The sequence below is a fragment of the Chiloscyllium punctatum genome, chromosome 43 (genome assembly GCF_047496795.1).
Source record: "Chiloscyllium punctatum isolate Juve2018m chromosome 43, sChiPun1.3, whole genome shotgun sequence".
Classification (NCBI taxonomy): Eukaryota; Metazoa; Chordata; class Chondrichthyes; order Orectolobiformes; family Hemiscylliidae; genus Chiloscyllium; species Chiloscyllium punctatum.
In genome coordinates this window covers 40,813,712-40,957,890 of record NC_092781.1, presented here as the reverse complement: position 1 = coordinate 40,957,890, position 144,179 = coordinate 40,813,712, and positions in this window count along the sequence as shown.

Here is a 144,179-nt window from a genome sequence, read left to right as displayed (position 1 = left end):
ACTGTACCATGTGATCTTTCCAGGACTTTCAAAAGATCACTACATCAGCCAAACACACTGCACAATGTGGTAACAGAGCCACAACGCTGTTCATGAGTCTTTGGAATCTGGCAGTTGCCTTCTTCATTTCAAACGGCATCATTTTGATTTAGTGTAACCATTTGGGTTTTAAAAGCACAGAAATATATTATGCTCTCGCTGATAAAGGTACCTGTCAATAACCACGCAGGAAGTCTAACATGGTGATGCGAAGAGCTTTTACAATTTTCTCCATAGAGTTCTTCAATCTCAGTATTGGATATGTGTGCAATTCTGTTACAGTATTGACTTTCCAATAATCCACGAAATGTCGTTGAGACACATCCAGTTTGGGAACTAGGTCGACTGGTGAACTCCACCCGCTTGCCTTGGTTCAATAATGTCCTCGTTGGGCATGGCCTCCACCTCATTCGGGACCTGTCTGACTTTCAAGGGGTTACCTGGTAGTCGTGTTCCTTTATCGGAACAGCATTTTCTATGCAATATTTTTAGTCATCCCCATTTCATTGCATTTTTTACTGTTGTAATAACCTACATCACTCGTCATGGACTTATTCATTTCTTAATTTGTTTTGAGGCACATTAAAATCCACAATACCTGAATTTGATTTCTCACTCTATGCAGCAGTATATAACACGTGTTTCTCCAGTTTGTTCTGTCTCTTGTGGAATGGGTGTAACATGTTCTCGTGACATAAACAGAACAGGTTTTTTTAAACATCTGGCATCTTTACTAAATAGTTCACGTGAGTCATTTTCTTCTCAATTTGATAGGGACCACTAAACTGCCATCGAAGTTATTTCCTATGACTGTTATTAACAGTAATACGTCATCCCACCGCCCCACATGAAAACGTCAGAGTCTCAAGATTTTCATCAGTCACGTGCTTTATTGTTGGTTGTGGCCTCTTCAGGTGCTGTTCAGTTAACTCACCAACTCGAGTTAATCTCTCCTTCACCTCCGATACATAATCTAAATGTGAGATTTTTGACTTTTGCCCTGTCAATTTCTCTTTAATTAATTCCCAAGGGCCTTTCACTTCATAATCGAATATTAACTGGAAGGTTGTAAACTGAGTAGATTCGTTTGGGGAAGTCGAATCGCAAACAATTCGAATGAGATGCATTTATCCCAATTATTTAGGGAAACCTGACAGTTTGTTTGCAACATGGTATTCAAGCTCTGATGCCACCTTTCTAACGCTTTCTTGGATTCAGGTTGATATGCACTTGATTTAAAGTGATGTGTACCACCATTATCCAAGTGCTCCTTAAGCAGCCTCGCAGTATAGCTAGACCCTTGATCCGACTGAATCTCTCTGGGTAGCCAACACCGCATGAATCAAACTACTAACTCCATTATCAACTTTTTTTTTGCCTTAATACTCCGTCATGGAATTGCCTCCATTATGGTTAACACGTACTTGTTCCCACTTTCCGCTCCCGCGAAAGGACATAATCAGGTAAGATAATTCGAGTGAAACGTTCTTCGGATGCTGGAATTTGAACAACGGTGCTGGTTTTAATACTGCTTACCGACCATTTGTCATGTATGACATGTGTTCTAATGAGTAATCATATCCTTGTGCTTTCTAGCCCAATGAAAATGCTTTTGTACCTGAGCCTGAGTCTTTTCTAACCTTTGGTGACTTCCTAAAAATAGGTCATGTACGACCCATAAAAACCCCTGTCCAAATGCTACTGGCAACACAATCTATTGCACTTCGGCCCATTTCTCCTCTGCATTAAACTGCCGTGGTCTCCTTTTCGGTCTTAGACTTTTATCTTTTTGATAATTACCTTCAGGAATATCCTTTGCCTCCGATACAGAATATGCATGTAATATGTATCTTTAATTGACTTGTTTTGCTTTTGCAGGTCTCTCAACTTTTCAAGACCTAAACACTTCTGTCTGATCATTTCAGGTTTGTTCCTCACTATTGTGTCAAACAGGGTTTCCGCGCTCTGAAACTCAAATCCTTCATCTCTCTTTTTAGTTTTTGCTCGTGCTTTGACTACTGATGGAAAGGTCGATCAGTTTGTAATGTACAGTCTGAGAAAATACCTGAATATTCATGTTTTAACTCTTCAGTTTCTTAGTTTTCCTTGGGCTTCTCCTAAACAAGAGGAGTCACTCCCATCTTGAACATTTGTAACTCATTACCAAGAACAAATTGAATTCCTGGATCTGACACTGTCAATCACTCCCACTTAAATTCCCCAGTATTTAGTTGGAAGTCCAACCTGATCTTACATCGGGAACGCTAAATTTCTGCCCATGTTTCCAAAACATTACCACACTCTCGGGTAACAAATCAGAAAGAGTGCAAATTCGCTCATCAATCACTGACTGGTCCTGTATCTCTCATAATTATAACTTCTTGATCTTCTCCCCCATTTGTTCGTCGTAAACTTTACACAAGCGAATAATTCACAGAGATCAGCTCCGAAATCCATGCCCACTCTCCGCCTAGACTGTGCACTTTCCTGCCGCTACTCGGCTTTCATTCAGATTTTCTTAACTACCTTCAGTAATGCCACTGGCTTAGCTTGTTTTGCCACAACTTTTTCCCACAACAATTGGTGGTGACCCTCAATGAGAGCTCGAAGCAAACATATTATCACTTTTTATTTTGGGTCACGGCTATTATGATACATTGCAGAAGAAAAAAAATTCAATTTTGCAGGATGCTTCTATATCCAGCCATGCCCCTCGCAAAAACAAGCTTTTTGACAGGGGAAGGAATGGTCACAATACAGAAAGTTGTGAAATAAATGCAGAACTGATTTGAGAGCCATAAAGCTTCGTAAAATGTTGTGATGTTAAACAAAAATGTAAAGTTTGCAAGACGAGGCTGAGAGGTTTCATGATTTCCGTGCAATACGCACTTTAAATGATGCAACGAGCTGGAAAGGTCGCGTGAGCTGTGGGCTTGAAATTAATCACCCACTCACACGCGTCTGTGGTGTCAACGTCATCGGACACTGCTTCAACAGTTGGTTACGGACTTAGCTTTGAGCAACTTCTTACATTTGTGGTAAGACGCCAGAATCACCATCACTATGTAGAGATGATGTACAGTTTCCCCGAGAGGGACTGTGGAGGTCAATGCAATGGCACTGGAAGGGAGTAGAAGGAGGCGCGCGAGTTCGGGGCAGACAAACTGTCATTCTGATCCTGGCCTTCACAAGTTCGAGTGTGAAGAGCAGGAAAGGGAATGGTGCTTTTCTGGGGTTCAGGATGATGCGCAACTTGGCAGGGTGGGATAATAAGAGACAGAGGTTGATGGATGTCTGTATTCGTGGCTGCTATTACTGAAAGAAGAGGTTCAATGAATGGAACCTTGTTCACAATGTCCTGGAGGTATGCAGCACAGGAACGGCCTCTGTGACCCATCTCGTCCATGTTCGAATCATTTAACAAATGGAAGTAATTCAATTTGCTGGTACTTATCCCATATCACTTTATTTTAAAGTCCGATGTTATATTGATTGCGAAAGAGCAAAGGTTTGGTGTCAGGCTGCGGTCCGTAACTGTTACATATTCTTCAAATGATGAGCAGTGAATTAGTGTAGACTTACTTCACACTGGGTACGTCTTCGATGAACGAAACTCAGGAGGAAAATCAAAATTTTCGTTGATATTTTCAACTATACCTGCGTATTCAACCCAAGCACAATAATGCAGTATCTGTGAACAAATTCACAAAAGTGACATTAATGTGAGCACAACACTCTGGTCAACCACAAAGAGCAAATATCACGCGCCTTTCCAGGGATAGGGGGCAGCAGTGTACTGGAGTCGCTGTTCTCAACGTTTGAACTTTCATTGAACATGCTTGCAATCTCTTTTTGAAGCCTTCTGTATTTTAGTGTTTTGGGACGAAAAGCGTGTTGCTTCAAGAGAACCGCATTTCCTATTTCCATATGGGGCATGCTCAGTTCCCTGCTTAATCCCATATATCTCTCCAAGGGATTGTTGCAAGAATTCTGCTCGTGTTCATTTTCCTCTGGAAGATAAATCAATCATTTAGCCCAGTTTTCAAGAACATCCTCATTGTCTTATTCAATTTTAGTAATGTTAAGTTCAGAACTATCAGTAGTGACCACAGAGGTCTCAGTTTTTATAAATGGCGCATTATCCTTTTGCTCCCATTCCTGATTGAAATATTGTTTGAACATATTCACACGACATATTGTCCGAGCTGGAATTCTTACAGTTCATTACGGGCACAGTAGGCAATGGTTAACAGTCGTATGTGGTGCATGTGAATCTCCAGGTGACCTTGATCAAGAAGATATACAAAGGCTGCTGCAACAGGTAAAGGTACACGGCATTATTTGTAATGGATTAGCATGTGTAGACGATTGGCTAATGCATAGAAAACAATAAGTGTGGGAAAATCGTTTTGAATTGGTTTTGGCAATCAATGTCTACTGGTATGTCTCTGGGATGAGTGCTGGAATCGCAATCGTTTCCAATTGATATTGATAACTTCGAATTGCTGGTCAAGTGTAGTGTGTCAATGTTCGCAAATGACACGATGATGAGTGGTACAGCAAAATCAGAAGAAGGATAGAGAGACGTTAAGGGAGTGGAAAAGGGTGTGGCAAGTGCAGTACTATGCTGTTAAATGTAAAGTCATCCATTTTGACAAAAATAACAGAAATAATGTCTATTATTTAAATGTGGTGAAGAGGGCCCCGTATATCCTTGTCCATGATTTGCAGTTGCAGCACGTAATTAGGAAAGAAAATGGAATATTGTCCTTAATTGTTATAGGGATGGATTTTCAAAGCTCTGAGGTTATGTGACTGCTGTATCACGTGCAGATCAGGTCACACCTGGAATATTATGAAAACGTTTCATCTTACTTGGGAAATAATGTACTGGCACTGTAAGGGATGCAGAGGAGGTTCCCAAAATTGATTCAAGCGTGAAGTGGGTTGCCCTGTGAGGACGGATTTTGTAGCTGAGCCGATACTCATTGTAATTTAGAAAAATGGAGGAGGTCTGACAACCATACGTAAAGTTGTGAAGAGAACAGTTAAGATAGAAGCAGAGACGTTTTTGTCCACGCTTCGGTCAAATTGAAACGAGGTGAAATACCTTCAAAATAAGGGCAAGCAGATATAAGACTCAGTTGAAGAAATTATTCAGTACCCAAAGGGGTGTGAATCTGTAAATTTCTCTGCCACCAGACGCAGTTGAGTCTATCACGTTGCATGTTGTAAAGGCAAAGATAGATTTGTACTTGACAAGTGCAGGATTTTTACGAGTGGATGGGTGAGTTGAGTTGAGCCCCGAAAAGATCAGCCGTGATCATATTGAATGGGGAAGCAGGCTCGAGGGGTCAGATGTCATACTCCTGCTCCTTATATTTCTTATGCTAGAACGTACAACATAGAACTTAGACAATTAGAGCACAGTACAGGCCCTTCGACGCTTGATGCTGCGCTGACTTGTGAAACCAACCTGAAGCCCATTTAAAATGTACTAGTCTATCTTCATCCATGTGTATCCAATGACGATTTAAGTCCTCTTAAATTTGGCCACTTTCCTCCTGTTGCATGCACGCCATTCCACGCCTGTACTACTCTCTGAGTAAAGAAAAGATCTAGGACATCTATCCAATATCAATCAAGTCTCCATTTAAAGTTATACTCCCTCAACCTAGCCATCTTCATTCGAGATAAAACGGATCTCAATGTCCAACCGATCTAAACGTCTGATCATTTTATACGTCCCAATTAATTCTCCTCTCAATCTTCTTCAACCGAACGAAAACTGCCTCAAGTCCATCAGCGTTTCTCGTAAGTCCTTACCTCCACATATGCAACATACTGGTAAATCTCATATGAAGCTGAAAATGTGTAGCTGTAAAAGCGCAGCAGGTCAGGCAGCATCCAAGGAACAGGAGAATCGACGTTTCGGGCATAAGCCCTTCCTCAGGAATCCTGAGGAAGGGCTTATGCCCGAAACGTCGATTCTCCTGTTCCTTGGATGCTGCCTGACCTGCTGCGCTTTTCCAGCAACACATTTTCAACTATAATCTCAAAGCATCGGCAGTCCTCACTTCCTCCTCGAAAATCTCCTATGAACCTTTCCAAAGTTTCCACATCCATTCTATAATGCGGTGACCAGAAGAGTATGCAATACTGCAAGTGCAGCTGTACCACATTTCTGTAAACTTGCAGCATCACCTCATGACTCCGAAACTCAATTCCTCTAATCATAAAAGCAAATACACTGCATATGTTCTTAACAACCATCTCAAACTGGGTGGCACCTTACAGGGCTTTATGATCATAGATATGGAGATCTCTCTGTTCATTGACACCACCAAGCATCTTACCATTTATTCAGTAATTTGCATTCCTGTTACTTCTTCCAAAGTCAGTCAGCTCATTTTTTTTCTAAATTAAACTCTATTTGGCAACTCTCAGCCCAGCTGTGCAGCTTATCTCTGTCCCTCTGTAACATGTCAGAATCATTGGCGACCTTTAAGCGGCATTTGGATAGGTACATGGATGGGTGCTTAATCTAGGTTAGAAGTTCTATGTTCTATGTTCTATGTTCTATACAACATCGTTCATCCGGAGCCACAACTCTACCAACCTCGTGTCATCCACAAATATAATATTAACCACAATTTTATGTGTTCTTTCAGTTAACTAATTTCTGTTCCAAACCGCCAAATAACTCTCGATCACGAGCCTTTGCATTTTGTGCAATAGCCTACCATGGAAATCCTTATCATAGGCTTCACTGAAATCCATATAAACATATCAATAGCTTTAGCCTCATCGACCTCTTTGGACATTTTCCCAAATGACGCTGTAATTTTTGTGAGATCCGATCCACCCTTCACAAAACCGTTTTGCCTATCGGTAATCAACTTGTTCCATTATAGTTGATTATGAATCCCATCTAATAACGTGTTCCAATACTTTACTCACAACCGAATTCAAGATCTCCTGTCTGGAATGACCAGGATTGTCTCTACTCCCCTTCTTGAAAAAGGGAATAACACTTGGTATCCTCCATGGAGTCACAGTCATGAAGATATACAACATGGAAACAGACCCTTCCATCAAACCCGTCCATGCTGACCAGGTTTCTCAACTCAATCTAGTTCCACCAGCATTTATCCCTCCAAACCGTTCTCATTCATATACCCAGCCAGATGCCTCTTAAATGCTGCAATTGTACCAGCCTCGACCACTTCCTATGGCACCTTATTTCATTCACATTTCACCCTCTGCGTGACAGAGTTGCCTCTTAGGTCTCTTTTATATCTTTCCCCTCTCACCCCAAACCTTTGCCCTTCAGTTCTGTATCCACCATCCCAGGAAAAATACTTTGTCTATTTATCCTATCCATGCCCCTCATAAATGTGGAAACTTCTGGCACAATTCCTGTCGACAAAAACGACATAAAGACCAAAGCCTCTGAAACCACCTCCCTGGCTTTCCAGACAATCCTGGGATAAGTCCCAATCGGCGTGGGGATTTATTTGTTTTTACATTATCCAGAATTGCTAACACCCCTTCTCCTGAATCTCTATCCCATCTAGTCTATTCGCCTGTATCCACTCGACAACATTTTTCCAGTGTGAATACTGACAAAATATATTAATTGTGGACTTCGCCTATTTCGTTTGACTCAATGCATAACTTCCTACTACTTTCCGCGATTGGCCCTAATCTTGCTCTTGTCAATGTTTCATCTCTAATATACCTATGGAAAGCCTGACGGTTTTTCTTTTTTATCCAATCCTCCAACGACTTCTCATGTCTCTCTTCGTTCGTCTTATCTCTCTCTTTCGGGATTTCCTGGCTAGCTTTACCTCCCAAGCGCCCTAACTGAGCTTTCACGTCTTTGTCGAACGTTATCCTTCTTATTGCTCTTTTGGAAACCACGGCTCCATCGCTGTACAAATTTCTCCCTTCTGCAATGTCCTTATGTAATAATGATTTTGTCCTTCGATCGGGTGGTCTTATTAATGAAGACACCTCAATCAATTTCACATCAATTGGATATGAAACACTACCGATTGGACTTTAAAGATTACCCTCTCACTTGGAATAACACTAACTCTTTACCTCTGTAAGCAAAACACAAGAACAAGAGAAACCATTCAGCTGTTCGAACCTCTCCCGCCATTCAACAGGATGTTTTGCTGCCGAGTTGCACATGTCTGCACTGAGGTCTTGTCATGGAAAATTAACAAATTTCACGTTTGCTGTGAATACTGGAGTGTTTTTCTTTCTGAATATTGTGCTGAACATTGCAACACTTTGCAGTCTATGTTTGAACTTTGTCAACATTCAAGCTAAGGGAAAACATAACAAAAGTATGTCCACGACAAAGGAATGAAACAAAAACAAGTCAAGTCTTCCCAGTCTCTGTCCTTGATAGCATGACAAGAATGGTAAAAGAAGAATGGGTGAATTATGCTCACTGCCCTTACCCAAGGCATTTTTGCCAAGTGTATTTGTTCCTCTGCATGCAGAGGTTTTTTAAAAAGTTATTTTTCTTTGCTCTCGCTAATAGTTGACTCGAGTAAAATTAACTTGCACGAAAATCCTCGTCTATCCCTTAACGAGGCAAATCCTCTCATATTTCAATATGACAATTTAGGGAACATCTACAGCGGTTTGTGCTCGTCTTTTCCAAATGTTCAAGCCCCTTTTTACTGTTCGTGTGTGTGTTTGTGAGTGTGTATCGGTGTTCGTGTGTGTCTGTGTTAGTGTGAGTGAGTGTATTATGCAGGAGTGTCTCTGTGTGTGTGCCATGTGTGTGCGCCTTGATGGTGTGAATACGTTTGTGAGTGACTGTGTGTGTGAAACTGTTGTATGTGTATGATTCAGTGTGTTGAAGAGTGAGATTGCATGTGAGTGTTTGCGACTGAGCTGTGCATGTGTATGTCTGTGAGTCTAAATGTGTGAGTGTGAGTTTAATAGAGTGGTTGTGAGTGAATGCGTCTGTGAGAGAGTGTGTGAGACAGAATGTGTGTGTGTGGTTGTTGGGGATAATCTCTCACGGAATGGACTGTGTCCAAATTCAGGGGCTCGACCCCAGTAGCAAACTGGAATGGAATGACTGTATTCTCGGGAGCACTCCATGTGACTGATCACGAAGTTTATTGGAGAAAGTTCCTTGAAACTGTCAGCTATTTGAACGTGAAGAAGCAGAGATCAGGAGGCGCAACTTGGTCAATGTCTCTGTACTTTCCCTCAATTGAGTTGCAATATCGCCTTCCTTCTCTCTCCCTCTGATGTACACAACGTGGTGATTTAGGAGAAAGTGAGGTCTGCAGTTGATGTTCGTCAGAGTTGAAGAGTGTGGTGAATGCCATGTCTGTGATACTCACCCCACACATATCGTGAATGCCCGGAATCTTCACGGATAGAATGACCATCTCCATGTGGTCTTTAATAAAATCCACGCACTGTCAGAACCAAGATTTGGAAAGAGGGAAAAATGTTTAGCTGATTACATGCAGATAACTTTTGAATGTTAGGGTTGTACCAGTCTCCTCCACTTCTTTGTCAGCTCGCAACATGCACGCACCACCCTTTGCATGACATGAAAATACTACCACACTCTTCTAATTTAAATCTTTTGCCTCGAAACTTAAAATGACGCTCTCTAGATTTGGTCCACCCCATCGGCAGAGAAGACCTCAGTGATTCAGCTCATCTATGCTCCTTATGATTTGCTATATCTCTACATGGTACACACTCATCCTCCTGCACTCCGGGGGAAACAATATCCCAGCATATCCAGCTTTTCGTTATAACTCAAACCCTGAAATCTCGGTCACATCCTTGTAAATCTTTTCTTACGCACTTCAAAAAGTAATATTATCATTCCTGCAGCAGACTGACGAGAATTGTCTACAGTTTTCGAAAAGTGGCCACACCAAATTCTTATACAGGTCTAACATGACATCTCATGTCCTGGACGGAATGCTCTGATCGATGCAGCAAAACCAATTTCATAAACCTGTCTACCAGTGATATCACTACAACTATCTGCATCATTCCACCCCTTGGTCTCTCTGTTCAACAGCACATCCCAAGCACTACCATACACTGAATAAGTCCGCTCTGGTTTGTGTTCCCAACTTCTCACGTCCCACCCTGTTTAGCTTTAGCTCATAAAGCAATCCCTCCATACCCAGGGATCACCCCGGTAGACCTTCTCTGAAAGTCCTCTAATGAAATGATGTATTTCCTTAAATAAGGGGGACCACGTCTGCTCAAGATTCTCCCGATGACTTTTTTTCCCCAGCACCTTCCATCTCAATCCCACTGGAACTCACCATGAAATTCAATTCATTAGAGAGCGAAGTGTAGACTTCCTGTTGCAGTGTTTCCATGTCCATACCAGTCTTCCAGTGCATCTGGAGGTTAGTGGAGATTTGCACACACTGGAAACAGGTCATTTTCGACAAAACTAGTTTGCAGAGAAATGGGAGAGACTCTGATTTAATAATGAATGTTCCCACAAACAATCAATACACTAATTCTCATACTTGAGGTGAGGACTGGGTGCGGGGTGTGGATTAAATAAAAGACATGCAGACAACACTGCACCAAATATGCTTCTGACATTCTATGTTTGGGGGAATGTGTGCAATTTCAAAATACGTGGAGACGAGACCGTGATATTGCGTGAGACTCTCAACAGCTTTTAAAGCATCTGTGCAGTCAGAAAAGGCAAGGTAAAAGTTTCAAATCAGCTGTAAATCTTCAGAAGATGTTTACTCCTGGATAGATAAATCAAACCATTTTACAAAGATTTCTGAACAAGATTCCATCAGGACTTGCGCCGAATTTCGTTGGCCGTGATTGGTTAATTAATTTAACCCGATATGGGCTGATCGACAGCGAATTAGGATTGGGAGGGAAAGTTGTAGACACTAAGGTATTTCATAAAGATTTCAGAATTATTTTTCAGTCGATTTCTCTCTCTTCCCACCCCCGCCCCCTCCCTTCCTCTCGAGTTAACTGGAAAGGAACTTTCAAAACTGTAAAGGAACTTTCAGAGATAGAGAGGTACAGTTAATAAGTTTGCAGATGACACCAAAATTGGAGGTGTAATGGACAGCGATGAGGGTTACCTCAGATTACAAAAGGATCTGGACCAGATGAGCTAATGCGCTCAGAGATGGCAGATGCAGTTTGATTCAGATAAATGCGAGGTGCTGCATTTTGGGAAAGCAAATCTTAGCAGGACTTATACACGTAATGGTAAGGTCCTAGGGTGTGTTGCTGAACAAAGAGACCTTAGAGTGCAGGTTCATAACTCCTTGAAAGTGGAGTCGCGGGTAGATAGGATAGTGAAGAAGGCGTTTGGTATGCTTTCCTTTATTGGTTAGAGTATTGAGTTCAGGAGTTGGGAGGTCATGTTGCGGCTGTACAGGTCATTGGTTAGACCAGTCTTGGAATATTGCGTGCAATTCTGGTCTCCTTTCTACCGGAAAGATTTTGTGAAAATTTAAATGCATCAGAAAAGATTTACGAGGATATTGCCAGGGCTGGAGGACCTGAGCTACAAGGAGAGGCTGTGGCTGTTTTCCCTGGAGCGTTGGAGGCTGACTTCATAGAGGTTTACAAAATTATGAGGGGCATGTATAGGGTAAATAGGCAAAGTCATTTCGCTGGGATTGGGGAGTCCAAAACAAAATGGCATATGTTTAGGGCGAAAGAGGAAAGATATAAAATAGACCTAAGGGGCATTTTTTTCACGCGGGGCTGATAGGGTGCTGGGGGGTTACGTGTGTAGAATGAGCTGCAGGAAGATGCAGTGAAGGCTGGTACAATTGCAACATTTAAGAGACATTTGTTTGGGTATATGAATAGAAAGGTTTGGAGGGATATGGGCCGGGTTCTGGCAGGTGGGACTGGGATTGGATTGGGATATCTGGTTGGCGTGGACAGGTTAAACCGACGGGTCTGTTTCCAGCTATACATCTCTATGACTATATAATTGCAGGGAATTAACTTGGAACAATCAGATGGAATGACGAGTCCAGAATTGGGCAGAGATTTAATATCATACCTCTCCATCAACATCTCGCTAATCGCAATGTCCTGTGGTGATTTTCAATGTGGGACCTTCAGACCAGAACGAGGAGATTGTGTATGGCTATTTGAATTGATGTGTTTCTTGTCTATCCTGCACAGGAACTCAATTGGACACAAGGAGTGTGTCGTGGCTGCCCAGAGCTGAACAGTTACGGGGCTGGAAAGTACTTTCAGAGAAACTGTTCAGGTCAGCATAAGACTTCGGTTTGCTTAGACACTGTTGGGAAAACAAAAAGAAAATCGTCTTAAGGTGATATATGGGCTCTCCCAGACCTGGAATCAGGATAAACGTCTGGGACAGTTCACATACCTCCTTTTGTCGACTGAAATACAAGAGTGTTTGTCACTTTTGATTACATTGCAACAGTATGGGCAAGTTTTCAGATCTTTGACATATACGGCAGTTCTTAACAGTTAGCTCTACTTTCTGGCTCTGCAGATGATGCAAGACTGGCTGACTTTATGTAACGGTTTGTTTGTTATTTATTGCCGACAGTGTAAATGGAGCCCATTTGGCCCGTCACGTCTGCGCTGCCCCTCCGAAGATTATCCCACCCTTTCAATGTCACCCTGCGTTTTCGGCCAATCCACATGGTCTGCGAATTTTTAGACTATCGGAGGAAACCGGAAAACCTGAGGAAACTCACGCACACACGGGGGAGAATGTGGAAAATCCAGGCAATCCATCACCGAGGGAGGAATCAAGACCAGTCCCTTGTCCTGTGAGGTAGCATTGCTAACCACTGTGACCCCCTGCGTTGATGACCATTCGTATCTGCAGTATATCCACTGCTGTACGACACAGGACTAAGTTAAGGAGTGGACCCCCATGCTCTAACTAGGCCTCCGATCACTCATTCTCTCGAGGAAAGGGCCAGCATGTCGATAGAACCGGTTCCAATTAAAACGGAATTACTTTCTGTCTCCCAATGCAAGCAAGAACATTTTGTTTACCGTTTTACTGTCGGAAAATGAATCTCGTATTATATAAATGCAAACAAATTAGCATCATGTAGCACCGTTAAAGTAATGCCACTTTCCCATGGGTGTCACTGAGCAGGAAACATTGCAGGTTACACTCTGAGCAACAAATGAGCAGTGAATTCGCATCAGCATCAAAGCAAAGGGAAGTGACAAATGTTGATTGTCACGGTGTTTCTTGGATTCCTTCAGACGCACCGTCGACACTGCCAACATACTAAAGAGGAAAGTTTTATAAAGTGTTTAGCATCTTACCTGGAGAGAAGAAGAAAAGAATTAGGATTGGCAAGACAGCCATCGCTGCTTTCTGAGTGTCGAAACCACATGCACTCATGTTGTTATATAAAACGAAATCACCCTGAGCAAAGGCTTTACTGTCCAATGACAGAATGGTGAGCACATTAAAACAAGTAAGATAGCCAATAGGAGCCTTGACTTGTGTCCATGACAACGGTCCCTTACTCTGACAGATTGATCTACGTTTATTCGGTGCGAGATCATGTTGCCACGTTTCACTTACAGCCTGGAAATTAAACATCTACTAAAAGATGGCGCCACAACAGAGTTGGCGAATTGTACTCTGGTAAAGGGTAACGATTTCTCACTTTGTCTGATTGTTACTAGGCATCTTCTTCCCCTAGGGGTCCTGCTTTATGGTTCGGGCCAGCGCCTTGAATCGGGTTGGGGGTGAAGCCAACTTAAGTATTCCATGCTGAATCTGTGCCCTGCTACAGAAGATGAGTTCTCACTCATCTTCAACAAAGGAATCTTTGTCGGGGCGATGGAGTGAGGATGGAGGTAAAGGTATTTCAGGGTCCACCCTTTGAAAGAAGTTTTTGGTCTTTATTTCGGTTTACCCACTGTCCTACTGGCCAGTAACATTCGAGGGGGCAGGGCTCCGAGGCTCTGATTCACAACGCCTTTCAGATACATGCCGCAACGTTGAAATGAGAACAAAGAAATGGTCAGAAGCCATACGAGGAGAATGCTGGTGTACCCAGCAAAACACGATGTGCTTACAGTGCTAAGATAGAACGACATATCAGAGAGACCATCTTCCAGGCAAGACTATTCACAGATGTGCCGATATAAACACTCGAAGAGAGGTAGGCAGAAACAGAATTCCCGTTTAAACATGGTGTGAATTTCATGCAGGGGGAGTACCGAGTGTCTAAAAAGGACCAGTTAATGGGGCTATCCAAGACTTCACTCGCGAATATGAAAACAGGAATATGACTGATCCCGAGAACTGATCGTTCCGGTCATGGGTGACTGGCACTGTCTTGTGTTGCAAAGCTGGCACATTGAATGAAACACCATGTACCCATCATCATTTCAAACACGGGAAGAACTCGATCAGGTGGAGAGCGAAAATAATGATGCTCTGAAGGTCAAAACGCCGGCACAATTTGGTACAACTCTCTCATCTTCCTGCATCTCCCCAGCCTTTTCCCAACTCTAAATTCACAAATGAGTGCTGTACATTTCTCCATCTATTTCCTAACTCTAAACTCAGCACTAAGAAATAACTGATTCAGAACAACTCTAAATCGTGCAGTGTACTCAACATGATCAGTGAATCATATTTGCCAAGTTCGTCCTACATTTTTACTTACTGACAATACACTAACACCTACGAAAATGAAACGTTTTCCATTTGCAAACATTGAAGATGTTCTGAAGATGAATCGAAAAGTTAAATCTCTTTCTCTGTCAAATATCCTTCCTCCCTGGCCCCGGCGAGGTTGATGCCTCGCTTGCAAATTTTTTTTTCATCGATTGCTGTTCGTTTAACTCTACCATGGACTGAGGCCATTTCTGGAACCGAATATCGAATTGTGAGTTTATGGATTTCACTGACACAGATAGTGATTGAATTTGAAACTTGCTACTTTATTGATTGGATGCCACACATAGACATAGAGGAAAGATTATGAGGATAGAAAAAAAGATGAGCTTATCAGCGCGAACGTCATGCATAGTGGAGCAGTCTCCAGAGGCTGAATGACAGGATGTTAATTTGTATTATTGAAATGTTTTGCATTTTCGTAAAACAACCGAGGGCAGGACCTATACAACCATAATTAGTGCTTCGGGCAGTGTTGTAGAACAGAGTAATAAGGGGTACGGGTGCATATTTCTTCCTAAAGAATTAGATTAGATTACTTACAGTGTGGAAACAGGCCCTTCGGCCCAACAAGTCCACACCGCCCCGCCGAAGCGCAACCCACCCCTACATCGACATCTACACCTTACCTAACACTACGGGCAATTTTGCATGGCCAATTCACCTGACCTGCACATCTTTGGACTGTGGGAGGAAACCAGAGTACCCGGAGGAAACCCACGAAGACACGGGGAGAATGTACAAACTCCACACAGAGAGTCGCCTGAGGCGGGAATTGAACCCGGGTCTCTGGCGCTGTGAGGCAGCAGTGCTAACCACTGTGCCACCGTGCCGCCTATAACTGCGTGAAGTACTGGTCGTCGTCGCCTGGGAGATATGATTGAGGTCGAGGGAGTCCGAAGAGATTTATCAAGAGGTTGCTGGAAATGAAATGTTTGAGTAATAACGAGAGCCTGTAATCGTTTTCACTTGAGCCTCGGTGGTGGAGGGGTGACCTTGTATAATTTTAATCATCATGAGGGCACAGATAAGAGAAATGGCAGGTCTGTTTTCCTCATGGTGGGAAACTTAAAGTTAAAGCGTTTTTTAAAGTGAGAAGTGCTAAGTTTAAAAAAATACTGAGACGTATTCTTCTTCATCAGTAAATTGTTCGTGTTTGCAATGAGCTTACAAAGGAAATCTTGGATATGGGTACAGATACAAAGCTTAGAAGACATTTGGATTGGTACATGAACACAGTTTCGACGGATTCTGAACAGGACAGGGCAGGTGGGAGCAGTTTTGTGTGAATTATGGTTGTAATGGACTGGTTGGACTCAAGTGTCTGTTTCTGTGCTGTGCGATTCTATGTCTTAAATTGGTCTTAGTCATAGAATCATTGGGATGTACAGCATGGAAACAGACACCTCGGTCCAACCCGTCCCTGCCGAGCAGATATCCTAACCCAATCTAGTCCCACGTGCCAGCACCCGGCACACATCCCTCCAAATGCTTGCTATTCACATAACCATGCAAATGCCTCTTAAATGTTGCAATTGTACCAGCCTCCACCACAAAATAGAGCCTTGTTCTGTGATGAGGTTTCCACACGGGGGTGTCGCTTTGTTTCATTTGACCGTCACTGGAGTTATGTGAAAGAGAAACCAGCAATGACAGTTCTTTAGAATTATTCTGGATACTGCTGCAGGACAGACGTATCGGTGGTAAGCTCTTGGGCTACAAGTCTGCTCACATTGCTCATAAGGTAAGGGGGGTGGGGGAGAAGAGCAGAGAATTGGTCCCTGGGGACTCCATAACTGTGGAACAGATAGAACATTCTGGAAAAAAATGAGATAATCTAAAACTGGCCCTGTTGCCTTCCAGGTGATCTTGTTTGTGAAGTCTCACATCGTGCTTTCGGAATCCTTAAGGAGGACGGGGAGCAATTTCAAGTCTAGCCATAGGCACCGCCGACATGGGTTGGAAAAGAGATGGGGTATAAGGCAGAAATTCAGGGAGCGAGGTTGAAAGCTTAGAATTAGAACAAACAGATTCGCTGTCTTTGGTTTGTTACCCGTATCACGTGATAACGAGGCAAGGAAAAGAGTGAAGGGAGAGAGATGGGTGACACGAGTGGCTACAGGGAGGGTGGAGGAGGGACGAATTCTGATATTTGGATATTTGTGTCTCATTCTCGTTTAGGTTGATCCTGTGAAAACGGTATGGTTTATACCTGAAGCGGGGGGTGTAAAATAACCTGGGGGGAGCGGGAGGAATTTGCTCGTGTCTTCTGCAGTGTTTAAACTCATTCATCAGGGCGATGGAAACCTGAATTGCAGCTCCAGTGTACAGGAGATTGAGAAACGTGATTTCATAAATAAGGTTAGAAGGTCATAAGAATGTTACGGCAGGGAGAAAGGTGATTTGAAATGTGTCCACCTCAACGCCAGGAGTATCTACAAAATGGTGGGACACCTTGCATCATGTGTTTTCGAAGTTGTGGTGATTTCGGAGATGTGGCTAGAACAGGGACAGGAATGACTGTTGCAGCCTCCGGGAGAAATGGCAAAATATATTGGAAATGCTTTTGTGATCCAATTGTAACGAAGGGGAGAAGGGATTTCGAAGCTGATGCTCCAGACTGCCGGAGAATATGAGGTCTAAATAATGCTCTTGAGTGTGGCTGTTTGCTAGAACAGTCCAGCTTGCCTCCGCTGCTGTGGTTTGGATCCGCCTGTTGACATGAGCAATGTACTGGCACTCAGCGTTAGTAGCCTCGCAATCCATTGTGGGAATGAACGTCGCTCAATCAGCGTTCAGTCGTTCCTATGAGGAACAACAACTTGAGCAAGACCAGAATTGCTGAGTGATATTTCGATGACCCATATTCATTTGCGAAGTGATCGTTTGAGAAAACTGCATTCTGCGTATGAATTACATCTCGAACTACTAATGATCTCCAGAGGACAAGGAGACAAATATTTATGGGAAATATTCCTGCGTAAGTTCATATTGACATCGATTACATCAAATTCTTTCAGAAGTTCACCACCCCTAATCCGACCTCTTTCTTTTGGAAATCTGCCATTTTGTTTCCGATGGGGAATGGACAAAATAGTGGTCGCCCTACCAAGTGTTAATGTTTGGCAATGTCTGTTACAGATCAGAAATTAATAGCAAAATTTATAAGGGCAGAGCCTCATCCCACCGCAGAATGACTTTGAAATCAGCGACACTATGTCAGAAATAGTAGCGTAATTTGTTAGACATACTTGGCCCAGTTTTCGACCTTTGGATCTAATGTGATAAGTTTCCCAAATATTGGCAGGATACCTGAAATGCTTACTCCAACTCAAGGACGATTGTTGTGGGCCAATGTTTCAGTCACGTTTTGTTTTGATTTCTGTGCACTGAAATTACTCCACAGAAAGCGGTATCTGATGACCCAGACACTGTTCATGACAAGTGCATAACACATGACATAATTTCGGCTTCCCCAGAGCGAGCTCTCAAACTGAAAAGAACCTCCCACAGTGTAATTTTATCTGACAGCCGAGAATCCCGAGCAAGATCAAATTATATCATATTCTATGATGTCCACACCTTTGAACTCGCTGTCATCCATACAAATCAGCTATCAGTCGCTCATCAAACATTGGAGTTACTCATAAGCAAACGCGTGGAAAGGAGCTAATTCAGCGGCATTGATTGACTAACTGGCAAATGTAGCAGCAGGAAGCCAAACTTCTATTTAGCTGTCGGAAAGAGAGAGAGAGGAGAGAGAGAGAGATAGAGAGAGATGGAGAGAGATACTTGAAGCTTGCACCCACAACAGGTACTGAAAGCGAAAGCTAAAGCTAACATTTTGATTCTGTGTGTGACCTGATATATTTAGGTTTCTTTTCCTGTGTCAAAATAAATACAAGGACTAAACACCTGGCATTTGTCCGGCATGTTCATTTCCTGGCACTTGTATGGCGCGGAACTTAGTTGCCAACTCTCAATCTATCTTAAGTTCTTCACAGACTTTGCTTCATCTGGGCATAGATTGCTTCAGTATGTATGCACAAGTGATACGTAACAAGAACTTGTTTAACCTTCACAGGAATATTAATTCATATCTGCTAAATATGTAATACATGTGTTTGGAATCAGAAAATGAACGATGTGAGCACACAAAGTTGAGTGCGTTTCTCTTTGTAATGTGAGACTGTATGTGCTAACTGTCTTGCCAACATGAGTTTTCCAGAATAGTGCTTCACAAACAGTGGATAAACATCATTGAGCTCCTTAAGTCTTTGTTTCTTTTTTGTTTCAGCAAGCAAAAGCAGCATAGGTGGGTGGAGACAGGCTCACCAAGACCCAGGGCTATAGTTTTCCCTTCAGTTTATGTTGGGGTGGGATTTGGAGAGAGATCGAATCTGATGGAAATAAATTTGTCCCCTCTCTGAAACAAAAAAAAATCACTTGCGTACTCTACCCGCTACCAGACAGTTAATTTCTTTTTTCGGTTTTCCTTTCTCCATAACCGGAGACAGCAGATTTACAAAAAAAATCAGTGTTTCTGAGAACACAAAACAGACAATGCTGGAACAACATAGCAGGGTTTGCAGCACCTCCAGAGAGGAACCCCATTTAACGTTGCGGGTCGAGTCACACTTTCTCAGAACTCATGCATTTATGTGATGTTGCTAATTTTCACAGTTGAGGATTAATCGATAAACAATGTGTTCGATTGGTTTGCCTTTTAATGAAGTTAAAGTGAGGCTAATCTGTATTGTCCGCTGTATGTCAACTTATTTGAAATAAAAACCTTGCACATTCATTCCTCTTTAACTCAATAAATGTTAGTGTCTGGGCAATCTTATTGATATGTTTTGAAGTGATTTTATCCTTTTAGTAACATTTGCCACAGCTTTAACAGGACGACAATACCGATGCTGCAGTGTGACTAACTATGCATCAGACACAAGGTTTAAAGTCTGAATGAGAAACTGCAGGCACAGAATGAAATCGGTCTCGCTCCGTGAGTGAGTGTTCTACATATGACAAATGAAGCCGGAACATTTTAAAATGAAATGTTAAAAAAATGCTGTGCACAATCTGCAAAATCCAAAAAAAAAATAAATTGCTCGAGAATCCCGTCGGGTCTTGCAGAGAAAACAGGGGAACATTTCGTGTCTGGAGACTCTTAATCAGTACTATCTGTAAAATGAATGGTGATCATGAAGCTGCCCCTTCATTGTTAATGGAATGCTCCTTAAGGAACTCCATAATGTGCATTTTGGTTGGGAAAGTTTCGACAATGCTATTATTTTCCTTTTTTTCATTCCTTGAGTAATTTAAACCATGTTTTTGAAAAAAAGTATCAAAGCCGCTGACATAATGTATTTGCTCAAGGAAGGGGAACTAATAGTAATGATGAGATGGACATCAATGTCGTGGGAATTTATTCCATGTCCATTTCAAGACCCCTTTAAGAGAATCAGTTGAGATGGCCTTGCTAAACTATCGCTTAAAAACAAATTCATGCAGATGCTCCTTCAAGAAATGGAACATGCATTAATTGATGAGTCAGAAAGTATTTACTGCCTGATTCTAGCAGCTGTTGCAATCACTGGTAAGTTTCTTTCTAAGCTGCTGATGCTGAACATCGGTGTGAACCCTCTTTTGCTGTTCTTTATAACAGTTCTCACTGAGTTTATCTCAAACGTGCTTGTTGTGTTAAAGAATTGACCAAAGGCAGTTACTCTGTTGACAATGTTTTTTTTCAAGAAAGATTACATTTTATCTGCAACGAGTTTGATTTGTTAAGTTCCAACATTCACAGTAACAGTTGAACGAAAAGGGGGACATTATTACTTCAAAAATGGGGCAATGTTTCGTTCTCTCGGGGCAGTCTGATACTTCAGAATACTGTGCTTCACAGGGTAGCGAGCACATATTTTTTCCCAAAATGGAATCATAAAGGAGGAGTTAGTTTCTTGAAAAACAATGAAGTGAATGCTTAGTGGGGATATTCAGAAGTATACAGAAATGTAGAGATGACGATAAAACTGCATCAGTCATCTATTTATCGGAGAGGAAATCAGGCTGTAAGGACTAAGTGCGCAACTCATTTTTTTTTCTTTGGTTGTTTTCAACGTGTTAATGAAGTTTTGTATTTCTTGGCTTCTGTCAAAGAGTCAGGGAGCAGAGAATCTCTGATTGTCACTTTCTTTGATTTGTGAGTTTCACGATCAGAATTAACATAATTGAATAAGTTCCGTGCGGAAGAAAGCGATTTAGCCCATCGAGTCTACACCAATCCTGCAAAAAGCATTCAACCTACATTCAAAAACTATGTCGTCCCGCGTTTCTCATGGCTAACACATATACACTGCACATCCTGGATATTACGAGGAATTTAGCATGTCTAACCCACCTTCTGTATATATCTTCGTACCTTAGGAGAAAATTAGAGCACCCAGAAGAAATCCATGTAGGTAGCGAAGAAGGTGCAAGCTCCATACGGTCACCTGAGGATGGAATTGAACTGATACGTCTGGCGACTGAAAGAGCTGTGTTAACCACTGAATCACTGTGTCGCTAAGAAAATACGTTGCAAATATTTTCAGAAGAAAAATGTCTTCTCTAGTCCCATTACTATACAGAAGAAGTGGAAATCGTCTCACCTTACTCTGAGGTTTACTTTTACTATTTTAACTATCAATCTGTTGTTGTTTAATATTGTGCATATTAAGAAGGGCTGATGCCCGAAACGTCGGTTCTCCTGTTCCTTGGATGCTGCCTGACCTGCTGTGCTTTTCCGCAACACATTTTCAGCTTTTGTGCATAACAGCCTGGAACAGATTTGCGGAAGGCATGAAATACGGGGAAATACTTATCAGATAGCTTTGTAAGCTAGGAATAGAACAACAACAGAACATGCAGGGAAAGAAATTGATCAGGAAGAAAACAGTGGAGCTGTGGATTTTGAACGATAATGATCGGTAACAGATTAGGTGCGATCAAAGAATGAAATGATCAAACAGACGGAGTGGAGAAAGACACATGAGTAAGCAACTGTAAGTTTGAGAGAAGACTGTAAATTTCACAGTTGAAATGGAGGTGCAAAATCGCAAATAGGAGTGTGTGAGAACGAGTGGCAGCGAGGGATGGAGAATAAGTTAGAGGGACACGAAAAGATGAAAAGATATTGAGATGGATGTGAGAAGCTGTGAACATAATAACCAATGCACAATATGTGACGGGAGAATTTGTGTTTTTGTTTCGAGTTAGAATGTCGTTTTATTGTATTGGTATTTCAAGTTGGCCTCACTTGCTGCGAACTTTTAAAATTTCCTTTCACTGTGTCAGTTTCTCCCATCAATATGTTACTATTCAGAATTTTAAACTGCATTTGTGAAAACGTAGGACAATTCTTCATAACCCAGAACTTTGAAACTTTGCAAAAAATGTTTTTAAAACAGAAATCTGGAAACCACCACTCTGATGTGCTGGAATATAATTTCATTCCATACCAATTGGCCGTGTGGAATTATTAACCATGTTTTTACGCATAAGTTACTTGGTCACTAACACCAAAGGCCACCGAGATTAATGATTGATCTCGCTCCTGAAACATTTACTGGAAGTTCACTTGAATGAAACGCTGCTGCAATAGAGCCCTTTACAGATTCCCCAGTGTGGAAACAGTCTATTGACACAAAAAGTTCACACGGATCCAGCGAAGACTGACCCACCCAGACCCATTTTCCCACGCTGTTACTGTTGATTTACCACTGAATTTTGCACCTCACCTGCACATCATTAAACACTATGGCTAATTCAGCTTGCATGCACATCTTTGGATTGTGGGAGGAAACGCAGGTACACAGCCGAGAATATTTCTTAATCTTCTTTTTCACACTTGGAATACCCACATTGTGGATAATGGACATTTGGACCAATAAGTCCTTACTGACCCTGCGAAAGGCATCCAATTACCTTGCACTACTCCGCACTATTGCAGCTAAATTACACATCTCTGAACACTCCGGACAACTTCGCTTGGCCAATTCACCTGACGTGAACGTGTTTGGAATTTAGAAGGAAAAGCACACGAACATGGCGAGAACGTTCGAACTCGAAACAGGTAGTCAAAACCTTGGCGACAACTGAACCACATTTCTGAGGGATGAGAAGCAGCAGTGCTAACCACTGAGCCACCGCGCCACTGAGCTTTCTTTGTATTAAATTGTAAGCACACGTGGTGGAAGTGTGCTAGCTTTACAGATTTCTTAATTACAATGCCTTTAATGATACCGACATTAATTCAAATCTATTCATATCAGTTTCGATTTGAATTCAATGAAAAAAAATCGGATAATGTCAGATTTTCTCCTTGTTTCCTTTAGCTGAGGAAATCAATTGGCCAACGTGTGACTCCAGTAGAGACAAAAATAAACACGAACTGCAGATGCCGAAATCCAAGGTAAACACGCAGGAGGTGGGAAGAATACATCAAGCCAGGCAACATCAGCAGATGGAGAAATCAACCTTTCAGGTGTAACACTCCTTCAGGCCTGCGGTAGGTGCAAGTACACCTGCAGATCAAGGAGAGTAGTGGGAGACTTGGGCGGTGTGATGAGTTCAGGACAGGTGAACACAAGTGGAGGGTACGATGTGTTTGCTCGTTGACGAGCAATGGAATAGTTTGGACTCTGCAAGAAATTGTTGATTAGAGGAAAGAAAGCGAGGGGGACAGACCTGGAACTGGTGTTAGGGGATAGTAAGGGAAGCTGCTTTGAAGTAAAAAACTTACTGTTGAGTCTCCAGGCTGCTAGGCTGGATACAATAAACTACTTTGGAGAAGGGGCAGATGAAAATCTGTCTCACCGGGAAGGACCTTTTGGGGCCTGAGATGGAGGTGAAGGAGTGGTCATACCAAAAGGTTTTTCTAGTCCTACGTTCGAAGGGGAGTGTGCGTGGGGCTTCCGGTGTCTTTTCGGGGCAAGTGGTGTTAAAACTAATTGGAACGTAACGGTACATTTGGTATGCAGGGATGGGTGGCGAGAGCAAGATATTCTTCATGGTGGGGTCTAATTAGAACTGGTAGAAGTGCTTGAGAATGATAGGTTGGATGTGGAGTTTGTTCGAGTGGAATTTGAGGACAAGGGTGAAACTTTTGCATGGCGTTTAAACCGGAATTTAGAACAGCGGATTGGGGAATGGAGGAGGTGCGCTTGCGGTCTGTCTGGATGACCAAAGTCGTGAAAAACACGTTGATCAAAATAGGTGGACTTCTGTAATGCTTGAGAAGAGTATGTTTCCTATAGAAGTGGATGCCGTGTAGTCTGAGGAATTGGGAGAATTGAGTGGACTTCTTGCAGGTTATTAGTAAGGAAGAGGTGTTCTCCACGTAGAGATGAGTGTCTGTGGGTCTACAGTAATCAGCTGTCTGGGACTGTACCCGAGATCGAAATGGAGATGTCAGGACACGGCGGGTGATGTCCAAGATGGACCAAGTGTGAATCCAGCAATGGGACAGATCGTAAACTGTCTGGAAGCAATTGTGGGGGACGAATAAAAACTAAAGCAGCATGATTTCCCATGCATGAACTATTAATGAAATACTTGCATTCCTGCTTCAATGATTCTGAAAGACCAGCTTCTATCAAACTGTTTTCACTGCAGTTTCATAACACTTGTTTTCTTTAGAAACCAAATGCGTGATTCAAACGTCTCAGAATGTCTTAATTCAATTTTCGCATTCCTCGTGCCTTTGGAGACCACAATCTCTCGTTCTACTTAACATGTCGAATGGAATCAATTGCCATCAGTCCTGCCCAGCATTTAAACTGGCGCCACATGTGAACTTGTACTATTGAATAGCATGACTGAGAAAACATTCTGTCAGTCACATACCTCACAGCATTTTACTTCAGCCATTCAAACAGACCCATGCATTTTTAATCAATTACGGTTCTGAGTAAGTAAATGTTAAGCAATATTTTTATCAAAGAAAATTTGTCAGAAATAGTGACTAAAGTATCATTTTTCATCATAGAAGGGGCCGAAAATGATTAAAATTTCAACACAGACAATGTTAATTACATCTTTGACTCTGCATATCATTATAAATTTCCAATTATGCTTCTACCTTTTCAATTAAACTCATTTTAAGCGTTATCCTGTTCGCTGAAAGTGTTCATTGATACTGTCGGATACCTTGATTGATAAAACATTTCATCCCGTACCGACTTCGTTGAATTTTATTTCAGCCAAACATACAGATCTCGTGCTTTTTTCCCTCAATTACGGCTTGTGTAAATAAATGAAATTTATCTTTCTTTTGTACCAAAGGAAATTTACCATCAATACGAAGCCAATCTTTTTTCCTCATTGGAGGTGCAGAAAACCAACAAAATAACTGGACAAAAGAGAAGACGCTGGAAAATCTCAGCAGGTCTTGCAGCATCTGGAAGGGGAGAAAAGAGCAGACGTTCCGAGTCCAACTGACCCTTTGACAAAGTTTTGACAAAGGGTCAGTTAGACTCGAAACGTCAGCTCTTTTCTCTCCTTACAGATGCTACCAGACCTGCTAAGATTTTCCAGCGTTTTCTCTTTTGGTTTCAGATTTCAGCATCCGCAGTAATTTGCTTTTTTTTTCTTTCAAACTGGGAAATTTCACTGTGTCTTTGTATTCATATCAAATAAGAACGCTCTGTTTTTTTTTGTTACTTCCGATTAAACTCAGTAGAGTTGTCATCATGTCCCCGTGGTAGCTGTTCTTTGCTTGAATGTATCTATCACAATATCCTGGTTGTTCTCACGCACGTTATACTGAGGTGGATAGCTGCAATTTATTTCCGTGATTCATTCCTCCACATTACACCTACATGTTTTCTCAGGACCAGTTTGGTTTTGCAGCCACAGCTATTTCTCTCTGGCTCACTGTGACTGCCACCTTTGATCGATTTGGCCACTTGATGTGAGAAGCTCGAAAACAATCTACTGCACTGAAAAAGAAAACTACTGACATTAGAACATAGAAGATTATAGTGCAGTACAGGCTGTTCAGCCCTCAATGCTGCGCCGACCTGAGAAACTAATCTGAACCCCATCTAACCTACACTATTCCATTTGCATCTATATGTCTACTACATGACCATTAAATTGCCCGCAAAATTGTCGAATCTACTAATGTTTCAGGCTGGTCGTTCTGCACTTGAAGTGCTCTCTGAATGAAGTAAGTACCTCTGACACTTGACCTGTAAGAAATTAACTCCGAATTTAAAGCTATATCTCCACGTGATAACTATCAACTCCGAAGAAAAATGCCTTAACTGTCCACTCGATCTAAACCACTGAGTTTTTATATATTTCATTTCAGTCACCTCTCAATCTTCTTCTCTCTAATGAAAAAAGCCTCAAGTCACTCAAACTTTCCTCATCATATCTTCCTCCATACCAGGCAACATCCGAGTAAATGTCCTCTGGACCCTTTCCAAAGCATCCACATCTTACCTGTACTGCAGTAAAAAGAAGTGACCACAATACTCATAGTGAGGCAGCACCAGAGATTTGCACAGCTGCACCCGGACCTCATAGCTCTGATACTCAATTTCTCTAACAATAAAAGCTAATACAGGGTATGCTTTCTCAACAAGCCCATTAACAGTGGCAGCAACTTTTAACGATCTATGTATACCCAGGTACACTGAGATCTGTCCGTTCACGTACACTGTCAAGGCCCTTAACCCAGTTCCCTGCATTTCATTTACTCCTTCAAAAGTGAATGAGATCATACTTTTCCAAATTAAACTCCATTTTCCAACTTTCAGCCCATTTCTGCAGCTTAACTGTATCCATCTGTATCCTATAAAACATTCTTCGGCACATCCCATAACTTTACCAACCGTTGTGTCATCCGCAAATTTACTAAACCATTCTTCTACGCTCTCATTCAGGTCATTTGTAATAATGAAAAGCAAAAGTTGCACCAAAACAGATCATTGATGGACACCACTACTAACCGACTCCAGCATAAAGATTTCCTCTGAATCAGAACTCTTTTCTTTCTTTCAGCGAACGAATTTCTGATCCAAACCGCTAAATCAACCCAAATCGCCCCCGCATTTTATGGAATAGCCTAGTGTGAGGCACCTGAACAAACGGTTTGGTGAAATCCACATATACCACATCAACCGTTTTACCCTCATCTGCATGTTTGCCGACCTTCTTGAAGAACTCAATGAAGTTTGTAAATAACGACCTACTCTCCTCAAAACCGTGCTGACAATTGCTGACCAACATATTCCTTTCTTGATGATAAGAAATCAGATCTCTTGTACTCTTTTCCAAGACTTATCAACAAATGAAGAAAGGGTCATCTTTCTATCAATTACTGAGTGATGTCCATTCCTCTTTTTGAACAAGGGAACAACATTTTCTATCCTCCAGTCTTCTGTCACTATTCTTATCGACAATGACGACATTGTTCGAACAAATGTGAGCGTTCTGGGCTGCTTCGAAACTCTTCGCTGGTGCTTTGCACAGGGTGATCGATTTATGATTGGTAGTGTTCCCTAATAATGATATTGAAACTCATCTTTGCTGATTACGCATCTTAGAAAGTAATTCTCAGGTTTGATTTCGTATTAGCGTATTGTCTCCCGTTCTTTCTTGTTATACTGTTCAATGTTCTTACAGTCAGACGCATTGCAAAGAACGACATGGGCTCCAGCGCTGACGCTTTGCGGAGAATCAGAAAGCTGAAGTGGTCTAGAAGCGAAGGCAAATTGATTATTCTACACTTTCGTATATTGGATACTCTCGTGGTTTTATTGGCGACTCCGCTTGTTGATAATAGGTATTTGTGAATTGCAAATATTGAGTTCCATATCTCTGGCTCAGATCTCCAAATTGTAATAAAACGTGCCTCTGCCATGATGCAGCTCCTCATTATATATGCCAACACTTTCATTTACACTGCAACACAGCAACAATTCAGAAATAAGCTCAATAACAATTTAAAATATCCACTCCAGGGCATTGTTAAATTAGTAAAGGTAGTGCACATTTATAATGACAGTAGACTTGTTCTTGGCACAAATATGCGGATGGGAAGACTGAAACAACGTCGCGGACAGAATAAGCCTCATGGTGAAAGAGAGTACACAGATCACCCCAGACATTAATTGCTGCAGTTTCTATGTGAATGACCAGGATGCCTTGGTAAATATCTTGAACTGAAGAGCTGTGAGTTGAAACCTGCAGAATGGCTCCATTCCTGTATGTCATGTACATTTACCTCTCCATTGTATTATTGCTTTCTCTTACTGATATGAATAATGAAACAATGATTTAAATACTCAGCTCTGTGCACAAGTCCGTTTGCTATACTCACTCTCGACAAAATTATTATTTTCGTCATTTCCTCTATTCCACGAGGGAGAGCGACATTTGAGGCTTGAGAAACGTAGGATTCTAAATTGAGATGGTTGAAAGAGGCTTGTAGTCTCGAACAGTTTTAATGATATGAAACAAAATGTGCTGGATATTTTGAAAAGAATGAGAATGCGTAAAGCCCCTGTGCCAGAGTGGATATGTTGTGGTTTCCAGGAGAAGTGAGGGAAGACATTACTGTTTCGGGCACGATCTTTACGATCCACTGGAGTAGCAACATATGATTGACTGTGACAAATGGCTTGTTCCAGAAGGCGAATAGGGCTACCATTGGGAACTACACGCAAGTCAGTGTTATGTCGTTGGTGGGCACACGTTTGGAGAGGATTCTAAGGGGCAAGATTTATGACTGTTCGTAAAAGCCTGGTTGGTGTAGAAATAGAACGCATGCCTTTTTTATTCGAAGCGTTTCACGTTGGAAAGGCACAGGAGCATAGGCAGCATCCAAAGAGCAGGAAAATCGACTTTTCCGGCTTAAGTCCTTCATCAAGGTTGTGGCAGGGAAGGGTGGTGAGAGAAAAATTGGCGGGAGTGGCGTTAATGTGAAGTTAGCTGGGAAGGCATTAGGATGGTGCAACCGGGAGGTGATAGTGATAGGTAAGCGGAGAAGGTGGAACAGATAGATGAGAAGGAACTTGGGCAGGTAGAACATTTCAAATGGACTGTGCCATGTCGAAGGGTTGTATCTGATATGAGCTAGGGGGAGTGGAGATGAGGAAATGGCGAATTTGGCATTGATACCGTGTCGTTCGAGTTTGAGCGGTGGATGATGAGTAGTTCTTCCTCCAGGCATTGTTTGGCAAGCTTTTGGCAAAGATGGATGTCCAGAACGTGCGTGTGCTTTGTGGTGAGAGGCGAGGTTGAAGTGATCGTCCACAGAGCAGTGGGGTTGTTTGTCGCTTGTGTTCCAGAGATTTTCTCTGAACCATTCCGCGAGTTCGAAAATATCAGCCTCTTTCACTCCCCTTCATGCAGAATCCCGCTTTTCACGAGCCTCAAATATAGCACTCCCAAAGGAGAAGGCATCATATTGAGATCAATGGGCACAGCAGCTGAGGTAGTTTGGATATGCACGGAAAGCTCTGCTGTATGTGGAAGGACCCTTTAGGGTTTTGGAAAGTGATGAGGGGGTGAGATGAGAGCGCAAGTTCTATATTTGTTGCATCAACAAGGAAAAGTGCCAGGATTGGAATGTGGCATTGTGAGGAGTGTGGACCAATGGTGGGAGTCGGAGAAGGGATGGTCTTCGTGGAATGCTGAGGGGGGTGGGGATAGAAATTATATCTCTGCTGAGTGGGTGTGACTGCTGGTGGCACATATGGCGGAGGATGATGCTCTTTATCGATAGATTGTTGGGATGGAAGTGGAGGACCAGTGGGGTTCTATTCTTATTCTTAGGGGTGGGATTCAAGGACGAGAGTAAGGAAGGCTGGAGGGCATTGATGACCCCTTGGGAAGGGCAAGTTGCTCTCCTTGAAATAGAAGGCAATTTGAGATTATGTAGCGTGGACGTGCTCCTCGTGGAAGCAAAAACGGCCGGGGCAGGGGATTTGGGATGAAGGCATAGCGTTTTCACAGGAGGCGATGCGGGAGGATGAATCATCCAGGAAGCTGTGGGAGTGGGTAGAATTGAATTTGATGTCTGTGTTAAGCCAATTGCCGGAAATGTAATTTGAAAGGTCAGGAAAGGGAGAGAGGCGGCTGTGAAGGTCCAGGTGAACTTGAGGTCAGGGAGGAAGGTGTTCGTGAAGTTGATCAGGCAGGCGTCCACACAGTCACCAATATCAAGGTGGAGGAAATGTTGGGGATTGATGTATCGTTAACGACTGAAGATGGATTGTTCCACATATCTGATGAACAGGCAGGCATGAAAGGGCCCCACGCGGGTGCAGGGTTGGTCTGAAGAAAATGGCAGAATTAGAAGAGTTTGATGAGGGTGAGAACATTTTCTGGCACTTGAATAAATGTGTCGGTGCTGGGGTGCTGGAAGGGTTGGTGGAAGAGGAAGGAACTGAGGACTTGCATGGCTTCACCATGATGAATGGATATTTGTCGGGAATGGTTGTTCATGGTGAAGATGAGTCAATGAGAACTGTGGAAACGAAAGTCATGGAGGGAGGGGTGGGCGTGGGTGGTGACCAGAATCAATGTGGGGAGTTACTGGAGCAAAGTGGAATGGATGCTGTCAAGATATAAAAATGCAGTTTCTGTTTGGCAGAAGCTGGGGCAGACGCTGTTTCAACTGGAGCAGTCATGATTTTGAATATTGGGTAAGAGATAGTAACAGGGTTTGGAATATTGGGACTGTGATGGGAGGCTGTGGATGGGAGGTCACCCTGGATGATAAAGTTGTCGACGTGTGGGCGATAACGGCTTGTTTATGGAAGGTGAGGTCATGGTCGAGAGAGCAATCGGAGGAGGAGTCCATGGGAATGCACCTGACATCAGTGGTGTAGAGTTCTGACCACCATGTTAAGGCTGCGCACCCTCTTGTCCGTTGTTTTGATGGTGAATTTGGGTTTGTAGCAGGAGGAGTTGAGGAAGGTGCATTGTGAGCATGAGAGGTTGGAGTGAGTGAAAGGAGTGGGCAGATTCTTGGGAGGCATGGTGGCGGAGTGGTTAGCACTGCTGACTAAAAGTACCAGCGACCCTGGTTCATTTCCAGCTTCTGGCAATTGTCTGTGTGGAGTTTGCACATTCACCTCGTGTCTGCGTGTATGTCCTCCCACAGTCCAAAAATGTCCGGTTTAGGTGAATTGACCAGAGTGCTAGGTGTAGTGGAATGGGTCTGGGTGGCTTGCTCTTCGGAAGGTTGGTGTGGACTTGTTGGGCCGAAGGGCCTGTTTCCACACTGTAAGTAATCTTATCTATTGCCAAGATTGAGGTGGTCGACGCAATGTCTGCAGTTGGAGGTGCAGCGGGTGGTGGCGCCTAACAGACCAGTTCGAGGTGCCCAATGTATGGAGTATATTAGAGCACGGAGACGGAGGCAGCAAAAGAAAAATAATGATTTGGCAACACGTGTGGAATTCGTTGACTCTGGACCAAAGTGCGAGAAGGTCAGACCTTCACTGAGGACTGACCGTTCATTCTAGATACGGTCGAGGTCTGTGGATGGTCAAGAAATTCTCAGCAAGGCTGCAGTTAAGAACCTAATGGAGCGGTGGAGTTGGGAGTGTGACAGAGACGGCTTCAGGAGTGGTTGTAGTCATGGCATCATTTGAGCCGTCATCAAATCATGTGATGTTAACTTTCATGATCGTGAGCAGAAGTGGGGTAATCATTGGTATCCAAGGCGATGAAACTGAACTTCTGCGTGGCATTAGCAGTGTCCTCGGTGGCTGCTGCGGTGATTGACATCAGTGTGCATGGGAATACCTCGGGCGGAAGTGGCGTTGCGGGTAGCCTTGGTGGTGTTTTCTGCGGTGGTGGATCATCCCACCTAAAAATGTATATCATTGTTCCTACATTGTGATTGAGTTTATCTCCCAGAACCCCCTCCTGAGTGGAACTGTGGCTGCTCGAACACGACATAAAAAGCAAAATTTCAAGTAGGCAGCTAGCAATTACCTTATTAAGGAGCTTTTATGGAGGGGCAAAAAGTCCTGCCCAACCCGGAAGAATGACAGATTGGATCCACAGACAAATATCAGACAGAGTACACTGTGATATTGAGACTCGGGCATATTTTGGACATTCTTTGATAAGCGAGCTTTACAATAGAATTTGGTATCATTTGACTGTGTTCTTCCATTATTCTAGATTTTTCTTTTAGGGGATTATATCTGATTTCTCAGTCCCTTTATCATTTCAATATCCTGCACCTCATAACGCTCTCCTGCAGTAACACGCTTCCCTCCCCTCTCCCGGAGCGGTCTTATCTCGTCTGAATTCATGCACATCTGGTCCTGCACCGGCTCTACTCTTCTGTGAGCCATTGTGAACATCATGTCACCGTCCCATTCTTGCACTTCTAGTTCTTCACCTTCTCCATTATGTCACGTCTATCCTTGTCCTTTTCATGTCTGCAGCGTGGTCCACTGTTGGAGGCTTGTCCACCTTGCTGCATCATTATTACAGCAGCCTGGTGTTGTGTGATTCTTAACATTTTAAACTCCAGTCCAACACAGGCAATTCCAAATCATGACTACCTCGAGACTAGGATGAGTGCACGCTGAACAGTAGCGGACATCGAAGTCTGAGTAAATAAGGTAATGTATTGGAGTGGTTGTTTTACCAGAAGCACTATTTTTGTAGTGGCTCCCAACCATCCTCCTCCGGTGAAAAATAATACGTTTTCTGAGCGCCAGATTGAAAAAGGTTAATAATTTATCTTTTTCAATTGTCTCTTTCGGAATTTAGGACATTGGGAATAGCTGTAAGGGCAGTCGATTGCTCCTTCTGTAGATTGTGGGATGTAACGATAAGGACTGGTGTCCCAAATTACGTCAACGGCAGGAAGTGCACGCAACACAGAACTCTTTGAAACGGTGTGAGGGAAATGGAGTTGGAGCTAGATGAACTTTTGAACATTCAGGAGGCTGAAGGGGTAATTGAGAGGAGTTACAGGGAGGTTGTCGCACCTCCAGTAGAGGTAAAAAGATACATGGTTTGCAGTCAGTGGGCAGAAAGTGAATAGGCAGATAATGCATTAATCCCCTGTGGACGTTCCCCTCAGTGACAAATGTGCCACTTTGGATACATTTGAGGTGACGATTCACCAGGGGTACCACGTGGTACAGGTCTCCAGCTGAGAGTCTGTCCCTGTTGCTCAGAAGAGAAGGGTGAGATGTGGATATCATTATCATTGTGGACTACATAATTAGGGGGACAGATAGGAGATTATGTGGGATCCGAGAGACTCACATTTTGTGTGATGCCTCCCAGGTACCAGGGTCTGTGATGGCTCAGTTCTTCATAGGATAGGAGCTAACGTAATTGTGTGGTTGTTATGGGGTCTTAACTTTGCAAATGATAAATGGGAAACGCTCTTCTTCGAGTAGTTTTTACTTCAATGTGCTGGAGGGTTTCACGACATACTGTCGAGATAGACCGACAAGAGCATTCTTAAGGGGGAAGGGAAAGCAGTCTCAAGCCTTGATCGACACAAGCACCAAAGACTTAGTTAGGAAATGGGCATTGGATGCAATGCAAAATTCAAGGTAGCTCTGGTGGAAGCTTGGAGCTCGAAAAAAACAGAGCTGTTATATCGGCCTTGCTACACATGCCACGTGCTAGCGAGGCGAGGAATGGAAAGATTTGTTGATGTCGTGGCGACAGGGTTGCTTTTGTGTGCCTGGATAATTGGGGCTCAATCTGTGCTCGGTGGGATGTCTCCAAACGCGATGGAATATACCTGAACCAATGACCTCTGGTGGAGAATATGTTCATACACTTCATAAGAGGTGACACGAATTCAGGAGGGGGATGGGAAATTGAATTGCACATGCAGTGCACTAGAGATTGGAAGTAGAAAGGTCATAAATATGTTTTCAAGGTTGCAGGAGTGTGTCAGCAATCAGAAAGATGATTGGAAGAATGTGTACTTCAACACCAGGAGCATCTGTTTAACAATGTGGCTGAACCTGCAGCATCAGTTGGGACCTGGAACATCGAAATCGTGCTATTTTGAAACATGGATAGACCAGGTAAACGAACAGTTGTTGCAGGGTCTGGGGTGTAGCTGCTTAAGGAAGTGCAGGAAACGTGATAAAAGGTGAGGCTTGGCATAGTTAGTCAAGAACAGTGTTACATTGGCAGAACGGACGTTTGTTGAGGACTCATCTGCTGATGTCATACGGTCTGAGGATAGAAACAGGAAAGCATAGATCAAACTGTTGTGCGTGTTCGATAGACTTTCGGAAAGGTACAGAGATTTTCGGGAAAGAATTGCAATGATCATTCTGGATAGGAGCGAACGTAATGGTGTGGTTGTTGTGGGGTCTTAACTTTGCAAATGATGACTGGGAAACGCTATTCTTCGAGTAGTTTTTACTTCAATGCGCTGGAGGGTTTCGTGACATACTATCTCGATAGTCCGACAAGAGCCGAAGCCACACTGGTTTTGGTACCATGTAATGAACCCGGCCACATATTAGATTTGGAGGTAGTTGAGTAATTTGGTAATAGTGACCACAATTCAGTTACGTTTATTTTAGCGTTTGAAACGGAAAGGTATATACGACAGAACATGACTTACACTTGTCGGAAAGGCAATCATGATGCCATTAGGCAAGAGAAAGGATGCAGTGAATGGGAAAGGAAACTGCAGGGTGTGGGCACAATTCAAATGTGGAGCTTGTCCTTGGAACAGCTGCTGCATGTCCTTGATAAGTATGTATTTGTCATACAGGGAGGAAGTTTTCGAGCGAGTTTTCCTAAATTTCGCAAAGTCGCTGAATCTCTTATTAAGAGGAAGAAAGTGCATTGCGTAAAGATGAGACGTAAAGGCTCAGTTATGGCACTTGAGAGTTACACTTTACCAGAAAGGACTAAAAGAGACAGCGAAGCAGAGAGAGAGGGGACAGGAGAAATGGTTTGCAGGTAGAATCAATGAAAACTCTCAACATTCTATAGGTATGTCAGAAACATAAGAATGACGGGAGTAAGATTACGGCCAGTCAAGATAGTTGTGGGAAATTGTGCACCGAGAGCGAGGAGCTAGGAGAAAGCGAAATGGATATTTTTCGTTCGCATTAATGCAGGAAAAAGTCAATGATGTCGAGGGGAATACTGAGATAGAGGCTATCAGAAGACATGGGATTGAGATTGATAAGGAGGAAGTGTTAGCAATTCTGGAAAGTGTAAATATAGTTAGGTTTCCTGCGCTAGATGGGATTTATCCCAGAATTCGCTGGGATAGGCAGGAGAAACCCGAGACATTGACTTTGATTTTTATTTCATCATTGTCTATACGAATAGTGCCAGAAGACTGGAGGATAGCAAATGCTTGTTCAAAAAGTGGGTTGCAGTCAACCCTGATAACTTTAGACCAGTGAGTCTCACTTCTGCTGTGGTTAAAGTGTTGGAAATGATTATAAGAGTTGGCATGTATAATCATTTAAAAAGAGTTAATTTGATTAATACCAGACAGCGGTTTATTGAAATGTAGGTAGTTCCTCACAGAATTTACTCAGTTCATTGAGAAATGACAATATAGGTTTATGACAATAAAACGGTTGAGGTGTGAAGATTGATTTCAGTTAAGTGTTTGAAAAGTTGCCCCATGATAGGTCTTTGCAGAAAATGTGGAGGTATAGAGTTGAGGTGATTCGCCGGTTTGGATGAGAAATTGGTTGTCTATCTGAAGATAGAGTGTAGTGGTTGATGGGAAATGCTCACGCTGTAGATCAGTTACCAGTGGTATCCCACAAGAATGTATTTTCAGGCCACTGCTGTTTGTCATTTTTTATATATGATCTGGATGAGAGTGAAGAAAATTTGCTTTGGAAATTAGCGGATGACACTAAAGTTGATGGAGTTGTGGACAGTGCAGAAGGAAGTTGCAGGATGCAGACGCATAGAGATGAGGCCAATGGAGTTTAATTAGGAAAATTGCGACATTATTCACTTTGGAAGGAGTAACAGGAGTACAGAATATTAGGCTAATGTTCAGATCATTGGCAGTGTGAATGAGCAGAGAGATCTCGGTGTCAAAAGTGCAACGTACCCTGAAAGTTGCACTACCAGATTGATAGCGTTGTTAAGCAGGCATAACGTGTGTTAATTTTATTTGTAGACGGATTGAGTTGCGGAGGCAGGAGGGCATGTGCAGCTGTGTAAAATTCTAGTGTAGCCACACGTGGAGTATTGCATATAGTTCTGGTCGTTGAGTTAAATGAAGGATGTGGAAGCATTGGGAAATGTGCAGAAGAGAGTTGTGAGGACGTTGCCTGCTATAGAGGGAAGGTCTTATGAGGAACTGCTAGGTGACTTGAGTATGTTTTTCTTCGAATGAACAAGGTTAAGAGGTGGCTTAATAGAGGCATATATGGTCATCAGAGAATCAGATAGGACAATCACTGGGAGCCTTTTTACTTCGATTGTGATTGCTGGCACGAGGGGAAATAACTTCAAATTGATGGGTGATTGAAATGGACACATTACAGAGGTAGTTTTGTTTGCTCAGAGAGTAGAAAATGCGTGAAACGCCGTGTGTGCAACACCAGTCACTCGCAAATTTTGAGGCCATTTAAAACGTCATTGGATAAACAAATGTAAGGTAATAGAATAGTGTCGATTAGAATGTCTCAGGTTGGTTTCGCAGGTCAGCACAACATCGTGGATCGAATGGTGTGTACTGCTCTGTTACCTTGTATGTTTTATGTTCTCAGACGTCTATCGCAAAAAGAAGTGCAGAGCATCGCTAATAAGTCCATTCTTCTTAAACAACAAGTGAATTGCGTTTGTTATAAACGTCTACAATAATTTTCTTATAACTGATGTAAGGCTCATCGGCTCAACTCTTGCAATTCTTGTATTAAGAAATAACACTGGTTTCAACCCGAATATAATTGCTCCGTTTTCTCCTGAACAATATTATAATTAGATGTCCAACAATTTAGCAACTTCAGCACAGGAATATCTTATCTCTTCAGTTAACTCGGTAAAATCTTTGGAATTATGATCGTTTTTTCCAAAATGCTCACTCACTGGAACATTTAAAAGATGGCCAGTTTCATTCTTCAATGAAAGGCCCAGAGCATCCAATTCCCTGATTGGAATCTGACATTTTATTTCAAGCATCCATTCTGTATTCACCTGCCAGATGGCCCCGTTTAATCTGCTGCTCTTGTGGGAGTTATAATTAATAGTATATAAGTTAAAGTCACATACGTTAACAAAAATGTGTAATTTTTACATGTCATTATGATTATTTTACATAAACGTCTCTCCAACTTCCACTGGTCACCGGGATGTTGATGGTATAACGCCATCATAAGGCTACAAGGCACAGGAGCAGGAATTAGGCCATTCAGCTCATCAAGTCTCGTTCATTATTCAATCAAGGCTGACAACGTTCTTAACCTATTCTCCTGCTTTCTCCCCATAACCACTGAAGGTCTTAACGATCAGCACCTGCTTCTCTCCATTTAAAATACACTCAATTAACCGACCTCCACAGTCTTCTGTGGCAGTGAATTCCATTGATACACCATTCTCTGGCTTACGATATTTCTCCTTATTTCTGTTTGAAGAGGTCTTTCCGTTCCTCAAAGGATGTGCCCTCGAGCCGTTTTCTCTATGACGAATGGAAACATCTTCCTAACATCTAGTCTTTCCAGGCCGTTAAATGTTCTGTAAGTTTCAATTAGCTCCAACTTCATCCTTCTATTTTCCATCCAGTATTAAACCAGATTCCGAAAAGAACCCGCATCTGTTAAACTGGCCGTTCCTGGGACCATTCTTGTGAATCTGTTCTGAACATGCTCGAGGGACAGTACATTCTTCCAGAGATATGGAGGGAAAGACAGCGCAAAATACTCCGGATGTGGTGTAATCAGAGCCTTATGGAACCTCAAAAACTCCATCGCAATTTCAAAATTCAAGTTCTTTCGAAAGAAATGACATCATTACCTTTGCCTCCGAAGTACTGACTCAACCAACAAGTCCACCTTGAGAAATTCTGGACGGGAACGTCCAAGTCTCTTTGCACTTCAGTCATCTGAATTTTCTCCCCATTCAGAAAATAGCTGATGCCTAATTCCTCCCACCAAGTCGTGTAACCTGCAAAATCTATTACTATTACATGGGGCAATGAGTGTTTAGGCTTTGAAGTACTAATATAATTGTGCAGGATGTAGACACAGGAGATCTTGTTCCGATTAAGCAACATCCTTATGGGCATAACCTTCTAAAGTTGGCACAGTTTTTAAACGAGATTGAACGCATTTTCCAAGACAAAACATTCGAAGTGAGTTACAGTGCCAAAGCCAGAAGGTAAACAACGACTATGTGTGAACTATCGCGAAGTGATCGTAGTAACAGAGAATGATGCATTTCCGATTCCACTTTTGGAAGACCGTGTTGAGAAGGTCTAATAAGAAAATTATACTTTTAAGTTCGGTTTGCTGAGAAGATATTTTCAAGAACCTTTATCAGAAAGAGCAAAGGCAATTTCGGTTTGCAAATCTGAGTGAACTGTTTCAGTTTAAAATCATACCATTTGGTATCTAAAATATGCCAACCCTAGTTCAGAGACAAAACAAAAAGGTCATTGTAGAATTACCCCACGGTGTTGCTTATACAGATCACCTGGTGAATTTTAGTCACGTTTGGAAGGAACATTCCTAACATTTATCAGACTTGTTCGATCGACGTCGAAAGGCAGGATCGGCGATAAACCTGGCCAAATGTGAATTTGCCAATGACCAAGTCATTTTCCTGGGCCATGTAATTGGACATGGACAAACAGCCCCATGGAGTCCAAAGACATAAGTGATTGCATAATTTCCCATCACATCAGCAAATGGATTTGTACTACGGTTCCTGAGATTGAAAGGATTTTATCGAAAATTGTCCCAACTATTTGTAGTGTGCTTGCTCCAGGCACTGAATTGCACAAGAAAGGCAAGACGTTTCAGAGCACAGCAGACTGCCAGATTGCATTTGACAACATGAAAGTTCTTTTCTGTATTGCCCCAGATACAGTCGCACTGAACTACATAAAGCTGTGCAAGTTGGCTGTCAATGTCAGTGATGTGGGTGTCAATGCTGTGCTCCTGCAAGTAGCGGACGAGAAGATAGAAAGACATTTTGGGTATTTCACTGAAAGTTGAACATTCAGCAGCAGAAATATTCAGAAGGAGACTTTGAGCTCAGTATTGGCACTATAATATTTTAGTATTAATCATATTGGTAATGCATATGAGACAGACATCTACACTGATTATTACCTACTGACGTTTGCGGGACTTGTGACAAAACTCTTCATTTAACAACGTAATGTTGTCCTTGTTTTAATTCTCAGACAGGTTGTAAACGACACATATTTTAACAATCCAAAGTTTAGAAGGATTTTCGGGTCAACATGTATATAGCTAACTGACACTACCTCAGAGAGAAGACTTTCAGGTTTAAACAAAACTTTTGTATCATGAAAAGGGAATGGTCGGTTCTCTCAGCTCAGATTATATTTGTGTTTTTTTGCTGCAGCAGTTTCACTGGGGGAAGAATTTGCAACTGCTTCTCTCGAATGTCAAAATTGTAAGAACTTGAGTTTCATTTCAGAGTTTGTGCCAAGGGATGCTTGTGGAGATTGTTGCAAATGTTTGGAAAGACATCAGTAAGTGAGAAGATCCTTTCGACTTTCGGATGGGACAATTTAATGGAAATTCTGCTTTATGTTCTTTGTTTCTCATTCAGCAAGCTTGGAAATAAGTTTTGTTTTGTTAAAAACGAAATAGTTTGTCAAATGGATTGTCATCTATAAAACGCAATTTCCACTTGCTTAAAACAACTGGCAAAGTCAGTTCTGCTACCCTCTTGAAATGTTTGAAGGTTTTGGCCTAGTCCATAATAGTGTGAATACCAAAGTACATTTCTGTGGGTGAATATATACGTGGACTTGATGCTTGCGTGTCCATAATGCCCAGGACAAAGTGAGGACTGCAAATGTAGGAGATCAGATTTGAAAAGGATGGTACTGGAAAAGCGCAGCAGGCCAGGCAACATCCGAGGAGCAGGAGAATCGACGTTTCGGGCATATGCGTGAAGAAGGGCTTATGCCCGAAACGTCGATTCTCCTGCTCCTCGGATGCTGCCTCGACTGCTGCGCTTTTCCAGCACCACACTTTTCAACTCTGTCCATAATGCCCAACATATCTTTACCACCATTCCTCCATTGGAACGTTTGGTATTAAGTTTCGAAACGTGTAGATTATATAAAGCTTAGGTATTTTTTGGATTGAGATGCGATTACGTCTGGGCGTTGTCACACTTTATAGGATCTGTTGACACCTGGTAGTGGAAGAGCACCGAATGACTTCACATGAATTGGCCAATGCTGTGGAATATTAATCGCAAAGAAGGCAGGAAGATTACTCGGTGTCATGTTTGGATTAGCTTAATCATGTGGGCCTGTCAGAAAACAGCTCTTTTGTTTGTATGATGGTGCATTTCTGTGACATGTTTTGATGTCAGGTGTACCCGGTCGGGTGAAATTCGTGGGGTTTGATTTGCGTTTACTGTTTCCCGCAGAAAATTAGAGTTTAGATTAGGAATTTGGAAAGGAGTTCATTGGTCTCTGTTCGGTAGAACGAGCAGGTCGCGTTCGAGGTGTTAATGGGAAATCATGCGTGGTCTGAGGACATGGGTAGAGGTGACCATCAAGAGGTTAGTGACAAAATTCAATGAAGGTAACATTAAGGTAACTTCAGTGCAGTGCCTCGTATTAATGTAAATTTAATGTCAAGTTAGTCTGAAGTTTGGGTCACGGATAAAACTCGTGTATTCTGTCAATGTCTGTTTCAGTTAGTATTGAACTTGGATTAGGATTGCGTTAATTGAAGATTGGCAGTTGCATGAATGAAGAAAGAGCAAAGAGAAACGAAGTTAAAGCAGAGGGGCAGACACTTCGGCGACGCAGACCTGCGCCTATCCACATTCCCTGCGTAAACATATCGCCTACTTTCCAAGGATCTGTATCCCTCTACAAGCTGCCCATTCATGAACCTGCCTAGATGTATCTTAAAAGACGCTGTTGTGCCCGCCTCTACTAAAACGCGTTCCAGTCACCCACCACTGTCTGTGTAAAGAACTTTCCACGCATATCTCCCTTCAATCATTCACCGCTCACCTTAAAATCATCATCACGATTATTTGAGTTCCCCATTATGAGTAAAAAAAATTCTATCCATCCCGTCTGTATCACTCATGATTTTGTAGAATTCAATCAGAAGTCACTCAAATTCCTTTCTAATTAACATAATCCAAATCTACTCAAACCCTCTTCCTGACTAGCACCTTCCTAACGAGTCAACGTCTTAGTGAATATCCTGTTCACTCTGTCCAAAGTATCCACATTCTTTTGGTAAAGTGATAAGCAGAACTGTTTGCTGAACCAAAATCTTATGCAATTGTAACATGGCCTGCCAACTCCAGTACTCAGTATCCCATTCGATGATGGGAAGCGTGGCATTTGCTTTCTTGACCACTCTACTGACCTCCGTTTCCACCTTCAGCGTGCAATGGACATTAAAAATGTATCTGTGCATCAATTTTCCCCACGGATTTTCCATTTAACACAGAGTTCCGTCTTGAATTCATTCTTCCAAAACGCCTTACCTTTCATTTGCTGGGATTAACCTCCATTGGACAGTCCCCATCGAACTCTCCAATTGAACTGAACTCTGCTGTATTCTCTGACAGCTCCCTTCACTGTCTACGCCTCCACCAATCTTAGTATAATAAGAAAACTTGCTAATCAGGCCTTGTGCACCTTCCTCCAGGTCAGTAATATGTCGATCACTAACAAAAGTGTTCCAACAACGCAACCCTGTGGAACTCAGTTGGACACAGTTCTCCATTTAGAGAAACTCATTTCTATTACTATTTTCCGTCTTCTGTTGTCCAACGAGTTCTCAATCCAACTTGCTAATGCAATCCACACCCCATGTGACTTCACTTTCTCCATCAGCCAACATGGGGAAACTTATCAAATGTCTTACAGAAGTCCATGCATTTGACAGCGACACCCTGGCCCTCATCAATCAACTTTGTCACTTCTCAAAGAATTCAATTAAGTTCGTAAGATATGACCTTCCCTTTCAAAACCGTGTTGCCTATCACAGAAAAACTAATTTTCTTCCAAATTTGAATAGATGGTAACGCTCAGCATCTTCGCCAACTGGATCCCCACCACTGATGTCAAGCTCACCTTCTATATTTGTCTGGATTATCCTTGCCACCCTTCATAAAGAAGGAGACAACATTATCAACTCTCCAGTCCTCTGAGACCTCACCCGTGTTCAAGTATGCTGCAAATATATCTGCTAAGGCCGCAACTACTTCCTTTCTTGTTTCCCTCAGAAATCAGGGATAGATTCCATCTGGATCTGGGGACATGGAGAACTTAATTTCTTTTAGAATGCCCAACACTTCCTCCTTCCTTTCCTTAAGGGTTATGCTTAATCTCACCGGCACATTTAAGATATTCACAGTGTTAGGTTAACAATACATGCAGGTGCAGCAGGCAGTGAGGAAAGCCGAAGGCAAAGCGAGATAATTTGAGTGTCAGAGTAAAGACGTCTTAATACAGTTAAAGAGGGCCTTGGTGAGGCCATACTTTGAGTATTTAATTTTCTCATCTGAGGAATAACATTCTTGCTCTTGAGTGAGACAAATGAATGATTACCAGAGTTGGCAGGACTGACATAACACGGTACCTAATAGAATGAGGAGGGATCTCATCGAAAAATAGAATCCCGATGGGACTGGGCAGGCTGAATGGCAGAAGTATGCATGCAATGTTTGGAGGTCCAGGACGATGTGTCACAGAATAAGAATGAGGGATAACCATTGCAGAGATATGTGAGGACGAATTTCTTCACTTCGAGAGTTGCGAATCTGTGAAATTCTCGCTAATCATAAACAGAAACTTCTGATAAAGGTCAGCATGTCTGGCAGCATCTGTGAACAAAATCGAACTACACCTTTCGGTTTTAGTAATCCTCCTCGTGAACTTAACTCTTGATTAGCTGGTAAATTGGGACAAGCAATCTGAGGAACAGTCTGTGGACTAGAACCGATAAAAAAGATTTATTGATAACAATCAACACGCGAAAATGCTGGTAAAGCTCAGCGGTATGGCAGCCACTGGAGTGAAATCAGTGTTTAAGGGTCTGACCGAGTGACTCTTGCTCAGAATGCTCATTTCAGTTGACCAGCGAATCAAGAGCTGAGTTCTCGAGAAGGGTGACTAATCCCGAAATGTTTCATTCGATTTTAATCACAGATGCTGCCAGACATGCTGACCATTACCAGAAATGTCGGCTAATGACCACGAGAATATTGTCTGAGGTAAGAATTCTCCGTTATGACGAGAGAATGTACTGGCTGACATTATTTTCCAAAAGAGCAGAAAATCTCAGGGCTCTGATTGACGTATGAAAAATTATGAGAGGCATTGACATGATAGATCTTGATAATATTTTCACCATTGGGGACGTTTCTGAGATGAGAGGGCATGAGTGCAAGGTCAATGTTTTATGAAGTTCTGAGGGAAACAGAAATATTGAAAGTGCTGCCGGAGATGGTGGTGGAGCCAGATCGTCTCGCAATACATCATAAAAATATGAAGGAGCACGGAAAAAGGCGAGGGCATGGTGGGCTGTGGACCAAGTGGAAGTAAAAGTGATTCGTGCCATTTGATTACTCTTGGTGAGCGGTGATACGCACGACAAAGTATCTCTTTCGATACCGTAGGATTGCATGCTTCTCTATGACATTGACTTCAGCAGTCCATGATTTACTGCAATTTACTGAGAGTTTATAGAGTTTGTTTGGAAACAGCAACTCATTTACGATACATTCAGTATTTGGATTTTAAAAATGCAACCCCGCCAGCAGGGGGTAATTTTCTGATAAGAGAGGAAAGCAATATCTCGTTGCCAAATATTTCATTTTTGTTAAAATGACAAATGTAGCGTCCTCATCTGTTACCGAGGTATCTGCATTTCTTTATTTAATCTTCCTCTTCCTTCTGATGGTGTTCCATATTCCTGATGACTGCTGTTCAATGAAGACTTCGCTCTTCGAAATCTGGAGACTTTCATAGAAAAACAGAACTCTCCTCTATCTGGAAACAAATCTATTCTTGTTGCCAATGCATTTTTCCAGCAGGCAATTCGCACATCCCCTGTAGACATCACTGAACTGCAGCATCTGCTTTGTGAACCTTCGCCCCTGCAGCGCTTTTGCGGAATGGATTTGGCTTCTGTAAATTCCCCTACACTCATGTGCTTATTCCAGAACCGAACAAGGCAATTCCTTTCACCAAGTCTCCTATTCTGAGTACCCCAGTTTTAGTCTAGCACATATGGAGCTATTTTATTTCGAAGAACGTTCTATTTTCTGTATCGGTCAATTGCCTTAACTCTTCTCAAAACTTTCTTGGACAAAGCAGGCATGACGTCCGATGGTCAGAAGCCTCCTAATTCCCTTCATTTATTGGGCAGCGTAAAATTCATTCTCAGTCTACTTCTATTCAAAAATAATTTCTAATATTCTGTGTTTGGCATCAAATGGATTGTTGATAATAGTCTTAAACCTCATGACCTATTTTTGGACTTTTGTCGTCAGTTTCACTATCCAGAATTGGAAATCGAGTGCTGCTATCGTAGCGATCCTGCAAAAATACTCATTCGCGGAATGAAACATTACTGGCGACATCAGCATTGATTCCACATAACAGACAGCAGTTTGGTGTCACTCACTTTGCTGTGTCCATTGTTGCATGGAGGCCAAAATGGTGGTGCCCTTCAGGCAATAACATGTATGAACCAGACTGGTTTTGGCTCTGATATTGAATTCTTTGTTCTCAATAAAATGATATCTCCAGATTTCCTATCAATTCAATGCACAATTTTACCTTAGGTCTGCTGAACATTTCCATAATGGCACTGGAAAGAACTCAATAAGAATACCACTGCATCATCGGTTCCCCATGGAGGAAGGAGCAAAGAAATCTCATGCTGAATCGTAAAGACGAGGAACATTTCGCTTTAAAGGACCACAATATTTAGCGGTTTCAAATATTAGAAGGACTGAAACAGCCCTTCCTTACTCCAGTCTCGACTGGGAAGTTTTTGTATGACCACTTCTCTATTGCAATCTGAAAGATTACGTCAAGTATTCAGTGTACAATTTTCTGTCAAAGTCCAAGAGGCAGATAGCCGCTTTCTGCACATAGCAATCAATTCACTCAGCAGCACGTGTCTCTCCAGTGAGCTTCCAACGTGTCAGTCCAGGTCCGGTTAAGGACACCCACGTTCTCTGGAACTGAGCTCATCCAGATGATGAATACCAATTCATAAATGTGTGATGTGATGTCCTTCGTCAGGACAAGTAAAAACATCATGAATTTGACGATCCCGGAAGCAAAGAAGGTAAGATGGAATTTGGGTGCACATGTCGTGCAGTTCTTGAATGTACCTGGACAGCGAGCTTTAATGGATATGAATGTCTGTGTGATACTTGCTTTTAGTAGCTGAGGCATACACTTTAAAAATATGTAGTTTATGAAGAGGACTGTATAACACATTTGTTTGGTTTCGCCACACACATAGAGTTTTCCCTACAATAATGGAATGCACACAAAAAGGAGGGATATGATAATACGAGAGACGGGCCAGAGAGGAGATTTATGTTAATGTTACCTAGCGTTGGGATTTTCTGTTATGAAGAGAGATTGGAGAGAGTGGAGTTGTTATCCGGAAATAAGAGGACATTGACAGAGCAGAAGATTGGCATGTATAATCTAATGAGGGGCAGATAGGAATGGCAACCTAACCTTTCTGGCGTTATCAATGATGTGACTACAGATTTTAGACAATGGACAACAGGTGGTCATGAGGACACGAGTTTTCGTACAGATGTTCGAGGAATATGAAGCTCACTCTCTGTGGAAGTGGTAGAAACACAAACGTTCAACGAAATCAGGAAGTATTCAGCTGTGCAGCCACGATGCTAAAGTATATGGCAAACGGCAGGGAACACGAATAGAGTACTGAAGCGGTTGCCTTTGATTGGCTCAATCTAACGGGTGTAAGCGTTTCCTTTGTTCAGTTCTACCAGGCCCTGAGACTCTCTGAACCTCCTGCCAACTTATAACAATAATATCACAAGGACGCCATATTCTGCTATAGAGAAAAGACCTTGCTGGCCTCGTGGAGCAGATGAGGCGTTGGTGGCTTATAAGGAACTCATCCTCACTATTGAGATCGAATCGTGTTTTGCTCCTAAACTCTTGTAGATATTTCCGAATATTGACTTCTTATTGTTCTGCACTTAACGATGCACAGTGCCACGATCACAAATTTCACCTTCTGACCACTGTTCAAACAAAGGCAGACTTTCAATATTTGTCTCACTCACTCCCAGTAGAAGCTATACATTTAGTGGCAGGCCACACAGTTATTCGAGTCTGTTACATCACTGAGCGGATTATCTGACAATCTTCACATCGCTTCCCTGTTTAATCTCAATCGCCCTTGATTTCATTCTTGGAGTAATGATCTGTCTCTCTCAACTTTGAAGATAATTCACGATGAAACCTCACCAGTTTTCTACAGCTAATCATTCCGCAGATATTCCTAAAATCACAGAGATTAAATTCTTCATCATCTTTCTAAATTGTTGTGGTTCTCTTCGCCGAGCTGTGAATTTGTGTTGCAGACGTTTCATCCCCTATCCAGGTGACATCCTCAGTGCTTGGGAGCCTCCTGTGAAGTGCTTCTGTGATGTTTCCTCCGGCATTTATCGTGGTTCGTTTCTGCTGATTCCGGTTGTCAGTTCCAGCTGTCCGATGCAGTGGCCGGTATATTGGGTCCAGGTCGATGTGTTTTATCGCAGGGGACGAAACGACGACAACACAACTTCCCAGCTCAGCGAACAGAACCACAACAACGACCAGCCCAGCTACAAATCTTCTCACAAACATTGGTCTGTCTAAATTCGATGGTTCGTATTCTTAAACTATGCCCCCGGTCCCACACTGTCCACCATGGAGTTTCAAGGCCTCTGCTTTTCCCCTATCAAACACTCTCTCTTGCGTGATTCAGCAATGTCACACTTCAGTCTTCTGTTTTTCAGCAATTACGGGCACAATCTTCTCAACATCTGCTCGTAATAATGTCCCTCCATTCCTCGGATTAGCCCTGTGGAAATTCTTTTGAGTGCGACCGATGCCAGTATATTTTTCTTTCAATCATGAATTGAAACCAAAGCTGCTCACAGTATTCCATCTGTGATCGAACTTGGGCCTGTATGGTTCCAACAAAGCATCCCTACTTTCATGCACCATTATATTTAAAATTGGCGGCTTTAATGCTTCGCTGGATATCAGGGAGCAAGCGAAAATGATAGCCATTGAATGTAGAGAATATCTCATGGCTGAGATGGTTATTACCTGAGGTAACAAACCTTGTCTTACAAAAAAGTTGTTTTCTAAAACGTTGTCTTGTGTCAGATTCTCGGACCCAACTTTTCGTTTGAGCTCAAAAGCTGTGCTTCGTTCTGCATGCTGTTCCCCAATGATACGCTCTCACAGGTTGTCTACTGAAATTCTGATCTTATTGAGATTTTTGCTCGCATGTATTAACGCAGCAGTATCCGATAGCCTCTCATAGATTGCTGCGCTGACTGACCTTCTGAGCACGTGACGTCTTGGTTTTAAAACTCTGCCCCGTTAATTTAGGATTCATTCCATAGCTTCGCTGCTCCCAGTCTCTGGACTCTTTTCCAGTAAAACACCATTCTCCCACGACAATTCATGATCTCTGCATTCTTGAAATCTCCAACTTTTCCCCATCCCATTTTGATTTGAAACCCACCACCATTGAGTTGCATGAGTATTGGAATTCCGTCTAAACTTCTGACAATCTCTTTCCTCCTTAAAGCAGATCTATTTGAATAGACTGGGTTGAGATCACTTTATTGGTTCGTGTATCATGTTTTGGTTTAACGTGCCACTATGGAGGATACTTGAGACAATTCATGAGTGCAGGGTGCAGGATATAGTTCTGCATTCACATAAAGGGACATCGAATTGTGATTTCTCCTCTTCCCCCATCTGACGTAAATGCAACACATCCAATAATGAAAAAAGAGACTTTCTGCAGTGCAAGAAAAAGTGAATGATAATCTATGAAACATGGATATACATGTTTGACTGGTAACTTTGTATTTTGATTCACTAATTAACTGGGAGTGGGTTGCAGTGTTATGAATTGCAGCTATCCAGAAAACGGTTGACAAATGTTGATGATCCCTGATTGCTTTGCAAATTGGAATCTGACTCAGCGGTGTCGGATTATGTGGAGCACTCCAGACACTGGCGAAATGTTTCTCAGCTGTTCCGATTCACAGGAGAGCTTTACTTTGAATCGTAGACTGTCAGGGTCAAGTATCTTTTTTCGAACAACTTGCAACATTTTAAATTCTCATTGGCTGCCCATGACTGTGACAAGGTCGTAACTTCGGCAACAACAATCCAGTGCAATCCAGCCACCTCTCATCTCAGAGGACAGAGAAAAGAAGCGTTTTGAACCAACGTGATTATTCACACTGGACTTACTCGAAACAGATTCGCCTCAACATTGCATCCATTATATTCGTTATTACAGGCACATTATTTCAATTTCGAAACAGCAATCCCGTTGGAGATGATGATTGAGAAGATAAGAAATGTTTCTATTTGTGTTTGGGGGACAGAATAGGTGGATGCTGGTACGAAGGAAAAACTATATTGAAAGCATGTCAAAAGACTTCGGTCCATGACAACAATAGATCCACCATTTGCAAATTCACTTCAGTAAATACTCTGGGAGGTTGATTGTCAGTCCTTGGATATTTATTTGTAGAAGTACGGTCACTCACCGGTTTATTAGCTTCAATCCCTTCAATTCTCTTAAGCCAAATTCTATGCTAAGACAGACTTACTCTAGTTTATCCTTCTTACTAAACCCTCTTTTCACATCATTTCCTGTACTGTATTTCTACCTTCGCTTGTGAAGTCAGAAGTAAAATACGAGTATAATTCATCAGCGAACACTGTGTTCTCTATCACATATATTCTTGTTTCTCTCTTGGGACCAAAAACTTATAAATCTGAATCCCTCACGGAGAGACCATGCTTTTGGCCATCTGATATACCGCAGCTATTTCTACTTTAATTTTTGTACTCATGATGCAATCGTAGTATTCCTGAGTTCGTTAGCTTTTCAGTCCTACTTTTCAGCTTGGTTCATAGCTCTGCATTGTCTGCAGTTTGGACACTTGTTTTGACTACTGTCATTTTTGCCAATGTATCGCCTAACCACTGGCATTTCACCTTCTTACTTGTACAATGCGCTGCGGCTGCTGTGAGACGTTCTTGAGTCATAAGAAGGGGAGGCATCATCCTATTCTTGACTCTAGTTTGCGCCAATCCATTCCCCTGGGAATTGCATTCCATTAAACTTTTCGTTTCAGCTTATTTTGGCTCCACCCTTTTGCAGCACAGATAGTAGGGTGCGACCAAATTGGTGTTTGCTGCTTACCCCGACAGGACATTTCTTTCAGCACTACATGAAGGTGTATATCTTTTCTCAGGGAAATGCCGACACAGGAATCCTGCATGGCCTTTTTACTCATCTTAGTCTGCTAACCATTCCCCGCCTGCTCGTGGAGTCCTAAACTACACCGTGGCCATCTCACTGTTCTTGCTTTCAACATTTCTCTCAGCTTCTCAGATGTTCGGCAGTGACCTCAGACATTGCTTCTGTTCCGAACTCTGTACCTCCAGGAGATCCAACTAGATACTTTTCGTCCTAACAGCCTGGTTCAAGGTTTACCCCATAATCTAGGAGGAACACACCACTGATTCGTGCGCTCCTGTCTGACACACCCACAATTCCTTTTCATTTCAGAGGATACTTAGTATCGGATTCAATGGTGCTTTGGGCTAGAGTCAAGAGAATTTGGCAAAATTTCACTCAATAATCCATGATCTTCACTCTCCTAAGTGATTACATTGCAATGCAAGTTATGAGATGCGAGAATTTGTCAACATTTAGACCACACAGTTTTTGCACAGGAATCTCGGGGTTCTCTGTGGCGCAAGAGAAGACCAGTTTGACCATTATGCCTGCAAATGCTTTTCAAAAGTGCATACGTCTTTCATGCCAATCTCCTGCTTCTTTCTTGCAGGCATGCATTTCCTGTTATTTACCACAATACAGTATATATGCAATCATCACTGTGATGATGATTGTTTTGGACTCGGTGAGTGATTATCTTTTATTTCGTTTATTTTCAAATGTCTTCATAGATAAGCATAAATAGAAAATGTGTGCGTAATGTCCAAGCCATTTTCTTCTCTGAAACGATTTCTTCCGCAGGTTCACTTCTCAGGAATAAATATGTTTTGTGTACTTTCTTTCTTTTCTATACTCTCGTAGAAGGTCAAACCATCTACATGCAATATTTCTTGATGGTTTACTTTTGTCCTGCTTTCTCCCTTTTTTTTCGAGATCACCCATTTCTGCTTTTTAAAACGATTCATACCAAGACATTTTACTGAGTTGGTCACAGGTTTGTTCACGTTGACACGCCTCTTAAGTTACATGGTTCGCCATACAATATAGTACACAGACCATTGCAGCACAGTGCAGGCACTTCGCTCTTCGATGTTGTGCCGATGTGCGAAACCAATCTGAAGCCCATCTCGATGACACTATTTCATTCTCGTCCATCTGTCAATCCTATGACCATTTGAATGCCTTAAAGCTAACGAGTCTCCAACTGTTGAAGGTAATGCATTACGTTCCCGTACTAATCTCTGAGTAAACAACCTACATCTGACATCGATTTGATATCTATCACACGTCAAGTTAAGCCGATGTCACCTCCTGCGAGCCATCACCATCCGAGGAAACAGGTTCTGGATGGTGCATCCTCTTCATTAGAACATCTCTCGGTGAAATGTTTGCCATTTTAGAGACAGAAACGCCTCCTTAAATGTCTCGTACGGCTTATTTACTGGCCTGAGTTTTCCCTTCATTTTTATTCCCCCAAACTAAAGGACTGAACAACGGTTCATGGGTTATCTGTGTTTTATGGAAATTGAAGGAAGCAGATTCTAATCCATTTGACATACATTAAAAAAAAACATGATGACACTTCAGCATGTCACGATCACTGTCGAGTACTGAATCTGGAGACAAATCTGTTTCACTATTTATAATTCTTATGCTTAGACTCAAACACACAAATCCATACATGCATGCGGATACACACTCTTGGGCAAGTGTACAGAGCAACGAGTGCCAGAGCCAGAGATCGCCATAGCGATGTAAAGAGACAAAATCATAAATTCAAACCTGCCTGCATTGAAGACACCAACTAATGTGATTGCAGGTTTGATTTCTGCTAATGCAATGTAGTCATTCTCAAATTTTCATGTATTTCAATATCGCAGCAAGAGGATAAGTGAGAATATTCTTGAACTGTTCTCTGAACTTAGTTTGTGTCAAGACATATATCACGGTGTTTGTGCAACAACTGAGTAGCTGGAGCATGTAGCCCAGTTCCATTACAAAAACAGGCAGCTTTTTAGACAGATATCTCAAAAATACCAGTCGCCTACTGATAGAAAATATCATCGATAATAACCATAACAAAATAATATTGAATGACAGAAGGAACAACAAAATTATTGAATTCCTTCGAATTTTCATCTCTGTGTCTCTGGCGGTCTTTCTGTTGCGCTGATAGTGAAGTTTCCTTCGGGATCTAATGGTCATTATAATGTGCCTCACTGTTAAACCATTGAGAAGCAGAATGATAATAAAAGCAACTCCAGGGGGTTATTATGAAATGAAATAACTCAATTGCACCCCAAAGCGAAGAATTCTTGATACGTCGTGGCAGCCAGCAGAGCCAGGGTCCATCCCACCGAGTATAATGACCTGAAAACATGAAATACCAAGAAACGTTCTTCAAACAACTCAATGCGGTCACCGTCCCGAGAACCACAGCCGGTGTTTTCAGACGGCAACGTTCATTTTTCACTTTTGGGTAACAAATGGTCACGAATCGATCAAAGGTGAAAGTAACTGTGAACCAGACTGAACAATCAGTGGCTGCATGAAGCATGACAGCATGAAGCATGACAGCATGGATGTTACAAACAGGAATATCTTCTAAGAAATGGTGCCCTTTCTTATAGAGAAATGGAATGTGTCGCAATATGAGATCCGTGATAACGACGAGAATGTCTGCTACCGCCATAGCCATCAGGTACTGAGTGACGCATTTGGAGAGACCACACTTTTTCCGGGAAAGGATTACGATGCTTATTATGTTAGCTGAGGAATATAAACAATGAAGTGATGGATTCTGTTCGGTTCAAAAAGATCAGATTTAGAGTACTTAATGTGACAAGCAAATAGGATAATGTTCTGTTGTTGTACCAAATGTTTGTGATAGTATTAGGGTTTTCTGCTGCATGAAAACTGCAGAACAAAAAAGTGTCCATTCAGTAAACCAACTGATTTAAATGCAGAGAGAGTATAATATTGCGTAAGTGTTTACACAATAAGGACATTGAGATAGCGAGTTTTAAATACTTGTTAGCAGGAATCAGAGACTCTTCAGACTGAGCTGAAACAGCAAAGGTCAGAGAATGAATGTCAAGCACGGTACTATATTTGCACAGAGTTAGTCAATAATGAACCGCGGAATCATCAGATGCAGCAATGGTTGCACAGTAATGCCAGGGTGATATAAATTACAAAGACTTACCAAGGAGACCAACAATTGCGAGAATGGGATAATAAACCAGTTGAATCAATTGAATGGCCCTTTCAATGCGATGTATTAGACTCAACCGTTCAAACTGTACAGACGAGCGACTCATCCCAAAGAATGCCCTTGCTATTGCTGTACAGTTCCAGTCGACATTTCTCACATTCCATGTACTTGTGCCAGCGTACCAAGTCGTTGTTCCCTCATTCCACACTGTTGTTGAACTATTCCAATCCAGTGTGCTTGGATCCCAGTTCATTGTTGGATCAGTGCAACAGACTGCAGCTAGAATTGAATTTACGTTTTCATCGTTGCAGTGTATTGTTCAAAAATTGCGAGTTAAGTTATTGTGTTACTAATATCTCTTCGTGATGAGTGTGCTGCTCCCACTGAGAGTGTTGACAACATAGAGAAGAATTGCCTTATTATTCATGAGGGGCCCACTGCATTTGCACAATTTGTGTCCGCGGAGACTGACATTAGTGACAGCGATTACATGAACCGATACATTTAACTCATTTCAGTCCATCATTGTCTCTCCCAGAACAAAGAGATTCATTTCCCCAGACTGCTTAGAACAGAATAATACAATTAGTAGTCATCCTGGTTGTAAGCGGAGAGTGGATCTCAATGTTGAAGCATCGCAAGTGTTTCCTTCTGTCCAAGAAATAGACGGAATAGATCCTGAAACGACAGGGCAGTCGACAAACTGAAAGCCATGTCCTACGTTGCCACAGCCAGACATGATCCAAAGGGTTCACTGTTGGAAAATATGTTGCGATCAGTACTTAAGAGAAGATGAAGATATTGGATGTTTCAGCATATGCAGATCACCCCGTCCCACCCCACACCCGACGACTCTTCTCTGATATTCCAGATAATAGTAGGAAATAGTCCGGGCAACTTGCGATACAGTCCCTCTGTGGAAATATATCCTTTCTTTCCAAGGAGACCAGAACTGTGCTCAATATTTCAGGCACAGTCTCACCATTGTTCTCTTCCAATGAAACATCAATACTTATTTATTCCTGTGCTCAATTTCTCTTGTGATGAAGAAAGACAACATGTTGGCTTTCACACCTCCTGTCCTGAATGCTGCCTCACAGCGCCAGGGACCTGGCTACGATTCCAGCCCTGGCGAAATGACTGTTTGGAGTTGACACATGCTCCAAATACTTGCGTGGTTTTCCTCTGTTTGCTTTGGTTTCCTCGCAAAAAATAAAAGAAATGCGGGATATGTGGATTGGCTTTGCAAAATTGCCCACAGTGTTCAGGGGGTGTGTTGGTTAGGTACATTAGTCAGGGGTAAATCTAGAGCAATAGTACACGAGAATGGATCGTCATGGATTACTCTTCAGAGAGTCGAAGTCGACATTTTGCCCCAAATGGCCAGGTTCCACACTGAAGGGATTCTATGATTTTTTATGATCCGTGCTATCTCTTGGTGATGAACCACGAAGGTGTCACTGGTGTCTTTGGTCACGAATGAATGCCAAGTATTTGATTTATTTCTATTAACATCTTCGATACAAAGAGAGGCCACAATTGATTGATAGTTCATACGTTTTTTATTTGTATGTTTATCTGTCTACTGTCGTGGTTATTGACTGAAAAAGATTCATCAGAGCTGCAAATTGTCTTCAAGTTCATCTCAGTTATCTGTAAAATGATGTTGCTTGTCATTTGAGGGGATTTAACTTTGCAAACGTAAAGTGGGGTGCTACCGTTGTCCTGGCTTGAACGGAGAGGATTTAGATCAGAGAATAAGAAAATAAAAACGTATGAATTAAGAGAAGGACTCGACCATCAGGCCAATCAGCCCGTTCTGCCATTCAACAAGATTTTGGTTCATCTTTTCAGGCCTCAGCTCCACTTATTCACCCTTTCACCATAACTCGTAATTCCTTTACGTTAAAAATTCCTAACTTATCATTAAAAAAATATCCATGAGCAAGCCTTAACTCCATCTCTCTCCGTGCAACTCCACAGATTCACAGTCCTCTGGGTGGCGATGTTCCTTCTACATTTGGTCCGAAATCGGGTCCCCTTATTTTGAGGGTGTGCCACCTTGTCGTTTTTTTAACGCACCAGTAAAACAAAATCTGCTTCTATTCCAGCCAGTCCATTCACAAATTTAAATATTTGTAGAGGAGACCTCCCCATTCTTCTACATTCCAATGAACATAATCCCAGTCTACTCTGTCTCTCCTGATAAGCCAACTGGCGCAAATCCGGAATCAAGCTATAGAAACTCTTCCATACCGCATCTGAAGCCAATATTTCCATTCTAAAATATGAAATTAAACTGCATGCAATACTCGAGTTGTGTCCTCACCAGCACCCTGTACAGTTGCAACATAAAATCTCTGCTTTTTAACTCAATCCCTTCGGCAATAAAGAACAAAACGGAATTTCCTTTTTAATGATTATTGCCCCTGCAGTCGAGAGTGTGGTACTGGAAAAGCACAGTAGTCCAAGCAGCATCCGAGGAGCAGGAGAGTCGACTTTGGCTCAGGAATGGCTTGATGAAGGCTGTATGTCTGAAACGTCGATTCTCCTGTTCCTCGGATGCTGTCTGACCTGCTGTGCTTTCATATAACCACACTCATGACTCTGATCTCCAGCATCTGCTGTCCTCACTTTGAACCGATTGCACCTGCCGACCAAACTGCTGTGACTCATGCACATGGACACGCAAGTCACTCTCCACAGCAAATTGTGTTACAGAAAACGTTCTGATTGAATGAGTGATTATGCCAAAGAAACATTCAGGCAGCGCCAGACCGATAGGCCTGACGTCAGTGATGGACAATTGTTGGAACGAAATCTGAATTACTAGATTTACATGTGTTTGGAAAGTCACGGGTTGTTTAGGGTTTGTCATCATACCTTTGTGCGTGGAATTGAATTTTTTTGAAGAAGCAACCAAGAGGATTTATGGGGAAGTGCGACAGACACGATGTAAGTGGAATTCATAAGGCGCCCAACAAGATTCCCCCGAGCAAACTGTTTAGGAATGTTAGGTAACATTTAAAAATGGGAGAATTAGATACTTAGATGAAGACCTGCTTCGAACTTAGAAGACAGAGCGTATTTGTGGTGGAATAATTATCGGTGCAGTGGCGTGTCATTAGGATCAGTGCTGGGACCACTGCTTTACATCATGTATATAAAGAATTTGAATGTGAACATATGAAATATGATCACTAAGCTTGCAAATGACGCCAAAACTGGGGCTCAATGGACTGGGAGGAAGTTTACCTCAGAGTACAACGCAAGGGGAGTGTGGAAAAATTTCAAAGGGACAGAAGGGAATACGTTACCTTGTGGAAGGTACTGCGTGTATCGAATGAGCTGCCAGAAGAAGTGTTAGACGTTGAAAAATTGAAACAATTTAAAAGGTCTTTGAATGGATATGTGACGAGGAAGCGCTCAGAGGGTTCTGGGGCAAATGCTGACAAATGTAAGTAGATTAATTTCGATGTTTCTGCATGGACGTGTTGGAAAGAAGGTTGTATATCCATGCTGTTCAGCTTAATGTGTCCAGAGAACAAAAGAATATCACATACGTAACAGAACAAGAAAACATAGTAGAAAATTAGAATGGTGTGAACGGTATCATTCAATCAGTTTTTAACCCTGTTTCAGAGACAATTCATCCAAAAAAGCTCAGGCCCAAAGGAATTGCCTGCTCTATCTCTACTCTTAAATGTTCTACATTATTTACAACTTCCAGATTAATTCCCATGGGCTGTGGAGGCAACGGAATAAGGCAGTTTGCTAAAATTGACGTCTAAAAGAATGGGATTTCAAAATGTTTCAATTCTGGACCAGCAGATTTCCAAACCTAACTCTCGTGGTTTGGAAGTTTCTCAAACTAAATCTTTCCGCCAAGGTCACTGATGGTCCGAATTGGCAGAGCAGCCTTTCAGGGGATGTGGGAAACTCACTTTTGGGCTGAAATTCTAAAGTGAACTGAAATTAAATGTCAGATTTTGTTGCATCTTAGGCTTTTGTGACCACCAAAACCTAATATCGCCTGTCAGGATTTATTTGTCACTTCATTAGTTTTTTTTAAATAAAACTATTCAGGCAGTTTACGTGAATTCAGTACGTAATGAAACGATACATGTTGTGATAATTTTATTAACACCACAGGGCCAACATGCTGTCAGTGAGTTTCTGTAGTCTCGTTAAATTAGTTGGACCACCATCCTGCTCTTCACTTGAGGAATTAGTAAACGTTTCCCTCTTTCTCTCTCCACCCCTCCTGCTCTATGTTCCATCTGTCTGGTGGACACTTTTTCTGAGAAATCTTCAATTATCCCCGACCCAAAAACAACTTTCTCCAACCCCGAGGATACAATAGTCTTGGTCCCTGTTCAGATTGTCCAGGGCAGATTTGATTTAGCCCTCGTGGGCGACACCAGTGCGGAGTCTGCCGTCTGACCTCCCTTGCTCCTTTTGCATTTGTTTTGCATGCATGTGCACTCGCCAATTTCCTTGCCTCCTGCGTCTTTATTTCAGCACGGAATTTATCTCATCTTTGTCGGCTTGCCAGCACACTTCCTGTCCTGAGTAATCCACTCTGATCCTGGAAGCCATTTAAATCTTTTTCAATTAGCAGATATTTCCTCTATTTTTGACAATTGCCTGAACCGTTTCGAAAGATGGCCACAGAACGCCTACTCCTGATGTCAGATGATACTTGTACACGACCCAACGTCATCTGAGTCTTGTCTTACCTCTACTTTATAAGCTTGCGTTCAAAAGCAAAAAAAAAACTGTCAATAGCTTGCGTTTGAAGCTTAACGATTTATTGATACTAGAAATGGACATTGGCACCTCTGAGACTATTTTTATTCCTCCCTTAGCTTTGAAATGCTTGAAATTTTGGAAGTTCAATATTGCGGTGTCATTCGTTTTTTAAACCAAATACATACACATTAAATAAAACAGAAATGAGGAAGTTCGCTCAAATCAAATAAAACGAATGGAACGTCTTTAATAAATATGATCCGCAAAATTATCTCCGTTTCCTTTTAATTTCATCAATGCTGATACACATGCACCTGGCAGTCTGAAGCAACGCTAATGTCAGGCAGATGCTTCTGCAATCTTGCAGCCTCCCAAGGTGCAACATATCAGTGAATCCATTTGTATCCTAAAGGTTCTGATTTGTCAATCTGAAAATCACCTATTTTTTCTGAGTCTTTCTTGTTATTTCACCAAACTTCCGTACATGCAAATAGAATGCCCGCAAATAAATCTCATCCTGTGTGGCAACATTTCATAAGGTACGTGATCGAACACTTTTTATTTTGACCTCCATGCTCCATTCACTTAACGGTTCCCCATTCACAAACGTGTTTATTATCTCAAAGATAACCTACGTTCCCCTTCCACGTAATCACATTGACTGTATAAATTTCATATCACTGATTATTTCATGGATTTGTCGGAGTTTCTGATTGATAGGAAAACTTATAAACACACAAAACCAGGTTATACTCCAACAGGGTGATTTGGAAAAACTGCTGCTCCTTTGCCTGGTAGCTGGATTGGCAGATCCTTTCTTGTGCACACGCACTCTCTCACATATGAACACACTCAGAAGCGCGCGCGCACACTCACACACACGCATCATTGTCACAACCTCTCACACGCATATTCGCCATTGCACTGGTGCAAACTCGCACGCGCACACAAAATCTGTCAATGTCTCTTTCTCCCTCACACTCAATCATACACATACATAAGTCTAAAAAGTGAAATAGCACTTAAAGATTTGTACTTGGAGATACATAATATTCTGTTCAAAAGCACACGATCTGTACGCAGTCAGTCAATGTGAATTTATATAAATTCCGAATTTGGACTCAAATTTGGAATACAGACAGACTCGCACTTCTACAATTATAGTCCGTTATCTGAGCTGAGATGGCGACTTTTCAAATAACCTGACGTTATCTTCGGACTGTATCTTGAAAGAAAGTCTTGCATTGACATATTAAACAACCGAAAACTGCATCCCCATTCAAGTAATTAAAGACGTAGCAGAAATCTAGGTTTTGTCAATACATTGCAACAATCGTATGACACTTTGGTCGTTTCTGATAATTTCTGAAAGCTTACAACTCCAAATAAAACTGTTTGACAGTAAGCTGGTGTTGTGTATTTTTTTATCCATGTCATACCAGTCCAAAACCAGCACCTCCGTATTGTGACGATCAGGAAAAGCACGATGTCGGCAATATTGTCCTACTTTCTGCCCCTCTTGCTTTCCTTCATGTAGACAGTAAATTGGTGAAACAAACGAACTTAAGGCATGTGGAGGAGTTGGCCATTCAACTACTCTAGCCTGCTCTGCCTTTCATTATGATCGATCTCAATGCGTGATGCCACCTCCCCGACATCCAAGATAAAATTTGAATATGTTCTTACATTTATATCTTCATTTGGTCTCAACCAAATGTTGTGATTGTAAATTACTGGTTTCGCCATTCTCAGCGTGAATAGATTTCTCCTCAGTTCAAATATAATAATTCTAATCGTTTTGTGGAGAGGTGAGATCACCGCTCACAGAGCTGCTTGGAAGGTGAGTGAAACATTTCAAAAACCTTACATCAGACTTTGGAGCCTCAATTTGTCAAGAGTTGAGAAAGAGGGAAAGAGGGTTGCTGGGAAGGTGAGTGAAAACATTAAAAAGAAAAACTCACTTCGGGCTTCGGAGCTTCCATTTTCCGAGAACTGTTACAAATTTAGATGGTCTCCACCTGGGCCAGACTGGAAAAAAAGTTTCCTTGCGTGCGCTTTTGCTTACGTTGTTGGGAATGTTGTAAACTAATGTGGCAGAATGTTGGGAACCAAATGAGGTTAGATGACAGGAAGGAAGCAGCAACTAAAGCCAGTACGGATCTGCATAATGAAATCTGCATGATGAAGGAGAAGGGGTGGCAGGGAGCAGACGACGAATGCAAAGGGACTGGTGATCTGATGTGCATTTGTTTTAATGCATGAAGTATATTAGATAAGGCAGATGAACTTAGGACATGAAAGAATGATGCTTTTGATTTCACTGAGATTTTGTTGAGGGAATAATTGGTAACTAGCCATCCCAGATGATAATGAGCAATGCCAATACTGGAGATCAAAATCAAAATTAGATTGGTGCTGGAAAAGCACATCAGGTCAGGCAGCATCCGTAGTGCAGGAAAGTCAACTTTTCGAGCAAAAGCCCTTCATCAGGAATGAGGCAGTGAGCCTGCATTGTGTTGAGACAAATGGGAGGGGTGAAGCTGGGGGAAGGTAGCTAAGAGTACAATAGGTGACTAAAGGTGGGGATGAAGATGATCGATCAGAGAGCAGGGTGGGACGGATAGGTGGGAAGGAAGATCGGCAGGTAGAACAGCTCATGAGGATGGTGCTGAGCTGGCAAGTTGGAGCTGGGGAAAGGAGGGGGAAATGAGGAAACTGGTGAAGTCCACATTGATGCGCTAAAGTTGAAGTGTTCTGAGGCGGAAGATCAGGCGTTCTTCCTCTCGGCATCGGGTGGTGAGGGAGGAGTGATGGAGGATGCCCAGTACCTGCATGTCATCGGCAGATTGGGACGGGGAATTGAAATGTTCGGCCACGGGGTGGTGAGGTTGATTGGTGGGAGTGTCCCGGATATGTTCCATAAAGCGCTCTGCAAGAAGGCGTCCAGTCTCCCCAATGTAATGGAGACAGCATCGGGGATAACAGATACAATAAAAAAACATTGGTGGATGTGCAGGTGCAAAGTCGATGGATATGGAAGGCTCCTTTAGGACCGAGGATGGAGGTAAGGGAGGTGGTCTGGTCACAGGTTTTCCAATTCCTGCGATGACATGAGAATTTGCCTTCTGGACCGTATACTAAGAAGAATTCTACTCTCAACAAACAGTATTTCTACTTCCTCACAAACATGTGAAAAACTGGAAATACAACAAACTTTTATATACTCACCTCCAGAACCATCACTCCTTAAATATCCCACAAGCTTCTCCCCGCCTCCAGCACAGCTCGGCCACCATTAGCAATGAACCGATACATCACCACGCTGTTCAATGACATCACTTGCGCCCCCATCGTGGCCGCTTCAGCAGCCACTTCCGCCCATCACACTTCACATGCACCCTGCGTGACATCTCTTCCGCCCCTGACGTCATCGCTGTCGTCACGCGTTCAGCGACTTCCACCCCCGACTGACGTGTTTGCCGCCACTTACACTCCCAACATCACCTATCACGTACCTACTGCCAATACAACCCCACGGATCCCACTGTCAATATCCCCGCCCCCGAACCCTAAGGGGAAAATCACCCCTCCTCAGGAGTCCACACATTCCCCCTACTAACACGCCCACTCCAGTCATATGCTCCGACCCAATCCCAGATACACAACTATACCAGTTCCTAGATCCCAGAACTGCCGAGTATTCATTATCCCCCTAGACCTCCCCCACAAAGGACGCACGATCAGTCCTTAGCAAAGGCCTGCCCTGCATTTCCCGGCGTACAGGCATCAATGAATTCAACGGGGGTCGTGACGTCTAACACTTGATCTGCCACCTCTGCCTCCGAGCTTCTTTTGTCAGCCAAGACTTCAGCCGACCTTCCGAGGACCCTTTCACTCGCCTCCAACACACTCCATCTAACTGGACACCCCGTGCTGGCCTATTACCCACCCTTGACCTCTTCATTTTCAATTGCAGCCGAGACATTAACCACCTCAACCTGTGTACCAATCGTTCCGTACTCCAACCTCTCACCCTCAAAATGTGCCGTCCTCCACCACCTCTGCTCAAATCGCAACCTCCGCATCAAACTAGCTTACTAAGAGGGCGCAGTGGCAGTTTAGTGCGATGGCTTCTACTCCGCTGAAGGCAGGCTCCAACTCAAAGATACCTCCTCCTCTTGCCCCCTCGAATACGATGTCAGCCCGAATCACCAAACCATCATCTCCCAGAACATACTCAACATTATCACCTGAGGAGATCTCCCACACACGGCTTACAACCTCAAAATCCGGGAACCACACGCTGCCAAATTCTACCGCCTTCGCAAGATCCACTAGCCTGACCACCCCGGCCGATCTTTTGCCTCAGCCTGCTCCTGCCTCACTTCCACCTGCCTTGATACTTCCCGATCACCCCAGTCCTGGAACTCCCCACACCCATTCGAGACATCAACCACGTCCTGCACCTCATCCAAGACTTCCGTTTCTCTGACTCACCCCGCCTCATCTTCACCATAGACATCCAATCCCTCTGGAATTCCTCCTGTCTCGACTAGGTCCTGCTATCCCTCCGTTTCTTCCTCTCCCGACGACACGAACAGTACACTTCCCCTGATACTTCGCTTCGTTTGGCTGAACTAGTCCTCACTCTTAACAATTTATCCTTCGAATCCTCCCACTTCTACACCGGTACCAGTCCCCTTCTCTTCCTCCGCTGCATTGATGACTGCATCGTCAGCACCTCGTGCTCCCGCTAGGAGGTTGAACAGTTCATCAACTTCACCAACACATTCCACTCGACTTCAAATTCACCTGGACCATCTCTGACACATTCCTCCCCTTCGTGGATCTCTCCAACTCCATCAATGACGACCGACTTAAGACTGGCATTTTTTTTACCAACCTACCGACTCCCCCAGCTTCCTGAATTGCACCTCTTCTCACCGTACCTCGTGCAAAATAATGCTATCCCATATTCCTAATTGCTCAGCCTCATCCTTATCTGCTCCAAGGAGGACCAGTTCCACCACAGAACATACCAGATGGCCTCCTTCTACAAAGATTGTAATTTCCCTTCTCACGTGATTGATGATGCCGGCCAACCCAACACATTCACGTCCTCCACCTGTTGGATCCTGCCTTCAGCGGAGTAGAAGCCATTGCGCTAAACAAGGACAGAACCCCCACTCCCCCCGCCCGGGTCTGACCTTCCACCCTACAAACCGCCACATAAACTGCATAGTCCGCCGACAATTCTTACACCTCCGAACAGACCTCACAACCAGGGATATATTACCGTCCCTACCCCTTCTGCCTTCTGCAAAGACCATTCCCTCCGTGACCACCTCGTCTGGTCCACGCCCCGAAAAGCTCACCCTCCCTTCCTTGCACCTTACCTGGATTTCACAGGAATTGAAAAAACCACGCCCACACCTCCGCTCACCTCCATCCAAGGTACGAAAGGACACTTCCACGGCCATAGAAGGTTCACCTGCACATCTATCAATGACATTTATTGTGTCCGTTGCGACCAATGTGGTCTCCTTTAAATTGGGGACACTCGACGCCTTCTCGCAAAGAGCTTCAGGGAACATTTCCAGAATCCTCGCAACAATCAACTCCACCACCCCATGGCTGTACAAGCTAACTCCCACTCCCACTTAGCCAAAGACATACAGGTCCTGGGTCTCCTCCAGCGCTTTTCCCTCACCACCTGACGCCTGTAGGAAGAATACCTCATCTTCCGCCTCAAAGCATTTCAACCCCAGGGCATCAATGTGGACTTCACCAGTTTCGTTATTACCCCGTCACATCGTACCTCAGTTCCTACCATCCACATGACCTGTCCTACCTACCAATCTTCCTTCCCACCTATCTGCTCCACCCTGCTCACCGACCTATCACCTCCACCCACCTATTGCAATCTTTGCTACATTCTCCATAGCCCACACATTTATCTCCCAGCGTGGATGCTCCCTGCGTCATTCCTGATTAAGGGTGTTTGCCAGAAACGCCAGTTTTCCTGCTCCTCGGATGTTGCCTGACCTGCTATGCGTTTCCAGCAACAGTGTAATCTTGAGCTAAATATCCCAGAATAATGATGCTTCAAGCGGATTGAATCGGAGGTAAAAGGCGTGGAGGAAATCCACTGCTGTTCAAAGAAATTGTCATGGCAGTGCTGAACGAGGGTGCTATGGATGACTAGTCCAGTGAGGCGACATGGACACAGCTCAGAAAGAGGAAATGCGCGGTAACAATGTTGTGATCTGTACAACAGACCTCCCAACAGCGAACGTGAGGTAGACGTGCAAATATGTAAACGGATCATGGAAAGATACAGTGAGCAAAAGTTTGATTTTGGATGTCTACAAGGAGCAGAATGTGTTAGGTGCATCCAGGAGGGTTTTCTGTGGCATATTCCAACTCGGGAAGGAGCCATACCGGTTATGGTGTTGGGAAATGAGCCCGGCCAGGGGATTGATGTTTCAGTCGAACATTACTTTGGCAATAGCGAACACAATTCTATACGTTTTAGAATATTTATTGGCAAAGACGACAGTGGTCGTAAAAGAAGAGCGATGAATTGGGGGAAGCTCAACGAAACCAACTTTCAGGTGGATCTGCGGATTGGAGATTGAGAGCAGTTGTTTGAATGTAAAAACATATTCAATCTGTGGGAGGCTAATAAAAGGAGGCTGCTTTAGAGTTCACGACGTGTATGTTCCAGTTAAAATGAAGGATCGAAGTGGCAAGTTAAGAACTATGGATGACAGGTGAAATCGTTAGTCCAGCTAAGAAGGAAAAGGACACGTACATAAGGTGAAGACTACTGAAGACAGGCAAAGCTTTGAAAGGGTATCAGGAAAGTAGGACCACGCTGAAACGAGGAATTAAGACGGCTAATATGAGTCCTGATATATCTTCAGCAAAAAATGTTAAACTTATTACGAAAGCCTTTGTTAATACATGAGGAGCAAAAGCGTAAAGAAAGAAACGGTTGGCCCACTTAAGGAGAAATAAGGAATGTTATGCGTGGTTTCAGAGAAAGTAGCTGAGATTCTTAACCGATACTTCACATCACCATTCACTGAGGAGAGGGACATGACCTATTTTGAGGTAGAGAAAGAAAATCGTAGGCGTAGAGACAGACGTAGAGACTGAGTTTGAGAGAGAGCTGGAGAGATAGAGAGAGCAAGGTAGAATGTGAGGTAGAGAGAGGGCGGTAGAGAGTGTGGTAGAGGTATAGAGAGAAGTAGAGAAACAGAGTTAGAGTGAGATAGAGAGATAGAGACGCAAAGTGAGGTGAACTTTCTTTTTTCTCATGAAAATAATCCTAATCTATTCAACCTCTGTACATAGCTTGCACATTGCATACCAGGCGACAACCTGGCGAACCTCCTCTTCAACCTCTCCAAAACATTCACATCCTGTTGGTAATGTGGTGAACAGAACTGTACGCAGTATTCCAAAAGCAGCCGAACCAAAATCCTATACAATTGTAACACGATTTGGGAACTCTTCTATTCAATACACAGTCCAATGAAGGAAAGCATGCCGTCTGCATTATTGACCACATTACTGACCTGTGTTGCCACCTTCAAGGACCTACGGACCTGAATACTCAGATCTCCCTGTACGTCAATTTTCCACAGAACTTTTCCACTAGCTGTAGAGTTCACTCTTTAATTGGATCTTCGATTGAACTCCATCCGCCATTTCTCTGCCCATCTCTCCAATCTATCTATATTGCGTCGTATTCTCTGATAGTCCAGTTCACTATCTGCTACACCACCAATCTTAGTGTCATCTGGCTGCATGCTAATCAGGCAACTGATAACTTCCTTCAAATCATTTATGTATCTCACTATTCAATGTGGTCCCAGGACGGATCCCTGTGGAACACCACTGGTCACGCGTGTTTATTTGGAGAAACGCGCTTCAATTGCTACTCTCTGTCTCCTGTTACACAGACAGTTTTCTATCCATCTACCTGGAACGCGCTAAGCCACATGCGACATCACCTTCTCCATCAGCCGACAACGGAGAACCTTACCAAACACCTTACTAAAATCACGTTCTCCCCGTGTCTGCCTGGGTTTTCTCCGGGTGCTCCGGTTTCCTCCCACAGTCCAAAGTTATGCAGGTCACTTAATTTGGCCATGCTAAATTGCCCGTGGTGTTAGGTAAGGGGTAAATGTTGGGGTATGGCTGGGTTGCGGGTCGGTGTGGACTTGTTAGGCCGAAGGGCCTGTTTCCACACTGTAAGTTATCTAATAACTAGCACATTGCATACCAGGCAACAACCGCGTAAAATTTCTCAGTAACCTCTTCAAAGTGTCCACATCCTATTCGAGAAGTGGCGACTAGAATTCTCGACAGTATTCCAAGTGCAGCCAAACCAATGTCTCAAACAATTCTAACATGAGATTCCAGATCTTATACTAAATCTAATGAAGGCAATCTTACCATATTCCTTCTTGATCACTCTATCCAGCTATGCAGCAACCTTCAAAATAGAATGGACCTGCACTCCCAGATTTCTCTGCTCATCATCTTTTCCTAAATCTCTTCCGTTTACAGTATAGTTCGTCTCGAATTAAACTTCCCAAAATGCATCACTTCACATTTGCCTGGGTTGAACTCTATCTGCCACATCTCCGCCCAACTCACTAGTCTATCTACATTCTCCTGTATTCTTTGACAGTCCCCTATGTTTTTTGCTACCAATCTTTGTGTCATCTGCAAACTTTCTGATCATACCAACAGTGCCTTTTTCCAGATCATTTATGACAAACAACAGTGGCCCCAGCACTGAACCCTGTAGAACACCACTTGTCAACTTTCTCCAATTGAGAAACTCTCGCAAACTACTACTGTGTCTCCTGTTGCTCAACCAGTTCTTGTCAACCTGGGTAGAACACCCTGAACACCATGTGACTTAACTTTTTCCATGGGAAACCTTATCAATTGCCTTATTAATGTCCATGTATATGTCATCTACAGCCCATCCTTCATCTATCAACTTCGTCATTTTCTCAAAGAATTCTGTTACGTTGGTAAGGCACGATCTACCCCCGCAGAACAAAACAAGCTGTCTATCACTGATAAGCCCATGCTTATCCAATTACAAATAGATCTTATCTATCATCAACTTCTCCAGCAACCTTCCCACCATTGATGTCAGGCTCATTGGTCTGTAGTTATCTGGAATATCCTTACGACCCTTCTTGTACAGTGGGACAATAGAAGCAACCCTCTCGTCATCTAACACCTCACCTGCGTTAATGGAGGTAACAAGGATATATGTCAGGGCCCCAGCTATTTCCTCTCTCACCTCCCTCAGCATCCTGTGATAGATCGCACCGTTCCTGGGGATTTGTCCAACTTAATCACCACTAGCCACCCAACAAATCTTCCCTAATTACGTCAACGTGATCCAGAGTAACTAAAATTCTATCTTTCATCTTACCATTCATCATGTCCCTCGCCTCAGTGAATACTGTTGTAAAGTAATCATTCAGAATCCTGCCCATTTTCTCATGTTCGGCACACAACCTTCTTTCCTTATCCTTTAGTGGACCAATCCATTCTCTTGTTACCCATTTGCATCTTATATGAGAATAAAAGGCTTTGGGATTCTCCTTATTTCTTCTTGCTAAAGCTATTTCATGATCCATTTCATCCCGCTTGTTTCCTTGTTTAAGTCTGGTCCTACTCTCATGTTATTCCTCCAGGGCCCGTTGTGTTCCTAATTGACTGGACCTGAAATATTTTCCCCTTTTCCTCTTGGCTCGTCGGACGATTTCTCCTGTCATCGCGGTTCACGAATCGTGACTTTCAATCCTTTGCTTTCAACTGGACATGCCTATCTTGCACTATCTTTAACCTGTTTTTGAAAGCCACCGGTGTATCAAATGTGGACTTCCCTTCATATCTGTGTCAAATCCACGTTTCCCAGCTCCTGCCTGGTTTTGATATCATTGGCTTTGGACCAGTTTAGTACTCTTCCCTAAGGGCAATTCTCTTCTTTGTCTACGGGTACTCTAAAACTTACTGAATTGAGGTAACTGATCCCAAAGAAATCCCCCACCGTAACTTCTACCACTTGGCCTGGCTCATTCCTAACACGATGTCCAATATGGCCTCTTCCCTCTTCGGACTGTGGACATACTGCTCTAGAAATCATTCCTGGATTTTCTTATAGATTCTGCCCCTTGAAAACGTCTGACACGAAGTGTATCCTAGTTAATGTTGGGAAAATTAAAATCTCATGTCACCACCATCCTATTGCCTCTACATCTTTCCATAATCTGTTTACTGATTTTTTCTTCTACCTTACGCTCATTTTTGGGAGGACGATAATACAGCCCCAAAAAATTTTACTGTGCACTTCTTATTTCTCAGCTCCACCATAATGCCTCACTATGGTGGGAAGATGCGTTGGGTGGGCGGCACGGTGGCACAGTGGTTAGCACTGCTGCCTCACAGCGCCAGAGACCCGGGTTCATTTCCCACCTCAGGCGGCTGACTGTGGGGAGTTTGCACGTTCTCCCCGTGTCTGCGTGGGTTTCCTCCCACAGTCGAAAGATGTGCAGGTCAGATGAATTGGCCATGCTAAATTGCCTGTAGTGTTAGGTAAGGGGTAAATGTAGGGGTATGGGTGGGTTGCGCTTCGGCGGGGCGGTGTGGACTTGTTGGGCCGAAGGGCCTGTTTCCACACTGTAAGTAATCTAGTACTACTCAAGCCCTCCACAGTCTCTTCCTTTCGCACAGCCGTAATTTCATCCCTGACCAGCAAAGCAACTCCTCCCGACCTATTAATACTCTCCCTGTCCTGTCTGAGGCCGCTATATCCTGAAACATTTAGTTGCTAATCATGCCCTTCCTCTAACCAAGTCTCTGTGATTGTAGTAACGGCATACTTCTTGGCACCTATCCAAGCCCTAAGTTCATCTGCCTAACCCACGATACGCCTTGTCTTAAAGTATATCCACTTCATGCCTCCCGTTCATTTGCGTTCCTCTGCTCTCTGCCTACTGTTCCACTTATTAAGGATAAATTAATGATTCTTACAGTCTCCAGATTCGACCTCGAATTCTACTTGTCGGCTCTTCTGGTTCCCAGCTCCCTGCCACATTTGTTTAAAACCTCTCCATCAGCAGTCGCAAAAAAATCCCCCAAGTTCCAGTCTGGTTCAGGTGTAGACAGTCCAATTTGTAATATTCCCAACATCCCCATACACGGTCCCAATGCCCTGAAAATCGGAACACCTCCCTCCTATTCCATCACTCAAGCCATGTGTTCATCCTGCCTATTCGTTTATTTCTACGCAAACTAGAATGTGGCACTGGTAGTATAATCCAGATCACTGTTTTGAGGTCCTCAGATTTAACTTCTCTCCTAGCTCACTGAATTCTGCTTTCAGGACCTCATCTCTTTTTTAACTTATAGCGTTGGTGCCTTTATGCACCAAGACAAGTCACCATTCATCCTCTTCTTTTTGCATGCTCTGCAACCCATCAATGACATCTCTGACCCGCGCACCTGGGAGGCAACATACGAAGCAGGAGTCCCGTTTTCGGCCACAGAACTGCCTATCTACTCCCCTTACATTAGAATCCCCTATGACTATGGCCAGATGAGTCTTTGGTCACCCTTCTGAACAGCGGTGCCCACTATGGTGCCATGCTCTTGGCAACAACTGCCCTCACTTGGCGAGATACCTTCCCCAACAGTAACCAAAACAGTACACCTGTTCTGGATGTAGATGACTGCATGGGACACCTGCACTACCTTCTGACTCTTTTCCTGCCTTTTGGTGCAAATTCACATCTCCGTCAGCAATTCTAACCTGCGGTGTGATCAGTTCACCAAACGTGCTATCCACGACATACTCAGAATCGCGGATGTCAATCGCAGTGGCAATCAGCAGCTCCAGAGCTGGCATGTTGTGAAACAAGAGCTGCAGATAGACACACTTCTTTAAAGCATAAGTGTCAGGAACGTCAGCCACGTCCCTTAACTCCCACATCCAGCAAGAGACACTTATTATGGGTCTGAGCTCCCCTGCCATTGTAAGCCTCAGCTTCATATCAACTACAACCATACAATTCACTGAGAAATGTGAAAGAAAATAAAGAGAAAAATTAAAAACCTTACCTTGCGGAGTCTTTTCTTCTCGTTACAGGAGGGCGGCCCGGGAGGGAGATAATACCAGTGTAGCAATTCGGGTTAAGCCACTGCCCAAATATATCCTAAGTACTTCCTTTCCCGGCACTCTCCTGTGCTCCACGTCAGTTTCACTCTGTCTTCTACTGCTCCCGGACTGGAAAAAGGCCGCGGGCTTTGAAAGTAAGAATATAAATACTTTCCTTACCTTCCCAGACCCCTCCTTGTCTCCATGTCAACTCCGCTCTGTCTCCCGCTGCTTCTGGATAGGAAAAAGGGCGCGGGTTTCGAAGGTAAGAATTTAAACAGTTCCATTACCTTGCCGGCACATTTAGATTGAGATTGCGTCCTGCCATATGGGTCAGTATTCCCAGAAATGATGAGTGAACGGGATATTGGGATGAGTTCAGATGATGGCGATCTTTGGATGAGTATTTTGTTCTGCAGCTTTGTAAAGGTGGCTGGGGTCAGTAGAATCTTCAACTCATTGGGCTGAATGTCATAATAGTGTGTCTCTGTGTCATTTTCATTTAGTGGGATGGAGGTATTTTCTGCTCGAGGCCGAGATGGTTTCCTGGTATTGTCTTGTCAAACGCACCTCATTAACTTCCTCCCAACCCCATTTTGTCCCTCTGATTCAATGCCAGCACGAATGTCGCACCCATCATGTCTGGATGTACTCATTATCGCCCAGATACCCCTGGATATTCTGTGATCGATGGCACTGGTCACACACTTAAGCTTTCTTCATTTGGAGCTCTCCTGCACAGTTTATCAAGAGCATGGCAGATAAGGCGAAATTGCACCTCGATTTGTCGACAGAGGCACAGAGTCCTGGTGGATAGGTTTGTACAAAGGATGGGGCATTCTCTTCCCAGAGGGTGCTACACGGCCAAACCCACGGAGCATAGTCTGTGCTACCACCCAGCTCAGTGCAGTATCTGCGGTCTGAAGAAATGTCCAGAAATACAATTCAAGCGTCAATAACCTTCCCCTCCCTGCCAGGATAAGTATCACTGCATTCTCTCTGTTCACTCACATTCACTGCATATTTGTTATAGCACCTACTCTCGAACAAGACTCAGGCTCTTAGTACTGCATGCAGCATCTGTCCTATCTCTATCTCTATCTCTATCTCTGTCTCTCTGTGTCTCTCTCTCACGCTCTCTCACTCGTCCACCACACCTCAAACTAATAACACTGCATGGGTACAACACTTTGGACTGATTCACTCCTGACCCCTAACGATTTCCTCCTCACCTGCATCAGCATTAACAGCAGGGTCACGCACTCCCAAATTCCCCTTCTCACAGTACAGAAGAAAGAGCCCAGCCAGATGGCAGAATAAGAAATACCCGTTCCCTCAGCTTCCCTCTTCCCACCGTGTGGAGTGGACCCCGGCACGAGCGGGAGAGGACCGGGATGATTCGTGTGGAGATTATGAAATATCCACATCCCACCAACTAATTAAGCAGCAATGTTCAGTGAAGGGCAATTGTCACCTTAATCCCACTGTCAGTTATGTCTCCCTCCGCACAATGTAGAAACCTTAGTCCTGATGCCATCTCACTTTTGTGTCGACTTGGTCCAGTGAAGTCTCCACAGAGTCGGTCGGTAGGACGGTGGGCTCACAAAACATCGTCTCCACCACAGCCCAGGAAGGGATCCCAGAGACTCCGTCCTACACCTCCCCCTGGAAACAACTCAGATACTGAGACTAATCTGTAATATTTACTGCTGTCCCCAATTGTGCTGACAGCTTCAATAATCTGTGATAAAAATCACTTGAGGCCCTTTGCTTCTGCAGCCCCATTATAATTATACAACCTGTTTATATGATCTCCAAAGTGCATTATCTCACATTACTGTGCTTGGATCCTCATCTGCCATTTAGCTGAACACGACACCAATTACTCACTGTTACTCTTCCAGACTGCCTACCACAAAATGTACAAACATCCAGCTTTGTTATCTGCAAGCATTGAAATTGTACTAGAACCGGACTTCACTCGGAAAAATTGAAATACTGATATAGTCAAATGTATCAGTAAGGCAACAACTGGCAGACTTCCCGTGAAACCAATCAAATAATTGCACACTGCCATTCAAGTAACAGACTTACTGACACACAGCAGACTGAGTGAATGAAATATTGACAAACGCATCATGGAGCAAGATTAATTGCAATAGACTCCCCATGTCTGTGTAACTGTCAGTGTCTTTGTGTGTGAGTGAATGGCAGATTTAAGACAGGTTTAATTCTCAGTTTACGGAGATGCAATGTCCCCTCTGCTGGACTTTTCACGTTGCAACATAGGTGATGGCAGAGGGTGAAAGCCATCAAGGACTAAATTCAGAGAGTGGGGGGTGAGGGAAGCAGCGCACAGCTCTAATTAAACTGACAGCTTAATTAGAGCTCTAATTAAGCACTAATTAAATTCTAATTAAACAAACCCTTAATTAAACATTAAGCCATGTGCTCTCAGGCACACATACAATTACACGATAGGCTGTTTTAGAGAAGAAGGTAATTCTACTGGAGCCCCACAGAATGGAACGTGCTTATGAGGAATAATGATATTGCTCAAACTGCAATTTGAAAGTGTTCTATTTTTCGGCAGTATGCCTAAGACAAAGTGCATATTAAATTGTATTTCCACTGAAATTGCATCTAGTACTCTCCGAGTTAAGCATTTTTGAAGATGTTGCTGATGAATTTTATTGCAATTTCTCTAACTTCCAAAGTTCGGTGATGTACTCTGCAGGATAATGTTTGTAAATGTTAAGTCATCCATTTTGTTCGGATAATATGTACGAGGCGAGGTAAATCCCTCCGTTAATTTAAATCAGGCTCACAGAAAATCTTTCCTCGCACCGTAATCTGTTCAATTTGGGGTTGCAATGAACGATCCAAAATTTCACTGCTTTAAGAAAAAAATGAACAATTTTATTCTTTAAGTCGAAAAGGGATCGTTAGACAACGACTATTTACAACTCCTTTCTCTTAAATCTATTTTTTTTGCCTCCCACACTAAAATACTGGCCTGCTAAAAATGCCGCATAAGTTATACAAAACAAAATCAAGTTTCAAAATTAAACAGCTGTGTCGATTCTCCTCTATCGATTTTCGTCTGGAGATTTTCCTCTGTAGATTTTCCTCACGCATTTTTTTTTCTTCGGTCTTCTGCAGCATAAATTTCTGACTGGCAGGTGCCTTGCACAGTGCTACTCTGCTGGCAGCTCGATGGTGCTTGGCTGCTCTTTTCCGTTCTTCCAATTGTTCAGAATACTGATTTTATACGTTAAAACTTCAAGCCGTGACATTTGACAATGTCATAAAAACATTAAACTTCAAATTAGATTGGATTTTGGTTTCATGAGGCAACTTTAACCTGATTGGCTAAATTCGAATTTGTTGCATACCATGGCAACGCAGCTCCAGGTATTTGTTTCATGTCAAAATGATATATTTTAAGTGGTTCACCACACTCTGTGCTTTCAGTAACTCATTGCTCGGTTTCACGCTCTCTTAAAGGTACAGTATAAGCCTGCACATTCATAACAAATATCAAACTGGACTATTATTTAAATGGTGAAAAAATGCAGCATGTTACAGTTCAGAAATACCTGGATGTACTTGTGCATTAACCAAATTAAGTTGTTTTGCAGGTGCAGCTGATAATTAAGGCAGCAGATGGAATATCCTCCTTCATTACAATGAAGCTATAAACCTCATGACACAGACAAACATCAATATAGATACCCATACACACAACTTTAATTGCAGAGTCATGCAGAAACAGCAATGTTTTAATACAGAGATACATAGGTTTTTGATTTATGAGGGGTTTAACCATTCTGGGAAGAAGCGAGAAGAATGGTGCTGAGAAACAGAGCAGCCATTATCGGACAGCAGAGCGGTCTTCGTGGCACAGTGGCCAAATTCTGCTCCTGTATCTTGTTCGTATGGTTATATGAGTCCTTAAAACGACTACTGGGAGTCCAGAGTCAGGTAAGGCTGCTGTATATTTGATTGTAGAGTCAATGGTAATGTGGAAATGGCTTGGTGGCCTGAACTATACATGTCTATTACTCGTTTTTGTTCGAGTGTCTCAAAAGCGTTCGTGCTTGTGTGCGCGGTTAACACAGTTTTGACATAAAGGGTCCCCCATTGAGATGAGGATGTGTCTTTATTCTTTGCCCTGTGCCATCTGTCGTGTCCTCCTCCACAGGGAACAGTGAAGATTGGGTCATTGAAGTTATTCAAAGCTGAGATCAACTAACCTTTGGCATTGGGGTGAATAATTAATGGAGAAAAGGGGTGTCCAGTCACAATCAGATTACAATTAGCATTCTGAATGGAGCAACAGACGCAAGGGGCCAAATGATCCAATCTATGCGTTATCTCACTCAGCCCCTCAACGGCGTTGCAGAGGAAGAGGAAGATCCCATTCAACCACTCAGAGTCATTAAAATGAGACAGGAAGCGAACAATCAGACCACGCCCCACCCCCAAGGTTTACACCAGGATGGAATGGAGTCTTTCAGCACTTTGTGTAATTCCAAAACACAGGACGGGAATATTCAAATATTCCAAAGTGCTGCCCAGGAAGAGCTACCCCCGCCACGCCCCACAGCATGTTCCAATTTGGTGATCAAGTAACATTATTTTATGTTTCAGTTCAAAGCGGGAGAAAATAGAACCTGCCTGAGAAGGAATGTTCTGTGATTCACCCTCACGTTCCTTATTTCTCCTCACAAAAAATTGGTGGATCTGAAAACACTTCACTCATCTTTACCATGCGTAGAGGCTCCCTGTCGATGATTCATTGGAAATTCTCCACTATCTGAACCAAAGTAAATTTGGTCAAATCCATCTGTTCCTGGAGGAAATCTCATTGCCAACAGATTGAGTGAGCACAATAACTTCCAGGATCAGAGTAATATTTGGGCAATCACATTTTATTTCTTGTGCCGTGGGTGTAGATATTATTCAGAGACAGTTCTTCCTCATTGGCACCCCGTACAGATGCTTGTGAAATGGAGTACAGACTTGAATGTTTGGTTGAGTCCACAACCAGATCAGCCATAATCTTAGTGCTGATGTAATAGGGTCAAAGAGTTTCTGCTCCAGATTTCTGTATCTCTAAGTTCCATTCAGACTCTCAAAGCAACTAGACAGTAGCAGCTGGTTACCACTTGCTCATTGTACCTGGTGCACAGCAACAGAGGAGATCATTCATTCATCAAGTCAATCACATTCAGTTGGGTGTGGGTTGGACAATTCTCGCGAAAAAAACAGCACAGGCTGGATATTAAATCGTCCCCTCCTTTATCTTTATACAGTTTCGCCTCTCTGTAACTTGTGCTCAATCTATTGAACATGCTACAGACCCAGATTCACTGACTATAGAGACTCCATATCTCACTCAGAGATGGCTCACAAGATCCTCTGGTGTCTCTGCAACATTTCACAACAGAATTTTCAAGAACATAACAGCCAGTAAAATTCTAAAGTCATAAAAGGAAAAGCTAAGACTCAGGAGCAGTCCATTTACATCGTGAAGCCTGCCTTTGCTGTACGATTCGATCATCGTTCATCTGTTACAGACCTCAAATGTATTTGGTTTTCTCGAAATTAGGTAGAGCAAGTGAGTTAGGTGTTCAATGTGGAACGTTGGGAGCCAGGGACCATGATTCAATTAAATTTTAAAAAGATAAAGAAAAGGATAGGCTGATACATATGTCAAAGTTTTGAGTTCCTAAAAAGTCAATTCTGATGGCATTAGGAGAAACCTTTTACAAAATGGTTTGTGCAGAGTGCTTGCATTTAAACTGTGATGTTTCCAAATGAAATGTAATGGGAGTTCAGAGATAGTATTTTCCTGTTCGTGTGAAGGGCAAGGATGGCGGAAGAAGGAACGTTTGGTTTCCTGAAGGTATTGAGACTTGGTCCAAGAAAATAAAGAGGCCGAGGTCTGGGATAGAAAGTTAGTACCAGTGAATCCGATCTGGAGTGCAGTTGGTGTAAGATTATACTTATAAGGAAAATCAGAGATAAAAAAATGACATGACCTAGTTTTTACAGATAAAGTTAAGGAGAATTCAAACAGATTCTGCAAGAATATTAATGGCACATACTGTCATAGAATCATTGAGATGGACAGCATGGAAACATATCCTTCGGTCCAACCCGTTCATGCCGACAAGATATCCCAACCTTATCCAGCCCCACCTGGCGGCACCCAGCCTATATCCCTCCAAACCCTTCCTATTCATATACCCATCCAACTGCCTCTTAAATGTTGCAATTATACCAGCCTCCACCAGATCCTCTGGCAGTTCATTCAATACACGTACCACCCCCTGCGTGAAAAAGATGCCGCTTACGTCTCTTTTTATCTTTCCTCTCTTACACTTAACCTATGCCCTCTTGTTCTGTACTCCCTGACACCACGGAATAGACTTTGCCTATTTATCCTATCCATGCCCCTCATAATTTTGTAAACCTGTGTAATGTTACCCCTCAGCCTCCGACGCTCCTGGGAAAACAGCCCCAGACTGTTCAGCCTCTCCCTATAGCTCAACTCCTCCAACCCTGGAAACATCCTTGTAAATCTTTTCTGAACCCTTTCAAGTTTCACAGCATCTTTCTGATAGGAAGTAGACCAGAATTGCACATGACTTACTATGGCAAGGATTTGGCCCCTTAAAACTCAAACAGCCATTGATGTGAGAATGTTCAGATGGAGAGTTGGATTTATTCTGTTTTACTTGTTTATCGTTACATGTCCTCTGAGGTGTAAATTGAAAAGTTTAAAATCGCCTCTTATGGTGTCATCCTAGATACAAAGTTACTGATGTACAGAACCATGGTACAAAGCAGAAAATATCGAAAACAAAGTCAAAATGTAAAAGATTGCAGTCCTTCCCATAAAAGTGGAAAAACACAAAAACACAGTTAACTGTTCAAGACGGAGTGCCTGATCACGCTACTTTCACACTCCTCACAAGGGTTCAAACTCCTCTACTCCAACTGCGGTATAGTCCATTCCTGCTAGATATGTGAAATCTGATGCGCATATTTTGTGTCAGGATCTATCATGTAGAACTTAGAGAACTGAGCAGGAATATTTTGAAAAGAGGCCACTCACTGAAAATGAAGTGCTGGATGTCTGAGAATTCATAAACAAGAATACACACCCGAGATCTGACAAAGCTAGGGAGGACGTTGTGGTGGTCCAGCAGAGACATTTGTATCATCATCAGTCACGGGTGAGGTGCGAGAGGACTGGAAGATGGCAAAAGCTCGAACATTTTTATTCTCAAATGGCCGCAGGGTAAGACAGGGAACTACAGACAGGTACGTCTGACTTCAGTGGTGTGTAAGTGAAGGGCATTCTGAGATACATGATAAATATGCATTTGGAAAGGCAAGGACTGGTCAGATATACCAAAACAAAGCAGAAGTTGCTGGAAAAGTTCAGCAGGTCTGGCAGCAGCTGTGAAGAGAAATCAGAGTTAACGTTTCGCTTCAGGTAACCCTTCCTCAGAATGGATGGGAGGTGGGATTATGTCGGTTGCTGTGCAGAAGGTAGGGTAGTGGGGAGGGGATAGTAGGAAGTGATAAATGTTGATAGAGACCCAAAAACAGAGAAAAAAAGAGTTGGACAGAAATGTTAATGAATGTTAATCTGGCTGGGAGGGTGGTTAGCCTTTACGGGAGACTGTTGGTGGCTAACATTAAAGTCGAATCACAGGTTATATGAAAACAAGGCCTGGTGTGGGGGCTCGGGAGCTATGACATATGAATGTTCAGGCCCTAAAATTATTGAATTCGATATTGTGCCTGGAAGGGTTGCAAGGTCACCAAGCTGAAAGGGTTTCCTTGTTCTTCCAGCTTGCACTGATCTTTGCTGCAACACTACAGCAAGTCAGAGACGGATATGTTGACAAGGGTACAGGATTTTTTTTTAGATTACTTACAGCATGGAAACAGGACTTTTGGCCCAACAAGTCCACACCGACCCGCCGAAGCGGACCCACCCACACCCATTCCGCTGCACCTAACACTATGGGCAATTTAGCATAGCCAATTCACCTAACCTGCACATTTTTGGACTGTGGGAGGAAATCGGAGCGCCCAGAGGAAACCCACGCAGACACGGGGAGAATGTGCAAACGCCACAGAGTCAGTCGCCTGAGGCGGGAATTGAACCCGGGTCTCTGGCACTGTGAGGTAGCAGTACGAACCTTTGTGCCACCGTGCCGCCCACGGTGTGTTAAGGTGACAGACAATTGGAAGTTCAGTGTCTTTCTTCCGGGCAGAAGTAATTTGTTTTGTAAAATGGTCAACCAGTTCACGGTTCGTTTCCCAATGGTAGAGGAGACCAAATGGTAAGTTACAAATGCAGTAAAATAGATTGCGGGAAGTGCAGGTCAAGTGCGTCTTCATCTGAAAGGTGTTTGAGCCCATACAAACTGAAAATGGAGGAGAGAAATGAGGTGTTGATACACCTGAAGCAGTTGCAGTGGAACGTGCTGTGAAGCTGTTTGATAGGGAGTGTCTGTTGGGAATAATGCAAAATGTGGACCAGGGTTTCCCGGTGGACCAGCGAGGGGAGGGGTCTATATGTCTGGTGGTGGCATCTCGATGGAGGTGGGGGAAATGGCGGCTGATGGTGTTCAAGACGGGGATGCTGGTGGAATTGTAGATAAGGAAGAGGGAAACACCGTCGCTGTAAGGTTAGAGAGTGGATCAGGGTGGAAGTGCAGGATCTGGATTATATCCCTGTTTTGCAATTAACTACAACGGTGCTGACAAATCCTCAGTCAAGGAAGATATTAGAGCTACGCAGGGCGGATTATCGTAGGAAATCATGTCTCACAAACCTTGAGAGTTTGTTGAGGTGAGCAAGAACAGAGATGAAGACCGAACGGGAGAGATTGTTTGCCTGAAAGTTATGAATGCCTTCGAGAGGTACTGTACAGTAGACCCGTTAGAAAGTGCAAATCACATGGGATCAGAGAAAGCTAAACAATTGGATAGTATGTTGACTTGACAGGAGAAGGCAGAGGTTCGTGGCAGAGGCTTGTTGATCAGCCTGGAGGCCTGTAAAGAGCGGAATGTCACAAGGATCGGTCCTGGGTCTGCTGCTGTTTGTTTATTTTTACAATAATTCGGATGAAAATATGGGAATCATTGGGTGTTAATTTGTGGATGACAAACGAATTGGCGGTATAATAGACAGTGAATAAGGTTATCTATGATTACAATGAGATGTTGATCATTGATGTTGATCATAGGCGAGTGAGATGAGGCAGATGGTGTTTAATGCAGATAAATGCGTGGTGTTCCATTTCATATAACAAACCACTTAATTTACCCACTTAATTCTGGAGTCCCGAGGTATGTTACTGAACAGGGAGACTTGAAGTACAGGTATACAGCTCCTTGAATGTTGTGTCAGAGGTGGACATGGTGGTGAAGCAGTACATTAACACACTTGCCTTCATCAGCCAAAACTTGAAGTACAGGTGTTGGGATGAGATGATATATCTGTAGAAGGTAATGATAAGGCTACATTTGGAATGCTGGGTTCAATTCACATCGTCCTGGTATCGGAAGGACTTTACTGAACTGGGATGTGTGCAAACATATTTGAAATGATGTTACCAAACTGGAGATATTGAGCAATATCGTTAAGCTGGGTCTTCTTTTCCCTGGAGCATAGGAGGCTGAGCTTATGGATATTTTTAAAATCATGAAGAACCAGGATCCTGTCAGTAGATTAGGTCCTTTCCACAGGATAGAGGTATACAATATCAGTGGGTTGAAGGTGAGTGGGGACAGTTTAAAATGGATTGAAGAGGCAACTGCTTCGCACAGACGGTATTGTATATCTAATGAGCTGTCAGATGACGTGGTACAGGCGAGTACAATTACAAGACATAAATGATAATTTTCTGGGTATGTGCTAAACGCAGGAAAATTCGGACTAGTTCAGATTAGAGAACCTGGTGAGCAGGGATGAATTGGGTGGAAGGGTCTATTTGCATGTTTGCAGAAAGTGAGTACAGCAGATGCTGGAGAAAAGAGTCAAGATTGGAGTGCTGCTGGAGAAACGCAGCAGTTTAGGCAGCATCCGAAGAGCAGGACAATCGATGTTTCAGGCAAAAACCCTTCATCAGAATGAGCCGTTCTTGCCTGAAACGTCGATTTTCCAGCTCCTCAAACTTTCTTGAATAGAGTATTCCTGATATTGATATGGTGGTGTGGAGTTGCTGTCACATTTTGACCGTGATAATTCTTCAGTTTACATTTCCATCAAGCCAATCTGTGGTTCAGTGTTGAGTGTGGGTAAATGTGCCAGTGTCTGGAAGTAAAACATTTGATAACCCGTTAAAGCCACCACATCTGGCTGCTTACATTCCAAATATCAGATCGAACGGAGAGGGTGAAACGGTCCGAAGACCAACTAACAAGATTGAAGTTCTGCAATCCTGTTACATCGAGGAATAAATGGTGATGCACTAGAAAACAACTCCTGCAGTAGGAATGACAAAGACAATGGGCCCTTCCACCATTCATTCACTCGGACTGAAGATTTTCAACAAGCCGTGACCCTCAGGAAACTCAGGCTTGGACATCTATCTGACAATGTCGAACATGACAAAACTATTTTCGTTCTCCTCAGAGGAGAATAATTACAATCTAGCCAATGTCCACACGCTCAATTCCCATCACGAAAATCAAATCGGTGGAAGTTCTTTCTGACAGAGCTGTCAAGCAGCTCAGAGACAACCTGCTCAGTGTGCTTTCTGATAGATGCCCATGTGGAGAAGCTGTGGAAATGTCACTGGATCACTAATCCAGAGCAGGTCAATGCTCTGGCAACTGGTGGAAGTTATAAACAATTAATAAAATATGGCGATTTCAAATCTGGTGTTTGTAATCGTGACTTTGAAGCCAATGTCGACTATAAACATCAAGTTGCTTTCGAAATGAACAATAAGGAGGCAAATATCCCGTGCTTTCCTGGAGCCTCCTAAAAGTGACTCCAGACGCACAGACATGCTATAAACTTGTCAATGGTGTCTGAAACCTCCAAGTAACAGATTCAATTAGGCCAAATGCTTCAAGGCCTTAAATTATATAACCAGGCACAGCGCTGGGCACGAGCCTCGCTATCAGAAACTGGAATGGGAAACACTGTTATGTTCATCCTGCAGAGCCTTCATTCCTTACATCTGAGAGCTTGCGATAAAATTTAAACAGCTTCTCCATAGACTGCGCAGATACCTCTGGAAAGGAGTAGGCCATTCAACCCATTGAGTCTCTCCAGTTCAGAGAGATAGGGAGATGTATACAGGCTCAAAGAGGAGAGACAGCACGGTTGCATGTGACTAAATTGGCTTCAGAACGCTATGCAAATCGATTGTAGTGCTTGGCAGCGATAACGCAGGTAGGAGTGGCGGTATGGACTGGAGGAATATATACAGGTAGGCAGGTATGTAGGGATATTAGATGTGTACAGAGGTTGTGTGTTAAAATAAATTGGGAGCCAGGACTGTTTTAGGGTCTGGAGAAAGTTACAGTGATGTGCTTTTGGGGATGGAGGAAGGTGCGCAGATGGAACTGTTGGCAACGAGTGGAGAATGTCAGAGAGTCAAGGAGAACTCTAAGTACTGGACAAGATGGCAGAAATACAGATTATTGCAGTAACTGCAGGAGGAGCTTACCGAGTAAGTTATCGACATTGGAGCAATTTACAGTGATTGAGGAGGGCAGTCACATTGGAGCAGGTTTAAAATATGTAGTGGGATTATAGGGAGGAGAGGAGGTTGCAGGGTTAGCAACTGCTTTAGGAGTTAGAAGGATTGAAGGCATTTGCATTGATAAGTTGGACCCGAACGTTTTCCTTCCTTACTGTACATTGCTAAGACGTGAAATTGATACAGTGTTGAAAAGGGAGCACAAATACAGATGATCCCAGGGTTCAATACTACCCTGTTCAGAGATGCCACTTTCACCTCTGTTGTACTGATGCTCACTGCAAAGCACAGATCTATGGTGTTTCAGGAAGGTATAGTACATCCGTGCTGAATGTCGCCCTCTTGCTCGAGTTTGGCGATTAAGCCAGGAACTGTTATGCTCTGTGTTCATCCTTCAGGACTATGGCTATGTCATACCTTGTTAGCCGATGTTTGGAGCCTTCTAATTGCTCCCTGCTCTCTGTTCACTGTCAGTGATCTTACCTTGTTGACGGATTTATTGATGATTCCAGCAATCCCTTCCGTTTATCTCTATGCCTGACCATCTGATCTCAATGTAGTTGTGGATGAGATAGGAGTCGAGAATTTTCTGCAGTCAGGAGATTCCTGAGTACCTACAGCAAACAGAGAAATAGAATGGGAAGTTCGAATAATGCAGTGGGGGTGACACATTTAGAATGGCACTGATTCCCCCAGAGATCTGGAAAGTCCCAGTCTCAATCGGTGGCCTGTGATGCCTCATCTCTGCAGTGGAGAATTCTGTTGTCTCAGTATCTCACAGTAGCTGCACAAGATGCAGTCAGAGGCAACAGTTAGACCCACAGTGACAGATACCACATGGAGAGATACTTGGTGATGTCACAAGAGTTCAGGAACGTATCAAGATAAAACAATATGAGAACGAAGGGGCTTTGATTCATGGAGCGTTGGTATCAGAAGGAAGGAAAACGTTCGGGTCCAACTTATCAATGCAAATGCCTTTTACGGAGTGGGCTTGAAACAGACAGAGAGGATGCTGGGACAGCATTCAGGTGAAAGAACGTTTTCAATTCTCAACAGAAAACGTGAAATATCAAAACAGCATGGTGATGTAACGAATAAGTTTGTGACAGAACATTTTGAAAATAAATACTTTGCAACTTTCTTTATGGAACAGACCAACTACATACAATAAGCTAGGTGGACATGCGACACAGACTTAAAATACAGTTATTCACTAGAGAGACGTGGTTACAAGGCGAACAAAACTTTGAACATTAATATTCAACAGTACATATCCTTGTTAGGAGTCAGGCAGAATGAGAAAGCAGTATCTGTACTCCTGACAGAACAGCAAAAGCATTTGGACTCATATCAGGGAGGAGTAACAGTCCGAATGTGAAGTATGTGTAAAAAGTGTCAGGAATACAAATAGCAGAAGAGTTTTAGGCCACCGAACAGAATTTGTGCTTATCACTGCATTAAGAAGGAATTCATTGGAATTTGTAGTAAAGGCACGGTGATTATTATGGGAGAGTTCAGTATTCATATAATTTGTAATAATTACGCTGATAGGAGTGATATTCGAAAAGGAGGTTCTATTATTATTTCTTGTCAGTATTTCTTTAAAAACGCGTTGTGCAATTGGCTATGGAAGCAAATATCCCAAATTGACCGTTAGCTGATAAAGCTGATTGAACGAGTAATGTCACTCCCAGAGATCTTCTGGGAAATTCTGATAAGTTGGAATTCATAGGAATCATGAAGTTTAAAGTGACCATAAAGCAAAACCAACGATCATAAACAAAGCCACTTCGTGAGTTTGTGAGGAGAACTAATCAAGGTAAACAGGGGAAACAAACTGAAATGTGTGGCTTTAAATGAAGAATGGAAAACATTTAAAGGAACAGTACAAAATATCGAACAAAAGGAAATGGCATTTAAACAGACGGAACCTCTCTCACTCAGGATGGAAGAGTTCATATTCAATTGGAGGTGGTCAGAACACCACGAAAGTAAGTGTTTCAGAAATATGGATGCTGGTGTTAACGGGACCACAAGGTGTCTCCTGGCAGGTCAGAGGAGTAGGAAAAGGAATCATTGCCAGAGTTGAATGAGATGAGAGGACCATGGAGAATTGATGGTGCTGAGGTTTGGAGGAGTGTTACAGAGAGTAGCCAGTGCCTGAAAGATTTTCCAAAGCCTGCACGAATTGCTGCAGCTGGAGATGTTTGCAGCTGTCGCAAGCGAAATGTGCACGATTAATTTTTCATTAATAGGATGAGGATGTCATTGATTGGATCGGCACGCATTGCCCACTACTAATTGTGCCGAGCAGATCTGACTCAGCCACATTGCTGTAAGTCTGGAGATACATGTCGGCCAGACAAGGTACGGATGTCAGACGTCCTTCTGTACAGGATGTACGTGAATCCGATAAGATTTTGAGATTGTCAACAACGCTTTTATAGTGTCCTGGTTGATATCGTGGAAAGCCACAGCCTGGCTTCCCAACAGCGATTCTCACTGTTCTAACCAATAATGGTAAGCATATCTAATGCATGCATCACCAGCCTTTCTCGTGTGATGCAACTTCCAAGGCACTGTTCAATTCCATCTGTAGGTTTCTCTATTTGACAAAACTGACGGGGTTATTAACATTAACTGTACAAATCCTGCTCTGGTTTGCCTGAGTAAAATGCAACGAGAATAGCTCTAACTGATATTTCAAACCCAGTAGCCTAGTCGTACTGTTGATCACTGTGTAGTGTACGCTTAAATAAACTTCTTTACTGTCGATTGTAACACACACTTCATTAACACACACAAGTGTGTTAACTCTGACTCCTGTGTTCTCATTCATTATATAGGGCACAGAAAAGTAAAAAGTATCAGGAATACAAATAGCAGAACAGTTTTGGGTCACTTGGCTAATCTTGGACGTGGAGAGATTTCATTTTTATTTGAAAAAAGGTTGCAGAGATTATGGTTGGACCCTTCAGAGTCTGGAAGAATGTCGAGTCATGGAGAATAACCACTCTATTAATTAAACCAAACACCCAGAAAAGCTCACGCCGCCGAGTAATCTGATAAGTATGCTTGTCAGGGTAGACCAAATTGCACTTTTTAAAGAAAATAAGACCATATTTTGATCACTATAGTTGAACATTAAACAACAAGTATTCAAAACTCTAAGACCCCTTGATCATAACCTTTTGTAAGCTGCCTCCAAATCCACAACAGAACGCTATTCCCATCAAAGGCTTATCAAAGGTATTTCAACCTAATTTACAAACAGAACACCCACAGTCTTCTGCAGTGTCTGTCTTCTTCCGGCTAGAGATCTCCCTTGGTCGCATTCTTTCTTTTTTTACTGCGGATATATATTCATATGAAACGCGCTCATATGGAGCCTGTTTTCTCATTTCGTGAGTCTCTGTCGATGGCATTTGCTCTGTCTGAAATTTTCAAAATATCTGCACGTTTATGTCCCTAACATCGGATCATCTCATTGGTTCAATATAGGCAGAACAATAACTTTAAACTGGATTGGGTTTTATTATCCTGGAGTATAATTTAAACTGTTTGCTTAAATTCGAATTGTTCTCAAAACATTAACCAACTCAGGTTTGCATTTTAAATCCAATTTTCTATATTTTCAATTTTTAAATGCACTCTGCGAATGCCATGCCGTCACAGGTACTTGTCAGGTCTCAGATCAAAACAGCATTCATTCCTTTAAAGGTACAGTTCACGCCTTCAACTACATAACAGGAACAAGAGAGAAACTGAATGAAACTGAATGAAGATTCTTTGGGATTTTTCAGGGCCGTTGCCGGATAGTTAGAAAGTAGAACAGGACAGTACTACAATAGGCCTTTCAGAAAATCATTTTGGTAGAGGGTCGTAATAAAATGATTTGGAGAATATCTACGAAATTGCTTTTTGGAGAAGTTTGTCGTGGAGAACACTAAGGAACATGCAATACTGGATTTAGTGTAATGCAATTGTGCAGACTTCAGAAACGAGTTTAATGTGAAGGAACTCTTCAGACCCAGTGACCATAATGTGATTGAATGTATTCTGCAATTTGAGAGTGATAACGTAGGGTCCAGAATCAGGTATAATTACAGTACAGTTCAATGACGGCAACTGATGATGCATGAGGGAGTAGCTGGGTAAAATTGACTGGGGGACGAGGCGAGCTAGAAAGACAATGGAGAAGGAAGGGAAACGTTTTTGGGAATAATTCGGGAGACTCAATCAATATTCATCTCTGGAAACAAGAAGGATGTTACAGATAGAATGAGGAAATCATGGTTGAACAGGGTAATCAGGGACAGTATACAAACAAAAGTGACAGCATATAGTGTGGCTTCGTGCAGTTGGAAATCAGAGGATAGGACGTTGACAAAGACCAGCAAAGGAGCACAAAAAAAGGAGAATATTAAATATGCAGGTAGGCTAGCCAATAATAAAAGAAAGGATTGCAAGATTTTCTTTTGATAAATAACGGTAAAAAGAGAGGAGGAAGTGGACATTTGACCTTTGGAAAATGAGGAGAGAGAAGTCGTACTGGGGTCCAAAAATGGCTGAGGAACTGCAGAAACAGTCTGCGTCCATCTTCACAGTGGAAGATAGGAATTATATTCCAAAAATTCAATCGAGTCGGGGGGCAGAGATGAGTATGGTGGGCATTACCAAGGAGAAGATGCTCGAAAAACTGAAAGCTCTGAAAATGGATAAATCCCCTGAACCAGATGGGTTCCAGCCCAGAGTCCTGACGAAAATGGCTGAAGAGGTAGTGAAGGTTTTATTAGTGAACTTCCATTTATCACTGGAATCACGGAGAGCCTCAGAGGACAGGAAAGCCCCTAATATACAAGCCCTGTTAAAGAAAAACGTAAGGCTGAAAACGTTCGATAAAAGGTCGATTAGTCTGACCTCAGTCGTTGTTAAGATTTAGGATTCCATTGTGGTGGATGAGATTTATGAACAATTGGAAGTGCCCAGTGAAAACAGAAGTATGCTTTCATCATGGAGAAGTTACACCTGATAAATCTTTTAAAATCATTTGAGACATGCAATGAACATGTTAGACCAATGAGAGCCAATGTATGCTATGCATCTGGACTTCCAGAAAACATTTGGTAAGATGCCGCCCAAGAGACTGCGAAGTTGGCGAAGTTATTCTTCTCACGATTAAAGCCAGTGACTCATGGTGTTCTGTAATGGTCAGTTTTTGGACCACAGTTTTTCACTTTATATATTAATGATCTGGATGAAGCAAGTGAAGTCAACAGATACAAAGATAGGTGGAGCGGCATGGAGCATTAACTGGGACAGTGCGTCTGCAGAAAGATTTAGATAGGTTAGAAGAGACAGCAAAGGCAAGGCAGACGAAATATGACTTGGGAATGTGTGAGGTAATGCACTTCGGTGAGAAGAATAGAGATATGGACTATTTTATAAATTGGTAGAAATTTGTGAAATCTGAACTGCAAAGGGACTTGGAAGTCCTAGTCCAGTTTTCTCTTCAGGTAAACTGACAGTTGAGCTTGGCATTCATCTCGAGATGACTACAACACAAAAACAGGGATGTACTTCTGAGGCTTTATAAAGTTTGTCAGAGCACATTTGGAGTCCTGTCAGCCATTTTGAGCCCAATTAATCAAGAAAGGTATATGGGTCCTGGAGGAACGTGTGAGGTCTCCGGCATTATACCTGAAGGAGCAGAGTATTATGAGGGGAGATCGAATAGAAACCTACAGAATAATGTATCGCCCTAATAGAACAGATTTTGGAGAGAAGTTTCCATTTGCAGGAGAGGCAAGGATATGAGGGCACAGCCTTAGAGTAAAGGGAAAACCCTTTGGACCTATAATGAGAAAGTCCTCCAGAGACTGGTACATGTTTAGAATTCATTGCCACAGACGGGTGTGGAGGTCCGGTATTTGACTATATTTAAAAGAGTGTAAAGTTTTTGATTGCCGATTTGATCAAAATTTAATGGGGAGAAAGCGGTAAAATGGGGTTGATAAATGGATGAGCCACATTTAAACAGACTTAATGGGCCGAATGTCCTAATTTATTCGATAGATTAGATTACGTACATTGTGGAAACGACTCCTTCGGCCCAATAAGTCCACACCGACCGGCCGAAGCACAACCCACACAGACCCATTCCCTACACCTAACCCTACGGCAAATTTAGCACAGCAAATTCACCTAACCTACAAATCTTGGACTGTGGGATTAGGTATTTGGTTGACAGCGAGGAATACAAAGAGGTGCTGGTCAATTGGATGAACAAAACTTAGAGATGACTGTCTAAATGATTTGCATATGAACTTAAGACGTATGGTATAACATTCACAGATGACACCAAAATTGTTGGTGCAATGAACAGCAAAGAAGATTACCTCAGAGTACAAGGGGACCTTGATCAGATGGGCCAATTGGCCGAGGAGTGGCACATGATATTTAATCTAGTTAAATATGAGGTACTACATTTTGGAAAGGTCAGGATTTATACATTTAATGGTAATGTAGTAGGAAATATTGCCGCAGAAACAGACCTTGGAGTGCAGGCTCATAGTTCCTTGAAAGATGATTTCCACGTGGACAGAATAGCGAAGAATGCATTTGATATGCCTGCCATTTTGGTTAATGGCTTGAGTTCAGGATTTGGCAGGACATGTTGCAGCTTTATAGGACAACAATTAGGCAACATTTGGAATAATGCATGCAATTCTATTCGCCTTGCTATAGGAAGGATCCTATGAAACTTGAACGGAGTCAAAAGACATTTACAAAAGTGCAGCCAGGATTTGAGCTGTTGGAAGAGATGGAATAATTTGGGAGTATGTTACCAGAAGAATGAGAGGCATCGATATGGTGAATAGACAAGATATTTTCCTGCAAACCAGAGTGCACATAGTTAATCGATAGTGAAAATATATGAAAAGGATCTAAATGGCAATGTTTTCACAAAGAGGGTGATGCATGTCTGGAAGGAGCTGCCGAAAATGTGATATAATTACAAAAGTGGAAAATCTTTTGGACGTGTATATGAACAGATATGATTCAGAGTGATATTGGCCAAAATGCTGGAAAATGGGATGAGATTAATCTGGGATACTTATCTGCGTGGACGACTTGGACCAAAGTGTATTTTTTCCAAATGTGCACCTTTATGACTTTCTGATTTAGACTGGACACACATTAGTATCCAATTTATCCATTAGCTGTCGAAATTCTAGCCTATGTTACATGATTCAATGGAAATTCTTCATTTCAACATTATGAAATCTGTGAACATATTATTATATGACACTGTCTCTCAATCTCACCATCTTTGACTGCAATTGCTCTAGGTTTACAGATCAGTGGACTATTATTCTCTGCATGCTGGGCAAATATGTCGTCTGGGTTTAATATTCGCTGTATTGGTCTGGTCTGCACAGTATTCCATGCTGGTTTTGTGAAGTCGATTGAAAATGTGGCATAACCGACCATTTCAGCTGATCTTGCAATGACTCTAGTTGATTTTCTGATTGTTGGAATAGGACCATGCAAGATCTGACTCCTCCGGCTAGTCCTGCAACTTGTAATTGCCCAGTTGTAATGTGTCTTGTATCTGTACCTGATCTTTGGATTTACTTATCTCCGAACATTGGGTTCCACCTTGAAGAAGCTCATGAACAAGAAGACATACTAGAACTTTTGCTTTTTCTTTCCTGCTTGGTGATGCATGTTGGACAGGAAGTTTCAGCAGCTTTGAAACAAGTCTTAGTAACTTTTTTTCTGTGTCTGTCCACTGAACTATGTTAGTCACTCTCTGTGATTCAAGCACTCAGGACCATGAGGAATCACCTCGACAGTTATTGATGCACACCAGCCTGCTAAGTTGTCGGTGAGTGGCGTTAGATTTATTGATGTTTTTGGAAAGTTACTGGAATTTCTGAAGATAGTTTCCTAGAGGTTATCTTTTAAGCTGCTTTTGGAAAATCAGGAAGACCAGAACATTTGGTGACCACTCTGAATATGTTATTGTGACTATTGTGACAGCATCTGGATCGGCCACATGAAAAGCAAATGCAACAGGGGCTGCCGAGATGCGAATTACTAGAAAATGGAATGAGCAGTCACAATCAGGTCAGCCATGGTCTTATTGAGTGGTGGAGCAGGAATGAATGTTCACCGCTGGAACTTATACATATATTTTTGTTTTTAACAATGCAATTCAATCCCACTTCTCTCGCAGTTTACCATACTGACAGGTAATGAATAAACTCCTCCTGTCCCAGGGTAAAAGTGTTCTGCAGTCTGCCCAGCCTCCAAAATTTTCCGTGTATCACTGACTGCCTCGCGATACTGTGTACCAGGTTTTTGAATATCTGCTCCTGAATAATAGGCTTAAGAGGCTAGGTGGTCTCCTGCTGCTAACGTGGAATGGAAGTGAAGGACTGAATGGTCTGTTCATATTCCTTACACCTTCTATTGACTTAAATCCATTATATTGTTTCTGTAACACATCCACAAAATCTGAGTAATCCGTCACTATTTTCTTTTCTCTGCAATTGAAGTGAAATGCTGACTGGTTGTTGTGTTTTTGTATGACAGAATTCAGAAGCTGAATGGCCTCCTCCGGTCGTCTGTAAGAGAGCGAGTCATTGAATGACGCAGCAACACATGGATTATGAGCAGCAGGAAAACGGTGTCTAATGGAGTTACCTCCCTTCTGAGTTATAGAGAAATACATAACAGAGCGTACTCCAAACAGAGTGTGCGCTCTGTAACAACCTTGTGCAGCTGGAGAAAGACATGTCTATCTTTTGAATGATTTCCTTTTCAAAATGAGCCAATATTCCAGCTTTCTACTTCTTCAAGTGTTAATAAGCTAGAGTGAACTGAATGGATTCCTGCTATCTCTTTGTAATGAGCATATGGAGAAAGAATTGCTTCCCCCGTCACAGCAGAGCAGACCTTTTAAGGTTATGAAAGAATTTTAGAAAGGAGCATTTAAAATATGAGTGGAATCATTCAATGTCAAAGAGCAACACGTATTGTTATTCGGGCTTGTGGTCTCTAGAAATTTCCACACCAGTCAATTTAATTCAGCTAGTCTGTTATTTTATCCCCGCCTCCGTGTATCAACATGGTAATGTATGTAAAACTTACACTGTTCTGGCACTACTCCCACAGGCAAAGAAGAAAAAATAAAAACAGAAAATATTTATGATCCATCCCTTGTCAACCGTCATGCTATCCATCCAGACCGAATAAACGTTCCCTTTTGTATTGATTTGCAAACTGCGGAGCCTGTTTGTTCAGTGGCTGTGATTAATGCCAGTCTCCATGGAGTCTAATAATCCCAGTGGATGATTTCTGTCTTTATATGATAAATGAGCTCCATTGAATGTGATATTCCATAGTTTGGGTGGGAACATCTTCAACAACACTTAAAGGGATCAGCACCTTTTGAGAGTGGAGGATAACTGCTATGTTACAACAATGGACAGGAGTATATCGCAGGATATTTCGATTTTCCTTACCTTTTATGTTTGGCTTCCGTTACCATTGCAGATCTATTATGCATTTACGATTATTCAATATATTTATTTTCCTATCCTGGCTATCGTTGGCGTGCCTGGTAAGTGTTACTGCCCAGTTTCTATAAACTACAATTAACTATATCATTGTTCTTACATGCACTTTACACTTTTTGTTAGTTATTATTATAGCTTAGGCTCTGCTTTCTGATATTCGCTGTCCAAACCACGACTAACTGGATCCGTTAACGCATTCAATGACTCTCTCTGTGTGTGCTTCTGGCACTGTTCCTCCTTGGTGTCGATGTTGTAATGCGCAGTTTTGTCTTGAGAAATATGGTTGATTGTATTTGTTATTCATCTAGTCGGAGCATGGAGATTTCGGTCTTCTGGTCTGGTTACAAACTCCATTTCCTTCCATGAATCCTTCCCATTACTTGCCAATGTCAGAGCCTGAAACCGATGAGGTACAGCTGTGATGATGCCTTTGGACATGAGATGTGCAATATACTTCACTCGCTCTTCCTATCTGTTATTTGAACTTTACTCTACGAAATACTGTCTTAATAATAGCAATTATCTGCAGATGGCACACCCAGATTCAAACTTGCAGAAACAAATCTGACTCGACAGTCCACGGCCCGAAATTCCACTTAAGTTCCATCCATCCAACATTCCTGCAATGGAGATGAAGAGAGATAAAATGCTGGCAGCCTCATTTATTGTCACTCACAGCAAATTTCTCCTGCTAGGCATTTATCTCGTGGAAGTTTAGTCCCAATAAATTGGCAAATGTCTGTGATACTTCCCATGTTAGCCAATTGTCCGGTTTACTGTACAATACACTCATATTACCTACACTTCTTCCCGTGCTGTGCTGTTAACTTCACCCTGTTTTGGATGTCTGGACTGGCTGTGTAGGGCAGATTAAGATAGGTGTAAAAACAAATTCAGTTGATCTGGCAATACCTTAATTCAATGTTTTCATTCTTGTCATTTGGTTCACCATGGTCTCATTCCTCCAGTTAGCCCCACTCCACAACCTTCTGTCCGATGTTTCCACGACATGTTCTCATATCATGCATGTTACCATCTTGAATGTGAATTTATCTTTCTATCAGTCTCTTTCTCTGGCATTGAGTTTTTGCTCCCTCGTGTTTTCGAGTGCTGGAATGATGCACTTCAAACAGTAAAATGTTGGTGTCAGGTCTTGTTTAATTTCCCACATGTCTCGTATGATGCTCCGAGTTGGACAGAGGCTTTCAGCAACTATGACGCACGTCTTTGAACCTTGGCTTCTGCCTGTTCACTGGACGCCAGCGTTTGTCCCTCTGAGCTGATCGTGTGGTCAGTCACATGAGGAAGCCCCTCGAGTATTATTATTAAGGACGAGCTATCCAACTTATCGCTGAGGGGCTTCAGACTGGCTTCTGATTTTATAAAGTTAGTGAAGGTGCTGGGAATAGTTTATTGGAGGTTATGCTGTGAGTTGCCTCATGTGTTCACGGAGACCAGATGGTTCAGTGACTCATCTGTGAATGGAACATGGGAACTGTTGTTACAACATCTAGGTCTGCAACATGAACAACAAACGGAGCAGAGACGGAGCTCTGAAACCACGGAGCATGTTTATATGGGTAAAGGGATCAGTTGAATTCATCAATGCTATTCCAAGAATAGATTATTAGGCTACACTTAACCCAGGAGCAGAGTGTGAGGATCTGATACAGAACGGTGTCACCTCCTTCACACCACGGGTAGTACGGCGCAGACAGTGACTGTTAGGGTTACACGTCCATTCAACGTCTATAAGCTGGAACGTTCCAGGTGTATCTCTCATTTCACAGTCCGTCGTCATCAATGTCACCATGTTGTAACAGACCATACATACGTTTGATGGGGTGAATACAATGTTATATCCTTCAGCAGTGAGATGCCAGGTTTTATTTTATAAGCTTATCTGGATTCCCGATTATGTACATTGCTCTGTGGTGTCCTCATGTCAATGGGTAGATGTAGAAAAACTTAAGAAACACACACCCTATTAATGCCACAGTGTGACCATGCATAGCACATCATGCTGGCAAATACCCACTGTCATGGCAGCAGCCACAGCCTCTTGATCAGAAGCAGTCAGCCATTTCCATTGTCTTCAGATATCCGTTAAAATGAAACAATGGTATCTCGGGTAAAGGTCATGGTATAAAATGTCTTCCCCGACACACTCTTCACTACCAACCAACAACATCCCGGGTGTACTGAGAGAAATGGGGCCACTGCTAACAACAGAGATCACAGCATCAGACAGATGGAGCAACACTTTCTGTGAACCCTTCAGTACTCACTGTAGCACTAAGTCCTGTGATCTCATTTCTTTGCCATCCACCTTTCAATTCTTTCTGAAGAGAATTGACAGGTTCACATTCAGACACATTACGTACCAACTGCCAATTTAGTCCCATTGACTTAGCCTATTTGCATCCTGTGTACTTTGTTTGGTAACCACTCCTTTCCCACTACTATTTAGTACATTCAATGAGCTCAATTTTAAATAAAGACACCAACGAAGTGTATCAGTGGACAATTCAGCCCATAGAGCCTGATCCGCTATTTAATGCAATCATGGCTGATGTCATCTGCGACTCTCTTCCACGTTCCTGCCCGCTCTACTTTATCCATTGTTTGCTGAATGTCCCAGCAATCACTACATACTGCCGTCGTAAATTACAAAGATCCATAACGTGTTGAGAAAACTGAGTTGTCATTACTTCAGTTTTAAAACTGCTCTGCCTTAATCGAAGACTTTGGTCTCTTGTTCTGATTGGCCGATATGAATAAATATAAACTTCATATCCATATTGTCAATCAGCTTTAGCATTTCAGAGAACTCAATAAGATGTCCTATCATTCTTGTAAACTCCGGAGATGATCGGCCTGAACTGCTCGAGCTCTCTCAATAAGACAAAGTCCTCATCTGTGAAATCAATCCCGTAAACCTCTTCTGAACTGGTCCTATTGCAACTACTTGCCTCCTCAAGTCAGGGCACCAACATTCGACAACATACTCCAGTCTCAAGCTCACTCGAGCCTTGCGTTATTTTAGCAACACTTCCCTCCTCTCAAAATGAAATTGCACTTGCCTTGTTCATCACTTGCTGTTTCAGCATATACGTTTTCTGTGGTATGCATGATGGAACCCAGATCACTTTGCACATTAGTACTATGAGATTTCTCTCCATTTCGATGTTAATTTGTCTTTCTATTCCTCTGAGCAAAATGGTTAACTTCATATTTATTTACGTTAACTTTCATCTGCCACATTTTGGATCCTACACCCAACCTTTTCATATCCACTTTAAATTTCCGACATCATGCCATATTTACTATACCCTTAGCCAAACAATATAATAGGTTTTAAATAGTTGGACCCTGAGAACTGTGCTCTATGGCACCCAAAGTTGTCAATGGAAAAAGAAGTGCATCTATCCATCATATGCATTTTTTATTTTGGATAACCAATCCTGTATGCAATTGAATAATTTAATCTTAACCCCAGGTGCTATTGTTGCACACGTTACCCTTACATTCAGCACATTATTAAGTGCATTCTCGAAGTCCAGAAATATTATATCGCTTGGATTGCCGTCATCATGTTTAGAGCACTCAAACTAATCATCCAAATATGATTATTCCTTCATTAAATCGTGATGATTCCGCAAAATGTCACTTTGACGTGCTATAATGCAATTTTAAGGATTCAAACAATAAAAACTCTAATTTTCCTTATATCCCAACAGTTTTCTCCCTGTTTTTTATTCCCTAGTGACGATGATTATTCTACGTCCTTCACTTTCTAAAAAATTCACGTTCATTTTTAATTCCTGTGCAATGGGCATAAGAAGTGATCAGCTCTGACTGCTTTGCAAGTGGCATAAATAGTTGAATGGACTCTTTCTTTTACTGTTATGGGGTGCACGTGAGACTATACCTGGGATTTTTGCAGAGTTTTGGTGTCCTAAAATAAGAAAGAGCATACTGGACACAGAGGAAGTGCAATGGACATTCTCCAGAATAATACCTCACATGGCAAGAGTGTCTGATGAGGAAATGCAGATGTGACCTTTCCAGTTTGAATGTATGAGTGTTGATCGTTGTCAAATTTCGAAAATTCACATTTACTGAACTGACTAGCACAGGAGAAATGGCGAAGTGGTAACAGGCAAGGTTGGAGAGAATCCCAATACATTCTACTTCCTACATCAAGTCTAACAGAATAGTTAACGAATAATTATAGCCCATTGGATACCAAGGGAACATCCTGTGTGTGAAGCTGGAGAATAGTGTTGAATCGTTTTTAGGGGGCTTCACATCTGTTTTTCTTCGGAGAAGGACAATGCAGTAAGAGAATTCGAGGAAATGGGCTGTGAAGCTCTTGAGCAGAGTGATGTAAGGTGCGAGCAGTGATTGATGGTTCCAGGTAGTTTAGAACTGAAATATTTTCCAGATCCAGACGAGTTTCATCTGAGGATGCTGTGGGAGACAAGAGCAGAAATACCCGGACAGAATTTTTAAAGTCAAATCTGTCAACAGGGAAGTTGTTGGCGGACAGGAGAATAGGTAATGTGGTTCCACTTTATAGGAAGGATAGTAGAGATTAACCTTGGAAATACAGGACAGTCAGTAGCATTTCAGTGTGATGGAAACTATTGGAGAAAATAGGGAAGGAGTAAATTGGTCTCCAGCGAGAGTGGCAATGTTTGACAAGGCTTACTCAGACGTAAGTCATGCTTAACGAATTTGATCGTACTTTTTAAAGGAGGCAGTTTCAATTGTATTTTTAGCGAGGACTGTGACAAAGAGCCACGTAGGAAACTGATGAAGAAAGTAAAATGTCATGCAATCAAGGGGGAATTGGAACATTGCATCAAAATTGTCTCAGTGGCAGGATGCAGACAGTGGTGGTAGAAGGCAGTTTGTGTGATGGAGACCAGTGTACAGCAATGTACCACTGCATTCAAAGTTATGTCCCTTATCAATAGTTATATTCATAATCTGATGACCTGACTCCGAGACAGGGCGAAAGGTGACATGTTTGGTCTTCCCGATATCGAGAACACCATATCAGGAGCACAGAATGCAGTAAACTAGTTTGGAGAAGAGGCAGATGAACCTCTTTCTCACCTGGAAAGTTATTTGGGGTTCTTGATGGAGGTGAGGAAGGTGTTGTTCCAGCAGGTTTTGCATCTCTTCTGGTTGCAGGGGGAGTTGTGAGGTGTTCCAGCAAGAATTGGATGGTAGTGTGGCACAACCAAAGAATGGCACAGGGAACGGTCCTTGTGGAAGATGAGTCGGATGGTGGGATCAACTCTAGTTTAATGCATCCTGTGCTCCCGGTGTGGTCTTCTCTTCACATGATTGATTACATGTAAATGAAGGGGAATCTTTCGCTGAACATCTCAGCCTGACCCGTAAAGACCTCCCAGTCGTCGATCATTTCAGTTTTCCCTCCCACTCACTCCCTTTCTGATAGGACCATCCTTAGACTCCCACACTGCGACAGCCGAATCTGGCGACAAGCTGGATGAACAATACTTCGTCTTCCGCCAAGGAAGCTGACATCCCAGAAGACACAGCAGTGAGTTCTTCAATTTCAAGTGACCTTCCTTCCCATTCCTGACTCAGTTCGCAGCCCCTCTCCCTCCCTTTCATTCCTCAGAACAATATTCTTTCAGTTGCCAATCAGATTCAGTCATCACCTCAATCAATCAGATGATGCACTGTACCTGTGTTTACTTGTCCGCACCTCGCTACGCTGCCGGCGCCTCCTCCACCCAGCCTCTTTATCTGTGCCTTGCCTTACCTCCCGCTCCAGTCCTGAAGAATTGGTAAGCCTCAGGCGTTTACTTCACTACTTCCTCATGCTGCCTGGCTTGCTGTACTCTTCCAACTTTCTGCTTGTCCACCTTGGCATTGAACAACTGCAGATTTTTGTTTTAAATCTGTTCATGTGCAATAGCCACTAGAGAATGAATGGATTGTTCTTCTTCTGAGCCAGTAGTTTCCTTGTGCTGAATGCCTTTATCATAATACTGCAATTGCTTATTGAACTCATTTTATATAGCGTGGAAATATGTCGTGTCTCGTCGTACTGTTAGTTACATGTTACCTACACGTTAACAGCACAAGCTTGCATTTTGTCCAGGTTTTGATAAGTTAGCAACTGAAGCGGTCACAAATTGAACTGAAGATTGTGTAATCTTCACTAAAGATCTTCTGGTTGAACTAAAGTCAATGATAAGGCAGCTGACGCTGAAGGAATTGCATTACAAAGGCCCACACCTCCTGCCTCACCTCCATCCAAGGCCCCAAAGGAGCCTTACGCATACAACAAGGTTCCAGCTGCACTTCCACAAATGTCAATTATTGCTCCCGTTCCTCCCAATGTGGTCTCCTTTACATTGGGGTACTGAACGTCTTTTCGCAGAGCACATTAGGAAACACCTCCGGGACGCCCGCAACAGACAACCCCAACGCCCCGTGGCTTAACGCTTCAACATTCCGTCCTACTCTGCCGAGAACATACAGGTCATGGGCCTCCTCCACCACCACTCCCTCACTGACCAAAATCTGGAGGAGGAATGCCTCATTTTCTGTCTTGGAACACTTCAACCCCAAGGCATCAACGTGGACTTCACCAGATTACTCATTTTCCCTCACCTCATCTGACCGCAACTCCAATCTGCCAGCTCAGCACCTACCTCATGAGCTATCCTACCTGCCAATTTTCATTCCCACCTATCCACTCCACTTTCCTCTCCGAACTATCACCTTCGTTCCCACCTCCATCCACCTGTTGCATTGTTTGCTACCTTCTCCCTAACACCACCTCTCCCATTTATCTCTCCACACCGAAGGCTCTTAGTCTCATTCCTGATGAAGATCTCCTTTTCGAAACCTTGATTTTCCTTCCACTTTGATTCTGCCTGACCTGCTGTGCCTTTACAGCACGAATCTAAACTTTACTCTGATCTCCAGCATTTGCAGACGTCAGTTTCGCCTTGAAGATGTATCTTATCGAGGAAATCACCCCGAGGATTCGCTACAGACATATTCAGGGTTTGGGAAGTTTAATGTAAACCAGGCATATTGTCTCCTGAATGACCTAATCATTGGACTATTTACAAATGATTTGCATTTGGCTGACTGGCCTCCTCCACTAACCGCACATCAGGCTCCAGGCTGAACGACCTTATCCTGTTCTGATGTAACTCAAAAACACATTGACCAAATCTACTAGCCGAGGAGAAAGTGAGGACTGCAGACGCTGGAGATCAGATTGGAAAAGTGTAGCGCTGGCAGGCAATATCCGAGGAGCAGGAATGTCCTGAAAAAGGCCTTATGCTTGAAACGTCGATTCTCCTGCTCCTCCGATGCAGCCGGATCAGCTTTCTCACGCCCACAGGTTTACACGACAATATCCTCCTCAACATTCCTGGTAAATTTATCAATACTTCACTCAATGTGTTAGGCACGATCTGCCACGCAGAAAGCCATGCTGATACTGCTAATCTATCCTTGCATTTCCAAATGCATGGACATCTTATCCCTCAGAATCTTCTCAAGTAACTGACCTACCATATACATTAATCTTACTGGTATGTAGTTCCCAAGCTGTGTCGCACTCTTCCTTGAAGAAGGGAACGACAATTGCTACCCTCCAGTTTTCCAGGATCTCACTTGTGGATAATGATGATTCGAAATTACCATCCAGAGGCCCTACAATCCCTTCGCTAGCCTCTTGACATGTTCCTGGATATACCTGATCAAGACCAGGTGATTTACCAAACTTCAGACGTTCACATATGTCCAGCACCTTCCCTTCTGTTATATGGACTGTTGCCAAGATGACACCACGAACTCTATCAATTTGCCAAGGCTCCACGGTAAATACAGAGGAAAATATTATATAGAACATAGAACATCGAACATAACAGCGCATTACAGGCCTTTCGGCCCTCGATGTTGTGCCGTCCTGTCATACTAATCTGACCCCATCCCAAATACACTATTCCACATACGTCCATTTGCCTGTTCAATGACGACATAAATGCATTTAAATTTGGCCAATCTACTTTCGATGCAAGCAAAGCATTCCATATCCTTACTACACTCTGAGTAAAGAAACCACTTCTGACATCTGTCTTATACTTACGCTCCCCCCCCCCCCCCACCACCATTTTAATGTTGTGTTCCCTCGTGTTTGCCGTCCCAATACTTGGAAAAAGGCTCTCTCTGTCTACCCTATCGAACCCTCTGATTATCTTGTATGTCTCTTTTAAGTCACCTCTCAACCTTCTTCTCTCTAACGAGAACAGCCTCAAGGCCGTCAGCCTTTCCGCGTAAGACATTCCTTCATACCAGGCAACATCCTAGTAAATCTCCACTGCACCATTTCCAAAGCTGCACATCCTTCTCATAATGTGGTGAACAGAATTGTACACAATACTCCTAGTGTGGCCTTACCAGAGCTTTGTACAGCTGCAGCATAACCTCCTGGTTCTGGAACACAATCCCTCTATTAATAAAGGCCAAAACAATGTATTCCTTCTGAACAACCTTGTCAATCTGTGTGACAACTTTCAGGGATCTGCTCCATGGACACGAGGTCTCGCTGCTCATCTGCACTCCCAGGAATCCTACCATTTCCCCAGTACTTTGCATTCCGATTACTCCGGCCAAAGTGTATCAACTCACAGTTGTCCACATTAAACTCCATTTGCCACCTCTCAGCCGAGCTCTGCATTCCATCTATGTCTCTCTTGCCCATTCTACGCTTCCTAAATCATTCCTACTTGCATCGTAATTTCCCTTACTCCAGCTATAACTCTTGCTCTGTGGAATACACCTATCCCTTTCCATCACTAAAGTAAACCTGACAGAATTGTGATCGCTGTCTCCAAAGTGCTCACCTGCTTCCAAATATAACACCTGGCCAGGCTCGTTACCCTGTACTAAATCTAAAGTGACTTCGCCCCATGTAGGCCTCTCCACATACTGTGTCAGGAAGTCCTGCTGCACACACTGGACAAACACTAACCCATCTATAGTACTCGTACTGTAGTGATCTCAGTCAATATTTGGATAGTTGAAGTCCCCCTGAAAACAACCCTGCCTCTCTCGCTCCTATCGACAAGCAACATCTCTGGGACTATTCGGAGTCCTAGAGAAAACTCCCAGCATGGTGACTTCTCCTTTCCTGTTTCTAACCTCAGCCCATACTACCTCAGTTAAAGAGTCCACAGACTTCCTTTCTGTAATTGTAATATTTTCCCTGATAACAATGCCACACCTCTTTTGCTATCTTCTCTGTTCTTATTGAAGCATCTGAATCCCGGAACCTGCAACAGCCATTCCTGTCCTTGCTCTATCCAAGTCTCCGTAATAGCCACAACACCGAAGTCCCATGTACCAACCCACTGTGCCAGTTCACCCACTTTATTTCGACGCTCCTCGCGTTGAAGCACACACACTTCAAACCAGGTTCTCGCTTGCCAGTGTCAGGCACTTGATTTAGTACTCCATACTCTCATCCTCTTCTGTACCTGTCCTCCAATTTTGGTTCCCATCTCCCTGCTGCATTAGTTTAAATCCACCTTAATAGCTTTAGTGAATTTCCCACCCAGGTTATTGGTACCCCTCTTGTTGAGATGAAAACCATCCTGCTTGTAGAGGTCCCACCTACCCCAGAAAGAGCTCCAATTATCCAAAGGCCCGAAACCCTCCCTCCTGCACCATCCCTGTAGCCACGGGTTCAACTCGTTTCTCTCCCTTTCCTCACCTCAGTTGCACGTGGCACGGGTAGCAATCCAGAGAAAACAACTCTGTTTGTCCTACATCTAAGCTTCCATCCTAGCTCCCTGAATTTCTGCCTTAAGTCCCCATCTCTCTTCCGACCTATTCACTGAGGACGTCGTCCAACTCTTTTGGTTCAGCACATACATGTTCATTTCGGACATGTGGGAGCCCTGTTCTCTCTCGAGTTATTATATTGTTCCCTTTAATTAAAGTAAAACACCTCTTTAGATTCAACCTAATTTCCTTAGCCATTTCCTGCCCCTTTTTCTCCCTCCTGCTTTCTTTCCTCATTAAATTTCTGTATTCCTATATTACTCCAGTGACTACCTGGAGCCCGACCTCCTGTACCGGAGTCATGCCTCTTCCTTTGCCGGCCAAAACCTTAATACTGCTGTCATCCAGCGTTCCTTATCCCTGCTAAACTTACCCTTCACCCTCACCGGAACACTCAGATTTTGAACTCCAGCTGTCTCATCTTTAAAGGACATCCACTTGCCTGAAAACAAGCGACTCCAATTAAACCATGCAAGCTCCTGTTTTTTCCACCTAAATTTGTCTTTCACAGATCTAGAACTTGAACCTGTGGCCAGTTTTGTTCCTTCCCATAATTACTTAGCAAATACTAGAACTGTGGTCACTGTTTGCAAAGCACTCCTCCGCTGTCACATCCATCACATGTCCTGCCCAATTTCCCAAGTGCAAGTCGAGTTTTGCCGCTTCCTGTTTGATGAATCTTCCCTCAATGACAAAACAGATCCCATCCCATCTCAGTGTTTAACGCTCTTACAATCCCAGTTTATGAAAAGAAAATTAAAATCTGCTGCAAAGGCATCACTATTGTTCCTCTAAGTTTCTCCTATTTCATTGCATATTCATTCCACTAATTTCTGTTGACTAATTGGGGTACATAGTACAACCCAATAATATGTCAATCCCTTTCTTATTTTTAGCTCCACACACAAAGCCTGCCTGCATGGTATTTTTTTTATTTCATCACGGATTACTGTTCTGATACACATCTTAATCAAAAATATAAGTTTCTCTTCCTTTCCACCTCCGCTGTCCCACCTGAACCACCCACACTCTGGCACATTTAGGTGCCAGTTGTGCCGCTCGCAAACGTATATTTCTGTATTAACCATGATATCCCAGTCCAAAGTCCAGAGTTCAATGGCATTACCTGCCACTCCGCTTGTATTTAAATAAATGCAATTTCATCGAACAGACATTTCTTTTTCTCTGCCTGTTCTAACTGGCCTGTCTCTCCAACTGACTATTTCTGAATGCTGTATCTCATTCCAGATTCGCTCATGGCTCCCGACTGTTGAGGATCACGCAACCCCACAACTTCGATCTCCCCGACCCGGCTAATCTGGATTAACTCCCCAATCCCCGATCACTTCCAAAACTAGCAAAGCTGGCCACTGAGATATTGGTGCCACCAACAGTTCAGATAAGCTCAATCTCTCTTGAACAAGTCACCTCTGCCCCACAACGATCCTAATGATTAATACATCACAATCCCTGCCCACGCACCAAATCTTCAGCTGTGCATGCCGCGGCCACATTCTCCTGTTCTTATATTCACTAGGACATGACACTGGGAGTAGTCAGAAGGTTACCTCCGTCAAAGTCCTGCTTTTTGATTTTTTTTATCACTCTCTCATATCACTACATAGAAATGACCACATACCTACCTCGGTCCTTTGTGGAAATATGCACAGTGACTTATGGTGGTTCACCGACCCCTTTGAGAACGTTCTGCAGTCGCTTTGAGACCTTGCCACCTGGGAGGCAAAACACCACCCTGGATTCTCGTTTGTGGCCACATGATCTCCTTTGTGCCTCCTTAAGTATCGAGTATCCAACTTCTACGGCCCTCATAAACACTACCATTTCTCTCTGTGCTCCAGAAAAACTGGTAGTGCCATCAACACAGCTACTGCTGCTTTCTTTGGAATGGTAATACTCTGCTCTCCCCGCCCCGCCCACGCCCCTTCTCCCACATTACCAAATATGGTATATTTGCTTTCCAGGGGAATGGACACAGGGAATTCGGGCATTCTCTGCCTACTCGTTTTGCCTTTCGTGCTGGTAACCCAGCTACCATATGCCTGGAATGCGTCAGGCAGCAAGGACTTATACGCTTAATGGTAAGGTCCTGGGGAGTGTTGCCGAACAAAGACACCATGGAGTGCAGGTTCATAGCTCCTTGATAGGGTAGTGAAGAAGGCGTTTGGTATGCTTTCTTTTATTGGTCAGAGTATTGAGTACCAGAGTTGGGAGGACATGTTGCGGCTGTACAGGATATTGGTGAGGTCACTGTTGGAATATTGTGTGCAATTCCGGTCTCCTCCCTATCGGAAAGAAGTTGTACAACTTGAAAAGGTTCACAAAATACTTACAAGGACGTTGAAAGAGTTGAAGGATACGAGCTGGGGCCAGTTTCCCTGGAGCATCGGAGGTTGAGGGGTGACCGTATGGAGGTTTACAAATCATGAGGGGCATTGGTAGGATAAATCGACAAAGTCTTGTCCCTGTCTTCGTGTAGTACAGAACTAGAGGGCATTGGTTTAGTGTGAGAGGGGAAAGATTTACCAGGGGCCGAAGGGGAATCTTTTTCACACAGAGAGTAGAACATGTATGGAATAAGCTGCCAGAGAAAGTGGTAGAGGCTGACACAATTGCAAGAGGTGAACAGGTAAGGTCAATAATCTCAGACCGTGCATTGTTCCTTGGGTCAAGGATATTATAGTTGTTACAGAAACATGGCTAAGGTAGGTACGTGGTGTGACCACCTCACTCAATCTCTTATCTGTGGGCGGCACGGTGGCACAGTGGTTAGCACTGCTGCCTCACAGCGCCAGAGACCCGGGTTCAATTTCCGGGTTTCCTCCGGGTGCTCCGGTTTCCTTCCACACTCCAAAGATGTGCAGGTCAGGTGAATTGGCCATGCTAAATTGCCCGTAGTGTTCGGTAAAGCGTAGATGTAGCGGTATGGCTTCGTCGGTGCGGTGTGGACTTGTTGGGCCGAAGGGCCTGTTTCCACACTGAAAGTAATCTAATCTATGCAGTGCTCAGCATCTCGAGTGATTCTGAGTGCATCCAGCTCCAGAAGCAGTTCCCTAACTCTGTCTCCTATCAGCTGAATCGGGGTTCACTTCCTACATGTGTCGTCATCATAATGATGGACTTTACTCTGAGCTTCCACAACCTGCAGGAAAAATATGCTATTACCCTGACTGACATCTCAACAGTGAGAAGACTAAAGAGACAATTTAAAACGACGTTACGCATGCTTCCATGTAACGTTCGCTGAGCTGGTGCTCTCCAAAGCCTGTCTGGTCAGACCCTTCCTGATTACACTGCTACTAACAAATTTTGCATCAGCACATCTCGCTTTTTGCTTTGGTAACGAAAGGAGAAAGACACGACAGTGATGTAACATTTGCGTGCTCAGCTCTTCCTGAAACCAGGTTCACGAAGACCTGATCTTCAATGCAAATGACTGCTTGGACTGGAAGTGAGTTTTGCTGAGGTTTTCCTTCGTGTAGTGGCGACTGTGTTGATGCAAATCTTACCAGAGAGCCAATCATTGTTGACGCAGTCCTCTGCTGACCCTTCCGATTTGTATTGCATTCATGCATTCCTTGAATCCGTTGATTGTATGCCAAAGCATGACTCACTCCAGCCGGGCAGAGTTTGGTACTTCCATGAATACAATGGTATCAGAGAAACGTATACCTTAAGACTGGGGAGCAACATTATTCTATCCGCTCAGTATGTCTGCCTTGCCATTGAATTTGTTCTGATAATTCTCCATTCCACTTACCTGCATTTGCTCCGTAACTCTTGTTTTAAATAGTTAGCTGCCTCAGACGTGAACTTATTTTATGATCCATAATCAACAAACTTCAACATATTCCAAAATTATTTCCCTAACACTGATGTAAGACCTGATGGTCATAATTCCGTGGTTTACTTATGGTCCTCTTTGTGGAAGTTGAACCTGTGTTTGATGCTACGCAGTTCTCTAACACCTGCTCTCTGGCCAGATGCAAAATAAATAGAAAATAAAACTATTCAGAGAATGTAATCTCCTCCTCACCACCCACATCAGCCTAAGATAAAACTCATCTAGATATGAGGATTTGTTTATTCCTAAAGATCCAGGTCTTCCTTGCCCTCCGTATAAAACTGCTTAATTTCAAATGATCACTGTCCCTGATTCCAGTGACTTCTTCTCCAATATTAAGACCGATATGAAGTCCTCTTCTAACAAGTTCTCCGGCTTCATGTCTCCTTAGTCCCTAATGCTCATCATTTTTTCCTTATTAGTGTCTACCTCTTAAAAACTGATGGAATATCTTGCGATTTTTGCTCACCTCGCGTGCTAATGCCTTATCATGCCGTCTTTTTGCTCTTCATCTAACTTTCTTAAGTTTAGCACGGCAACTTCTTTACTATTCGAGTAATTACAATGGAATCCTCACTTTGTATCGTATCTGGTTTCATGTTCTCTTTCCGGTTTCGAACAGTTCTGAATATTAGTAGACAGCCAAGGTTCTATTGGCTTGTTTCCCTAAATTTCATGTTCATTGTAAGATGATGAGTCGACACTTCCATCAATTCAGTTTTGTGCCTGGGGCCTCCCCCTACTCCCAACTCCACCCCACACCCCGACACTGTTCTGCTACAGTTTTGCACAGATCCTGCCTTACTTTGAATAGACGATGGCCCGCATTCCAGAAAACTTGAATTTCAGATATTTTTTTCCCTCACTGAACAAACGTAAAATATATGACGTTACCCTCACTGATGTGGGAATGCTTTCCCAATCCTGCCTAGAAAACCGAACGAAATTGTTGCATCTTCCAAATGTTAATATAAGAAACTGTCTGGAATAAATTTCGGTACATCTGTCCTCTCTTAATAAAAATTCTCCCTGCCCAAATAAATGCTGGGAAATGAAATCCGTGAATATAATTATCCAGTTATCGCTTTTGTAATGTGAATAGTGACTTGGATATCTATCTGTTCCTGTATTTTGTTTTACCTGGTGCTTTATAATATATGAGCTGAAAAATGTGTTGCTGGAAAAGCGCAGCAGGTTAAGCAGTATCCAAGGAGCACGGAAATCGACGTTTCTGGCATAAGCCCTTCTTCAGGTCCTTAGATGCTTCCTGACCTGCTGCGCTTTTCCAGCAACAAATTTTTCAGGTCTGATCTCCAACATTTGCGGTCCTCACTTTCTCCTGCTCTACAATGTATCCCAAATGGTCTGTCTTTCATTGTTTTGATCTTAACCTTCACTCACAAAGACACATTTGAAGACCTTCCCAAGATATCACCCGTCCTTACTGCAATAACTCACTTCATAATTAATAATGCAACGCCACCGCCCCTTTTACACGTCTCATGTCTTGCTTCGAGTTAAGTACTACAATATATTGAGTCACCAGTTTCAACTTCCCTCTATTAAGTCAGTATGCTGACAAAAAAGTCACACTTCCACATACCAGCTCATTCTCTTATCACGTGTCTGTCCGATAATATTCCCAGAATGAAGGTAAATCACAGTCATCCTGGAATGTAACAACCGTAATACATTGTACCTCGACTTTTTCAGTCATGCACTGTTTGTTATCAGGCTGCCCAATCAATGAAACAGTCATGCAACTCTGGGACTGAATGAATATTTGTTAAATTATAGGATCTATGAAAAAGCAAGTATTTATCAAATGCAACTTTCCAAAACTGAGCAGACAATTCCCGTACAAGGAGTTTTTCACGATTCATTCCCTTCTCATTGAGCAGAGGGGACAGCCCTCAGTAATGGAGAAGGTGAAGACTGCAGATGCTGCAGAGTCAAAATCGAAACGTGTGGCGCTGAAAATGCACAGCAGGTCAGGCATTATCTGACCATGAAGAGAACCAACATTTCAGGCATAAGACCTTCATGAGGAATGCACTGGTGCCTTCCCATGTTTTCCATTCCTTGATTCACAGGATATTCCAACCGGCATTTATTCAAGAAGGCATCACCGTTTATAACACTGAACGCCAATAATTTCTTTGAATAGACGTTATGGAGTAAACAAGTTGACATGAAGCATAGACTTTTTCACACAGCTTCCGGATTCACATCAAGTGTTGAACGTGTGAATGAGTGAGGTGTGTAATATCAGGAAACTGGGGAGATGTGTTCGACCAACACTTCCAGTTGTGTTGCATATTGTTACATTCAACTGAGTGACCGTCCAATGTGTATGTGCTGACCGACACCAGATACTTTCCAACACGTTCAGTTGTGAAAGTGATTCATGGGTTGCGTTTTGCTCCAGTATTCTTCATATCTACTCCGTTGGGTAACACATGTATTAATCTGTGGCCATCGACACAATGTGAAACTTCATGTTGATATTGGCGAATGTGAAGGTGACAGTTATGAGATATGGTTTCAGAAGGTTCACTGTGAGACGCAAGGTGCTGTAGAAGACTGTCCAAATGTCAACGACTTCAGTCAGTGCCTGGTCCAGGATGCAGATTGATGATTTTGGGTAGCGTAACAGATGTCATCAACATAACTAACTTGTGCGTTGTGATCCTGGCACGCTATGTCTATATATCTGATTCCTGGACTAGACATGGGCTGAAGATAAATGTGTAAGACAGGGTTGCTGGTCATTCATTGCCACCCAATTTGGAAGGCACTTGTACCTGCACAGACGATAGTGATTACCTGTTGGAAAGATTCCACACTACCTAAGGTGGATTACAAATTATTTATTGTCAGAAAATGACTGAATTCCTTCCCTGAACCAGAATGGAAGCCCCATCACAGATGAAGATATGGGCATCTGGGAGGTAGCACATAATGGCAGGGCATGGCCTTTGGGAGGTAGGACAAAATGGCACCTGCAAAATGCACAAAAGAACTTCTGCATTGCTAAATTAAAATTGCTCTCAACCAGTCAGAAACAAGAAACCGTAGTCTGATATAATTCCGACAAATAAAAAAGAAATAGCAACGGATGTAGGACTGAATGGTTCCCTATATGGAAATTCTACAATTAGTCCTGAAAGCTGTGTAAATAAATAACCACATTTGCAAGATGCAAGATGAGGAAATACTAAACCACATATTGCAAGCTTTGAAAAAGAGACATAAACAATTACACCTTAATCAATATCATTGTTTCAAATTCCTAACCATGAAGCAATTATAATTATTCATTGGTTCTAACTGTGCCATCATGCTCCATGTCTGATGATAATAAATGTATATTTATCACTGTAAGTTTGTTGGAATTTTTTGATTGAAAAGAACATTTCATACTTCTGTGTGAATCAGATGCTGCCAACCCAGTGCTGTAACATACAATAAACAATTGTCTGCATGTTGGACAAAGAGTCGTTTACAGCTGAGTTAATTGACCGACCGTGGAACCGAAGAGACTTATATATCATCATAGATCATCATTTGGTGTCTTGACTCAAATCGTTACAGACAGACCATCGGCAGCGGTGTAAGTGCCTTGAGTCGACCACGATTAGGTGAAGTGGAATTGGCCATCCAGAAGTGACTATTTCCTCCTCCGTTTAGTTTTCCTCTCACTTATTTTAGGGTGCGCGCGCCCCTTCACTGACTTTGGTCCTGATACAACCCGACAAAATAGTGGTCACAGAAATTTACATTTTAAGAAGGTTTGACATTGAAAACTGGTTTTAGAATTATACATAATTTGGAGATTTAGTTGAGGCAAATGTTTAAGAAAAAAAGTCTTTGAAGATGATAACTTTTGGAAGTATGCGTAATGCCTAAATTCAGATAAGAGAAAAAGGTTCGGATTCTAAAACGGAAGTCTGATGTGACACCTATCAATTGTTTTTAAATTCCGAAGCAGAATGCTGATGGGACAGTGTCTCAATGATAAATTGTGACATGAGTGAAAAGTGTGTCGGATTTCAAAAACGGATGTTCAATGGGACACCAGTGAGTTGTTTAGATTCCAGAACGGAATGCTGATGGGACACTGACTCTGTGATAAAGGCATTTTATACTATTGTGCGAGAAGACAGATGTCAAGAAATATCACGATATACCGTAACGGTACGACAAACTGAGAGATTACACAAAAGGTGTTATATGAAAGGTGGTTCAGGTTAAAAAATGGAAAATTGAGATAAGAAGCAAAGGTGATTCGGTTTCCAACATTAATTCCGATGGGCCACCACTCAGCAGTTTAGATTCTGAAACTGAATTCTGATGGTACACTGACTCTGTGATCAATCAGCCAAAAAAAATGAAATTATTAAAAAGTTGTGAATTTTGCTTATTAAAGCAGATTGCTGAGGGAAACATTTATAGGGACTGAATTAATTGGACAAATTGAAACATAAGGTGGAAGTTGTGGGTTGCGAGGATATGCATACATATATACATATATTCCTGCATTAAAGACTAGTAATACGGCATTAAAAACTTGTCCACAGTTGAATGATAAAGGAGGAGATTGTTGTCGAATATGCGTGGTGTGTGTCGTTCTAAGAGAGAGAGAGAGAGAGAGAGAGAGAGAGCAGTTTGTTTCCCTCCAGCCTGTAGAAGATTTAACTTACGGTTGTTTGTTTTTTGAATGAATAATTATTTTTTTTGTTTGAATTTTTGCGTCTGTTTTCTTGAGCTCAAACCATTGCCCATCAAACAGTGCGAGCACTCAACAATCACTTTGCATATTTCTTATGGTGCTCAAATGATGCATCTTGCAAAATATCAGTCTTTTACTCCTGTAGGCCTGACCAGAGCCCCTGCTGAATCCTTTCAATAACTATAGTAACAAAACCTCTCTCATATGCATAAAAACGGGCTATTATTTCTTCGGGCTATTATTTCTTGGTGGCGAAGATGTTCCCCAAAAGGTTGCTGTTGGAACTCTTGTTCCCATAACAGTACCTTGTCCTGGCCAGTGGACAAGTTAACGGAACCTTCATCAAAGGAGGACCCAGTGGTCGGTCCCAGCCGACTTTTGCTCCTAGTGGAAGTATCCCAAGGGACTTGGGATCAACTCACCGCACTTGATAGGCTGGGGAATCCTGAGTGCCTTGCGTTTGGGAGGATTGGCAGGGGTAACAAGTCAAAAGAACAGCAACTACCTCATCTGCAGCCTGACTATTCTTGGAAATAAGACCAATAAGGCTCTGGAACAAATAACACTGGGATGATCAGACCCGCATCTTTCCTCTATGCAGAATCGGTACGCCTTAGACTATGTAGCATCACAAGAATGTGGGGTCTGAACAATTGTCGAAGACAAATGCTTTATGTGCGTTCCCCACTGAACTGATAATATTACCAAGACACAAAACGAAATCAAGGTCTTCCTTGATGAGATGAGGGAAGGGACCATTTGGGGAAACTATGGATTGTGCTCATGGCACAATTGGTTTATCAATTTTGATATATATATTTGAATCATTCTCCTCTGTCTGTTTGCAGGCATTGCTACTGTTAAGTGCGTTAAATTACTGAACATATGAGGTCCCTTCGTGTTGTACGTTCGCCACAGATTCCTTTTGCAATCTGAAGGCTCACCCCCATGTGTTTATAACGATGATAAATGTGACCAGGTGAACAGCAAAGAGGATGTTTACGTTTGTAATCACTTGAAAGACATTTGTTTGGATTAATCTTCTCTTTTAGTGATCCCATATGAGGATACGGGCCTCTGGGCGGTAGCACAAAATGGCAGGATATCGGCTTCTGGGAGGTAGGACAAAGTGGTTCTGCAAAGTGCACAAAAGAACTACTGCATTACAACATTAAAATTAGTTCTCAACCAGTCAGACATAAGAAACAGCTGATTGATATAATTCAGATTAATAAAAACTAATATAACAACGGAGGTATGGCAGAATAGTTCCCGACGTTGAAATTCTACAATTAGTTCTTGAAGCTCACCACATTTGCAAGTTGCGAGATGAGGAAATACTAAACCACATTTTGCAAGCTGTGAAACAAATTACATAAACCATTACAACTTTATCAATATCGTTGGTTCAAATTACTACCCATGAAGTAATTTTAATTATTCATTGGTACTAACTTTGCGATCATGCTCCATGTGTGTTGAAGATAAATGTACATAAACCTAATTCCAACTCTGTAAGGTTGTTGGATCCTTTTGATTGCCATGAACTTTTCATACTTCTGTCCGAATCAGATGCTGCCAACCCAGTACTGTAGCATACAATAAACTATTGTTTGCATGTTGGACAACGAGTCGTTTACACGTTTGCTGATTACCAATCGTGGAACCGAGTGATTTATAGATCATCGTAGATCATAACAGGCAGCTGCGATGTTTAGTACCCTGTGCGTTTAGTCAGATCTTCAACATATATTTTCAACATCGGTCATGATTGCAATGTGATGGATTTATTGACCCGAACAATATTTTAATATTTGTTGTTTCATGAGTTGACTAAAAATAAGATATGGAATATGATTAGTCAACTTAACGTTAACTCCATCGTTTCTGAAAACAATTAGCTTGATTGAATATTTATGGAACTAAAATAGAAATCCCGTCCACATTTTAGAGAAGAAAAGAAGTGTACTTTTTTTCTACATTGAACAAAGTACATACGTTCTGACAATTGCGGTGTTCCCAATTACATATTCAATTGCAGGATCCAAATTAATATATCCTCGATTTCACATCTGGAAAGTTATTGGCGTCTGAGAGATTATGTATTCAAACTGAGCAAACGATTGAACAAACAATCGTAATTTGTGCTCTTGTGTATTTAGTTATAATTTATCATTTAAATTTCTCGCTGAAATGCACGAGCTTCAACAATTTCCTGACACTGTCTAAATGACAATAATTCAACATGCACTAAAATATTAATATCAATAAACGGTTGTGCTATTAATTTGTAGTGAAAAATAATTATGAAACTTATGTTTTGTGGAAATATTGATATTTAATCTGAAATTTGGTGAATGAGAATACGTAAAAACGATTAACATAAGCTCATGTGAGTGAAGAATCAGACCTGTTCGAAGAGTTTTGTGCCAAAACAATGAAATATACGCTTTAGTAATTGGGGCACAACATTTATAATATTCATTTTCAGAGTAATCATAATGAGGCTGCTCTTGCAACATCTGTTTCTCAAATGGCAATGTTGCAGCAAATATGACCAAATATAATTGGATGCTGACTTTTATTAGCTTCTTCACAAGATAGAGTAAATCTTTTGTTATGACATGGCGGAGAACCCTTCTGCTAATTAAACCAAACACTGAGAAAAGCTCATCTCACCTCGTGATCGGGTAAAGTATGAATGATAGAGAACTTCCACATTTCGCTATTTAAGAAGAAAAAATTAAATTATTATTTAACTCTAAAAGTGAAAATTAAACCAGAAGTGTTTCCAACTCAAAACCTCATTTCTCTTAATTGCTTTATATGTGCCTCCTTTTCGCAACATTGTACTGTTCCATAAAAGTCTACATTGAAATTGCATCAACTTAAATTCAAAACCAAACAGTGTTTGTCATCTACGGAGTCTGCCTGGATCATATTTTCGGCCTTTTGTTTTGAAGATGTTTCAAATGAAAAACGTACCTTGCTGGCAATTACTCTGCAATGGCATTTGGGTTTACTGGCTAACTTTCAAAATATCTATTTGTTTATACCCCTCACAACAGATTATCTCATTTTTTCGAGGTTGGGAAAAAAATAAGACATTCAAATTTGATTGGGTATAAATATCTAGGGGTAGAACTGAACTTTTTTGTTAACTTCGAACCGTTGCCAAAACAACAACCAAAACTCAGATCTTTGTTTCACAGCCATTTCCGATACATTTTCATTTTTCCAGGACATTCTGAGTCTGCTAGTCGGTCATATGACAGGTACCTGAAAACCCTCAGTGCAAAACAGCTTTCACTCTACCTTAAAGGCCAAACACACGCCTTCAACTCCATAACATACCCCCCTCAAGAATAAACTGAAGCATAACAATGTAAAGAACTTAATTTCTTCCTAGTTTTGAAACCCATTACAATGAAATTCATAAGACATGAATCTCTATTTGTAATCATTTTTGCATGCACGCAAACGCGAACACAAACACACATTAAATAATGTTTGTGTATGTTCACTCTTGTCCATATGTTATCCGTTAATTTGGCGATTACGCATCTGCTATCACATTCTTACGAACCGCAACATGTCTAAATTGTAAATCAAAAGACTGTAACTAAAAACTGCAATGAAGTAGCGAGACATTCTGGTCTTAATATCGTTTCAATAGTGTCAGAGGATTGACATCCGTGCACACAACCGTCTCCAATGCATTGTTCGTCACATTCGCATTAAAATGCTTTTATGCCAGTACCAAAGCCAATAATTTCTACTTGATGGAAGAAAATTTTTTTCTTGTGGGTGTTGAGTTTCTTTGAAAAGGACCAACTGACCTTTTAATTCCATCATTATCTTCCTGTGGCAGTATCTTTCCAACTCTTATGTTGCATCGATTGCAACATTGAAAGGTTCTTAAAAAGATGATGCAGCTAAAACTGGCGAAGTTGTTCATACTTATTCTAAAATGCCAAATGCCTGTTGACATTGTACTGTCCACCGGAATTTTATTCTTCTTCAATAAATCTGTTGGCTGTATGAGGACAGTGCTGCAATTGGGAATAAACTTCCGGGAGAATCAGTTTTCCCAAAATTCCAGCACCTCTTTGTTCGGGGTTGACAGCTGGATTTCCTGAATGGTATTCGACTTTGTATTTCATGGGTCAACTTACTTTCCATGTGCCAATGTTTTCGCGAATTCTGTTTTCTTTAAGTTTATTTTAAATTTTGCAACTCTTAATCATTAAAAGAGCTCTCCCAGCACTAACATGTGATCTGTCCATGTCTCACTAAAGTTCGCTACATCAACAAATTGGATTGCACAGTTTGATGAACCAGCCAGAATTCTGTTCATGAGTCTTTGTAATGTGGTTGGTGCGCTCTGAATTAGAACTGAATCAGCCCATTTTGGGTTACAAATGCAGAATCATCATTTGCATTCTCTGGTAATTTACCCGCCAATAACCACGCAGTAAGTACAACTTCGTAATGTAACTGGCTTGTCTAACGTTTTCTGTACAGTACTCCAACCTTGGTATACGGCATTGACGTTCTGTTACTCCACACAAAGTCGATGATGCCCGTCAGGTTTGGGAAACAAAGCATTTCGCGAAATCCACTCGCTCTGACGCAGTTCAATGATATCCTTGTTGAGCATTGCATCCACTTCCTTCTGGACCTATTTGGCTTTCAAAGGATTAAGCCTCAACGGGTATTGGTTCTACATCATGGACAATAGCACTCGTCCTCCCCATCATATTCCAGCATATGTCCTCATGCTGCTGCATCAAGCTTTCAATTGAGCTTTAACCTTCTGAGGCAGATACTTCACGATCCTATCCCATTCTTCAAGGATATCCTCGTTATTGAACGTATATTGAGTTACGTTAAAGTTCTTGACATGTGAATTTCATTCCTCAATCTGCAGAGCAGTAAAGCAAACCTGTTTCGCCACTTCCCTCCCTCTCTTATAAGAAAGTTACAACATGATCAGGTGACGGTTTTTTTTCTATCCGACATCTTTACCAGTCTTTTTTTTATCTGAATCAACTTTTTTCTCAGTTTCATAGGGACCACAAAACCGAACTCCTGCAACTGGTAACTCTACTAATGCGTCATCCTCATGGGAATACATCCGAATTTCAGAGATTTTATCTGACATCTGCTTCATTTTCTTCAGCTGTGCCCTCTTCAGTTAATATTCAGCTAACTCACCTACCCAATTTCATCTCACCGTCACCTCTGATAGACAATCCAAGTTTGAGATCTCTGACTTCGGTCCTGTTATTGTTTTATTTTCTCTTTAATTATACCCGAAGGAGCCTCTCACTTCTTATCTGAATACTCATTCAAATGGAGTAAACTGGGTGGATTTATTTTGGTCATATCTAGTGTCAAACAATACGAGTGGAATACATTTAACCCAATCATTAGGGTAATTCATGACTTTACGCTCTTAACACGGTCTTGAATGTTTGATGCACCCTTTCCAAAGCTCCATGAAATTTAGAATGATAGGCACTTGATTGAAAGTGTTGCATGCCTAAGCTATCCATGACTTCCTTAAACCACTGAGCAGTAAAGCTTGGCCGTTCATCCGATTGAATCCCTCCAACTAGCCCAGACTGTGTGAAGAAAGCCAGTGAAGCCTCCAACACCCTTTTTCCCCTTAAATCATTGGAATGGAATTTTTCCAGAAATCTGGCAGATGCATCCATTATGGTGAGCAAATGCTTGTTTCCACTTTTAGTTCTCAGGAGGGGAGCTGCACAGTCAATCCTAACCCGCATGTAAATTTCTTCAAATGCACTAATTGTCAACAAATATGTTGGTTGTATTACTGCCTTTGGCTTACCTACTATTTGGTTTGTATGCTATGTACGGCAAAACGTAACGACGTTCTTGTGCATTCCAGGCCAATAGAAATGTTTCTGTACACAAGCCTGAGTATTCCATACACCAAGGTGACCTATACTGATTATTCATATGTTACCTGCTGTCTGTATGCTGCGGGCGACGCCATCTAGTGCACTTCTTCCCATTACTCCACTGCGCTCACCTGCTGTGGTCCCGATTTCCGTGTTACAATTCTATGCTAGAGATAAATATCCTCAGGAATATTCTCCGACTTCTGCTCTGAACATGCATCAACATATGCATCTGTTATTGCCTCGTCTTTCTATCGTAAGTCCATTCTCTTATAGATGAAATACTTTTGCATAATCCTCTGCCTGTTCAAATTTTCCCTGCATCATTTTGGCAAACAGGGGGTTTGCTAAGTGAACGGAAACTCCTTTCTCTTTCTCGTGAGTTTTCTTCTTCGTGCTGTGACTTATGATGGTGAGATATTGACTCTACACCGTTTGGGAAAATTCCAGTTATTTTGCATTTAACTTCTCAGTTCCCCAGTCTTCGCTTGGTTTCTCCACAACAAGGGATATCGCTGCTACCTTGGATCCTGTTAAATCGTTCCCAGGAAGAAACTGCATTTCTGGAACTAACAATCCGTCAATCAGTCCCACTGCTCCTTCTCCAATCTGGAGTTGCCACACCAACCTGACAGAGGGGGTAGCGAAATTGCTATCCATCCATTGCACAAATTAACACTCTCTCGTGTAACAGGTCAGACAGAGTGCAAATACGATCATCTCTTATTATTAGGAACTGGTTAGATCCTGTCACTTTGAAAACTGTAACTTATTTCCCTTCTCCCCCTGTCCTTTCTAAATAAACTTTACCCATCGAGGCGAAATCATTGTAGAGATCAGACACGAATTCCATACCCAGCCCCTCCCTTGGCTCTGCACTATTCTGCACCTTCTCGACGATTCTCGTGGCTTCACTGACTAATTTCATTAATGCCACTGCCTTACACTTTTTATCAGGTATTTTCCCAGTGCCATTTTTTAATGATCAGCATTGAGATTTTACGTCCCACTTTACCACAGTGGAAATACCTGAGATATTTCGCCTCCTTTTAATCCTCTTGGGCTTCGTTTGAACCTGTGTTAGAGAATGTTCGTGCCCTCTAGCCTATATATTGTATTTAAGATTTCCCAGTCTTCCTGTTTCTATCCCTCACAGGAAAAGAATCCTGCCGATAGCTACACCTATCAGTATGGCCCAATGTATATATATGTGCCACCTCTGTGCTGTTCCAACTTCTTGAAATATGGTTCATCCACATAAATTCTTATCATCTCAGTAAGTGAGTTTTTAAACTCCTTCAGCAGAAACATCTCTCTAAAGGCCACATAAGTCATGTCTCCTTTTATGTCCCCCATCCATCTATCAAAATTACTATGTTTAATTCTTTCGCACTCAACATCAGTCTGACCTGGTTCCTTCTTTATGTTTCTTAACGAATGCCTTACACTTCTGTTACCAATTCAAACTCACTGAAAATGGCCTTTTTGACCTTACCATACTCTCCTGACCCCGCAACTGATAGCGCTGCATATGTATCACTAACTTTTTCTGTCAGCATAGTCTGAAATAGTATTATCCACATTATCCTCCGGCCATTCCATCTACCAAGTAGAAAATTAGGAGAACCGTTGCTGGAAATCAAAGTCAAAAACTGTGATGCTGTAAAAGCACAGTACGTCAAGCAGCCCCCATGGAGCAGGAGAGTCAACGGTTTGAGCATGAGCTATTAATCAGGAATGAGTAGGATAAATGGTCTTTCGATGCTGTCTGATCGGCTGTACGTTTTCATCACCACATTTTTTGAATAACATGTTTTTTTAATAACAATTTTTCAAATGAAATCAAGGGAGCTTCGACATTTTTGTCATCAAAATGTGTTAGTGTTTTAACATATTTGTAGATATCATGACCTTCTCTCATCATCTTCTTCGTGTTACTGGACTTTCCTCAATAAATTCAGAAATTCTGAACTTCAGATTCCCTCTACCTTTCTTTTTTCTCGCACATTTATCTCACATTCTTCTCTCTCTCTCTCGTTAAACAACCTTCTCTCTCTTTCTTTTTTCTCTCTCCCTGTCTCTTATTCTTTCCCTCTCTTTCTTCTCTCTCTCTTTGTCTTTCTCCTTTCCTTTTTCCTTTCTCTCTTTGTTAAACCGCCTCTCTCTCTTTCTTTATCCTTTAACTCAATTTTCCTCAAAGGCAATTTCAGTTTTTCTTTCTCTCCTGCACGTGTCTGTTTCTCTGACATATTTAAGTGTTTGAATACCTCCTCGATAATTTCAATCTTACTTTGGTCCGCGTTTGAATCCAATTCTATACCCTTTGCTCCTTCTAAAAGCATGGTCGTTTTCTGTCACTCCAAACGTTCTTCGCAAAATTGAGAATCATCTTCAAATCCCAGAACTTTGTTCCTAAATTTAAGAGTCATTGCTCTCATTTCTAATTTACCCAACCACAAGTAACGGAAATTAAGCACATTGTCTCGCCTACATTTTATTTACAGATCTAGGACTTCCGTATGCAAATGTTTGAATTTCAGGTATCTTTCATACACAAATCGCTTCAAATCTGTGCCTACGTCAGACCGGATCTGTCTAAACGCGTCCAAATCCTGGAGCCGAGCACGCAAACTGGTACAACACGGCAGTGAGCACTTCTGATAACTAAACCAACCACCCAGAAAAGCTCATCTCAACTCGTAATCTGCTAAAGTATAAGTGAAAAAGAACTCCAAATAACACTGTTTAAAGAAAAAAACATTTATTCTTTAACTCTAAAAGTGAACATTACACACCAACTATTTTCAATTCTAAGCCTCTTTATTTAAATGATTAGTGTCTGCCTCACACTGTATAAATTATACTGTTTCTATAAAATGTTATATTAAAATTACATCAACATACGTTCAAAACCACACAGCGGTTCTCGCCTACGATGTCCTCCTTTCAGGGGAATATCTCACTGGGTCATATTCAATCTTTTGCTGCAATGATGTTTTATATGGAGTGGTACCATTGATACAGAGTGTATCACTGTCTGTGATTCTCGCGATCGCACTTGATCTCACTGACTAACTTACAAAGTGTCTGTTTCTTTATATCTCTAACATTGCATCATCTCATTGGTTCGAGGCGACCAAGAACAATAATTTCGAATTCGATGAGGATTTAGTTCCTGGGGAATAACTTGAATTGATTGGTTAAATATGAAATGTTGTGAAAACGGCTACACAAAACTCGGTCCTTGTTTCAGAGCCGAGCATTACATCTTTTCAACTCTCCAGTATACTCTGATACTGCTCGTCAGCCACATGGCAGATCACCACAAACTCTAAGTGCGAACTTATTTTCACTCTATCTTGATGTATATTACACGAACTGAACTTCGTAACAATTTACCATATAGAAGGATGTGATTGGGTCATTTTCCAGACCTATCTCTGAAGACTATTAAATTCATATCTTTCAAATATATATCCAGCTCTCTTTTGAATATTCATCCACAACTCTCCTCGCCAGTCCTTTCAAAATCCTAACAATTCGCTCAACAAAGGCGTTGTTCCTCACCTCTCTTCTAGTGCTTTTGCTGACTCGTAGATGCTATAATGGCAGTTAACGGAAACAGATCATTCGTGTTTTTTCCTGCATTTTTTATCATCATGTTGTACACCAGAATAAGATCACATATTTGTCTTTTCAGATTCGGAAAAAGTAAGCACAATTTGTAGCATCCTTCCGTTAACTAAATCCTCCGCTCTTAAAAGGTAATGAGTATGCTTGCACAAAGTAATATGGTATCACTTTCTCTCTCTCTCCCTCTCTCTCTCTCTCTCTCTTTCTGTGTGTGAGCGTATCTGAGAAAGAGAGGGAGGGAGGGCAGTGTGAGAGAGAGAGAGAACACTTGTTTGTAATCTCTGGATTACTCCCGGTGCCACGTGGAAAGGAAGTCAGGATGAGGAAGGTAGCATACGTTAACATGTGGTAAAAGAGGGAGGTCAAGGTTGAGTGTTTTACATATTTTGTACCATTCGGATTTCTGCGAGAATAGGTGGTACCTGTGGAAAGAGGACAGTTGGCGGCTTAACTGCAGGAGCAACCTTATCATTGTGGGTTGTTTTCTAGTGCAAGGCAGGTGGATTTAAACTAATGTCAGTCAGGTAGGAAGCAAAGCGGCAGGTCAGAAAAAGAGCAGTAGGTAGAAGTGAAAAAAGCGTCCTGAACGTCCAGTCAAATGACCATGACGAAGTTTTATCAGGCAAGATTTTCCACAGATTTAAGGAGTAATGGTGAGACCACATCGAGAGAGCTGTGGCGTAGTGACGTGAAAAGTAGACCAGAGAAGATTCACTCAGCTGATTACTGTGAGATACGTTTCTCTCAGGAGGAAATCTTTTTCCAGACTGGACCTGGATCTGCTGGTGTTCAGGCAAATTACTGAGTTTAAACCCACAATATTCTGTGCAGTCTGGTCAAGTCGATGGCTGAAACAATATTTCGAATTGCACGAGAAATTTACACGAGTGCATGGACTGCAAAACAAGAGAGCATCCCAGTTGAAAGATGGATTTTTTTTTCTAGGGCCAGTCAGATCGTCCTGATTTTGCCGCTTGGGGGAGTTGGTTCAAGTTGTCCAATCACTTTCTCCTGATCTTTGTTTCTACGGTTCTATTGTCTTTGCAAGATGAAAAATAATGTCAGCATTCTCGTGGCCATAAAGTCTCACTCTTTCAGAATTATAATCACAACGTCAAAATGTGTTTTTATAACCAACCATGGGAAAAAAAAACTCGTGGTTGTTCCATGGTTTTCCAGAAAGATCAGACAATTAGGACAAAGAGAAAGACTCATTAAAGCTGCTTTTGAATTCAGATCAGGTCGATCACGTTTCTTTAATTGTGCTGAATTTCATTAACTTTTTTTGTTTTCTTATGAGGTAAATTCCGTGAGCAAGACGAGCAAATATTCGGCAAAACCGCAGAAACCTGCTGTTCCCGACACTCAGCCGAAACTTCGAAAAACAACAATCTATGAAATATTCTATCCCCAATGTTCCACAGGAAATTCTATTCCCGACATTCCTGGAAACATTCTGTAACCAATATTCCCAGTAAAATGGTTCACCTGACATTCCACAAGACATTCGGATCAGGTCGAATAGATTTCTTTAATTGTGCAGATTTACTTGACTCGGCAATTGCCGGAACATACATGACCCGACATTTCCCGGAACATTCTAAACCTGACAATCATCAGATCATTTTATAGTCGACATTGGCCTGAACAGCTTCTACATAACATCCCCCAATACGTTCTAAACAAAACATTTCCCCAAACATTCTGTTCCCGAAATTTCCAGGAACGATCAGTACACCACATTCTCGGTACCATTGTATACCAGACATTTTCCACGACATTGTATACTGGGCACTCCGAAGAGCAATGCGTACCAGACATTCTCTGGCACCTGCGATGAATGGCATCCACTGGAACATTCTATGTCCAGCATTTCTGGAGCATTCTGTTTCTGACATTCCCCAAAACCTTCTATACCCAATGTTGCCCACAATATTCTGTAACTGATTTTCATCAGAACATACTATACCACACATTCCTCAGAAGACTCGATACCCGACAGTCCCCGATACATTCTGTAAGCGATGCTCCGCGGAACAGTCCATCCCCATGCCCGAAATCGTCCAGAATGTTCTTTACCCAACATTCTATGCAACATTCTGCAGTAACTATTCCCTTGAATATTCTGTGCACTGTACTGACTGTAACATTCTAAAATCGGTATTCTCTACATCCAAACTTTCCTGGAACCTTCCATACCTGAAATCCGCTAGAACGTTCTATAAGTGATGTCGAGTGATGTAGCCCCAATATGTACAGGACGGAAACAGAACCGTTAGTCCAACTTGCCCATGCAACAAGATACTCTTACGAAATCCAGTCTCATTTGCCTGTATCCAACGACACCTTTCCGATCCATATTCTCACCCAAATGCCTTTTCAATGATGTTATTGAACCCACCTCCATCACTTGCTCATTTAGCTTATTCCATACGCACAGTACCTTCTGAAAGATAAAGTTACCAATTATGTCCCTTTTATATCCTGCGTCATCTCAACCTGAACATCTGCCTCGACTTCAAGACTCCTCCACCCTCGTGAAAATACGTTGCCTGCTTATCCTATCCATGCCCCTCATGATTCTGTAAACCTCTACAAAGTCAGCCCTCAACCTCCAACGCTCCAGTGAAAACAATCCAACACTTCATCTCTCTGTATAAATCAAATCCTGCGATCCTGGTAACATCCCTGCAAATCGTTTCTGACCCCTTTCAAGTTTCACAATGTCCTTCCGATAGGAACGAGACCACAATTATATGAAATGTTCCAAAAGTGACCTAACCAATGTTCTGTAGAGCCCCAATATGACCTGCCCCTGTTATATTCCATGCTCTGATGAAAAAAGGAAAGCATAGCAAATGTCTTCTTAACTATCCTAACTATTTATGTCTCGATTCCAAATAACTATGAGCATGCACCCCAAGGTCTCTTTGTTTCGCAACATTCCCTCGAACCGTGCCATTATGTGCAAAAGTTCTGTTCTGATTTGATTTTCCAAAATGCATCACCTCATATTTATCTGATTTCAACTCCATCTGCCACTCCTTATTCTAATGGCCCATCGGCGCTTCCTGTGAACATTCTGCGACCAACATACATCAGACCATTGTGTATCCTGCATTCCAGAGAACATTCTTCCTCGAACATTGTATATCCGACACACCCTGCCCACCTCTGTTTATATTCTCAAAAAAGCATTCTATATAACATTCCATGCTGCATATTCCCACAAAGATTTTATCCTGTACATTTCCTGGTACATTCTAAAACTGACGTTTGCCGGAATATTCAGTAGGAACTATCCCCGTAAACTCCTATAACCGGTATCCCTGGAACATTCAATACCGGACATTCCCTGGAAAATTCTATACCCGACATTCCGTCGAAAATTGTATACCTGACATTTCATTGAAAGTAGTATATACGGCATGCCACAGAACCTTCCATAACTGACTCGATCTGGAATATTCTGAAACGGATAGTCTCTGCAATATTTTCCAACAACATTCGCAGACATGTACCAGACATTTCCCAGTACATTCTTTACAAGACATTCCTTGAGCATTTTATAGTCAATGTTCTCCAGATCCATCCATAATGACATTCCCCACAACATGTTGTACTTAACATAACCTAGAAAATTCTATACTAGAAATTCTCTGTAACATGCTACAACCAAGCCTCTCCTGGACATTGTGTGCATGATATTTCCCAGAAAATTCTATATACGACATTTCTCAGAATCTTTTATAGATCACATTCTCCAGAACAGTCTGGACCTAACATTATGCGTAACATTGTATATCCGACATTCAAGGGAGCAGTCCATATCCAAGTACTCCCTGGACCAGCCTGTAACCAACATTCCCCGCAACATTCGATGACCGGCTTTCCCCAAACATTGCATACCTGCCAAAGCTTGGAACATTCCAAAATTGATATTCTCTCCAATCTGTTACATTTGACATTACGAGAACACTGTGAAACTGACATTGCCAGAACATTCTGCACATTACATTTCCCGGAATCTTCTCAACGTGACATTGCCAAGCATATTCTAGACCCAGGATTCCCCAGGTTTTTCCATAACCTACTTCCTCTGGTCGCTGCCATACCGACAATACCTGGATACTTGGTAACCGACAGCCCCATTATTTTCTATCGCGCTAATTGACTTGACACTTTTGAGACTGAAATTCGCCAGACCATTTCATGCCTGATATTCCCCAGAAAATTCTGAACTCAACATTGCTGGGAACTTGCCATTCCGGACATTTCCCAAAATCTTCTACACACGACAATTCCAGAAAATACCTATACCAAATACTTTTTAGAACATTCTGTAACCGATGTTGCCCAGACCTTTCCATACTCGACCTTACCCAAAATATTCCATAAACGACTTTTCCTGGAACATGCTACACCTGATGTGCACTAGAACATGCGATATCTGACATTCCACGGATTATTCCATCAGTGACTTTACCCCATAATATTTTCATCCAACTTTACATGAAATAATCTATACCTGACACGCCCGGGAACCTTCTGTACTTCTTCGCTCCCCAAAAATCCAAACCCAACATTACATAACACATTCTGTACACGATATTCTACAGACAATTCGATATGCAACATTTTCCAGAAAATGCTATACCCGTCCTTCCCCAAGACAATGTGACCATGACATTATTTGGAACATTTCGTACCCAATATTTCCCAAAACATTCTGTACCCAACATTCTCTACAGTTTGCTACACCCGTCATTTACAGGAAAATTGTGCGCCTGACCTTTCCCTGAACAAGCTGTACGTGAATTTCCCTGGAGGAGTTGACAGACACTGCCCACAACCTTCTGTACACAACATTTACTGGAATATTGTATACCCAACCTGCCCCAGAACAGTTGACACCTGACATTCACCGGAACATGTGATACCCAATATTACCCAGGACATTGCGTACATGAGATTCCCTACAATGGTCTGTAACCGTCATTCACTGGAATATTCCATACCCAACATTCTCCAGGACGGTCTGTACCTGTCATTCCACGAATCATTCTGAAAGCGACATTCCCCCATGACAATCTCTGGTATATTCTACGCCTGACATTGCCCCAGAACAATCTGTACCCAACATTCATTGGTATATTCAGGAACCGACAATGCCTGGAATATTCTGCAACTGAAATTCCCCAGAATCTTCTATAGCCGACACTGCTGGGAACAATTTGTATCTGACATGACTCGCAACATTCTGCACTCGACGTTCTTCAGAACATTTCAAACGTAACATTTCCCAGAAACCGTGAGTAACCACTTTGCCTGGATCATTCCATACCCGACAGTTTTTGAAATATTCTTTGACCGACATACCTTGGCACAATCTATAACAGCATTTCCTACAATATTCCATGCTCACACACACCAAAACATTCTATATCCAAAATTCTACTGAGCATTTTGTACTTAAGCACACCTGAAAAAAATCCTGTTACTGACATTCCCCAGAACATTGTATATTCGATACTCCCCGGATCATTGTCATCCTGCCACACTTGATGCATTCTATACCAGATAATCTCTGGAACATGCTGGACATGCCATTTCTCAGAAAATTCAATGTGCGACATTGCTCGAACATTTTACGCCTGATATTACCAGGAACAATCTAAACTCGACATTTCCCAGAATACTGTGTACACAGCATTGCCCAGAACATTCTGTTCCCGACATTCCCTGGAACAATCTGTACCAACATTCCCCTGCGCATTTGATACCAAACATTCTCCGGATTATGCTACATACATCATTCCCCAGAACATTGTATACCTGACATTGCCTCCAAAATTCTGTAACCGACATTCCCCGGATATTGTATACCCGACAATAACAGAACCTTTTCTTCCTGGCATTCCACGGATCATTCTGGAACCTAAATTCCCCAGGATATTATTTCCATGACAATCTCTCAAATATTTTGTGCACGACATACCCCACAACCATCTATATATAGAACATAGAACGTTACAGCGTAGTACAGTCCCTTCTGCCCTCGATGTTGCGCTGACTTGTCTGCATAACTGAAATCGATCTAAACTACACAATTCCATTCACTTCATCGAAAAACCATTTAAATGGCCTTACAGAAAATTGGCGAGTCTGCTACTGTTGCAGGCGCCGCATTCCACTTCCCGACTACTCTCGGTGTAAAGAAGAAACTAACTCTGACATTTGTTCTATATGTATCATACCTCGATTTAAAGCTATGCCTCCTCGTGCTGTACATCACCAACTAAAAGAAAGGGTTCTCACTCTCCACTCTATTCATCTCTCTAATTATCTGTGGTGTTTAACTTGAGTCACGTCTCAACCTTCTTCTCACCACGGAAAACACCCTCAAGGCCCTCAGACTTTCCTTCTCATGACTGCCCTCGAGACCAGGCACGATCCAAGTATATCTCCTCTGACCATTTCCAAAATTTCCACATCCTTTGTAAAATGTGATAATCAGAACTGGACACAATACTCCAAGTGAGACCGCAGCAGTGCTTTTACAGCTGCAGCATGACATCATGGTTCCAAAACTTCATCCTTCTAATCAGAAAGGCTAACACACCATAGGCCTTATTAACAACCCAATGAACTTATGTGGTAACTTTGAGGGATCTATTCACATAAACATCGAAACCCCTCTGCACCGCTACACTGCCAAGGATCTTAACATTGTTCCAGCAGTCTACATTCCAGATGTTCCTTCCAAAGTAAGTCAATTAACCAATTTCTGCATTAAAATTACTTTCTGCCCGAACATTCAGTTAACGAAATTCCTGCAAGCTTTTACATTAGGCTTTCACTACAACATTCCATAACCGAAATTCCTCAGAAAGTTCTGAACACATTAACCGGGAACATTCTACACTGGGCATCCACCATTACCTTCTGTTCATGACATCACCCTGAAGAACCCATGATAAATATTTTCTGGAACATTCTGCAAGCAACATTCCACCGAACCGCCTCGACCCAGACATAACCCTGAAAATTCCATAAACAACATTCTCCTGACAGTGCGATATCCGACGTGCCAGATCAATCATTACCTGACATTTCTCAAAATAGTCTGTGCACGACATTGCCCAAAACATTTTCTTCTAGCTTCTGCCCAGAACATTCTTTAACAGATATTAACAGAGCATTATGTGAATGACATTCTCGTAAATATTCTGTACCTGAAATTCCACTGAACATTCTGTACTCAAAATGCAACTACACATTCAAAAACCGGCATTGCCAGAACATTTTAATAACTGACATTGCCCGCAAATTTCTACACTCAGTTTCACCAGAAACTTGCATAACCCGACACTCCGAGAAAAGTCTGAACACAACATTCCCGGGAACGTTCTGTATCGGACATTTCCCAAAACCTTCCATATATGACACTACCAGAAAGTTTTCAGACAATCTTCTATGTTTTTTCTGGTTATTGATTTGGCACATTTAAAACATTTTCGCGCATAAGTGTTTCTGGTGACTCATTTGGCACTTTCTGACTCTTTTTTGAAGTATTTCTGGTTACTGATGTGACAATTTTAAATATTTCCTGCCATGTTGCTCAGTGTCTGTTGTTACATATGTGGCACTTTTGTCCAGTTTTCGACGTTTTTCAGGTTATTGATTTGACGCGTTTAAATCTTTTGAGGCATTTTTCTAAGTTTATCAGGTTACTCATTTGGCATTTTTGCACACATTTCTAAGGTATTCTGGTTACTTATTTGACACTTCTAACGATTCTCGGGCATTTTTTGAAGCATTTCAGGCTGCAGATTTGGCTTTTTGAGATACTTTTCAAAGTTTTCTGGTTCCCGGTTTAACAAGTTTGAACACCTCTGGGCACTTACCTCGCTTTACAGGTTAATCACTTCATATCTTAAGACTTTTATTACCTTGCAGAACCGGACCAACTCTCACCGTGGAAAATTGTTGAAAGTCAGTCAGATCACGACCCGCACTCTGTGCTGGCTGTGCACACCATTTTACTCCAGACTGGATGGTATATGGGGCTGCTCTCTCGCCTGGAATTCTCCAGGCAGTGTAAGGTACCGGGTTTGCTGCCTTGTAAAGGTGCAGGACATCCCACTGTGGGAAATCGGTCAGTGCATGGAGCGCAGGTCAGCCCTGAAGAAGCCACTGGTTGCAGAACACAGCGACTAGACCACAACGCTTCCTGGCCTGGAAGTCACAACCTCGGTATGAGGTTCCAGATTCAATCCCTTGCGAATGAGTTGCATTTTCCACCACGCAAAACCTCTGAAATTCGGTCAGAATACGGCTGATTTTCAGCACAATCCGTTCAAATCAGTTGCAGGTCACTCTAACCGTATCTGGCGAAACTACCGGCCTGGAATTCACTGATGTCCTGGAAGGTGGCGGATTCGCAATGTGCCAATGAAAAGATGAAAGTTTTCCCATCGTGGGAAATCCCTGACACCGGTTTTAAACATGGTACACCCGAGTCGAGTGTATCACACTGCTTTCACACCACATGGACTGAATGCAGCAACGTTAAAATGCTGGGAATTAATAAAGACTGCTTGCAATTCCAGGCTCACGTCCTTGTCAAAATATTCCCGAAGAAGGGCGTATGCCCAAAACGTCGATTCTCCTGTTCCTTGGATGCTGCCTGACCTGCTGCGCTTTTCCAGCAACACATTTTCAGCTCCTTGTGAAAATAGACGACTTTCCCCCGTGAATATTCGATGAGACGCGGTCACAACACGGTCCGCATTCGGTGCTAGCGGGGCACATCCTTTGAAGAGCCCCCGATCGAATTCCACTCTGCTGATGAGCTGTAAATTATCTAAGTCGATACGAAGCCCCGATTCGCTTGCCAAAATGCAGCAATTCCCACTGTGGAAAGTCTTCAAACTCCCTGACAACATGGCCCGCACTCGGTGCCAGCATGGCGCATGTTTTCCAAATACCCCGCCCTGAATCTACCGGCGCCAGCTGACCTCAAATTCGCAAAGTTGCTGTGAAATCGCTGAAGCATTTCCGTGCCAAAAGGGCACAGAAAATCACTGATACTGGGTGACATCACGGACGGCCCTCAATTTTAGCTGTGCACACTGTTTGCATGTCCGCAGACCCATTTCAACATCGTTACCCGACATCTAAGGCTCAAAATAGTATGACCTCATGCCATCGCTCCCTTCCCAACAGGAAGCGCATCCCACAGTGGAACATTGCTCAACCACTTTGAAAACATGGACAGCTCTCAGTGATAGCGGGGCACATCCATCATAGATATCCCGGACCCAATCCATTGGTACCACCTGTCCTCAAATTCTCAAGTTAGTACGAAATCTGGACATTCAAAGGAGTATGTTTTAACTGACACTCCCTTGAACATTCCGTACTCAGCATTAGCCGAACTCAACGTAAACAACATTTCCTGGTGCATTCTAGATCTAACTTTCCACAGAATATTCTACAAACGATACTGTCAATAACACTGCATCCTTGGTACATCCTGGAACTTTCTGTACTCTACATATGGTGGAATATTCTGCACCTTAAAATTTTAAACATTCTGTACCCGATATTCCTTGGAACATTTTATTGAAAAAAAACCAACCTTTTTTGTACTTGACATTCCCCAGAACATAATATAGCTGACAAACACCGCGACATCAGTACCCGACACACTCGAAAAGATTCTGGTCACACATCCCAGTACATTTTGGACCCTATCTTCCCTGTAACTTGTATAACTAAAATTTCCTGGAACATTGTAAACCCAAACGTACTCAGGAACATTCTATCCATGACATTCTCTGCAGCATTCTATAAGAGACGTTTTCGCGCATATTCCATACCAGATATCCTCCAGAACATTCGATACCAGAAATTCCCCAGACATTCCCTAAAACATTATATAACCTGCATTTCCGGGAACATAATATACCTGACATTTCACGGACCGTTCCGTACCCGACATTGTCTGTTTCATTATCAAAGTTTCTACACCCAACATTCCACGGAACCTTCTGTAGGTGTCATGCCTCAAGGATTTCTGTAGAGGACATTCCTGGAAATATCTGTACCCGATGTTCTCCAGGCAACTTTATACCCAACATACACAACAGCATTCTTTCACCGACATTACCTGTACCTTTCTGTACCCAATACACCCGAGAAACTTCTAAACTGACCCAACCTGGAAGGCTTGCGAACATTCTTTGATCGACATTCTCTGTACAATACTATATTTCACATTCCTTGGGACATTGTGTACCTGACAATCCCCAGAAATTTCATACCCATCCTTCCCCCAGATATTCTATACTGGACATTCTCCAGAACATTTCATACCCGAAACTCGGCAGAGCATGCAATCACTGACATTTCCCAATCATTATATACCTAACATTCCCACAAATATTCAACACACGACATTTCCCATCGCATTTTGCACCGGAATTTCTTTGGATCATTCTATGCGTGACATTCCAGGAATATTCTACATTCGACATTCGACATTCCCCGGGACATTCTCTATGGAAGAGTTCTGGCATTTTCTACACCCGTTGTTCTCCATACCACTCCGATGTTCAACAGAGCATTCTTTGGACGACATTCCCTGAAGATTATGCTCCCAAAACTCCTGGGAACGTTCCGTAACTGATAGAACCCGAAACATTCGCTACCCGACCTTTCCCAGAACATTCAGTACGCGACATTCCAAGAAACATTCTGGACCGGACATTCCTGAAAAGTTCTGCAGACAAGTCTGTGCACAAAATTCAACGGAGCATTCCTCAATGGACATTTGCGGGAAAATTCTGTAACTGACTATCCCAGAATATTCTATGCCGACACTTTCCAGAGCGTTCTATACCTGATACATCCACGAACATTCTTTTCCTGACACTCCAGGGAACATTCTGAAGCCAACAATCCCCAGATATTTTGGACCCGACATTTTTCGAAATATTTTACACTCTATCTTCTACAGAACATTCGATGCACGAAATTGCACGGAACAATCCAGACCCAAAATACTCCGGTGACTTTCATTGCAACATTCTGTAAGACACGTTGCATGGAATGTTCTTTACTTGACATTTTCCAGAGCATGTTTTTATCGACATTCCCCACAACATTCTACACTGACGTTCGCCGGAACATTTTATTTGCAACATTCCCCTGAACCGTATTATCCCAACACTCCACAGAACGTTCCATACTCGACATTCTCCAGAACATCTTATACCAAACATTGCCCTGAACTTTCTACAAAGGACATTCCCCTGAACATTCTTTACCTGACGTTCCCTGGAACATTCTGCAACCGACATTGTCAGAACATTTATAGCGTACATTCCTCACATACTTCAATGCTCGCCTTTCCCAATATTGCCAGAACATTCTATAACCGATATTCTCCAGAAACTTTGCATAAACGACGTTCCATGCGACATTGTAACCTCACATTCACCACATAATTCTGAGTCGTATGTACCCGAGAAGTCACTTTGGTGTACGTTCATGAAAATCTTTTCTGCACGACATTACATGGACATTATACTCCCTAAATTTTCTGGACCATTCTGTAACTGACATTCCCCAGAACTTCCTAAAACCGAGATTTCACAGAACATGTTATCACCAACATATACTGTAATTTTCAGTAACTGAAATTCACAAAATATTCTATGAAAGACTTTCCCTGGAAAATTCCACAAGCAATATTCCATGGAATATTCAGTACGTGGTATTCCCTAGAGCATTCTATACCCAACATTCCCCAGAATATGCTCGACCGACAGGACTTTGTGAACCTGACATTCCCTGGAACATTCTGTCCCTGACATTTCCCGGAGCATTTTGATCTCGACTTTTCCTGGATTATTCTATATCAGTCATTCCCTGGAACCCTGTATACCCAACATTTCCCAGGACATTCTGTACCCGTCATTCTGTCGAACATTCTGTACTTGACACGACATTGAATATTATAAACCCAACCTTGACAGAAAATTCGATAAGCTACTTTCCCGGCACACTGTGTACCCGACATTCACTAGATCATTCTATATATTAGATTCCAGCATATTCTGAACTCGACATTCCATATGATAATGTGCTCTCGATCATCTGGGAAACATTCTGTATCAGACATTGTTGGACTTCTCTTTCCCGACTTTCTCTACACTATTCCTCGGCTCAGTATATCAACAACAGTCCTCGGAATATTCTTTAACCTGCAATCCCAGGAACATACTATACCGACATTCGCCGGAGCACTCAGTAACCAAATTGTCCTAGAACATTCTGTGGCAATATTATATGACTATTTTATATTCAGCAGTGCCTGGCATAATCTATACAGGACATTCCCCTGAAAGTCTATACCGGGCAATACCTAGCACATAGAACATAGAACAATACAGCACAGAACAGGCCCTTCGGCCCACGATGTTGTGCCGAACTTCTAACCTAGATTAAGCACCCATTCCATGTAACTATCCAAATGCCGCTTAAAGGTCGCCAATGATTCTGACTCTACCACTCCCACGGGCAGCGCATTCCATGCCCCCACCACACTCTGGGTAAAGAACCCACCCCTGACATCTCCCCTATACCTTCCGCCCTTCAACTTAAATTTATGTCCCCTTGTAACACTCTGTTGTACCCGGGGAAAAAGTGTCTGACTGTCTACTCTATCTATTCCTCTGATCATCTTATAAACCAAGAGGTGAGGCCATACTGGATTTGGTTCTGGGTAACGAACCAGGCCAGGTATTCGAACGAGAGGGAGGTGAGCACTTTCGGGACAGTGACCACAATTCGGTGATTTTTACTCTAGTGATGGAGAGGGATAAGTGTGTACTACAGGGCAAGAGTTATAGCTGGGGGAAGGGAAATTATGATGTGGTGAGGCATGACTTAGGATGTGTGGATTGGAAAAGTAGATTCCAAGGCAAGAGCGTAATTGATATGTGGAACTTGTTCAAGGAGCAACAATTGAGTGTCCTTGATAAGTACGTACCTGTCAGGCAGGGAGGAAAGGGTCGTGTGAGGGAGTCGTGGTTTAATAAGGAATTGGAATCCCTTGTTAAATGGAAGAGGGCGGCCTTTGTAAAGATGAGGCGTGAATGTTCAATAGGGGCGATTGAGAGTTATAAGGTAGCCCGGAAGGACCTGAAGAGAGAGCTAAGAGCAGCAAGGAGGGGACATGAAAGGTCCTTAGTTGGTAGGATTAGGGAAAACCCTAAGGCTTTCTATAGGTATGTTAGGAATAAAAGAATGACTAGGGTAGGAATAGGTCCAATCAAGGATAGTAATGGTAAGTTGCGTGTGGAGGTTGAAGAGATTGGGGAGGCACTGAATGAATACTTTTCGTCAGTATTCACTCAGGAACAGGACATTGTTGTCGATATGAATACTGAGGCACGAATAAGTAGAATGGATGGCTTTGAGATATGTCGAGAAGAGGTGTTGGAAATTCTGCCAAGGGTGAAAATAGATAAGTCCCCTGGGCCTGATGGCATTTATCCTAGGATTCTCTGGGAAGCAAGGGAGGAGATTTCAGAGCCATTGGCCTTGATTTTTGTGTCCTCTTTGTCTACAGGAGTAGTGCCAGAGGACTGGAGGCTAGCAGCAAACGTGGTTCCCTTGTTCAAAAAGGGGAGTAGGGATAATCCTAGTAACAATAGGCCAGTGAGTCTCACTTCTGTTGTGGGTAAAGTCTTAGAGAGAATTGTAAGGGATACGATTTATGCACATCTGGATAGGAATAATGTGATCAAGGATAGTCAGCATGGTTTTGTGAAGGGCAGGTCGTGCCTCACAAACCTTATTGAATTCTTTGAGAAGGTGACTAAGGAGGTAGATGAGGGGAAAGCGGTAGATGTGGTATATATGGATTTTAGTAAGGCGTTTGATAAGATCCCCCATGGTAGGCTACTGCAGAAAATGCAGAGATATGGCATTGAGGGTGAGTTGGAGGTTTGGATTAGGAATTGGCTGGCTGCAAGAAGACAGAGGGTAGCAGTTGATGGCAAAGGTTCATCTTGGAGTGCCGTCACTAGCGGTGTTCCGCAAGGATCTGTTTTGGGACCATTGCTGTTTGTCATTTTTATAAATGACCTGGAGGAAGGGTTAGAAGGTTGGGTGAGCAAGTTTGCGGATGATACGAAAGTCGGAGGAGTTGTAGACAGTGAGGAAGGATGTGGAAGGTTACAGCGGGGTATAGAGAAGCTGCAGAGCTGGGCAGAAGGGTGGCAAATGGAGTTCAATGTAGCTAAGTGTGAGGTGATTCACTTTGGTAAGAGTAACAAAAAGATGGGGTACTGGGCTAATGGTCGGATACTTGGTAGTGTGGAAGAGCAGAGGGATCTTCTTGTCCATGTACACAGATCTCTGAAAGTTGCCACCCAGGTAAATAGTGCAGTGAAGAAGGCATATGGCGTACTGGCTTTTATTGATAGAGGAATTGAGTTCCGGAGTCCTGAGGTCATGCTGCAGTTGTATAAGACTCTGGTGCGGCCGCATCTGGAATATTGTGTGCAGTTTTGGTCGCCATACTATAGGAAGGATGTGGAGGCACTGGAACGGGTGCAGAGGAAGTTTACCAGGATGTTGCCTGGTATGGTAGGCAGATCCTATGAGGAAAGGCTGAGGCACTTGGGATTGTTTTCATTGTAGAAAAGAAGGTTGAGGGGTGACTTGATAGAGGTGTACAAGATGATTAAGGGGTTAGATAGGGTTGACAGTGAGAACCTTTTTCCACGTATGGAGTCAGCGATTACAAGGGGGCATAGCTTTAAATTAAGGGGGGGGGGTAGATATAGGACTGATGTTAGGGGTAGGTTCTTCACTCAGCGAGTCGTAAGTTCATGGAATGCCCTGCCAGTAGCAGTGGTGGACTCTCCCTCTTTATGGGTATTTAAGCGGGCATTGGATAGGTATATGGAGGATAGTGGGTTAGTGTAGGTGAGGTGGGCTTTGATCGGCGCAACATCGAGGGCCGAAGGGCCTGTACTGCGCTTTATTGTAAAAAAAAATTAAAAATTAAAAAAAAACCTCTATCAAGTCACCCCTCATCCTTCGCCATTCCAACGAGAAAAGGCCGAGAACTCTCAACCTATCCACGTACGACCTATTCTCCATTCCAGGCAACATCCTGGTGAATCTTCTCTGAACCCTCTCCAAAGCTTCCACATCTTTCCTAAAGTGAGGCGACCAGAACTGCACACAGTACTCCAACTGTGGCCTAACCAAAGTCCTGTACAGCTGCAACATCACTTCACGACTCTTGAATTCAATCCCTCTGCTAATGAACGATAATACACCATAGGCCTTCTTACAAACTCTATCCACCTGAGTGGCAACTTTCAAAGATCTATGTACATAGACCCCAAGATCCCTCTGTTCCTCCACCTGACTAATAACCCTACCATTAACCCTGTATTCCGCATTCTTATTTGTTCTTCCAAAATGGACAACCTCACACTTGGCAGTGTTGAACTCCATCTGCCACTCCTCAGCCCAGCTCTGCATCATATCTAAGTCCCTTTGCAAACGACAAATGCCCTCCTCACTGTCCACAACTCCACCTATCTTCGTATCATCTGCAAATTTACTGTCCCACCCTTCGACTCCCTCATCTAAGTCATTAATAAAAATTACAAACAGCAGAGGACCCAGAACTGATCCCTGCGGAACTCCACTTGCAACTGACCTTACAGGAACCATTTATGCTGCTGGAATAGTCTGTCATCGACATTCCCCAAAATGTACTCGATTGGCCTTTTCCCAAACATTTTATACGTGACACTTAGAGTCATAGAGTCAGAGACATGTACAGCATGGAAACAGAACCTTCGTTCCAACTCGTTCATGCCAACAAGATGTCCCAAGCCAATGTATTCTCACCTGCCAGCACCCAGCCCATATCCCTCCAAACCATTCATATTCTTTTACCCACCCAGACGCCTTCAAAATGTTGCAATTATACTTGCCTCCATCACTTCATCAAGCAGGATCGTCCAAATGCGCACCACCCTCTGCATGAAAAGGTTGCCCCTTAGCACTCTTTTCTATCTTGACCATCTGATCCTAAGCCTACGTACTCCAGTTCTGGTCTCCCCACCCCAGGGAAAGACATAGCTATTAACCCTGTCTTCATGATTTTATAACTGTCCATAAGTTCACCCCTCAGCCCCCGGTGCTCCGGGGAAAACAGACCGAGCCTATTCAAACTCTCCCAGTAGCTAAAACCCTCCAACCCTGGCAACATCCTGGTCAATCTTTTCTGAACTGTTTCAAGTAACACAACATCTTTCCGATAGGAAGGAGAGCAGAATTACACACAATATCCAAAAGTGACCCAACCAATGTCCTATACCACTGCAACGTGACCTCCCAACTCCTGTACTCAATACTCTGAATAATAAAGGAAAGCATACCAAACGCCACCTTCACTCTCCTATCTAACTGCGAGACTACTTTCAATAAGCTGTGACCCTGCACTGCAAGGTGTCTTTGTTCAGTAACACTGCCAAGTGCTGCTAATACTTGCTTTCCCAAAATGCAGAACCTCACATTTATTTAAATTAAATTCCATCGGCCACTCCTCGTCCATCTGGCTTAGCGAATCAAGATCCATTGTAATCCAAGATCACCTTCTTCCCTGTTCACTGCACCTCCAATTTTGGTGTCATCTGCAAACTTATGACTCTTATGCTCACATATAAATCCAAAGAATAGATGACGTAAAGTAGTGGAACCAGCTTTCTGACACTACAGTTGTAACCGGTCTCCCGTCTGAAAAGCAACCATCCACCACCACCCTCTGTCTTCTACCTTCGAGCCAGTTATTTGTCCAAATGGTTAGTTCTCCCTGTATTCCATGTGATCTAGCTTTGTGAACTAATCTCCTACGGGGAACCTTGTGGGTTGCCTTACTGAAGTCCATATAGATCCCGTCTGACGATCTGCCTCATCAATCATCTTGGTTACTACTGCAAAAAAAAGACACGATTTCCAGCGCAAAAAGCCATGTTGGCAATCCCTCATCAGACCTTGCCTTTCAAAATACACGTATATATTGTCCCTCAGGATTTCCTCCAACATTTCTCCCACCTCTGACTTCAGGCTCAATGGTCTATCGTTCCGTGGCTTGTCCTTATCATTTTTCTGAAATAATGTCACCACGTTAGTCAACATCCAGTTTTCCAGCACCTCACCCGTGACTATCGATGATTCAAATATCTCAGCAATACGTCCAGCAGTCAATTCCCTCGCTTCTCAGAGAGCTCTCGGATACATCTGATCAGATCCTGTGGATTTATCGAATTTTACGCATTTCAAGACATCCTCCTCTGCCATATGGACATTTTTCAAGATGTCACCATCTATTTCCCCACATGCTATATCCTCTACGTCTTATTTCCACAGTGAACACTGATGCAAAATACTCGTTGCACAACTCCCCCATTTCCTGCTGCTCCACACAAAGTTTGCCTTGCTGCTCTTTGAGGGACCCTACTCTCTCGCTCTTTACCCTATTGTCATGAACGTATTTGTAAATATCATTTGGATTCTCCTTAACTGTATTTGCTTAAGTTATCGCATGCCCCCTTTTAACATCCTGATTTCCCTCATAAGTATACACCTAATGCATGCATGCTCTTCTCAGAATTCAATGGGTCTTTTCTGTCTATGCCTGCAATATGCTTCCTTCTTTTTCTTAACCAACCCCTCAATTTCTTTCGCCATTCAGCATCCTCTTTATCTACCAAACTTTTATTTCCCTATAACAGGAATATACTGCCTCTGCACTCTTGCGATATCATTTCTGACTGCTTCCCATTTTCCAGCAGATCCTTTGCTTGAGAATATCTGCTCCCAATCAGGTTTTGAAAGTTCTGTCTAATATTGTCAAAATTGGCCTTTCTCCAGTTTAGAACTTCAACTTTTTGATCTGGTCTATCTTTCTCCATCTTGATTTCAAAACTAATAGAATTATGGTCGCTGGTCGCTAAGTGCTCTCCACTGACACCTCAGTCACCTGCCCTGCCTAATCTCCCAAGAGTAGGTCATGTTTTCCACCTTCGCATGTAGGTTGATCCACATATTGAATCAGAAAATTTTCTTGCACGTGTTTAACAGATTCCTCTCCATCTAATCTATTAACATCATGACAGTTCCAGTCTTTGATCAGAAAGTTAAAGTCCCCTACCATAATCACCCCATTATTCTTACAAAAAACTGAGATCGCCTGACAATTTTAAGCTGAAATTTCCTCTGACTATTCGTGTTTCGAGTACACAGTCCGAAAAATGTGATCATCTCTTTCTTACTTCTCAGTTCCAAGCAAATAACTTCACTGGATGTATTTTCAGGAATATCGTCCTCAGTAGAGCTGTGATGCTATCCTTTTTCAAAACTCCCTCTTCTTCCTTGCCTCCGTTTCTGTCCTTCCTGTCGCATTTGTATCCGAGAACATTAAGTTGCCAACCCTGTCCATCCCTGAGCCATTTTTCTGTAATTACTATAATGTCCCTGTCCCAAGTTCCTTACCATGCCTTGAGTTCATCTGTCTTCCGTGCAAGGCGTCTATCATTGAAATAAATGCAGCTTAAGTATTCAGTCCTACGTGGTGTCTGCTTTGTGCCTGCCTGCCTTGATCGTTTCGCTCACTTTTTTCTCAACTGTTCTGGTCTCAGATTGAACTCATTCCTCATCTCTCCTTGGGTCCCACTCAGCTCACACACCATTCACCACCCCCCCTCCCAATCTTACTAGTTGAAGTTCAGCCGAGCAGATCTAACAAATCCCCCTGCCAGTCGATCGTTCCCCTTCGAATTCAGTTACAATCCGTCCTTCTTGTGCACTCCAGACGGGGTCCCAAAGATCCAAAAATGTGAATCCTTCTCCCATACACCAGCTCCTCAACCATTCATTTGTCTACTCTATTCTCATATTCGTGGCACCAGCAGGAATCCAGATATTACTGCACCCATTTTTAAATGCCTAACTAACTCTCTGTATGCTACCATCAGAATCTCAACCTGTTCACTTACTATGTTGCTGGTTCCAATGTGTACAGTGACCTCCTGCTGGTCCCTCTCACCCTTGAGAACATTCCGACTTCTCTCTGTGGCATCCATGATTCTGGCACAAGGGAAGGAACACACAATTCTGAATTTTCGCTGCTGGCCACAGAAACATCAGGCTGCGCCTCGGACTCGAGTGTCCCATATCATAATGATCACTTGCAAACTGACTTACCCTTCCTTGTAATAGAGGCAGTTTCAATACTCGAAACATGTTTGTAAATGCTGCATTCCCCGAGCATCCATCACCCCAACCTTTTCCATAACAGTAAACTTTTTTGAAATTGATTTATCTGCAGAAGATTTCTGCACTACCTGCCAACCTCTCTTACCTTTCCTAGAATTACCCCATCAATGTGACTGCATTTGTGACTTTTCTCCCTTACAATAATTGCTTTCCATGACACCCCCTTGCTCCTGTAAATTCCTCATTTTCTCTAATTGTCGCTCAATCGGTCCATTCGATCCGATGGAATTAGCAAACAATGGCATTTATTGCAGATATTCTCAGCAGTAACATGCAAACTCTCGCGAACTTCCCACATCAGACAGGAAGAGCACAACACTCTTGTCGGTGCCATTTTTGCTTATTAAAACCTGCAGACCCAGAAAATAGCCCCATCTTATTCTTCGACAAAGCACTGCTTCAGGCTAAGTTAATATTTACCGCTTACATTTTTAAGTTTAATCCAGAGACTTTTCTCAATGAAACATAGGAAACACAAATTCTATCCAGCATCCTACAACCGGCATTCCCAGAACATTCTGAACCCAAGACTCACCAGAACATTCTGCTCCCAATATTTCAACGAATTTTCGATTCCGAACATTGCCTGGAAATTTCTATATCCAACGTTTCCCAGGATGTTCTATAACCAACATTGCCCAGTACATGCAATTTCCAACAATCCCAGGACGGTCAATAACCGAAATTCTCAATACATTCTAAAACCATTGCTTCCTGCAAACATTTCCTGGAAAATCCTATAACCAACATTCCCAAGGTTATTGTATTACCGATATTCGCCAGTACATGGCGTTTCTGCTATCTCGGAATATTAGAAAAGCATTGTTACCTGCAAACGTCTGTATGAGTAATTTCCGAAAATGTTGTATCATGTTTGGCCGCAAATTTCTACACCGGAACCTCCACGTATCCTTGGCTACATGACACTCCCGGAAAGTCATATGCTCAACAATCCCCAGAACATTCCCCACTCTGCAATTGTCAACAAATTCTGTAACTGACACATCCTAGAACATGATGTAATCGACATTCCCTGGAACATGATATGACTGACATTCCCCAGAACATTGTACAAAGCCATTTAACAGAACATTCTATCCCCGATATTCCACAGATAATTCAGTTCCAACACTTCCTGCAACATTCTGAAGGAGACTTTCTGTGGAACATTCTATACACTTCCTTCGCTGGAACATTCTGTCACAAACACGCCACAGAACATTCTACACCTGTCATTCCCTGGAACATTCTGAAAATTGACAAACCCTTGAACAGATGAATCCCAACACTCTACTAAATATTGTATCCCCGACATTATGTGGAACAGTTGCTACTTACCGTTCCACAGCAAATTCGATAACCGACGTTCCTTTCGAATATTACTTACCCAACTTTTTTCAGGATAGCTGGACCCAACATTCGCCCGATCATTCAGTAACCAACCATTCCCGGCGAATTCTGTGCCCACCATTGACCATAATATTGTATCACCAATACTCCCCGGAACATTTTTACTCGACATTCCAGGAACATTCTGTACCTGTCTATACCCGGAATATTATGTACCTGACACTCACCAGAACATTCTATATCCGACATTCCCCAGAAAATTCTATATCCACCAGTACCTGGACCATTCTATACCCACAGTGCTTGAGCATACTAAAATCGATGTTTTCTTTAACATTCTGTCCCCACATTCCCAGAAATATTCTACTCCCGACATTTCCGGAGATACTTTATGGCCGACATTCTCCGAAAATGTCTGTTCCTGAATTTCTCTGGAACATATAATGATTAACATTTGGGCAGAAATTGTGTACACGACATTAACTGAAACATTCTTTATCCACCGCTGCCGACAGCATTCTTTCCCTGACACTCCACGTAGCATTCTGTTCCAGACTTTAATCAGAGAAATCTATGTCCGATGTTTCCCTGAATATTCTAGATTAATATACCCCAAACCATCCTATCCGTGACATTCCCCTGAAGATCTTATACCAGAAATTGACAGAAAAATTCCACACCCGACATTCCCCAAACATTCTACACCTGGCAGTTCCCAATCGAGTCTGAAAAATTGTCCGAAAAGAATCGGTACTCAGCATGCGCCAGAACATTCTATATACGACAATCCCTGGAATATTCTCTACACGATTTCCCCTAATAATCTATACCCAAAATTCGCAGGAACTTTCTACAACTGACATTCCCCAGAAACGTCAATAACTGACATTCCCAGAACATTCCAGGAGAGACTTTGCCTGCAAGTGTCTATGCCAGACATCCCCCAGAACATTCTACCACTAATATTCTGCCGAATATTCGGCACTCGACACTGCCTGAAATCTACAACGCAGGACATTCCGCGATACTTCCATACTCAAAGTTCTCCAAAACATTTTACACCCGCCGTTCTCCGGAACATTCTGTAAACGGCATTTCCAGGAACATGCTATATTGGCCATTCCCGATAAATGGTATAACCGTAATTTCCCGCTACATTCTGGAACAGATATTCGCTGGAATAATCTTCAACCAATATTGTCAGAAATATTCTCGATCCGACATTCCTCAAAACATTCTGGAGCCGACTGTGACTGGAATATTGGTACTCCAGATAAAATGTTGCCTTTGGAAAGTTCTATACTTATCATTTTCCACGCCATAATGTAACCTACAATTCACATCTGAGACTCTCTTCAAACGACAGTCCTCTGAATATTCTGATCACAACACTATCCGAAATGATTTATCCCCCTCATTCACTGGAAGATTATGTTTAAGTCATTAACGGAAACAATGTATCCCTGACATTCCCTGGAACACTCGATACTAGACATTTCCCAGAACATTCTTTACATGACATTCCACCCACCATTCGGTACCTAACATTCTCTGGAACACTTTCTAAACAACATTTTCAATTTCGAAACACTGAATGCTCCAAAACATTCCAATACCGACGTCTGCCAGAACATTCAGTACTCGAAATTCCCCAGAAAACCCGATGCCCGACAATCACTGAAAACCTCTGCACGATATTACCAGGAAGAGTCTACACTCAAGGTTTTCTGGAACCTTCTATAAAAGAATTTCTCGAGAACTTTCTATACCTCATATTACCCGGAATTTTCCAACAAGCGACATTCCTGGAATGCACTATATCGGACATTTGCTGGAATGTTCAGTCTGTGATATTACCCTGAACATACATTGCCTGAAACATTCCATACCAGGCACTCCCTGGGGCATTCTAAAACCGACACTTCAGGTAACTTTCTGTATCCGACAGTTTCGGGAGCATTCAATGAAACACATTACATGGAACATTCTAAACCCTGCATTCTCGGATCGTTCGATGGCCGACAGTCCCTGGAACATGCTTTGTCCGACATTCTCTGAGACATTATGTATCCGTATTCTCCAGAACTTTCTATCCACAGCAGCTTTTCGACCATTCCATTCCTATCGTTCCTCGGATAATTCTACATCATCTAGCATTCTCCAGAACATTTTGTGGCTGGCATTCCCTGGATCCATCTCTAGCCAACATTGATCAGAGCATGACATACTGGACAATCCCCGGAATACTCTAAAGCTGACACACCCCGGAATATGCTGTGCACGTCAGTTCCAGGAACATTCTGTAGCAGACAATGCCCAGAATATGACAGATCTGACACTCCCTGGAACATTTTAATCGTGACACACCGAAGAACATTCTGTTTCCGAAACTCCCCAGAACATTCTGCACATGAAATTCTCCCTTGCCTTCAACACACGACGTTCCCAAGATCATATGCTAACATAAATCCCCCAGAACATTCTATGCGCAGCAATCTCTGGAACATTCTAGCTCACGTATTCCCCGAATATAGTATAATGACCAGCCCGAAATATTCTCGATGTGACGCGCCCCAGAAGATTATTTTTCCAACAGTCCACGGATAATATTTTCCACAACGGTCCCGCTTATATTCTGTACCCAACATTCTATGGAACATTCGATCTTCCAATATTCCCGGAAAAATTCATTAACCGATACTATCTGAAACATTCCACACATGACAGTCTGCAGCATATTCTGTAGTCCATACTGTCCAGAACATTTTACACCTGACGTTTCTTGGAACATTCTATAAATAGCCTTCCAAGGAATATTCTAATCCCAACAAAACCTGAACCAACCAAAATCTGTCATTCCCGGTAGGCTCTAGAATATTCTGCACTTGACATTCCCTGCAACATTCTGCAATCGATACTGCAGTAACCTGCTGTACCCAACATTTATCGAAACATACTTTACTCGACATTGCATGGAGCATTCCATTCCCGACATTTCCTGAACATTCGAGACTTGTCATTTGCTGGAGCATGTTATTCCCGACATTCGCCAATACATTGTGGACACAACATTCCCCACGACATTCTACACCTCTCATTCTCCGGAAGTGCTTTCGGTTGAATATCCTGGAAGCATTGTGGGAATTACATTCTTCAGACCATTCTCTTCCCGACATTTCCCGGAACATGCCATCATTCTACAGACTATGCTATACACGACCGTTACTGAAAATTTCCTTTCATGCCATCCCCCGGAATATTCTATCCCCAGCATTCTCTGGACGATTCCCCGTCCAATGATCTACAGAACAATCTATTCCCGATATTGCACTGAATATTCTACGTCAAATGTTCCCTCTGCGAAGCATTCTACACATGATAATTCCCAGAAACATTCTAAATTCTGCATTTAACAGAATATTTTAGACCTTACACTCCCTTGAATTTTCTATAAACGGAATTCTGCTGAATATTCTCATCCCAAAACTCCCCGGAAAAATCGAGAGGCGCCAGTCTCTGGAACTGTCTGCATTTGATATTCCCGGGAACACTGTATCCTGGAATATTCTAAAAAACGGCATTCCCTAGAACATTCTCTACTCGACATTCACTGGAAGATCCATTACCGAGAATATTGTATACACAATATTCCCTTTCTGTCTGCAAGATTGTCTTGAACATGTTATACCTGACATTCACCAGAAGATCCCATACCTGGCATTCCCCTATTCATTCATTGCCAATATTTCCCCTAACGTTCCACACCTGACATTCCCTGGAACATTCTGTGGCCGACATTGCACAGTACATATATAGCTGACACTGTCCGTAATTGTATACCTCACCTATCACGGAACATTGCGTTCCTGAAATACCACAGAACATTCTCCAGTGCGGTCTAGAAACGACAGTCCCACAACATTCTCTTCCTGCCATTCACGAAAACATTTCCCCGAACATTCTATCCCGAATACGAAAATCGTGTAGCCAGCATTCACCAGAACATTCTATGCCAAACATTCTTCTGAACATTCTATCCTCAACACTCCCCAGGACACTCTCCATCTGACACTGACTGGAACATTCTAAAGGAGGAGAAAATGATGACTGCAGATGCTTGAGATCAGAGCTTACGTATGTGTTGTTGGAAAAGCGCAGTAGGTCAGGCAGCATCAAAGGAACAGGAAAATCGACGTTACGGGCATAAGCCCTTCTTCAGGAATGTGGAGGGGTGCCAAGCAGGGTTAGATAAACGATAGGGAGGAGGTGCTTGGGGAGCAGCGTTGGGAGTATGACAGGTGGAAAGAGGTTAAGGACAGGGTGATAGGCCGGAGAGGGAGTGGGGGTGGAGAGGTCGGGAAGAATATTGCCGCAGTGCTGAGTCTAAGGGTTGGGACTGAGAAAAGGTGAGCAGAGGGGAAATGAGAAAGCTGGAGAAATCTGCATTCATCCCTTTTGTTTGGAAGGT